Genomic DNA, 144,179 nt, shown 5'->3' with positions numbered 1-144,179 from the left:
CACACAGATACTCAGATTGGACACCCCTGGGTTACAGAGTGCACTACACACACAGAGATACTCAGATTGGACACTCCTGGGTTACAGAGTGCACTACACACACACACAGATACTCAGATTGGACATCCCTGGGTTACAGAGTGCACTACACACACAGGGATACTCAGATTGGACACCCCTGGGTTACAGAGTGCACTACACACACAGAGATACTCAGATTGGACACGCCTGGGTTACAGAGTGCACTACACACACAGAGATACTCAGATTGGACACCCCTGGGTTACAGAGTGCACTACACACACACAGATACTCAGATTGGACACCCCTGGGTTACAGAGTGCACTACACACACACACAGAGATACTCAGATTGGACATCCCTGGGTTACAGAGTGCACTACACACACACAGATACTCAGATTGGACATCCCTGGGTTACAGAGTGCACTACACACACAGAGATACTCAGATTGGACATCCCTGGGTTACAGAGTGCACTACACACACTGAGATACTCAGATTGGACACCCCTGGGTTACAGAGTGCACTACACACACACACACACAGATACTCAGTTACTCGTACACCGTCCGTGGATGACCTGGGATGTTCGTGTTCCAGTACAGCTGTGCAAAAGGTGAGTCTGAACACCACACACACACTTACATTCTCTTACATTGTTATTCCCAGTTGCTTGATGGAACAGACACCAATTACTTGCAAATAATTATGTAAACAAATTAAACAAGCAATTAAATAGCCTTTCAAGCTTGGGTCCCCAAACCCCACCCCACCACACCCCATTTTCTCCCGATTCGGTCTTGCCATTTCTCACCCACTAACTATCTGCCCTCATCTTCCAACTGGACAGGGTGGGGCACTCGTTCACCGTCAACACGATTAGATTTAGCAGTGTTTTATAAATACACAAAGTCACGTGCATGCTTTATTACTAAACATGTCAAGCAATTACTAAATCGAGGTAATGTAGTAATGATGCTAGGGCTGTAGGATTGGACTTGTCTGATTTGTTGGCATTTGTATTTGGACTTGTCTTAATCTTGCGAATTAGTCTAGCTAAATATGCTCTTGGTCTTGACTGTAAAAGAAAAATAATGTTCTTTTCGCGTGCATGAAGTTTGACAAGAAGTAATAGTCCCGCTTTCATTCGGGCTCGATCGTGATTTGGCCTCGACCCCCTTAAGACTCTATCTTGAGTCGATTTCGGCTAGTCTTGGACCTGACGACGGTGGCTTTGACTCCAATTATAGGTACTTGTGCTTCAGAAGAGAGCGCAAGTTTATCATTAATTCAAGGGCTCAGAGTAGCAACTGCACTGTCCTGTAAGGCAAAAGTGTCTATAATTTGAACAAGCAGCTACGTTCGAGACTGTACACGACATACGGATAGACGTTTTTAAATGAAGTGTCGTCATGGAGATGTGAGACATCAAGCCGTTATTCTTTACATAAAGATCTCCTGCAGGAAGGAACGTGTTGGCTCGAGTTTGCATGAAGCATCTGTCTTCATGTAGTTGGCAGATATTATGATTCAGAGACATATGATGTCTGTTTTTGGTCAACAGTCTAGGTACACTTCTCTAACGTGGGAGACTTGAGAACAGTTTTAATCTCGGATCAAGGCGATACCTGAAATAGCCGTTTGGAAAGACACAAGCCAGGAAACCTGTAGTTAAGCCTCTTTGAAGTGTCAGGGTGCTTCTTCAGCTGCTAAGTCTATCAGGCTATCAACTTGAACCCTGCTGAACTGTACTCGCGATGAACCTGACGTGGGGAATAAAGCCCCTGAAACAAGCAGGAACTAAAAGAAAATGGCAGGTTATGCAAGCGTATTGATTCGTCAGGAAAAATTCCAGTGTACATCGAGTCTCAGTAGTAATAGTGCGGTCAGTGATTTCACGCTTAAGGCGTAAATTAATCCCTTCTATAACTTCCATCTTAGCAGATTTAGAACGAATCGTAGGTTTTTATCTACACTACCGGTCGGAAGTTTGTGGACACTCGACTGAAATGTTTCTCATGATCTTAAAAAGCTTTCGATCTGAAGGTGTGAGATTTAAATGTTTGTAATCGGTGTCGTAGAAAAAATATAATCGTGCCGACGTATTCGTTTCTTTCATTAGGAAACGAATTTTATTCATTTATTTTTAAACGGACGACTCGGAGGGAAATATTTCCGAAAAGCAGCCGATAAGAGTCCGGCGTCTGCGTGAACTCCTTTAATACTGTTTAAAAAGCATCTCGGGGAAATTCCTCAAGAAATCGCTCGAGAAAACGCCAAGAATACATTTCTGGAAATTCTAGGCGAAAAGGGCGTCGACTTTGAAGATACTAAAATATTAAATGATTTTGATCTATTTAGGATTTTTTTTTATCACATCATAATTCCCATAGTTCCATTTGTGTTACTCCAGAGTTTTGATGACTTTATTATTATTATTATTATTATTATTATTATTATTATTATTATAATAAAATGTGGAGGAAAAAATACAAATAATGAATGAGCGTGTCTAAACTTTTGACAGGTAGTGTGTGTTAATTTTTTCGCATACAATTCGAGCTTCATCGCTCGAGGTGCCTCCAGACTGTAGCTTATGGCTGTGATTGATGAAGGACAAAAACCATCATCAGCAGTGAAATTTGTTTCAAGGTGTCAAATCCGATACCTCGTAGCCTCTCTGCTTTCACATCCTCGTTTCTCCTTTAATCAGATTCTGTCAGGTTAAAGCCTCACACTGTTCCAGCAACATCTCAAAATAATTTGGACACCGTTTCGCTTTGGTTTCGTTTAGAGCAAAGTGATCCTGGCTCCTCCGCTTCTCGGAAGGGGTTTGTTTGTTTTGTTTTTGGTGTACTGTTTCCACACGGGGTGCGCGCACACACAGCTGGAGGAAAGTTTGAGAGCAGGCCTGCTCATTGAAGATAACAGAGGGGGGGGTGAAAAGAGTGAAAAATTGAGTGTGAACACTAAAGAGGTTTTAATCGAATTACATAAAAACACAGCGGAGCCGAGTGAGTTGATGGCTGCGGCGGTGATCATTAGATCATCATGAAGCTTATTTTGTAAAATCAGCAAGACGTGCAGGCAATTTGGAACTATGATGTGCACCGATCAGCCATAACATTAAAACCACCTGCCTAATATTGTGGAGATCCTTCCTGTCCCGATAAAGCAGCTCTGACCTGTCGAGGCGTGGACTCCACAAGACCTCTGAAGGTGTGCTGTGGTATCTGGCACCAAGACGTTAGCAGCAGATCCTTTAAGTCCTGTAAGTTGCGAGGCTGGGCCTTTGCGGATCGGACTTGTTTGTCCGGCACGTCCCACAGACGCTCAATCAGATTGAGATCTGGGGAATTTGGAGGCCAAATCAACAGCTTGACCTCTTTGTCATGTTCCTCAAACCATTCTTGAGCAATTTTTGCAGTGTGGCAGGGCGCATTATCCTGCTGAAAGAGGCCATTGCGATTAGGGAATACTGTTGCTATGAAGGGATGTACTTGGTCTGCAACAGTGTTTAAATAGGTGGTACGTATCAAAGTAACATCCACATGAATGCCGGACCCAAGGTTTCCCAGCAGATCATTGCCCAGAGCGTCACACTTCCTCCGCCAGCTCGCCTTCGTCCCATTGTGCATCCTGGTGCCATCTCTTCCCCAGATAAGTGTCGCACACGCACCCGGCCGTCCACACGATGTAAAAGAAAATTTGATTGATCAGACCAGGCCACATTCTTTAATTGTTTTCACGTGCATTAATGAGCCTCTGGCGTCCATGGCCCTGTCACCCGGTTACTGGTTGTCCTTCCTTGGAACACTTTTGGTAGGTTCTAACCACTGCATACCAGGAACACCCTGCAAGACCTGCCATTTTGGAGACGCTCTGGACCCAGTCGTCTACAATCACAATTTGGCCCTTGTCAGAGTCACACGGATCCTTACGCTTGCCCATTTTTCCTGCTTCCAACACATCAACTTCGAGAACTGACTTCACTTCTTGCCTAATACAGTATATCCCACCCACTGAAAGGTGCCACTGTAACAAGATAATCAATGTTATTCACTTCACCTGTCAGTAGTTTTAATATTACGGCTGATCAGTGTACATCGTGTACAAGTCAGAGCCTTTGTTATGCACGTGGAATATAGCACACAAACACATATCCACGCTCGATTCATGTACAAGTCTCGAATGTCTCTCATGTCACTTTGTGGTTGTGGGGAAATGATGCGTGTTGAGATTTAACACTGTGGCAGTGCGCGATTAATCACTGCCTCGACTGGCAGCGCTCGACATACCCATTACACTCTGCGTGTACTAAACATCCTGGTGTAAAAACTGGGTTAATTTTCCTCTTAACTCATATAAATTAAGGAATAAAAACAACCCGAATACAAGGAAACTGTAGTCCATTTGTAGCTTGCTTAATTGGGGCAACTTCAGAGCATAAGTCTGGCCTTAATGTGAGCATAGCTAATTGGTTTTTCTTGTATTTTTCATGCCCTTGGGGATAGCCAAATGCCCTAAGGTGAGCGTAATGTTTCTACAAAGTCGCTAGCAGGAGATAATGGTGAACTTGGGCATTCGAGTTAATTAAGCTGACACTTTAGCACCCTTTCAAATTTGCTGCTTAATTAAAGGCAGCACAAGCATCTGCTGCCGAACCTCCACACTGCTGTAATTACACAGTAAGATGAAGTCTTCGATGGTTACCGTTCACAGCATTTGAGATTATTTTATGATCAATTTATTTGCTTGTCTGGTGCTGCATTTCAGTACTGTTTTTTCAGCACCTGCTGACTTCCCGTCAGAGGTCTCAGGACAGTATGACGATCGGACCAGTGTCGTAGCAGTTTAAGCAAAGCTAAATTAGATGAACCCTTGGAGTCATAAGCAAATTAGTTAGCATAATCGTAGACTTTAGGAACACGATTTACCCAGAAAGCATTGTGATCAGAATTCAACCGTCCAAAACGGCACGATAAAGTGCTTCATACATTTATTTTTTATACTACAGTGCTCTTGAGTTCTTGATTCTGATTGGTTAGATGATGTTGATAAATATTCTATAACAGCAGCTCAGACTGTAGCTTCAAAGCAGATCACTGGTTCATATTAATTAAAGTTTATTTATTTAGTATTTTTGGAAGGATTCTCCACTATATGGCCAAAGGTTTGTGGACAACTGACTGTCACACCCATTCCACATTTAGTGTTCCTTTGCTGTTATAGTAAGCTCCACTTTTCTGGGAAGGCTTTCCACTAGATCTTGGAGTGTGGCTGTGGGGATTTGTGTTCGTTCAGATACTGTACAAAGAGCATTAGTGAGATCAGATACTGATGTCAGGTGAGGAGGCCTGGGGTGAAGTTGGTGTTCCAGTTCATCCCAAAGGTGTTCAGTGGGGTTGAGTCCAGGACTCTGTGCAGGACACTCATTTACATTACATTTACGGCATTTGGCCGACGCCCTTATGCAGAGCGACTTACATTTATTTCATTTATACTCCTGAGCGGTAAGGGCCTTGCAGTGGCACCTCGGTGGTGCTGGGGTTTGAACTCATGGCCTTCTGATCAGTAGCCCAATGTCCTTTACCACTGAGCTACCACTTGTCTCACTCAAGTTCTTCCACTCCAACCTTGGCAAAACATGTCTTCATGGATCTCACTTTGTGCACAGGGAGATTGTCAAGCTGGAACAGGTTTGGGCCTCTTAGTTCCAGAGAAGGGAAATTGTAATTCTACAGTCTACAAACACAACTTTGTAGCAACAGTTTAGGGAAGAACCACATATGGTGTCCACGAACCCTTGCCCATATCGTGTGGAAGTTAGCTCTCTAGAAAGTGGATTAATTAGCAAGATGACTAATTTACCAAGTATCTATACAAATGAAAACATCTGTTCCATATTACACCCCTGCCCTTGATCTGCAAGTGGCATAATATGTTCAAATCACTTTGATGTTTCGCAAGTTCATGAGAATCTTCCATATGGATTCACTATTTTGGACGGAAAAATGTTTTTAATTTGGAGGCGTGACCTAATTTGTGGTCAATGCTTAAGTGAAAATGTAGTGTAATATCTGAGTCTTTGTAAGTTACCGACACATCCGAGGAAAATGTCGCCATTTCCTTCAATTCTGCCTCCTTTCCACTGTTGTTCTATCTTTTATATGGCACTGTAAATGGCATTAAGAGCTGTCCGATAAATTGTTAGCGTCAAATCATTCGCTACTTTATGTTTGGTGTCATGACTTTAATCACTGTATCGTATGTTTCTTTATAAACATGAGTTTGACCTAAATCAGACATGGAGTATGAATGACCTGCATCACGTTTTCCTTCCCGTGTGATTTCATAATGCGATCTGCTGAATAAGCCTCCCTCCTCCTTCTCTTCCTCGCATTGCACACGCCCGTTCTCCCGACCTCCCCGACTCAGAGGTAAATATTTAATGATGACGAGGTTATTTTTAACATGGTGTAGACTGAGAGTTGCCCATATTAGGTGCTCTGAAACAGGCAGGACTGATGAAGTAGGTAGGACACCCCCTGCTCTGGGTTTCACATTCACTTTTAGTTTTTTTAAATACTGGGAACAGTATCTGATTACATTACTAACTGTCATGACTGCATAGGCTTACTATTAGTTTTACTTTAGGTCCCGAATAGTATGTTACCTTTATTCTAATTGCCAGTAGTTGGTTAAAACCCACAGCTGTATCTCCCTGCAGTTCTTGCCTGATTTCCCCCTGAAGCTAAGCAGGTTTGAGCCTGGCCAGTACCTGGATGGGAGACCTTCTGGGGAAAACTAAGGTTGTTGCTAGAAGTGGTATTAGTGAGACCGGGGGTCTGTGTGGGGCCTAATGCCCCAGTATAGTGATGGGGACACTATAAAAACAGCACCTTCTTTCGGATGAGACGTTAAACCACGGTCATTAAAAATCCCAGAACAGTTATGGTAAAAGAGTAGGGGTATAACCCCATTGGCCCTTCTCTTTCATGGCCCCCTAATAATTTGGCTCTCCTCTCTACTATTTTGGTGTGTGCTGGGCGTTCTGGTGCACTATGGCTGCCGTCGCATCGTCCAAGTGGATGTTACACGCTAGTGGTGGTTGAGGAGACAACCCCCACCTCCCCACCCCCCCACCCCCCCACCATATAAAGCGCTTTCAGTGTCTAACTAAATTTTTAAAAAAAAACAACAAAAAAAAAAAACACTTTTGACTGGCAGTGTATATTCAATTTATAACATTCACCTATTAAAATAAAAATCCTATTACTATTCCAGGGTTTCAATCAGATTTATGATCAAACTCCGCATGCGTCATTATTGCAGTTATTATGTAAGGAATGAAACGGGACAGGACGTGCCGTCACAGGAAAATAATCAACGATGCATGACACGAAGGAACGATAATGAGCTTATTAATTAATATGAACCTGTGAGTTGTTTGCAGAGCGGCTGTTCTCGAAAAACGAATCAACGCCTTCTGACCAATCAGATTTCCAATCAGAATTCAACAGCGCTGTTGTTTAAAGACCAGTAGACATCAGTGTTCGTTGTAGACATGATGTGTAATTGAATGCTTGTGATCCACTGTGTGATCTTTGGCTTAAGAAACGAATCTTGTTGCCAGTGTGGGTGAAAATGATACCTTCTGCTTTTACAGCACACACAGACACACACACACACACACACACACACACACACATGGTTTTAACGCTGTGGTTAATTGCTGGCTACATGACGGTCATCTGGATTACATGGAGACAAACACTGGGAAAGGAAGTTGTGCTAAACTTGACGCACTGACTCCAGTATCTTTGTGTGTGTGTGTGAGTGAATAATAAAGAACGAACTTGAGCAGGGCATCATTTATGCTGATGTGTTTGCTGCTGGAGTTGGTTTCAGTCAGAAAATGAGTCATGATCTAAACAGACCACATCGATGATGGATGAAGAGAATGGAGTAATAATTCCTCCACTGCGCGCTTTCCGTCACCTAAATGTGACTTGATTTTTTTTATTATTTATTTATTTATTTATTTATTTATTTTTCATTTTCTTATCACAGCGCGGATGTTTTCTGAGAAAATGCAAAATCAGGAAGATTCACTCCGTCAGTTTGGGAATTTTCGCTCTTGATGCATTTTATGCGAATGCTGCTTTATGCAGGAAAAGAAGTGCAAATGAGTTCACCTCATCCTGCTTGCAGTGTTGGATTTGTCATAGCTTGTGACATTAATTCCTTATGATACGCAGTGTTCATCATAAATTATGCAACACTGCGCGATGCCAACTTTCGTCCAATTCACATGGTTCTGGTCTGACATCTGACAAGTCGCTTAAAAAAAAAAAAAAAAAAAAAACAGCCTGGAATGACTAGAGAACTACTGTACTCAAACATCACATGTAGTTCTTACAGTCAACTGTGATCATTAGGGTTTTTTTTGTGAATAATAATAATGTGAAGGTGCATTTCACCATGTTAGAGCCTGAAATCCGACGTGAACTCAAGTAAACACAAGTGACCTGTTTGTGATCACGTGAAAAAAAGAATTATTAAAGTGAAAATCACAGGAAGGTCATGTGTAAAATTAACAGGAAAATAAATGAATCATGCATCATAAATGAAGCACGGTGGCTTGGTGGTTCGCCTCACACCGCCAGGGTCGGGGGTTCGATGCATGTTCTCCCCGTGCTGCGGGGGTTTCCTCCGGGTACTCCGGTTTCCTCCCCCAGTCCAAAGACATGCACGGTAGTCTGATTGGCGTGTCTAAAGTGTCCGTAGTGTATGAATGGGTGTGTGAGTGTGTATGTGAGTGTGCCCTGTGATGGATTGGCACCCTGTCCGGGGTGTACCCCGCCTTGTGCCCCATGCTCCCTGGGATAAGCTTACCTGGGATAGGCTCCAGGTTCCCCGTGACCCTGAAAAGGATAAAGCGGTATAGAGGATGGATGGATGGATGGATGGATAAATGAATCAAGACCTGACCAGGAAAAGCGGTTGGTGGTGGGGGGAAAATGCCAGGTGAAAATCAGAAAACATGCACTACATATGAAAAAAATAACGTGAAAATAACTGAATTGTACAGAAAATCATGTGACAATTCAATCACATGCACCATTTGTGAAAAATTAACCTAAACAACAACAACAACAAAAAAATCAGGTAGCTCTGAATGTAAAGTATCCTGAAAATAAACCAAACCGAATGAATGAAAATGAAAAGAAATGTATTATGAAAAATCATGTGAAAATCACATGTAAACAATTAATCGTGTTAAAATGACACGTGAAAATGAAGGAATCACTCAAATGACATAATTACAATGGAAATAAATGGATCATGTGAAAAATCATATGAAAAATTAATCCGGTAAATATTCATCAGGTGTAAAAAAAAAAAAAAAAAAAAAAAAAATCACACATGAATATAAACGAATCATGAGAAACGAATCGGGGTAAAACTTGCATCTGAAAACATTCATCGTGGAAAATAAATGGATCGCATGAAACAATCAGAGGAGAAATCACGTGAATGAAATGGGAAATAAATAACACATGAAAAATTTACCCTGTGTAAAAATGGCACGTGAAAGTAAACCTATTGTGTGATGAAATAACGAACATAAACTGATCGTGTGTAAAAATCACATTCTTCCACTGCAGCATAAAAATGAATCATATGGAAAACAAATCACACGTGAAAACAATTATAATATTATGTGCAGTTTGATCATATATATTAGAAATAGAGCACTGTGCAAAAGTTTTAAGCACCCTTTTTTTTTTTTTTTTTTTACAAACTTTATTATACATTTTTCTATTTTTATTTATTTATTTATTTATTTATTTATTTTCCCCCGGACGTCTACATTATCGGTTCAGCGTTAGATTCCCAAACATTAGTTTTCCGGCGCAAAATTAAATCTTACAGAAAAATGTTTGTGTGTCAGTAAAGAATGTGTCAGATTACGTAAGAGACACTTTTCAGATTAAAAAAAAAAAAAAAACACACTCAATGAAGGCTGCTGGGTTTTGCTGCAAAAATAAGAAGCGAGTGCGACGGTCAAAATCTCCAGAAGAACCGTGTCTGGTTCTGCAAGACGCTCAATAACACTTACAGCTCATTTCCTTATAAAACTGCACGGATTCTACCCGACACTACTACTTTTATTTTTAAAAAGCAAAAAGGTGGTCACAAATCAAAACAAATATTGCCTTTGCTTCATTTATTACCGTTGTCTGCTCTTTATAGTCTGCTTTTTAAACGGAGAAACATTTCATTTAGTTATTTCTGAAGGCATCTCTGCTCTGCAGTATTTCTTTGCATGTGCCTTTTGGGCATTACTGTATATAATGGGGGGGAGCGTGAAATGTGAAGTGTATCAAAATGCATTAGTAAACTTTCTGTGACTTTTCTGTAAGGCAATACTCCAAACAGTCCTGATGTAATCCCACTGCGAGCAGACGATCAGGAGGGAGGAAAAGTAAGCGTTAAATTCCATATTTAATATGCACCGGTTAACCTTTCCTTGTTCTTGCTGTCTATAAATAGCTTCTTCACTCCTCTATGCAGAAGTAAAGTAAGTTAACGACACAGGTCATCTGTGTTAGAAGCCTGAGTGTTTCTTTCTCGCGCTTCTCTCTGCTCTGAGCTCCCATTAAAGTATTAAACTACAGCGGGCAGTGGTGTATCTCTCAGCCTGGGATCTGATCCTGTCCTCTGCTTCGAAATCTCAAAACTCTATTTGGGGTGACGATATAAAACACTCCTTATGTGGCACACCAGAGAAAATTCATTCATGTCATTTCACGAATGATGGGGTCCATAATGGAGAAATGACCCAAGAAGTCTCTTCTATTTCCTTTATTATTATTATTATTATTTTTATTATTATTATTATCCATCCATCCATCCATCTTCTATACCGCTTATCCTTTTCAGTGTCACGGGGAAACCTGGAGCCTATCCCAGGGAGCATGGGGCACAAGGCGGGGTACACCCTGGACAGGGTGCCAGTCCATCGCAGGGCACAATCACATACACACTCACACACCCATTCATACACTACGGACACTTTGGACATGCCAATCAGCCTACCATGCATGTCTTTGGACTGGGGGAGGAAACCGGAGTACCCGGAGGAAACCCCCGCAGCACGGGGAGAACATGCAAACTCCACACACGCAGGGCCACGGTGGGAATCCAACCCCCGACCCTGGAGGTGTGAGGCAAACGTGCTAACCACTAAGCCTATTATTATTATTATTATTATTATTATTATTATTAAGCTTTGACAAGCCACTACCAAGTCCTACCATACTCACTTCCATACAATGGTTCTCTGAGAGTTTGATTGGTTCTGTCCGCTTCCAGAGATCCGTTTTATAGGATAATATTACCGCCACGTATAAACTTAAACTTAAATTTTGTACCATTAATATCCTTTACCAACTACTCTAAAAACTAATTAAAGGTACACCACATGCACCTTCCCAGGTACAAGCAACACCCTAAAGGTACAAATCAGGCCTCATTGATGGTACCACCTCAGCATGAAGGAGAAGTTCAAAGACTGTCGATAACATTTTCCAGGTCATGTCGGCTATGTGGAACACCAGTAATTAAAAGTAAAAAGACCATACTACCTTTAAAACAAATAAATCGGCACTTGTTAGGATGTGTCCGAATCCAGAGTCAGCGCTTTGTCAGAGCTAAAGCTGTAAGTGTAACTTTTCAGACACAGGAAAGTCTTTCTGGTTTCCCTGGCTGATGAAGGAACGACTGTTTACAGCTACGATGACACGAACATGTGCATAAACGTAGCTATAAATGGATAAATGTATCGTGTTTTCGTTCATAGATAAAACATTGTTAAACAGTTAGAACATTGCTGTGGTATAAGAAGAATAAAACACTGGGATGTGCTGTTATATTGTGGGAAAAACCCCCAAAAAACTAATCACCCGTGTTGGTAACAGTAACACTGCTTCATCACACCCGTCTGTAGTTGATTATCTTCCTATAAGAGAACATCGGGAAGGGATTGAGTACACGGTGGAGTCTGTTTCTGTCGGAAAACGGGTGTAATGAAAAGAGTTCTTGATCTATTTGATGTGGAGAGGTGCGCTCTGAGCTGGAAGACATTTATCCATATCCACTTCCTGAATGGTGTGAAATTAGATCTGCGTTCTATCCGAATGTCTTTCGTTCGCATTGACGGTCAGTGGTGCTGAAAGTGAGCCTGCGACTATCCGTACTCGTAATCGATTAAAGGACGGTTGCCGTGGGATCGGTGCATTCTGTAACGTGACGTCATTGTTCATTGTTCCTGAATACTTCACTAAGGCAAGGTGAGAGCCGGGTAAGGTTAAGTGCAGTGCTTTGGCGTGAATAGTGACGGGTGTAACGGCTGTGTTTTAACACGACGGCTGCAGTGTTCATGAAATAAAGGCTTAATTACTAAAAGTAGTAGCAATTATAAAGCATAGAATATGGAGTACTTATGGAGCGTCAGGTGTTGGCTTGGTTGTATCAACCATGAACAATGCATGTTCGTACGTGTTTCCTTGCAATCTTATGAATGTACTCGTGCTCCAGGTTCGAACCAGAGCTTTTCTTATTGTCTGCGTGGGGTTTTGCATGTCCTCCCTGTGTCTGCGTGGGGTTTCCTCCAGGTTATCCGGTTTCCTTCCACCTCCAAGAAAGAGGCCAGTAGGTGGGTTTTCTATGGTAAGTTGCCCCTAGGTGTGAATGAGTGTATTCCTGAGATGGACTCTATATCCACAGTACCAGGATAAAGCAGTTAGTGAGCGAATCTGTTCATGTGAAAATGTATAATTCTGGAAGACCTTAAAGTGCACCTATTGTGGTTTTGAAACGTGCCTAATTTTGCTTTAAAGCACTCATATGATACATGCATTCAAGGTCAAAAAACACTTTAACGTGCTCATAATTTAAATCGGAGCATCGGCTTTTTCCACCCAGTGTCACAAACGACTCGCTCAATGATTCGTTTTAAAGGATTCATTCTAAACTCCTCCTTTCAGAGAGCATACTCTGCTGTGATTGGTCTACCGTTGTCAGCGTGTTTCAAAAAGGAAACGCCCACTACCGTAACGAGTTTCAGCTCCGCCAGTCAGCGAGCACGATGAAGACCAGAGGCGGGGCTTTTTATGGAAGGAATTACTGCTAAACGAGTCGTTTCAGCTGTTCAGAATCGGTTCCTTCTTTTGGGAGTCGATAACTCCGTTTGTCGTGCGCTTTGATTTTTGAAACTTTGCAGACGTTTTTACATTCACGACCAGCTCTATATATAACACACTACATGAAAGGGAATATCTGAAAAACCATAACAGGTGCACTTTAAGTAAATAATTTAGCCAAAAATGCTTTTGATTGGAGGTAGAGTCTAATGTAGCTAACACAGGACTCTAATCTCCTCCAGTTTATTATCATGCAAACTGTATACCTAAACAGACCGAACTTGAATTGTGGGGGCTTCTATACAACCCCTGTTTCTACAACCAAACCTCAGATTGAGGCAGCTGTACCAATTTGGCAACTGGGGGGGGGGTTGATGGCTTAGTGTTTAACACGCTTGCCTCACACCTTCAGAGTTGGGGTTTCGAATCCCGAGCTTGCATATTCTCCGTCTACTCCGGCGTCCTCCCCCAGTCCAAAGACATGCATTGTAGGCTGATTTCCAAAAGGTGCTTAATGTGTGTGAGATTGTGCCCTGAAAATATGTTGACGCACCGTCCATGGTGTCCCCCGATCTCCCTGGGATAATCTCCAGGCCTCCTCGTGACCATGTGTAGGATAACCGGCATGGAAAATGGATGGACGGATGGATGTTTGTAATGTTAAACATGTATAATTCTACATTTTCTGATCATGAATATAACACTTTGTGTCTTAAAGGTACTCTGTTGGGAAAGATTTTTTTACTGTGGAAGTGCAGCGATTAGCTCTCACGCCTCAGTACACCCGAGGCTGCTCTTCACCTCTCCTCCCCTTGACCGAGAGCTCCTACAGGGATGGTGTAAAACTCTGTAGAGGGCTTTATTGATTCTTTCTAAATGTATGTAAGGAAATCTGCCGGATGGGATGCCCTGTGTGTCACTGCGGCACTGTGCACGGGAGGCTGTCGGAGAGGTGTGTATGTGTGTGTGTGTGTGGGGACTGATCGTTCTTTTAGAGAGAAAGAGACTGACAGTGTGTGACGGGAGGAGAAAAAGAGATGTCTCCTCAGCTGAGAATGAAGGCGTGAAGGAGTTCAGGTTGAAATGCAACGCCGAAGAAACGCTTATAGGGATATAAAAAAAAAAGGACAAAGCGAGAAAGGAGAGGTCAAATAGACTTCCTCTTTGTGCGTTTTATCTTTATGTGTCAGCATAGGCCCTTAAGATCTCACACGGACAGCAGCTGATGGTAAAAGCCTGGTCCATTATGTATGAAAGCCGGAGATATCTGCTGATATTTCAGCACAAAAGTGATGGTGGAAGAGAAGTGAAGAAGAGAAGTGCTACGATGCTTCTTCACAAATTCACTCTGACTTGCAAACGATACTGTTTGGTCATGAAACTCTGAATGGTGGTAATAAACTGATTTTATTGGTGTTGGGAATTCTGCTATGTGAACGGGACGAGGGTGTAGAGAGCGAGTGTGTAATGACTGAGTGTGTCTGGTGCTATTATTCAGTCAGGAAGAAAATACAAGAGAGAGCTAGCATTTCCCAAAGCAGTTCCCTAAATCAGTCTGCAGTGTGACCCTGTGTGTGTGTGTGTGTGTGTGTGTGTGTGCGTGTGTGTGTGTGTTTATCTCTCACTCTCTCTCTCTCTCTCTCTCTCTCTCACTCTCTCTCAAAGCAGTTCCCTAAATCAGTCTGCAGTGTGACCCTGTGTGTGTGTGTGTGTGTGTGTGTGTGTGTGTGTGTGTGTGTCTGTGTGTGTGTTTATCTCTCTCTCACTCTCTCTCTCTCACTCTCTCTCAAAGCAGTTCCCTAAATCAGTCTGCAGTGTGACTGTGTTTGTGTATTTACCTCTCCCTCTCTCCCTCTCTCTCGCGCTCTCTCGCTCTGCCTCTCTCTCGCTCTGCCTCTCTCTCTTTCTCTCCCCCTGTCTCTTGCTCTCTCTCTCACTCTCACTGCCTCTCTCTCTCTCTGCCGCTCTCCCTCGCTGCCGCTCTCTCTCTCTCTGCCTCTCTCTCTCGCTCTCTCTCACTCTCACTGCCTCTCTCTGCCTTTCTCTCTCTCTCTCTCACTCTCTCTCTCACTCTCATTGCCCCTCTCTCTCTCTCTCTCTCTCTCTCTCTCACTCTCTCTCTCTCTCTCTCTCTCTCTGCCTCCTGAGTCCTCGTTCCCAATCCACCAGGTCGTCCGTGTGCCGCCTTCTGTTCTTGAAATCTCCTAGTGTGTAGGTCTGACACTTCTCAGCAGCGGTGGGTGTTTGCTAGCAAAACATCTCTTTGCATTTATTCTGAAGCGGTGAATATGCTAATGCTGCCATTCTCCGTCGTCCATCTGGAATCGGTTGCTGAATGCTGTACAGTCACACAAATCTGGGTGCTCGTTCAGATGAATGGCATTATTGTAATCCCCAAAACATAAGCCTGCATGCACTTCGTGCTGCATCAGTGGTGGATGTAATGGAAGAGGAATTGAGGCTAGTGTCTTTATTAAGTGTTATACAACAGCACAATTGAATTCTTGACTTGTCTAAAACAGCGGCTCCGACGGTCGTTCTGGCTGCAAGACAAATAACAAGTTTATATGAATGCACTCCGTCTAATACGTTATTGTTTCTATACAGCTGAGACCAAACATAACAGACACCTGGGCTAAAGACGTGCACCGGTCCTTTTTTCCAGAAAAACACCCCGCAACAGGATGCTCCCAACCCCATATGCTTCACAGATGGAATGGTGTTCTTCGGATTAAAAGCCTCGCCCTTTTCCTGCCATACATACATTACTGATTTTTCTGGCCAAGCAGAAGCAATTTTTGTTTCACCTGACCAGACAATACTGCTCCAAAAAGGTAAGGTCATCCTGGTGATCGCCTACAAACTTCTGGTTCATTCATCCATGGGGGTTCATTTTTGCCTCCTTCCTGAATGAATCAGTGTGTCTCTGGTTCCAAAATGTTTCCTTTACTTTTGGCATACAGTTGTTTGTACAGATCCTTGTTGTACCTCCAGTTGTTTGGAAATCGCTTCTAAAGAGAAACTGGACTTGTACAGGTCCACGTTTATTTTTTTGTTTTAGTTTTTTTTTTGTTTTTTTGAGAGTTGTTCACGGAATCAAAAGCAAAAATGCACCGACTCTAAAGACAGGCCCTTAAATACATCCACAGGTGCACTCCCACTCCTCACGATCACAACTGCCCAATCAGAAGCTCCTAAAAAATCATTACATCGATTTCTTGAATTTTCCAGACTGTTTAAAGAGACGGTCAACTTGACGTATGTGAACGTTTGACCCTCTGGAATTCCGGTATCGTGACTTAAACTCGGAAACAAACCCGTCTCTGATTGATTGTTTTAAAACGACCTGTGAACGAAGAAATGCGTTGAGTTCTGAAAATTGAAATGGAATATCTTTAGCCAAGGTGCATTTAAACTTTTTGTGGGAGAAAACCAGAGAACGACCGTGTGGACCTGGGTAGAACATGCACATGTAGAGCAGACCGTAACCGAGACAGAGTTTAGGGCTTGAACCCGAGACATTATGTATGCAACAGCATGAATGAATGAATGTAAATGACAAGGTATTATTGTGTATTGCAGATACCAGCATCAGAAATTCTGCCCGTCTGTGAAATCAACCAGCATTTGCCTCCCGCCTTACAGGTGATATTCCTCAGTATGTTCACAGTTTTCTTTAGTTGTTTGTGCAAAATGTAATAAAACCTCCAGCAATTGGATTATATAAGAGGAAATTCAGCACCTGTGGTTTTATAAGAATACAACAGGGAGTGCTGTCTAATAAACACAGAGAGGACAGAATTTATCATCGTGAAAGCGAAACCAAGCAAAGGATTTCAGGTGTCTTGAATACACGGATGACTATTTTACACCGTATGCACTATTACGATAATGATTGGCTCAGACTGGATTGCAATCCCATGTGTTGTGTGTCTTTGTGGTGTTTTGTCCTTATTGATCTCATGATGTATTTCTCAAGACTTTCATCAACTGAGCCAGGAACAGAAAGGGAATAAAATAAATAACATTAAAAAAAAGGCAAATATTCCACGTGATTAATTATCGTGAATTAATGGTTTGCTATTACTAATGCTAAATAATATCAGAACCTTAATGTAAAGTGCTGGTTAACAAAACGGGAATTTGTAGACCATTAGTTCACCATCCGTCCATCCATCTTCTATACCGCTTATCCTTTTCAGGGTCACGGGGAAACCTGGAGCCTATCCCAGGCAGCATGGGGCAAGATGCGGGGTACACCCTGGACAGGGTGCCAATTCATCGCAGGGCACAATCACATACACACTCACACACCCATTCATACACTACGGACACTTTAGACACGCCAGTCAGCCTACTGTAAATGTCTTTGGACTGGGGGAGGAAACCGGAGTACCCGGAGGAAACCCCCGCAGCACGGGAAGAACATGCAAACTCCACACACACAGGGCCATGGTGGGAATCGAACCCCCGACCCCCTGGAGATGAATCGAACCCCTGAAGGTGTGAGGCGAACGTGCTAACCACTAAGACACCGTGCGCCCTAAGAAATTTTAAGAAATTCTTAAAATAACATTATTCATTTATATGAAAAGGGAATGAATGCATGCTCCTTACTGCGATCAACAAACTTCAAATCACTATATTATATTTATTCCTCAACCTGTTCCGCTTGGCCTTGGGTACCGGATCGACGTGACGATGCTGAACCTCGCAGAATAAATAAACAGTTAACCTGCCGGCGCTGGGAGATTAAATTGCGATGCAACACTGGCACTTCCCTGCAGGCCTACTTGAGTCTTCATCCATTATCCGGTGACTCGATGAGGCTTTAGAGATGCAGAGATGCCAAAACCTGACATGATGATGAAACAGATACAGAGATCAGTGTGACAGACGGGTCAGAGCCCGATTCACACTCAATGGAGTCCATATTGATTTCAAAACCAGATCCTCTAGGCCGATCGGTCACGTCGGGCTAAAGTCGCCTTCCCAGGACACGTGTTGCACATACACTAACTGAATATATACAGTATAAAGTAGCTTTGCTTGCCTGACGTATAAGTAATAGTTAATCAAGTGTAATAATAATAATAATAATAAGAAAAAAAGATTCTATGGTTTCTACATAGGAAAGCGAGAACTGTCTGTGTGTGTCATGCATTATTTCCGACGGAGACAAATAAAGAGCTCGGGTTATTGGAGACTGGAAATATATGCGCAAGATTTAAGATGCACACGCAGACGTGGCTGACGCGCAGATAATGGACACGTTGGTGACATATTCCAAAACAAATCACAGCTCATTAGGATGTCGCTCTCGAGTTACTAAGCTGCCGGTAGCACTGGATCAACTGACGCGTGCAAAGCTTCACAATGCTCCCGTGCATGAAAAGCAAACGTCCTTTCTATCTGTCTGAGGAGAAATTCATCACGAGGAACAATCCAATAAGCTCTGTTAATTTAATTAGCATTCGCCTTCATACAGGTGACAAATTCGAGGAAAGCTGATGGGTCTGGTGTACTGTGGAAGGCATTATTACCGACTGGTTCTTGTCAGAAGGAGTTGATTCACTTGCTGTAAGTGTAGCTGGGACACTAGTTCCAGTAGATCGCAGGTTTATATTAATGCATTTGTTTCTATATTAACAACAATTGACTTATTCACACAAACAAACAAACAAAAGTGTAATGGTTGATATGGTGAAGTTTTCTTTGAGGAGATGTTTATTTAGCGTTTTTTGGAAGGAGTCTCCGGTGTCAGTAGATGCGTTTCCGTTAACCTGATAAAACAAAAAAGGGGAATGGGAACGCGTGAATTTAGAACAGTGAAATGGAAACACATTTCTCACATGGCGATGGCTATGTGCTTCTCGGGCGGAACCGGCTCCCTCGGGCGGTCCTGTTTTGTTGCATAACTCGTCAAATGTTAAGCGGGTCATTCTGAAGTTTTGGATCCACAGGACCGCTGTAAAATCATTGCGGATTATGATCACCCAGAAATCCCGGATACGTGGCCGCTACCAGGTATAATGGATTTACCTTTCCATGATGGCGTGCGTTACACGTCCTCGCCACCTTCTATTAAACACTACCACGGCTCTTGCGCCGGATGCAATTGAAATGGCCGTGCCAACGCTCATCAGATGTTTAACTGTACCGAGGACCTAGATTTAATCGCATAACGTCATTTAATGGAAGAGCAGACCTGACACACTGACGTTTTTTCGACGTTCTTAAAACATCGCTTTTATTTTGCGCAGAACTGCGACGGAAACCCGGCTATTAACCGTACGTTTTCCGACACGGGAACGTCTTCAGAACATAGGACTGCGTGTTCCAGTTTCTTGGTAACATGACGTTAATATCACTATAAATAGATTAAATAGTAGGGCGAGTTGCTCTGTAATGAATTTATTAAAAGTCATTACCGTGGGAAAATAATGTCGGAAAAGAATTCGAACTTCGGCATGGTATTGTCGTGGACGGTTTCCTTATAAGTGCATGACTCAAAGTTTTCCATTCCTTACTTAGGGCTTAATTTACAAAAGAGCTCGAACTGAATTCTTCATTATAGTCTTTTATGAAAATGGCGTTTTGCATGAATATTTATTGGCACCCCAACCCCTGACTTTACACTTCCATTATAAGTGTTTTGAGCCTTGTGTTATTTTCTCCTGTGGAGAAAAAAGTGGAAATTCTATTCAAAGTCTATTGTGATCCCATACAGTATATGTTACAGATGCAGGAAACAGACTTTCGGTTTAAACGCACTTGATTGTTTCTTCAAGATGGTCATTCAGTGCGAATAAATAGTTTTTATTTGTGAATGCAGTGCAGATGTATGAGATTAAGATCTTTCACATGACAAGTACAACACTTTCTCTACATCCATCCATCCATCCATCTTCTATACCGCTTTATCCTTTTCAGTGTCACGGGGAACCTGGAGCCTATCCCAGGGAGCATGGGGCACAAGGCGGGGTACACCCTGGACAGGGTGCCAGTCCGTCGCAGGGCACAATCACATACACACTCACACACCCATTCATACACTACGGACACTTTAGACACGTCAATCAGACTACCGTGCATGTCTTTGGACTGGGGGAGGAAACCGGAGTACCCGGAGGAAACCCCCGCAGCACGGGGAGAACATGCAAACTCCGCACACACAGGGCCACGGTGGGAATCGAACCTCCGACCCTGGAGGTGTGAGGCGAACGTGCTAACCACTAAGAGTTTTTCTACATTACATCCATAAAACATTGCTTTAAGATGCCAGAAGGTTCTCCGAGCTCAGTGACGAGATACAGATTATGTACAGTATGTAGCTGTGAAAGACGTGTCAGTTGTGCTGAAACCGCTACGTACATGCAGGCTTTTAACCCCTCCGGCAAAGGAAGAGCGATTCTGTCAAACCCTAATGCACCCGTTTCATTTGGAATTAAAAATGCATGAGACTTTTCTTCAACTATTTATCTTTGTCAATGAAAAGAGGCGTATGAAAGAGCTCCCGTTATCAATCTTACACACCTCTAACCCCCGACAGAGGCCTCTGGAGATGAAGGGACGGACACTAGCACTCGCTCTCTCTCTCTCTCTCTCTCTCTCTCTCTCTCTCTCTCTCTCTCTCTCTCTCTCTCTCCCCCCCACCTCGCTGATCTCAGCTCGTCTGCTCTGCCCTCATCCAACATCGATGCTGTGTTCCATTCTGCAGCATAAAAACGACTTGGAAGAAATATAGAGAGAGATAAAGGAGAGTGGCCATTAACAGAAGGCAATCTAGCTGGTAATAGAAATCATTACGGATGCATCATGAATAAATAATGTGTCCTTTTTCCTTTCTTTCTTTCTTTCTTTCTTTCTTTCTTTCTTTCTTACTTTCTTCCCCCTCTCTATCGCTCTTCTCTGTCCATTCAATTCTCAGCAGGGTTTCCTCTGTGTGCTCCAAATTGTGCAGAAGAGGAAAGGGTGGAGATTTAATTGAAATCTAATCAAGCCAGCCGATGAGACAAGCGAAGAGAACTTAATCTTCTGGGGGAAAGGGTTAGAGGGGAAAGAAGGAGCGCGAGAAAGCGACAGAAGCAGGAAGTTTGGGGAATGGTGTCATTTTTCTCCTCGGTCAAGGAGGAGTAGTGCGATCTGTGTTTCTTCCTCTGGATTTATAATGTATTGCAGAAGAACTAACCCTGGCTCAGCAGCTGAAACTGAACTGCTGGTCATCCCAGCGGATTCATCACCGTGTCAGGATCTTGTGATCTCCCCGGACATCTCTCTGATGCCACCTTCGGTTACTGCACGCAACCTTTGGGCAACCATGGGCAATCTGTCCTTTTCCTCTCACAGTGCTAATCTGACACGCTCATATCGATTTCTCCTTTACAACATCAGAAGGATTCATCCATTTCTGTCCACACAGGTTACTCAGGTGCTGGTTCAGTCTCTTGTCGTTTTGAGACGGGACTACTGCAACTCCTGGCAGGTCTTCCTCTGAGCGCCCTTCGACCTCTGTAACTAATCCAAAATGCAGCTCCACAACCTTCCTAACTTCTCCCACACCACCCCATTTCTACACTCCCTCCACTGGCTTCCTGTAGCTGCCTGCATCAGTTGTAAAACTCTGATGCTTGATTACAAAACTAAAAATGGACCAGAACCCACTTACCTCAAATCACTTATCACACCCCAGACTCCACCACGCTCCCTCCGAACCTCTAGCATCGCTAGACCGGTGCCACCGTCTCTCAGGGTACAAGGAAGGCATGCATCAAGACTCTTCTCTCTTCTTGCACCGAGGCGGTGGAATAAACTCCCCCGAGATGTCCGAATAGCCGAGTCACTGTCGGTCTTCACACCACGTCTAAAGACCTACCTCTTCCTAAAGTACTTAAATTAGCACTTTTTCATAAAAAAAAATAAAATAAAATAATTATTGTTGTCTGTGTGTTTTTCTTACTATCTTACGTCCCAACAGAGTTATAAGACTGATGCTATTCTTAGTCCGTGACCTAGTGAACCAGTATCGGGATGTATTTACGTCTGTAAGTCGTTCTGGATAAGGGCTTCTGCCAAATGCCATAAGTGTAAATATAAGCTAAATTGGAATGGAGAACTGCAGTAAAGATAGAATCATTACAGGAATGGATTTATTTGATCCATGCTAGGTTGTAGTCAGAGACTTACAGTTGGGACAAAAAAAAAAAAAACGTTAATATTTATCTGCTTTTTGTTGGCTTCTTTGATTATGTAGATATGTATTAGGATTAACTTTATTTATTTTGACTTTCCGTTTGAACTGTAGATTGTTGTGAGAAAGAAAGATAATGATTCTATGAGTGTATGTTTTTTGCTCATTTAAAAAAACCAAACAAAAAAACAATAGTTATCATAGCTATCCTGGTAAGACCGTGGTAATGTTATGGTCAAGGGACATGTATATCTTCTACCAGTCCCTCCATTCCCATCCCTCCCATTTTGCGATCACAGAAATTAACGCGAAAGCAAGCAAACGGCACAATATTCGGAGGAGCTCATTTTTTCTGAATTACCCTGGATTTTTCGCAGATTTGGGCCGAGACGTGCGTTCAGCCAAAGCCCTCTTTCTTTCACATGCATTGAATGAGAAAAGGTCGACCATGTTTTTCCTATCCTCTTATATCCAGTTTTGTTGCTCATCATCACAGTGGCGGCTCTGGGTTACTGATCAGGAGGTCGGGGGTTCAAGCCCCAGCACTGCCAAGCTGCCACTTTTGGGCCCTTGAGCAAGGCCCTTAACCCTCTCTGCCCCAGGGGCGCTGTATCATAGCTGACCCCGCACTCTGACCCCAACTTCCTGACATTCTGGGGTATGCGAAGAAAAGAATTTCACTGTGCTGTAATATATATGTGATCAATAAAGACTCATTAACATAATCATCACCATCATCGTCATCATACGCCATCAACAGCATGTCCCGTAACCCCCCAAGAGAGGTCGTTCTGGCACTACAGACGATGTATTGACCAGCTCTCTCCATTTCACTCTGTCCTCTCCAGCTCTCATAGTTTGGCTGAGCTTCAGTTTAGTCCACTCTGGGACGTTATCTTCCCATCACTTCTTCTAACTCGCTCGCTTCCTGTTTCCTCGTACAGTGCCTTGGACGATGGTCTTTGCTCGGCCTGATGATCTGGCGACGTGACCGTAGCATCTCAGCTTTCTCTTTTCGACAGTTGTAAGAAGGTCGCTTTAATTCACTTCATTAATCATTAAGGAGAAGTGAACAGTGCTAAAACTTTTTGTGAGCTGTTTACATTTCCCCACTTTGCTTTAATTACTTCTTTATAGCTTTTGTGCTAGAAATGATCTCACCGAGATGCACTTAAGTGCTTTCCATTGTGTCGGTGGCATCGAAAGAGGAAATGTTGCTGTCAGAGATCGTTAAGCTGGAGGTCAGACATGCTACACGTCACTGCCTCGCAGGCAAAATGCCATTATTTTCCATAAATCACTCGAGCAGAATTTCCAAGTATACTCGTGACTTATTTGCACTCATTTAAATGCTACCAGGACTATTTAATTATGTAAAGGGAGGTGTTTGTGCAAAGTTTAATACTCAGCTGAGTAACACTGACTCCTATGTGACATAGTGATGAATTGGCAGTGGCCTGTTCCGAGCCAAACTACCTTTCCTAAAGGCTCTAAAGGACATTTTTAAGAGAACATTTCATGCCTTAATGTTAACCTAATGTAAATGAATGAACAGTTAGTGGAAGTCAGTTAGCATTATGCCATGCAAATATGATTACGCCAACTGGACTCCACTGAATAAATCAATCCGTAGACTGCGATTCTTAACCGTAATGTTAATTGGCTGTGTATGTTCATCTGTTCTCCAGACGGCTGTTGTGCCATATGGAAGAAATTAAATCTTCTTTTTTTCCCCCCCTTTTATCATAATGAACCAGACAACATTCGGAGCATACCACAGCACCTGTTAGCAAAGATTGAAAACAGAGAACATTTCAAACAGCAACCGGTACACAGCTGAGACCTATATGCCCTCAGGTTAAGTCTACACACAGGCACAAGTCGAAATAAATGTAATATTTATGCTTTTGTCCAGCCTCTGCTTTTGAGCTGGTGTAAATATTTAAAATCTTCCACACCTCTTCTCCTTCGTTTGGAAGTAGTGAAGTGGAGTGTAGTCTTTCGCTCCACTGCAGACGAGAGCAATCCCTCTACTGACTATCACTATAATTAAATTGAGCTCTACTTTGGACAATGGAAATAAAGTATTATGGTAGTCGGTCATGAGAAAATCTGTTACATCACAGCTAATGGAGACTACCATCCCCTTTAATGAAGAGCTTCTCCTTCGGGCAAGAATTAGATGAGTTAGCAAAAGTGTTTGTGTGTAATCGCTTTTTCGTTACTTCTTTCCTACCACTTTATGTCTACGTAATACACTTTCTCACTCTGCTCAAATGAGGTGTGCTGTTATAGGATAATAATCGATGTGATGCAGCCTGACGTGAAACCTGGGTTACCGTTATAAACCTAAAGAGGGTTCTTGTCCAATGACAACATGTCCTTAAGTATTTTATTTCAGGCTCTGGGTTACTGATTGGAAGGTCAGGGGTTCAAGCCCCAGCACTGCCAAGCTGTGACTGTTCATCCCTTGAGTAAGGCCCTTAACCCTCTCTGCTCCAGGAATATCATGGCTCACCCTCCGCTCCGGATCCCAACTTCCTAACAGGCTGGGGTATGTGAAGAAAAGAATTTCAGTGTGCTATAGCGTATACAGCATCCGCCATACAGCGCCCCTGGAGCAGAGAGGGTTAAGGGCTTCGCTCAAGGGCCCAACAGTGGCAGCTTGGCAGTGCTGGCGCTTGAACCCCCAACCTTCCGATCAGTAACCCAGCGCCTTAACCACCAAGCCACCACTGCCTCCATGTGTGCTACACATTTCTTGTCTATGAGCATAATTTTCCAACGAGTCATCATGTTAATGAGAACAGAACCAACCTCATAAACCTGTAAAAAAAAAACGAAAGAAAAAGAAACAAATAAAAATGAATTGTGAAGATGAGAGGAAGCCCTGGCAATATTTCTAGACAGCAGAACTGGAATTCAAGAAATCGGGGAATTCAACAGTAGATAGGTCAGGTGCCCTAAACTGCAAATTCGCGGACTATTTTAAGGCCTGTCACTCAATTCTCATATATTTATTCCACAACAGTAGATATGCAAACATGCACACAAGCGTGTTAAAACTAACAGTGTAATTTCAGACCTTTCCCAAGCTGTTCAGCTTGCTTTGTGAGACCACTAACCGAGCTCGTACATACAGTACCTCGTGTTACGTGAAAACTATTTTATCCTGATGACGTCTCTGTTTTCAATAGAATGCGAATTCACTACTGTAAAATCGACCCAAATATCATTCTATATAACCAATCCAAGAGGACAAGCAGGCTTGTTTTTCATCTTCCTCATATCTTGTGAGCTACAAGACATTACAATCTTAAAACACCAAGTCTTACACACTCAATCACATGACAATCTTAAGCTAAATCCCATCCCAAATGGCTCACAACTGCCTCTAGTGCAGTACATACAGTAAAATAACTGTGTGTACACCCCCTGTGTAGTGCACTACAGGCCAGTAGGGAGCCATTTTGGGATTCAGCCATGCTTTGATGCACCTAGGATATGTCTTTTTAGGAGGTGGGTGGGATGACTGAGGTAGATCTTTAGCAGTTGTTGTGTAAATGGAATCTGACTTGTGCTGCAGTCTATGCAGGAGGTGAAAGTATGAGTAGATTTGGGAGCTTGGAAGCTTCTGACTTGTTTGCCAAGTTGAGTTTCATATTTCATTTATCACTCTGGATTTTAAACCTCACTCAGACTCCCACTGCCTCAGCTCAGCATATTGCAAGGTTTGGCTTCAATTTGGAAAACGTTCAGAAGGAAATGGACCATAGAGTTCTGGTTATCGTGTCCTTTATAACCCCAGTTGCTCATATGACTAGAATTAAAACCCATTAGTTTTATATATATATATATATATATATATATATATATATATATATATATATATATATATATATATATATATATATATATATATATATATATACACTGTACACTTGATATCACTTTATCTGTTAAACTGGTTTCCTTCAATGCATCAGTGTTTGGTAATAATATAGGCTTGCTGCCTGAGCCAATTGTAAACACCTGCTCTGGGCATCACGGAGCACCACTAGGAACCCAAATCCAACACAGAACCGAAACTGAAATGAGTTAGAACCATAAATGAGCACCACTGAGAACTAAATAGAAGTAGAACCATGGGCAGGAGTATGCAGTAGAAAATTGGAATTTATCACACATAAATCCCCATCCCCATAAATTATTCTGCTTGTGCATGGCCACACACATTTCCATAAAGAAACACTGCCGAGTAAACAGCTTCCTTTTATAAGGGTGATTTTATGGGTATGTGTACAATCTATTGCCTCAGATACAACCGGTGACGCTCATTTTTCAGCTGCATATTACGTGTCTTTGTATCGCACGTCACGTTACCTTGCATTTCCAATAAGGCAGCAGAAAAGACAACAATGTTGAGGGATGTCCACATCATTCTTGTCTTTTCTTCTGCCTTATTTGGAAACGCGATGTATTGTGACGTACGATAAGGAACGCGTGTAATATGCGGTTGAAAAACGGGCATCAGCGTAAATAGATACAGCGAACTGGACGACTGACGACCTGGACGACAGAGTCAGAATTGAGCTGGCTTACTCAGTACCACAAAGAACAAAATCTGTCTGAACATGGTCACTAAACAAACCAGAAGTTCTATCACAAGTTCTATCAATCGATCAGGACGGCACAGAACTAGAATCTATACGCCACTGTATACAGCGTGACCGTGGAGAATCTCACCTGGATACTGTCGATCTGTACCGAAGAACCGCTTCTGATGTGCTCATCGCAGGACTCTTATTCAAAGTATGACCGTTGAAGCCATATTAGAAGTAATGGGTTACGATCCCGCTATCCGGTGTCACCCAAAAGAGGACGAGTTACCTTTTGAGTCTGGTTTCTCTCGAGGTCTATCCCTCGTGTCACATGTCACAGGGAGTTTTCCTCGCCATGATCACCTCTGGGTTGTTCAATAAAGATATAAATCTACAACTGGATTTCTGCCGCTCTGCACTGTGGCAATGTTTACTGTTAAACACACTTTACAAATAAAACTGAACTGAATTGAAATGATTTAAATCACCACACTGAACAAAATCAGGCTTAAATTGATCTATTAATACACCAGTAAGCTGTAAGAACTGCTCACTGGACTGCCATGCCCCTCCTGGTAGGCAGGGGGCGCCTCTCTCCAGACTCAGTGTGAACTCTGCTACTCAATAGGCCGGATTTGTTACTCTTGGGTTTTCGCCTATTTAAACAGCCTTGGACTTTGCCTCATTGTTCAGTCTTGAGCTAATGTTACCTGTTGCTGGCTGCAGGTCAATTCTGTGTAGTTCATGGTTTTTGGGCCCTTGGGTCTGTTTGCTTTTCCTCAACATATTGTTGCTCTTTTCATCAGTAAAGACTCTATTGTGGATCATCTCTGCCCCCTTGCCTCTGCTCTTGTGTGTATTACTTGGGGAATAGCTCTGCCAGTAAACTCATTGACTTTGAGATGGGTTTGATTCCCACCTAAGACATCCTCGTTACATAAGCTAACCTAAGCTAAAATCAAGCTAAACTAAATTAAGAAACACCACACTAGCTAGAAATAAACTAATCTGGATTGATGAACCCCATACAAACCCAGGTCCAAGCTCCACTAGGTCATTAGGAACAACACATTTTCCAAGAGAGCCCTAAACGATATGCCAGTATATTCATTACACAAAGTTTGCATTCATACATGTTAGTTACCTTGTTTTTATATCGTTATCGTTAAACCCCAAATCTATTGTTATTATATGCTGTTCTAGTTATGGTCTGTGTTCTACTGTAGGTTTGTACCTTCTAATAACTGCTGCTGTAATTATACCCGCTGTGCTGCTCTCATCCCAGGGTTCTTATTCACAATCTATTCATACTGAACAGACTTTCTTTCTTTCTTTACTCTTCTACACCTCCGTACTGTAATGATATACAGCCCGGGGTCACCCAGAAGAGGATGGGTTCCCTTTTGAGTCCGGTTCCTCGTCGCAGGGTTTATTCCCGGTGTCATCCCTGGGAGCTTTTCCTCACTACCGTCTCATCTGACTTGCTCATTGGGGAATTGAATTCTATTTAATCTTATTACTTGTTGAATCTTGTATATTTCCCCACTCTGCATATATCCATCCACAGGCTACTTCGCAGTGTGTTGTTATGCTGCGTAGTGACAGTGATTTATGCTGCACTGGTGTAAATCTCGTCCTGTTGGAGATGTAGAAATGGAGATCTTACACTTGCGTTTTATTATGAAATACGATTCCTGTTGCATATTACTGTATATAGCAAGAATATATATATATTTTTTGTTTTGGGCTTTGTGATGTTTTGGGCTCTGTCCACTAACTCCACGGTAGTGGACTAAATAGAGGTCTGAATAGGATGTGTGAATCTCCTCCTCAAAGCTGTTGGACGGTGCGCGTAGAGCCTGATGAGGCGTTTAAAAAAATTTTTTTTACCTGTAGTAAAAACTTTCATACAGAGGGTTATGTTTAAATGAAACATTAGATCTCATAGGACATGTCCTCAACTAACATTCCATTCTGACTGCATCTTACATTGGATTAAAAGAGTTTTCATGGATTTTATACCAACTATGAATATGATATTAAACGGTATAAGTAAGGTGGAAATACTGTGGAATTGGCAACGTGCACGCACACGTTAATCACAGTTAATCGTAGGTGGGAGGAGAACCTGGAGGAGACCCATGCAGACACTAAATCAAAAATTTTTGGTCATCAGATTGTTTTGTAAAGGAACAAATTATGTCAGCAGAGGAAAGTGTCTAAATACAAATACATTTGGATGATTGCTTTGTAATTGTGAGTTGGGGGAAGTCTGTGGAGGGGGAAAATAAAAAACAAGCTCCTGACATGCCTTATTTTTCCACGGAGCTGGTGTAGGGCGTGTGTTGATTCGATTTGTCTGAGAATCAAATGTATACTCGATTACTTGTAACAGTTGTTCTTTAAAGAAGCGCTTTGTCATTTTTCTTATTTTTCAGTTGGACATACAGTATATTGTGTAATGGACGTTATTTATGCTTTGTGTTACGGCCCAGTCTAGGTTGGGCCGCACAGAGTAGCCAGCTCGCGGTTAAATGGAATTGACCTTTAAACAAGGGACGCCAGGAATAACAAACACCGACAGGTTTGTTCAAAATGTTATGGTATATTGTAAAACACACAAATATATACATCTAACTGTACAAAGAAGCAACACCAGGCGTACCTTCAGAGTGGGGTACCTTCAGAATGGTGAATGGAATATACAAACAGGTACAGGGACAACCAAGCTCCCAGTCAAAAACCAGAACAACAGTCAGAATACAGAGTACAAGCAACACAACGAACACACTCTCTGAACACAAAAGCACGTGTAACCATCTCCAACATCCCACCCCATTCTCACTCCTCTTCCTCTTTAAATACGGTCGTCATTCAGTGATCTCATCCCGGGAGGCGGGAGCAAACGGTTGTAACATTTGTTCATACACCTATTCACACCTATGGGTGATTCAGCCTAGCCCATTCATCTATCAGTTAAGCAAAGATGATCCACCAACGTGAACTCAGCAAAATGTTGGTCTGAACGGCGTAAGAGCCGCTGAACGATTTCTTGAGGTTTTATTATTATATATTAAGCAGCCTTCGAGATAACATCTGTTAAGCCCTCATTGCCAAACCATTCTATTTTACTCGAGCTTTTCTTAACGATATAGTTTGATGAAAATGGAAATGTACTCCAAAAACACCTATCAGCATGCGGGAGGAAACTAGAGAACCTTGAGGAACCGTGATGGACACGGGGAGAACCTGCAAAACTCCTTACAGACCCTCAGGATCGTACCGGGACCCTGGAGCTGTGACGTGAAGTGACGTGAAGTCCATTGCACCACCATGCCTCCCAGTTCTTCTGCTAATTATGTAATAATTACCATTGCACTTGTTAAAATGTCTCCTTACACTACAAGATCGTTGTAGCCTAAACGAGACTAATTTTAGCCACGACAGGATCATCTCTTCGTTTTTTTTTTGTGGCGGATTGCCAGAATTCAGCCACAGCGACATCCTGTGGGTTTTCCCCAGACTGCCACACATACTATACACTCTACAGAGTGTCTCATGAGACTGACAGGAACGTGTCGATGTGTGTCATTCCTCTGGAGTCGAACATCCTCAGAGCTCTGCTTTTTTTAAACCAGAGACCATCTTAATCTTCAAGGCGTTTGTGCACGTCTCGGCTCTGATCTCCTTCATCAGGCTGTATAATTGTTTGAAAGGAAACTGACACGGGTTCGTAGCTTTTTGCTAAGTACCGGCCCTGGGGAAACATTTGTGAAATGCATCACAGTGAGTGCTGATCTAGAGTCGGCTACTCGTGTGTGATTATAATCACCGTTTTAAAAAGGCCCGAATCCAGCTAGTCCAGATCCATCAGCAGTCTCGCACCGAGACGCCTGATAACCGCCCGAGTCTGCAGGAGTACTGATTAGAGTCGAAACAGGGCGTTAAATTATAGAGAGCCAGTTATATACCACGGCTTGCATTTTCTATTTCCTTCTGTTTCATACGGCTTCTTCTTGTTTTCTCCTTTGTTGCTCTCCCTTTTTTCAGCTACTGGATATTTTCAAAGCTGGTGAATTATTGATGGTCACTCTCTTATACACACACACACACACACACACACACACACACACACACACACACACACACACACACACACACACACACAGAGAGGGCGGAAGTAGCTCTTGTACTTTCTCTTCCAATGATTTATTTGTCTTGTTCTTATTACATTCTTTATTAGAAAATAAAATCAATCTCTGCATGTGTTGCATATTTCACCACTTAGATTTCGAAAGGTACTGATAAAAAAAAAAATGCAACGGTTCTAATTTTCATTTAAGATGATCAATGCTTTTATACAGAATATTAGGTATCTGCTTCAGTTACGCTGAGTTTTGTGGCTCATCTTCCTGAAGGCTCTTCTCTTCTCTTCTCTTCTCTTCTACACAGCCAATGACTCGAGGAATGTAGCAATCGATCCAGCCATCATTTCAGCTTACCTCACTCCTCTCTCGCTCTCTCTCTCTCTCTCTCTCTCTCTCTCTCTCTATCTCTCTCTCCTCCACAGTTTATTCTCGCTTGTATCGGATCTTGATGTTTCCCCAATGATCTCAGCGCCAAAGCTGTTTTTAACTCTCACAGCAGGTGCTACAGCCGGCAGACTTTATCCCCCAGCATGAATGGATACAATTCATTTAAAATGGAGCCTTTATTTATTAGTAAAGGATGTGATAAACTACTGATTGTTTATTATTTAAGACTGGCCAGCTAATAGAAGGGGAAAAAGAAATCTTTTCTGCAACAATTGGGCTTATGAGTCCATTATTTCTTGATTCATTCTTGCTATAAATAGAAAGCAAAAGCAGTTAGAGTTTGTTAAAAATGCATGAGATATGTGTTGTATATACATGGGCATACATGTATATCGCTATGGAGACGTGTGTCTGAGTGCATGCATTGCTGTGTATTATATTTAAAGTGGATTCACTGTAAGTGCAGTCTAATTGTTAATCCCTTTGAGGAAACAGGACAACTATAAATACTACTGTAACAGAATCCTTCTATTTTCAGTGCAACTCAATAAGCCACTTGGTTGGCCTTTCTATCTCAGCAGCATGCTTTTGAGTGTGTGTGTGTCTGTGTGTGTGTGTGTGTGTGTGGTCAGGGGTGGTGGTGGTGGTATGGGTGTTAGTCAGGGGAAGGGGGTGGTTGCTGGGGGGAGGTGTATAAACGGGCAAAGAGCCCCCGTTATAAATGGTAAGTGGGCGCGTGTCAGTTTGCTGTATTCAGCTTTTGCCTTCATCTATTATTCATCTGTGTATAAGGTCTAACATGAAGCTTGTAACTGTACACCATGACAAAACTTTCTCCTGTTTCCATACAACACATCCGAGGACCATCACTTTTCCTCATGAACGGCATTTTTGAAAAGAATGCACTGTAAAAAACGGAAAGATGATGACGGCAGCTAATCCGACGTGAGACGGACGTAAAAGTAGGAGTAAAGATCAAGGCTAACGCAGGTTGAGCCCAAAATAAATTCAATATGGCTCCAACTCCAGATGATGACTAATACACAGTGGCATTGTGCACGGTTCGGATTTACAGACGCTACAGCTTTTACTCGAAAGAAATGCAAATAAAAAGTGACCAAAACATGCTTTAAACTCTCATACTTTTATTAGTTTCACTCAAGTTAGCTGAATTATTCATAGTAGTTACAAAATAATATGATTTTAAGATTGTTTAAAAAAAAAAACAAACAAACCTGAATTAAAGCACAGGATGTTGAGGGGTTATTAATCATTACTTTAAACTAGTAAAGAAGACAAAACCAGTCGCAGGGTTTCTGCACTCATTCCACCAGCTCTACTGCGCTATTCTACGAGCTCGAGCGAGGTGTTTTTTTTAATTAATTACAGTTACATTTATACAACGCTTTTGTTGACACTCAATGGGGAGGAGGAGCGGGGAATCTCCTCACCCACCACTAGTGTATAACATCCACCTGGATGATGCGACGGCAGCCATAGTGCGCCAGAACGCCCAGCGCACACCAGATATTACTGGAGAGGAAAGCGTGATGTAGCCAATTCAGAGATAGGGATTATTAGGGGACCGTGATGGAGAAGGGCCAATGGGGGAATTTCGCCAGGACCCCGGGGTTATACCCCTACTCTTTTACCATAAGTGTTCTGGGATTTTGAATGACCACAGAGAGTCAGGACCTCGGTCTAACGTCTCATCCGAAATACGGTGCTGTTTTTACAGTATAGTGTCCCCATCACTATACTGGGGCATTAGACCCCACACAGACCACAGGATGAGCGCCCCCTGCTGGTCTCACTAATACCACTTCCAGCAGCAACCTTAGTTTTCCCAAGGAGGAAAGGTAGTGGCCAGGCTCAACCCTGCTTCGCTTCAATGGGAAACCAGGCGAGAACTGCAGGGAGATATGGCTCTAGTTCACACCCTCCTCCCCCCACTCCACCACCCATGAAACCAGTGACATTGGGCTAATGAGTGAATGTCAGCTTGTCAGCATGTCCATCTTGTTAACAGACTGTCATGTAAATTTTCTCAACAGAAAATCCCAACTTGGGAAATTAGCCATGCTCTCTGGGTGGGAGGGATAGTATATACTCTCTCCCCTGCCAATCACAACGACACGTGGTCGTCTGTGAGCACACGTATTCGAAACAGGACGGATAGTGCGTTCCTCCGAGTGTGTTACGCTACTCAGCGAAGCAGCATGAGCAGCAGTTCCCGTTGGCTGGCTTCACATGTCTCGGAGGAAGCATATGCTCTTACTGGATAGTCTGCATTGCGATTTTGGATCAGTTTTTGTTTACCACCTTTGTAAGTGATGTAAAGACGGAGGATTTTGATAGGCGTCTATATCTTTTGGCTCCTGTAGTTCCAGCCAATTAGAGGGTCTTATTTAGAAGCATGGAAACGTGAGGTGGTTTTAATCAGCTCTAGTATCAGAAATGCTGTGAATTGTTTGATGAATGACAGGAGAAACTTAGTCTGTTTGGGTCTGTGGTTATGTAGTCTGTCTGCATAAAGTACAAAGCCAGGAATGTAGTGAGTGGGGATCAAATATCTAATATAATAATAGGAGAAGGTTACTCATAAGACGAGAGCAGTACGGGTTCCAGTTGATGACTGAAACTGTTGCGTCACAGCTCAGAGTTACGAACACTACAAAACGCATGACATTTTTATGACGTTTTTCCAATTGACTCGTACGCAATTCCCACCTTCCAACCGAGCCTTTCACACAAAAGTTACCAATCTGGCAGCGCTTCCTCTGAGACACATAAAGCCAATACTGCATCTTGCTGAAGGCTAGAAAAGCACACTTTTAGAGGAGAACAAACTATCCTATTTTGTATACACAAGCTAACAAGACTCCACAAATTTCCTTGCTTCGATCGACAGAGGAGAGAGGAAGGAATGGCCAGTGCCCAGACAATGCGTTAGCGATGAACGAGATTTGAACTTTGGAGCACTTAGGAGCCTTGTAGCAGTTGAGATGATAAGGAGAACAGACTTGATAATCCAAGACATATCCAGTGTTGTTGGCTAGGAAAAAAAAAAAAAAAGATTCCAGGTAGCACCATTATGAGGACTTTAGGTTGCGTAACTGGGGAAACCCTTAATAATTTTATGTAAAACCCTACAACCGAGGCTTTCTCTTTCAGAAGACAACCGCTTCAGAAAGTTAAGAACCCTTCGTTTTCAAAGTGTACGGACTGGAATTATATGAAAATACTAGATTAATACGTTAACTGATACTTCATCGTATCATCGCCTCACAGCTCCAGGGTCACCGGTTCGATCCTGAACTCATGCTACTGTTTCACGTCAGTGTGGGATTCCTTGGGGTTTCCTCCCACTTCGCAAAAAAAATATTCCGGTCGGCGGATTGGCGACTCGAAGACTCTAAATTACCCTTAGGTGTGAATGGGTGTGTACATGGTGTCCTGTGATGAATTGGCATCCCATCCAGGGTGTACCATCTCACGACCCAGAGTTCCTGGCATAGACTTTGGTTCTATCGGCATCCTGACCAGGATAAAGCAAGGATCAATGAACGATTGAAAAACAAAAGTAATGTCGGATCTAAATGAAGAAAAAGATATTTGAGCTGAAATGTTTTCAGAATTGAATCTCCAGTGTTTGCATGTCGTGTAAAACCCGCTTCCTTACCATGTTCTCTTTGGCCCATTGCAGGATGCAGTGCATTTGCGAGTTAAGATGGATGCATAAGTATATGAGAGAGACAGAAAGCGTGTGTGTGTGTGTGTGTGTGTGTGTGTGTGTGTGTGAGAGAGAGAGAGAGAGAGAGAGAGGGTTGAGCAAACAAATGAGAGAGCAAGAGAGAGAAGCAGTGCAGGAGAGGAACAGCACAAGCGGAGGAGAGGAGTAGAAAGAGAGAGAGAAAGGCAGAGAGATAGATAGATAGATAGATAGAGAGAGAGAGAGAGAGAGAGAGAGGGAGAGGTGGAGGCTTGGAGGACTAAGCATTACATTCACTTCTCCTCTAGCCTGTATGTGCTTTGCTGAGACGGCTGCAGAGGATCGTTTCTTTCTTTCCTGTCCGTTTCTCACTGTTCTTTTTTTTTTCTTCTTCTTTTTTTCTTTTTCTGTCTGTCACCTGCTTTCTGTCACACAGGACCCATCATCCTTTCAAGATCCTCACAATGGGAGGTAATTATGATCCTTATTAAGCTCCAAAATAGATTAGAAATGCCGGTGAGACCGTTGAGTTTTAGAGCATGTTGACTGCTCATAACTTCATTACAGATCGAGACTTTCCACCATCTCTTCATCCATCCAGTTCATTCTCAGTTTAATTTACTCAGGGATGTTTGCTTCATATTCCGGGGTCGAGAGTTTTTTTTTTTTGGTAAAATACATGGATTTGCTGACTGCAGGGGACTATAGAGCTATAAGCAACAAGCTACACCTACAATGGATGTTATAAAAAATATATATATAATAATAATAATACACAAGTGATATGATATATTTATATAATATATAGATAAAAAGCAGTTCATTTCATTTGGAAATCGGATGCTATAGGTAACAGTCTATGTTGTTTTTTTTCTTTCTTCTTCTTCCCCGAACTGCTATATTAACTTCTAAATGAAGTTAATGTGCTTCTTGGTGTGCAGTATTAGAGCAAGTAAACTGCTATTGATTTTTGATTGTGCGAGCATGTGATAGATGTACTGGATTAGAGCTGGGTTGGGTTTTTCATGCCCTTCATGGCGCTTTATGACAGGCAATAATTGAAGTGTTGCATGCATGGCTCTGGTTTTAATCTCACTTCAGATGTCATGCTGGAGGGATTTGTTTACCGGAGACTTTTGTTTACCCAGCAACATGAAGTTTGCAATTAATTGAGAAAGCTTAGAAGATAATTTCGACAGACAGTATGTTAGCCATCTGAAAGTGAAATATCTCAAAGCTGTTAGTTTGTTAAGCCGATCAAAAAAATTTGATAGTTTACATGTAAAATAATAATAATTGGTAGTCGTGACCTTAGCGTTTGCTATATACAGTATGTAGCATTCCTGTATATTTCTATGCATATATTCCTGTATATTTTCAAATAAATATTAAGATTTGGCTACTTGGTTACAATCCTAAAATACAACCCTTGTTTGTTCGGTGAAAGTTTAAGAGGATTTTCATAAACTTCCTTTGAAGCTTGTTTACCCGAAGAAGACAGCGAAAAGCTTAGGTGCAAACAGTGCATCCAGACTTCCACAGTCGGAGCTGTACAGTATCTGAGCTGTTGTTGTGTTTGTTCTGACAGGGACATTAAGGAACTCGCCGTGTATGGAATAGAGGTGACTGCGATCCAGAGATCTCCATTCAAAAGCCTCATCGACCATCGCTGAAATTGAGGAGCCACTTAAGGCTCACTTTTAAGGGAGGGGAGACACTCAGTATCAAAGCTCTGAGAGAGAGAAAGAGGGAGAGAGAGAGAGAGAGAGAGAGAGAGAGAGAGAGAGAGAAAGAGTGAGAGCAGTAAAGCAAGATTTGCCTATCTTGCAATTTCAGAGACCATCACAATTTAATAAGAGTTTGAAATGGTCTCTAGTCAGTGTATGTGAGCGAGAGCCAGCAGGCTTACCGTAAAATGATTTTATGAAGAGGAGCCTGCAGGAAAAACGGCTCTGAAGAGAGAATTTGAATATACACAGGGTCCGTTTAAGGGGCCCTTTTCTTTTCTTGGTTTACAGAAATAAGTTTGCCATGTGATGTCAAATGGCATCAGATGTGTCCTCAGTAGTCCAGTGGGACTGTTGCGAGGTATTTTTTCCTAATGATGATGATGATGATGAAATTTGCCTGAACCCACTCACCTTGCAGGAACATTCCCCTGTGAGTTGCATGGACAGACAGGCTGAAAAAAAAAAAGCTAAAGTAAAAAATTGAACCATGAGTTCTGGCTGAAAAAACAACAACAAACAAACAAACAAACAAAAAACCAAAAACGAAGTTCGGAGAGATCACCTCAGGGACCTACACTGTTCTCTCAACTCTCTACATAATCTCTACTCTGGTAAAATAAAAAACTGTAGTAACAAAAAAAACCAAAAATGGCTGCCGGAGTCGCAACATGGTTACCCTTTGCCCGGGCAGCTGCGGTTGGCTGGCTTCCTCTGGCCAAAAAGACCATGCCCAAACCTCCTGTCGATAAGAAGAGCCGCAGTGATGAGATCCTGATAGTTAACGTGAGCGGGCTTCGCTTCCAGACTTGGAAAAACACCTTGGACCGTTATCCTGACACCTTGCTGGGAAGCTCTGAAAAGGAATTCTTCTTTAATGAAGACACTCAGGAATATTTCTTTGACAGGGACCCGGAGATGTTCCGGCACATCCTGAACTTCTATCGCACAGGCAAGCTGCACTATCCACGGCAGGAGTGCATCCAGGCTTTCGACGAGGAGCTCGCTTTCTACGGCATTGTGCCGGACATCATTGGGGACTGCTGTATGGAAGAGTACCGTGACCGCAAGAAGGAAAACCAGGAAAGGCTGGCTGAGGACACAGAGGCAGAGATGGCGACAGACCAACCCTTACCTCCGAACAGCACGCATCGTGAACGCTTATGGCGTGCTTTTGAGAATCCACACACCAGCACGATGGCTCTGGTGTTCTATTACGTCACGGGTTTCTTCATTGCCGTCTCGGTTATCGCTAACGTAGTGGAGACCGTGCCGTGCCGGGCACCCAAAGGCACCCTAAAGGACTTGCCGTGTGGTGAGAAGTACTCAGTGGCCTTCTTCTGCATGGATACGGCATGCGTGCTCATTTTCACATTTGAGTACCTGATGAGGTTGTTCGCCGCCCCTAGCCGCTGCAAGTTCATGCGCTCGGTGATGAGTGTCATCGACGTCGTGGCCATCATGCCCTACTACATTGGCTTGGTCATGCCCGAGAACGAGGACGTGAGCGGTGCTTTTGTCACACTACGTGTCTTCCGGGTCTTCCGCATCTTCAAGTTCTCACGCCACTCACAGGGCCTGCGCATCCTCGGCTACACGTTAAAGAGTTGTGCCTCCGAGCTCGGCTTCCTCCTCTTCTCCCTCACCATGGCCATCATCATCTTCGCCACAGTCATGTTCTATGCTGAGAAAGGCACCAAGGAAACCAACTTCACCAGCATTCCAGCCTCCTTCTGGTACACCATTGTCACTATGACAACGCTGGGGTGAGTCAATCTGTTTTCTGGCTTTACATCAAATGTAACTGTGGATCAAATTTACATAGATCTTAAATACAACGCTACACAGTTTTCTCTGCTTAAAATTCAAATCAGACTAAGTCGAATCCATGTGTATCATAGCCATTAATTAACAAACCATGCTTTGGCCCTTCAGGCCCGAATTTCATCATCCTTCCTTGATAGTGACACCATTTTTTTTCTTTTTTCTTTTATTAACGAATACACAACGAGTGATACACATTTCCTAGAGGTGAAGCGTGCTGACGGTGTAGCAGCAATTCAGGTTCTTGCGAAAAGGCAGATGAAATCCATTAAGGACTCTTTAGGAAATTCCCCTGCGACTAAATCCACTTACAGCTTCATTTCTCATGCACGCTGCTGACAGTGTCCTTACATACAAGTTCTGTGGAAAGTTTCACGGCGACTTGTGTATCAGGTACTGAAATGGTCGGTGCAGCTGACAAAAAGACTGAAAAACTCACACATATATATATATATATATATATATATATATATATATATATATTCACACATTTGACACACAAGGTTTAAGATCACACGTACTATCACACGAGTTATTCTGGAAGCTGGCTCTCCCATGTCGCAATATATGAAATGTTTATTTGAATACCTTTTATTACAATAAGCTGTGCAAAAATAGCAGGAATCAGCAGTATTTACTGCATTAATTAACATGAACAAGTGTTAAACTTAGCATTGATAAGCTATAATTAATGTATATTGATAAACTGATAATAAACTGATGTTTGTTTAAATGTTAATGAAATACACCTGCGTTGACTAATGTGTTTTCAATCTGTATACGTCCATATAAATGAGTATGAATTTAATTATAGCATTTTTGTTATTATGTACCTGTACAGTAGTAACATTTCCTCATACACATCTGTACAGTAGTGACATTTCCTCATATGTACCTGTACAGTAGTAACATTTCCTCATACACACCTGTACAGTAGTAACATTTCCTCATATGTACCTGTACAGTAGTAACATTTCCTCATACACGTCTGTACAGTAGTAACATTTCCTCATACACGTCTGTACAGTAGTGACATTTCCTCATATGTACCTGTACAGTAGTAAGATTTCCTCATACACATCTGTACAGTAGTAACATTTCCTCATACACATCTCTACAGTAGTGACATTTCCTCATATGTACCTGTACAGTAGTAACATTTCCTCATACACATCTGTACAGTAGTGACATTTCCTCATATGTACTTGTACAGTAGTAACATTTCCTCATACACATCTGTACAGTAGTAACATTTCCTCATATGTACCTGTACAGTAGTAACATTTCCTCATACACATCTGTACAGTAGTGACATTTCCTCATACACACCTGTACAGTAGTGACATTTCCTCATATGTACCTGTACAGTAGTAACATTTCCTCATACACGTCTGTACAGTAGTAACATTTCCTCATACACGTCTGTACAGTAGTGACATTTCCTCATATGTACCTGTACAGTAGTAAGATTTCCTCATACACATCTGTACAGTAGTAACATTTCCTCATACACATCTCTACAGTAGTGACATTTCCTCATATGTACCTGTACAGTAGTAACATTTCCTCATACACATCTGTACAGTAGTGACATTTCCTCATATGTACTTGTACAGTAGTAACATTTCCTCATACACATCTGTACAGTAGTAACATTTCCTCATATGTACCTGTACAGTAGTAACATTTCCTCATACACATCTGTACAGTAGTGACATTTCCTCATATGTACCTGTACAGTAGTAACATTTCCTCATACACATCTGTACAGTAGTGACATTTCCTCATATGTACTTGTACAGTAGTAACATTTCCTCATACACGTCTGTACAGTAGTAAGATTTCCTCATACACATCTGTACAGTAGTAACATTTCCTCATACACATCTGTACAGTAGTAACATTTCCTCATACACATCTGTACAGTAGTAAGATTTCCTCATACACATCTGTACAGTAGTAACATTTCCTCATATGTACCTGTACAGTAGTAACATTTCCTCATACACATCTGTACAGTAGTAACATTTCCTCATACACATCTGTACAGTAGTAACATTTCCTCATACACATATGTACAGTAGTAACATTTCCTCATATGTACTTGTACAGTAGTAACATTTCCTCATACACGTCTGTACAGTAGTAAGATTTCCTCATACACATCTGTACAGTAGTGACATTTCCTCATACACATCTGTACAGTAGTAACATTTCCTCATATGTACCTGTACAGTAGTAACATTTCCTCATACACATCTGTACTGTAGTAACATTTCCTCATATGTACCTGTACAGTAGTAACATTTCCTCATACACATCTGTACAGTAGTGACATTTCCTCATATGTACCTGTACAGTAGTAACATTTCCTCATACACATCTGTACAGTAGTGACATTTCCTCATATGTACTTGTACAGTAGTAAGATTTCCTCATACACGTCTGTACAGTAGTAAGATTTCCTCATACACATCTGTACAGTAGTAACATTTCCTCATACACATCTGTACAGTAGTAACATTTCCTCATATGTACTTGTACAGTAGTAACATTTCCTCATACACATCTGTACAGTAGTAACATTTCCTCATACACATCTGTACAGTAGTAACATTTCTTCAAACACATCTGTACAGTAGTAACATTTCCTCATACACATCTGTACAGTAGTAACATTTCCTCATACACATCTGTACAGTGGTAACATTTCCTCATACACATCTGTACAGTAGTAACATTTCCTCATATGTACCTGTACAGTAGTAACATTTCCTCATACACATCTGTACAGTAGTAACATTTCCTCATACACATCTGTACAGTAGTAACATTTCCTCATACACATCTGTACAGTAGTAACATTTCCTCATACACATCTGTACAGTAGTAACATTTCCTCATACACATCTGTACAGTGGTAACATTTCCTCATACACATCTGTACAGTAGTAACATTTCCTCATATGTACCTGTACAGTAGTAACATTTCCTCATACACATCTGTACAGTAGTAACATTTCCTCATACACATCTGTACAGTAGTAACATTTCCTCATACACATCTGTACAGTGGTAACATTTCCTCATACACATCTGTACAGTAGTAACATTTCCTCATATGTACCTGTACAGTAGTAACATTTCCTCATACACATCTGTACAGTAGTAACATTTCCTCATACACATCTGTACAGTAGTAACATTTCCTCATACACATCTGTACTGTAGTAACATTTCCTCATACACGTCTGTACAGTAGTAACATTTCCTCATACACATCTGTACTGTAGTAACATTTCCTCATACACGTCTGTACAGTAGTGACATTTCCTCATACACATCTGTACTGTAGTAACATTTCCTCATACACATCTGTACTGTAGTAACATTTCCTCATACACGTCTGTACAGTAGTGACATTTCCTCATACACGTCTGTACAGTAGTGACATTTCCTCATACACATCTGTACTGTAGTGACATTTCCTCATACACATCTGTACTGTAGTAACATTTCCTCATACACGTCTGTACAGTAGTGACATTTCCTCATACACATCTGTACAGTAGTAACATTTCCTCATACACATCTGTACAGCAGTAACATTTCCTCATTTCCTGATTTTACTTAGAGGTTCCAACATTTACGTTTTCCTCTTAGCATTTAAGATTTTTCATGATGTCCCCTCGCTAATACAACATGGAAGGCACCTGAAAACGTTTTTCTACCTTTTCAGTTAAAACAGCAGTCAGCCCAAACGCAAATATAATTCGCCAAAACAGAAAAGGCGATTCACTAAAAGGGAAAGGACATGGTCTGTGAAAGATGCACATTTTTCTGATAGTGACTACTTTCATTTGACTGGTAAATTTGTGTATATTTGTCTAGTGTAGAAGCCAAGTGGGTACAGATTCTGGCCTCTTGCATATGGTTAAAAAACAACAACAACAATGGAGTAGCTGTTTGTTATTAAGTAGCGTTCATCCCAAACTTTTCCCTCGCTGCTTTGATCACACGTGACATATGCTAGCCTTTTTGTGGTAAAATTCCGTTGCATTTTCTCTCTGCCTAGCAGGATTTTCTTGCTAGCAACGCTGGCACCTCTGCTTCCTTTTCAGGATGGTTTGGCTACGAATCCGAGGTTCTGAAAAGCGGTTCCTGTAAGACAGATAGCCCGAGCATTTCTCACCCAAATCAAATTCTTTACTGCACGTCAGAGTGGTGCATGTTGCTCAGCTAGATGAGAGTAAACATGACAGCAGTCTGTTTAACATCCATAAGGAGTAAATTACGGCAGCCTGTCACGTTATTGCTGGTGATTAGGTGCAGCACGCAGGAGAGAGAAGATGTGTGTGGGCCGTAGGTCTTTTTTCACTGATACAGCATAATCGCTCACAATGATGGATGGATGGATGGAAGGAAGGAGGAAGGCTATCACAGCCACTGGGACAAGGCTTACATTCAATGTGTATGTGTTTATCACAACTCGCATTCGCTTGTATGGAAGTATAGTTTATATATACAGTGTATGCATGTGTAACAGCTGCTACAAGAAGCATATATCTTTCTTTACATATGATTATCTGATTTATTTTATATATTTTGGGCAAATAGTACCGATACATCTGAAAGCTATGATTTTTCAGAATTATGAAGTAAGTGCTTCTTTAACAGTAGTATTGGTGTGGCTCTTATTTGTGACTCTGATCTTGAATTTTTTCTTGCACAATATCTACTCGACGAGCTGTAATAAGTCCAGCGCCACTATCTAACTATGTGATGCAGCAACAGTATTTCACCCTGAAAGTCATCGTTGATTACATTATGCACTAAATACTGAAGGACATGCATTACGTGAAATATGGTTTTTCCACACTTCTGTAGCAAGTTCCAAACCCAGACCCATTTTTTAAACCCTGAGCTTTCTGCTTTGTGTATGTTTGTGTACGGTGTTGAAATAATCATCTTTAATAGAAAGCTGTGAAGTGAGCACTCTAAACACTGTGAAAATAGCATGTAGGTGGACTCCAGACTGCTAAATTAAGACGAATTTGTAAAGATAGGACATTCTTATGAATAATATGACCAGGCCTATTCATGACTCTCAATCTCAAAATTCATCATTTTAAATAATTGAATAAAAATAAATAAATAAATAAATAATGCTACGATGAAATGGTAAATTGTCAGCACTTATATAGTGTTTTTTAACCTTAGTGGTTCTACAGAGCGCTTTACACTGGTTCTCATACACCCATTCACACACACTCACACACCAATGGTAGCAGAGCTGCCATGCAAGGCGTTAACTTGCCATCGGGAGCAACTTGGGGTTCAGTGTCTTGCCAAAGGACACTTCGACACGTGGAGTCACGTGGGCCGGGAATCGAACCGCCAACCCTACGATTAGTTTATGATTATGTTTTTGGTTTTAAGTCGCAGAGTCAATCCTGAATTCATTGCAGTTTATTAGATGTAGCCATCTAATGACTCATAAACTGGATCTCAATGTGTTATTACACAATTAATAGACTAGATGAGAGGATACATTGGAGTCCATTTAAACAATACTTTATTGTTTATTTATCGATATTTTATTTAAAAAAAAAAAAAAAAAAAAAAAGCTTTAGCGACCCGATTCTAATTTCACACTGGTGGATTATAAATTGCACTGGGACGTCCTGATACATTTGGTTGGTTTAGATATCAAATTCACATTAGTGTTAATGACCACAATCCATTTCTTAACAGGAGCTTTAATCTGACCATACTTTGTATCAGACTGTAAATGAATCATGCCATTTCTCATGTTTCAGCTGATCGTGTAGTTGTCAAGACATGGGTATTAAATATTCTACTTTTTCTTCATATATCATTTTGCATGACTGCCTTTCATACAGATTTTATTCACACACACACACACACACACACACACACACACACACACACACACACACCACTACCAGTCTACCATTGAGCAGTTCTATATTACATTATATTATATTATATTATGTTATATTATATCTCATGCTCTTTCTGTAGTTAAACTCTTTCTGAACACTTTCTGCCCAGATGCCATTATGGTTAATCTCAGAGAAAGGAAGATATTGAGCTATGGATAGTAAGGATGTAACACAATGATATTATATGCGTCTGTATCTGTGTAGTGTTTCAAATATATGGATTTGGATTTAACCCTAAGTGGGCGTGGCCTAAACCAGAAATTGTCTTACCGCTTTGCCTCTAGAAACATTTTTTAAAAATGCTGGGGAAAAAAGTTGCCGAAATTGCAGCACTGTCAGCATGGTGTGTCAATTCTGCCTCTGACAGTTCCTCAACCTTGAGCCACACCACTCCAGTTCATAATTAGTTCATGGAGCTGTTTTTGTTTTCTTTAAATCCTGCTCTCACAGTTATCATTTTTGCTTATACCTCCTTGCGAAATTTCTAATTTAGTTGGTTCTGTCTCCCAGAATATGAAGGAACTATGAAAGGATGCTGTGAATACATCACACATTACGTCACCACATTAACATGAACGTGGCCATTCGTTGTCCTGCGAGCTTTATATCTGAGCGCTCATTTGCACCTGCATGAAAGTAAAAGCCTCTTGATTAAGCAAGGCTGGACTGCAGGATTCCAGTCACGATGCACACCTCTAGGCTTGTCTAGAACTCTGAACGTTTCTGCCAAGATTCCGTAACAGAAAAACCTAGCGTGCCTTCTCTGTTTTTGCATTAGTTTAGTCCAGTATCTGTTCATTCTGACTGTTTTCATATTCGGTTACATCTCAAATGGATAGAAAATTGTTTTACCCAAATACATTTTTTAGCAAGCTTCTCCAGACACCATGGTTTGATCCACGGTGGTACCATAGGCCAGTGCTTTCACTGAGATGGTAGGACACCAGCGGAGAAGGTTCTGCTATCTTCTCTGCATGGAAACAGTCTACTATACAATATGAGCGCCTGCTCTTCCTCTGCTATTTCTCGAGTGATTTTATTGTCACGAGATATCGATTTCACGTCACACGTCTACGTGCTAGTAACGGTCTGAATGTAATTGAAGTAATCAGTACCCGATTGATTTCATGTGAAACTCCTGTCATTCTGTAATGCTCTAACACACCTGTTTCAGCTCATGAACGCATTGGTAATTAGCACACAAGCCTAATCAGATGTGTTATAACTGGGAAACCACTGAACCGTGCAGTGTTACGGCCATGGCGGATTGGACAGCTTGAGAGCTATGATGGCATTTTTCCATTAAACAGCCTTGAAAAGTTTTCCTCAAGGTTACAACAATGTGCTGTGTTTCAGTTACACGCGGCCTTGTAAGGAACACATTATGAGCTTGCCTGTGGCAGTTTGTCCTCTACAGTTGACAAAAAGAAAAATGAAAAGGCAGTGTGGGATCTTAACTCTTGGCTCTTTAGGTAAAACCTCAGAGACATGGCAAAGACTTTCAACTACTAGCAACGCTCCAAACGCTGGTTTAGAAACACTACTGTCATTTTGAGTGCATCGTTCACGCTATCATCAACGATCTGCAATCTGAAATCACTGTCATAATCGCCGATGCACAATTTAATGCAAAAAAAAAAAAAAAAAAAGCAGCTCCAACAGGTCGCACGCTTCGTTGCGCATGCTAATGAACACCTTGTCGGTGTGAATGAGTACATTTGTATGCATGTGTATGCGTACGTGCGTACACGTGTTCCTGCCGAGATAACACAAAGATCCCCAGATGCATTCGTGTCTCAAGCAGAAACTGCTGATGAGGCTTGTGTGTCCCACTGAAAGCCTGTGTAAACGCTCCATTTTAGCCTTGGTGTGCAGAAAAATACTAGGAGTAACGTGTGCTGATTAAAGCGGAGGTGAAAGATGTCTTCGGAGATTCCTCTGAAGGAGTGCAGGATTCTATCTGCGATTAGATTCACACGTTATTATCACTCGTGGATCATGTCATATGTACGCGGGTTTTTTTTTTTTTTTTTTTACCATGTCATAAAACGTTATTTCTATTTGCCCAGGTTCTGAGATTGTTGCGATGGAAATGTATAATTAAAAGGGAAAACTCCACCATAAGTCATGTTAAATATGTTTGTATTGTAATAGTTGTGATACCCCTAGCATTGCTCGCTAAGTTACAGTTGCATTTAATAAGGGATAAACTTTTGTACAGTTTCAAACATTACGGTAAGGTTTGAACCCTAACCCTAACCCTAACCCCCTAACCCTAACTCCCTAACCCTAACCCCCTAATCTTAACCCCTAACCCTAACCCCCTAACCCTAACACCCTAATCTTAACCCCTAACCCTAACCCCCTTACCCTAACCCCCTAACACTAACACCCTAATCTTAACCCCTAACCCTAACCCCCTAACCCTAACCCCCTAACCCTAACACCCTAATCTTAACCCCTAACCCTAACCCTAACCCCTAACCCTAACCCCCTAACCCTAACACCCTAATCTTAACCCCTAACCCTAACCCCCTAACCCTAACACCCTAATCTTAACCCCTAACCATAACCCCCTAACCCTAACACCCTAATCTTAACCCCTAACCCTAACCCTAACCCCCTAACCCTAACACCCTAATCTTAACCCCTAACCCTAACCCCCTAACCCTAATACCCTAATCTTAACCCCTAACCCTAACCCCCTAACCCTAACCCCCTAACCCTAACACCCTAATCTTAACCCCTAACCCTAACCCCCTTACCCTAACCCCCTAACACTAACACCCTAATCTTAACCCCTAACCCTAACCCCCTAACCCTAACCCCCTAACCCTAACACCCTAATCTTAACCCCTAACCCTAACCTTAACCCCTAACCCTAACCCCCTAACCCTAACCCTAACCCCTTACTCTAACCCCCTAACCCTAACTCTAACCCCCTAACCCTAACCCCTAGCATTGCTCGCTAAGTTACAGTTGCATTTAATAAGGGATAAACTTTTGTACAGTTTCAAACATTACGGTAAGGTTTGAACCCTAACCCTAACCCCTAACCCCTAACCCTAACCCCCTAACCCCTAACCCTAACCCCCTAACACTAACCCTAACCCCTAACCCTAACCCTAACAAATAGATCACCTGTTAGCACCTTAAAACAAAAAGAGCAGTAGCTTCATTTCTCACCCACCATATTACAACGATGTTCAACGTCATGTTAATGAGAAATCCAGTCGGGTAGCGGAGATGTTGGAGCAACTGCTGGACTAAAAGTCCCAGAATGCAGTGCAGCTCAATGATGCACTGGCTAGTTAGTGATCTGCATGATGACCAACTCAGTGGCACTGATGGCAGTATTAGCATGAAATTTGAAGCTATTCTTGTTGAGCAGAGTGTACAGATGGGGAGGTGAGAGAGCTGGCAGACTAAAGGACTAAAGTGCTGCTGCATCACTCTTTTTAAGTAGAGATGAAGCGAGACCTAGATCCCAACGCACCACTATTAGCACGTAGTTGAACGGCTTTGTGGGAAACTTTTAACCGAAGTGAAAATGTCAGTGAAAGAAGTTTAAACCAAAAAAAGTCAACTCAGAATTTCATTAGAAAAGAAATCTTTTGTACAAGATCGCATATTGACATGAAAAGATGGATTTCGCCTTTAATGCAACACAGGGGAGGACTGCTTTAACGGAATATATGTATAGCAGAGGAAAATTCATTTCTTTCGTTTGTTTGACAGTGACTCATTTTACTGCGTATTCCTAACTTTTGTTATGAGGTTCAAAAGATAAGCCAAAAAAAAGGCAACCTGTTTAATATGATCCTTCTTTCCCTTTGTAATTCAAAGAACCTTCCCCCAGGACTCCTTGACAGTACCTGGTGTGATGTTGTCCACTGAAAGAAAAATTATTAGGGAATAATATTCTCCTATACTAAAGGACGTGCACTCTTTAGACCCATCGGCATCTCTTTTTCTCCCCAGAGCCCCAGTCTCCCTTCTTTCACCATCTGCCGTTAGCTTATATAAGTGTCTTCTGGGATATGAGCCGTCCTTGAATAATCCAAGACCCAGAGGACCTTGCAGTGTAGATGATCGCCCCCGAGTCCAGTGAATAAAAGGAGATGCCTCTCTAGCTATGAGGAGATGAGAGTTTTAACAGTGCTAGGTAAGGAATGATTTAAAAGTAATAGGAAGATCTGATCCATAGCAATACAAGGCATGGCCTTGGCCAAATACCGTCTGGTGATGCAGAAACTTATCAAATTCTGCTGAGGCACTTTCTTCCCTAGCCTTGAAACTTATTTAGCTCATTTGTTCATTTGGTACATGCTTTTAATGAAAAGAAAACAAAAAAAAACCCCCTCACACTTGAGACGGGATACAACCGATAAATTGAGGGTTAAGGGTCTTGCTCAAAGGCCCAACACTGCCAATATGGTGGTGTTGGGGATTGAATCCCTGACCTTCTGATCTGTTACCCAGAGCCTTAACCATATGATCGCTATCTGTTTATCAGCTGTTTCCAATGGATTTATAAATATAAGAAACCAACTTCTATTACGGTTTACTATGCAAAATTATATGCAGAAACAATAATAAAGGCATGCTTTGTTCATTAAAGCTTTGTCTAGATTTTGTCAGGTAGAAGTCAGAAGTTAGTCATTATACACATATCCAAGACTATGCAAATTTAGATTTTCCAAGAGTAAATACCTGGCAATGAATTACAGTCATTTTACAGCCACCTTTTATCAGTAGTATTATTCCAAGGCACTTTTGGGCTAAATCTTAATCTTAATCTTAATCTTAATCTTAATCTAATCTTACTTGCACCACTGGGCAAATGTTTATTAATGCTATTCTATATGTTCATATAGAGCCCATGTCTTAGCTTTATCTTCTATACATTTATACTTACAATTTAGCAATAATACCTTAATGTTCAAACTGGTTCAAACTTTAAATTGTTTAATTAATAATCAAATTATTACACAATAATAATCAATAATCAAATAATAAAAGGCGGCTGTGGATCAGGTGATAGAGCGGGTTGTCCACTAATCGTAGGGTTGACGGTTCGATTCCCGGCCCACGTGACTCCACATGCCGAAGTGTCCTTGGGCAAGACACTGAACCCCAAGTTGCTCCTGATGGCAATAGAGCGCCTTGCATGGCAGCTCTGCTACCATTGGTGTGTGTGAATGGGTGAATGAGACACAGTGTAAAGCGCTTTGGATAAAAGCGCTATAGAAGTGCGCCATTTATCATTTTACCAAATTAACGTTCTTGTTAAGCTTGCATGTTCATCAAACTTTCCTAACCCAGGCCTGGCTCACTTTGGATCAGGTGTGTCGCACTAGCTTTAAGGCTAGTCTTTGAGGACTTCGGTTTGAGAGCCACCAGATTGTATTAAGATGATGGCCAACTTGTTTAATCACTAGACCAGCTGGAACTAGTCATCATACTTGTGTTTAAACACTGTATAACCTTATATTAGGTTAAACTGAATTAAATGGGGTGGCATTAGCATTGCTGCTTCACAGCTCCAGGTTCCCTGGTTTGCTCCTGAGCTCGATTTACTGTCTGTGTGCAGCTACGCATGTTCTCCTCCCATATTTCTCCTCTAGATTCTCTGGTTTCCTGCCAGTTGGTGGATTGGTTATGCTAAAATTGCCCCAGGTGTGTGTGTGTGTTGCCCTGCGATGGACTGGCATGCCATCCAGGTATTCCCATCTCACACCTAGTGTGCCTGGGATAGGCTCCAGATCTACCACGACCCTGACAAGGACAAAGCTCTTACTGAAGAAGAATGAATTGAATTATTCCTGAGGTTAATTCTGTCATGTTGAGCCATGGAGGTTGTTTGCAAGTCATTGTGTTTATGTGCTAAAAGTTGTGCTAATGACGGTTTTGATTTATTCATTTGTGCACTGAGTGCGTTCAGTTATGCATTTATTGGGTTCGTTCATTGCATTAACGTTTGCACCCATGCTCTCCTGGCTCTGAGTGGACAGCTGATCGGCAGTGGGCAATGCATAATCTAATTGAAAAGAGAGTCGACAAATGGATTTACTACGCTAATCAAATTTGGTGATCCTTAGAAGTCAAAAGAGGTTGATGTTTTAAGGATGATCATCTTACAGCTGCATTAGCATTTCATGCGCACGTGCAGAACTTGATAGCTCGAGCATTGAAATTTGGGGTCAGACTACAAGTTTACAAGTAATGCACTAATTTGGATCAAATTCTGTCCCTCGTAGTCTAACGGATATGACATAAAGAGGTCAGCTGATCCTTGATGACCTCATGACCTCGGGTGTTTTGTCTGACATTGGAAGACAATACATCCAATAAAAGAAGAATACATGAGCGGTCAAAAGGTCTGCGAAAGCAGCCATATTCATTACACTGAGTCAATGGCATGTGGGAGATAAAATGCTGACATGATCCAGCTTAATGTGAAAGGACAAAGCTCATTAGGTGGATTTTTAGCATTGTTTGAATCAAGCTGGCTGATAACGAATGCGAAGCACTGCACTAAGCTAGCGAATCGATTGTAGAAGCAACACCATCCATTTTTTCTAAACATATTCAGGAATAATCAGTTTTTCATTAAAAAAAAAAATCCAAACCATGAACCAGTAGTTCAGCAAATCTAAGGTTTATAATATAAATTATATCGATGCACTCATTCTAATACGTTATCCTTCTATAGTAATGACTTACAAATTGCTATGTTATAAAAGGATTAAACTGCAGAACATGCTGTTATAGGAAAATAATCATCTTCTGGCGGTAATAGCACTATTGCTTAACTTCATGCCACATCACACCACCCCCTTGTTGATTGTTTTCCTGTAACAGCATGTGCAAGTTGTTTTATTCCTGACATAGCATAATTAAATACTAGGCCAGTTCCTGAGATTACAAACTCAAATTTACCCACTTATTCACCCATTTTCAAATTGGTAATTTTTTATTTATTTATTTATTTTATTTTTTTTTTACAGTTTTTCACTTTTATCAAACAAAACCATGCAAAACAATTTTGTACATTTGCAATTTCGCCAGTTCAAGTAGTTTTCTGCAACAACAACAAAAAAACCCCCAAACAAACAAAAATACTCACAAAAGCTCGGCAAGTTGCGTCGCAAATTTGGAAAAATGCCGTAGCGAACTCAAGCGTTTTGCCCGTAGGAATTATAAAACAAACTCGGACTGAATTATCGTTTGTTAATATCTTTCACTGGTTAATGGTAGTAATAGTATCTGTTTAAGCTGTTATCTTTTTAAGGACAGTTGGCAGATGTGACGTTTGCTTTGCCTTTTTAAAAGTTCTTGATAATAGAAAGTTTAAGTGGTTCCACATAATGGCAGTAATCCAATACAGCATCGTTACAAGGAAGGCTAATCATTTTGTTTTTTTTTAAACTCCATGGACAGAAATGACAGAAACTATACGCCATTTTATCTAGAGTACAAATAATCAATATAATAATAATAATAATAATAATAATAATAATAATAATAATAATAATAATAATGTAACTGAAACGTGAATATATTTTAAACGATGACTAAATAGAAACGACACATAAAAACACCTGCATTAGAAACACAATGGCTCTCTGTATTCTGCGTTTGTCTTATACCAGTTCACGCTCCTGCTAAGTAGAAGACAACTTTCGTTAACCATTTGGGACGGCAACTGGATTGCACACAGTGACTTAACAAAAGCAATTTTGTTCAGATGTGCAGCTTTCTGTATTGGAAATGTTCTCTCAGGTGTGATGCGGTTCAAGGCGTTACTCAGGTGATGTTATTTTCTTCCATGCCCTTTCCTGGTGTTCGATCCGTCAAGGTTGACAGAGGTGGAATTTAAATCCGAGAGCTTACGGGAGACGGTTGCGCACAGTCACATTGCTGTGAGACAAGCGGTGAATGATGGTTTATGCATTTCGTTCCTGCGATCACGCGTACAGATATATCACTGGATCGTGCAGCCGTGGAGAATGGCCTAATCTGAAGGCGCTTGTGGGATTGAACGCTTTAAATTGGGTAGATGAGAAGTGAGACGTTCACGTGAACCGAGGCGAGGCCGTGGAGAGTGTTTCTTTTCAGCGGCTTAGAGAATCAGAGACATTCACAAAAACAGCGAAGCTCCTTCCGCTCAAACATGATGGAGGAGAATCGATCATGTCTTCAGCATTGATAATCTCCGCACGCAAGTCCACATTGTCGTAGGAACACATTTGCATTTGCGTGTGTTTCTGTATGCATCCATCCGTGTCTGTGACATCGTCTTTGCATGGAATTGAATATTGCACCACAGGGCCTCCAAGATCTGAAAATGCAGGGTGATGACAAGCTGGCAATATTGGCGTGTGTGTTGTGGTAGAGAGGGCAAATATGCACTAGGTTACCAGTACACAGCTACTATAGCAAAATAGTTATTCGTTATTAGTTTTTGTTTGCTTCAAAAAAGTGTGATATGACAAAAGGAGTGATATGGCAAACTCTGTTAGTTCTCTCTGTTCAGTATAACTGTAGAGTTCCCACTAGCAAGCAACAAAGTGGCAGGTGACGCTTAATTCCTTGGTTCATTTTCCTGTGACAGCGCCAACGGTCACAGAGACCGAATGGCGTGTGACATTTGAATTGAGATATATTTAACAACAGCTGGCTCTAGCGAGTTCCTCGGATCGGTCTTACAGCGCAAGTCATCCGTCACCTCGACAAACCTCTACTCTCAGAACTTTAGTATGATTAGAACAGTATGGATATGATTATTGTAAGACGATTTCTAGTATTGTAGATCATAGCTAGTGTACAGTTGGCCTTTGTTTTGGTGACAGTGAGCTTCGTTTACCAAGCTGGATAAAAATGGATTTATTCCTAAATTGTTTGTAGGAGCATTTACTTTGTAAAATTGAATTTTGCTGTTCATAAAAATCCATTAAATTCGGAACAAAAACGTTCGTATCCTTCTCGTGCCCCTATGCGTAAATTTAGGCATATGAAGACTAACTAATGTCTAACTAACTAACTAACTAAAGTCTCAGCTTGATCGACTTCAAATCATATAATTTGCATGAATTACTGCACTTTTATATATATTTTATGGAATATACTGTCAAGTTCAAATGGTTTATTTAAAAAAAAAATTACATTTACAGAATTTAGCAGACGCTTTTATCTATAGAGACTTATAGAAGTGCTTTTTTTTTTTTTTTTTAGTCTTTATTAAAAACACAACCTCATGCTAGTTTACTAGGTCAGGGACTAAGAATGCTGCAAAAATGTGGTGAAACCATGTCTTTATACATTATTACCGTTCATTAAAGAATATGAAAAACAAAGATAGCAAGCCTACACAAAGACAAATAAAGACAAATAAACCTAATAATTAACTGTGAAAAAAGAAACGCCGTTGTATAAACAGTGAATAGCTGTAAACAAATGCAAACAAATAAGGGCTATTATTATTATTATTATTATTATTATTATTATTATTATTATTATTATTATTACACATTTTTATTGCCATAGAAGCGAGTCAAATAACTTCCACTTCTGCCTTTACCTTTTACCCTTATAGTTTATTTGTTGGCTGTGTTGGGAACATGCTTTGCACTTTCCAGCTGTTCAAGTAGGAAGTAGGAAGAAAATCAGCCAGTTCCAAAACTTTTATAAATCTAGCAGGAAAGTTTTGTTCAGTTTGGCTTGAAAGGCAAACATTTACACACAACTTTACTAAAAAGATTGTAAAGTAAGGCCCCTTAGTTTCTAATAAAGACATTGTCTTTTTTTTCCCTTATACCACACTGTTATTGAATTCAGAAGGTGTTAAAAAATCTTCTATAAATAACAGTTCTGACAGTACTGTAGTTCCTGCTAAAATTCAAACCACAGGTTTATATTAATGCGCTCATTCTATTACATTGTCCAAAAAACAAAACAAAAAAAAAACAGCTTTAAAAACCATGTTTACTTTGTGAATGTTTCTGTGAGGCAGATTTCTCTGGAAGGAGTCTCCAGTGTCAGCACTTTGTAACAGTCAATGGTAAAGATGTAATTTTTTGTAACATTTTTAAGACTTCAGGACAGGGCAAGTTTGAACTCGGTAACGTGACAAATTGCAGGTTTTAGCTATTATAATGTAAGTGATAACAGAAACGAACATGTTTTGTGGACCTTCTACAACATTAAACATAAATATAAATGAATTTTTTCTTTTAAAAAAAGTACGTCATACCACAATAAATAAAAAAAAAATATAGTCTTGGCAATTGACTGTAGTATATGAGGAATTAAAGATTTCAGCACATCTTCTTACTGGACAATTATGAACTTCTGGGTGGTAACATTAACTCTGCACTATAAATCAAAATTCTATATTTAATAGGACTTATTAGTGAGTTTAGGGTATTTGTGTAGTATTTGTGTGTTGTGTAAAGATGAAAGATATATATATTTTAACTAACTGGATACTACTACTTTTTACTGCTAAGGCAGAAGGAGAGAAAACACTCACCCGTGCAATGCTCTTCTGGACCAAAAGGCATATTTCAAATCACAGATTCCATGTATGATAAAGATAGCGTTTCTGAGCAGTTGTGACGTCTAGTCTATGATTGGACGTGAATATGTCTTTGCAGCTATATATAAAGAAAGTTATTGGCATTTATGAATGTTCATAAGCGTCACTTCACATGAGCTAACTAGACAGGATATATCCACATTCAAAACCTTTCCTGCAAGCACTAGATATACGAGCTATATGAAGTTTCTGAAGATAGTTTGAAATCATACTCATAAATGTCATAATCTTCACTACCAATTCAAGCCATGGGATAAAATGAGGCAACCTGTCAGGATTTCTGGGACTAGCTAGCTGGCTAACGTGAGCTAATCTGACAGGATTTCTGAAAGGATTTTATTTGTTTGTTTTTTAATCTCCTGTGTATAAATGTTCAAATCTCTCACTGCTAACACTCGCTAGCTGCCAAACAGGAGCTTTCCTGACAGGATTTATGATTTCTTAAAAAATCTTTACTAACACTATTTAGGAAATAACTTGAAGGATTTTCACTGTTAATTTAAGTCAATTCAGGATTTCTGAGTCTAGTTTAAAGCCATATTTACAAAAAAAAAAAAAAAAAAAAGTATTTACGGTATATTATTCACTTCTATCCCTAGCTAGCTGTCAGACATGGCTAATCTGAGAGGATTTTTTTTATTTTCTGTGTACAAGCGTTCAAAATTTTCACTGCAAACACTCACTGACTTACCTGATATCCTCATGAGAGGATTCATGGTCGTATTAATAAATGTTCAGAATCTAATTAAAATAAGCTAACCTGTCAGGATTGCTAACAGTATTTTTAAAAATTATATTCATAAAGATTTTTATGCTAACGCTGGCTAGCTAACATGAGTTAATCTGACAGGATTCTAAGGTTATTTTAAGTCATATTGGTTTATTTAAAGTTGCTGGTTCTAGCTAGCTGGCTAACATAAGCTAATTTGAGTGAAAAACCCTACCTGTTTGAGTGGATTCATAATGGTTTGAAAGGCTTATTGCCTGATTTCAAACAACATGAATGTTTAAAGTGGATGTCTTTAAGCTCATATATACAGTACACCACCTCAAAACCCTCGCCCATTGATCTGCAGTCTGCTGACTGAGCCTCCTCTCTAATTTCATAAACGTTCTTTAGGAGGTTGAGAAGCCATTGTCTTTCTTTCCTCCTAAAAGAAGAGAAGTGTAAAAATAGAATGCTGGAAATTGCACAATAATTTCACGATTCATTCTGCAATCAGTTAATGCTTTATTTAATGCATTTTTTTTTTTTTGCCAGCTCTTCTCCTGGTGTTTCCCTGCACTGCACTTTTTTTTTTTTTTTGATCCACTACTCTAACACAACTCAACTCGTTGCTTGGCTAATCAGCTCATTAACAAGCCCTTATTGATTTTAAAATGGGTATACTGGAGCAGGAAGTGCACTAAGAAGTAACCCGATTTGGAACTATAGCTTTAGAAGTAGATGCACTTCAGTATTTGTTCCAACATGCACAAGAACGCTCACTCTAGCAGTTTCATTTTATGCTTACCAGCATTCTTTAATTAGCCAGTTTTTTTTTTTTTTAATTTCTCAAATGCATTCAAATGACACAGATTTCACAGAATTAATTCCCGGGCCAACGCCCCTCTATTTCACACCATTAACACCTTTCTGCGCCATTGGAGAGGGTTTTAATTTATAGCCACTCCTAGTCCTGACAGTAATCAGAAGAGACGGCTGGCGTGCATCCTCTTCATTTTCATTCAAATCACTGAAGCATGCCCTCGGGTGTCTGCACAGCACCAGTGTGGGAAGAGAGCTGGAGAGAAACTGTCTATTTGATACACTAACTCTCTGGCTTGCCACATTCTAGCCGTGCTCTGATTTATCTGCATGTTCGCAATAGGTCGGAGAGCTCGGCTCACCTACCGTATAGATGCATCGTGGCGTGGTCGGCTGTTCTAGTCCCTGAATGTCATCTATTATCTATCATCTATCTATTTGATTTTTGTTTCATTTTCAGAAGACTAGAGATGGAAAAAGACTGAGATGTTAAAAGGTTTCATATTAACTATTAATTGTAAGTAGTAAAAAGTAGGGCGGTTCATTTATTTATAAAGCAAGTATGGTCATGGTAGAGTAGTCAGCACAAGATTCCTCACAATACTGCTTCGCTCCTGGTGGCATCGGTTTAAGCTGTACTCTTAACGCATACATCTGATCGCCCACTATTCTAAAGACATGAAGTCAGTTTAATGATACCTGCCAGATGCTGAAGTAGAGACACTAGGGTTAAATGCATCACTAGAACAGACTGCAGCCTTTCCTGCCTCATCAGAGTTATGTAGCTCTGTAGTGTTCCCAAATGGCTGCCTGGGCTTACAGGAAGTAGGTGATGTAATATAAACACTATAGAGGTTGAAAGATACATGAAATTCCAATCCCTGCTCCTGCAACTTTTATGAACTGTCCATCAGTAAGACCCGGTGAACCTGTATGAGGAAAGATATGCTTGATCTAATGCAAAGACCAGCTGAAAAAGAAACTTTCTCTAATGACATTTTCTTTCTTTCTTTCTTTCTTTCTCTCTTTCTCTCTTTCTCTCTTTCTTTCTTTCTTTCTTTCTTTCTTTCTTTCTGGAACAATATTATTTCTTTCCAGACAAGGTTAGAGACAGGCTGTATAGTATGCACGTATGCTAATTTTGCACTGAGTTAAACCAATGTCCGTAAACTACTAGAACTGGTTATTATATAGAAGAAAATTGGGTAACATGAACCACTTGATAAGGCCCTGATTATGCACGCTTTCATTCAGGGCATCAATTGGGCACGTCTAAAATTTACGTAAAACATGCTCTTGGTGCGCTACCTGTTGGAGTCATTGCTCTACATGGCCCCACTATGTACATAGTGGGGCCATGTAGAGCAATGACTCCAACAGGCTTAACAAATTATAAAATTAGCCAGAGAAGCAATCAAGAGGCCAAGAGTAACACTCAAGATGATGCTACCACCACCGTGCTTCATTGAAGGGATGGTGCTGTCAGGGTGATGAGCAGTGTTGGGCAAATGTAGTGCTTTGATCCAAGGGCACAATTAAAAATTTTGGTCTCACCAGACCAGAGAACAATGTCCCACATGTTTACTGCGACTCTTACATGTCTTTTTGGCAAACTCCAAACGTGATTTCTTATGGCTCACTACTCTTCCTTAAAGCTACGGTGGTCCCATGAACTGGATCTCCTATATGAGCTGTGGATCGAGATACTCTTGGCCTTGCTTGATTCTCTGAATAATCCCCTTCTTATCCGATCACTGACTTTCCGTGGAGGACCTTCTGTGGGCATAATCGCTGCTGTGCCACATTCTTTCCGCTTTTTAAACAGCATAATGATGCTATATATATATATATATATATATATATATATATATATATATATATATATATATATATATATATATATATATATATATATATTTATATATATATATATATATAAAATATATTATATATATTTATAACCAAAGCCTGCTTGGTACTAGTCCACTTAGTCCTGGACTTGTTTTGATAGCTCTTTGGTCTTTATGATGCTGTTTGTTTAGGAATGTTCTAAAACAAATCTAGGGCCTTCCAGGAAAGACTGTATTTATAATACAATCATGTGACACTTTAATTGTGCACAGGTTGATTCCATTCAACTTATTACGTTACTTCGGATGGGAACTGGTTGCATCAATACTAATTCAGGGGTTTCACAGAAATGGGGTGAAAAAATTTTGATATAATGTTTTTGTTTGATTAAAATTTCTAGAATATTTTTGCAAATGATATTTATTTCCCCCAGGCTATTTTGTGTAGATTCATGACATTGATTTTAGCTCTAGATTGTAACACTACAGAATGTAACTAGAGAAACTCACTGTGTGGGTTTCAGAATAGTTGGCAGGAAGGCAGACGTCCTGAATAAAACACACACAATACACATTTAGAGCTAGGGATAATTTAGAGCGCTCAGTCCACCTACTGGCCTGTATCCTGACGAAAACCAAACAACACAGAGAGGGCATGCAAAACTTTGCACGGACAGTAGCCCGAGCTCAGGATCCAATTCTGGAGCTGTGAGACACCAACATCGCCTGCTGCAACATAATTAAAAGATTCCAGGATGTTAAGTTATTGATGTGAAAGAAAATCTATGTATTTTTATTCAAACATTCTACAGCTCACCTCACCTTTCTCATCAGCTACTTGTGCAATTAGTCCTAAATACTATTTTTTTAACTTTTTTTTTTTTTTTTTTTTTCCAAATCTCAATACAACATATCAATAGTCAAAGCATCGTGACACTTTTTGGTTTCATTTGTATCTATGTAGAAAAAATCTATCTGGTTTGGCTTAGTCCATCCCCTATGACTTAAATGGCAGCCATTTTCTTCAATAAAAGCGTGATTTTTCATTCAGTTAAATTGATTGAGCTTTCTGTGGCAGCTGGCTAAAGTAGCTTGGATGGCATAATCCTCAGTTTCTGCAAATAGAAGCTGACATATTGGATTTTAAGGCTTTATTTTTTTTGCTCCAATTGGCCAGAAACCATTTTCCGTGGGGAATTTCTGTTGTTGCTTTTATGAAACACATGACAGCAACATAATTATCATGATTGAAATCAATAACTATAGTAACCATTCACTCAGTCTGTTATAACGCAATTCGTTTACGTTTTCTAATAAAGAAAGTGGTTGAATTTAAGATTAAGTATAGTGAAGAATTCCCAAGTCCTGATATAGAGCATGTCGTTAGCAATCAATAAGGAGTAGCACAGTCTGAATATAGTATAATAAAAGAGAGATGTTAAATATGACTCATCATCGACTACTCCCGCATGCCCTTTTGGCATTGAATACAAACTTTACAGGGAAGGTGAACGCCCTGTAGTAAGTATGATGAGCTTCTCGGTGGAATATAAAGGGTAAGGATGGACAGGGCCTACTTAAAGCACCCTTTGGGAATAATAGGAGATGATAGCTGTTTAAAGGAATGCCGTTTGAGCCAAGACACACAATCATTAGGGTCTTGCCTTTCTTATAGTTTGTGGAGACTTTTATTCCTTCTCCCATCACACCTGAGCTAAATGTCTGGACTCTAAATTGAACTTATATACAGTATAGACTTGTTGGGAGCCCATGGAAAATGAGGAAACCTGTTTTTGTAGGAATTCCTTTTTTTTTTTTGTAGACAAAAGCACCAAAAGCATCTTTGTGACTTCTAAACACATCTCATATCCTGACTTCAACCATTCCAATCACAACTATTTTTTAATTTTTATTTTTTACACCAAGTCCTAGAAACAAATCACAATTTATGGGTGCATTTGCTCTTTTTTAGAAACGTATGGGGTGCTATTTATGCCATTATTCAAACTTTACCTTTGACGTATGCACCAAATGTTCTTAAAACTATTACTTTACCTCTCACACGTATAAAAAAAAATACTTTTATAAATAAAAATATATAAAATGTATTAAAATTCCAGCATGTAAGGTTGGTGCGATTGAGTTTTGCTAAATTATTTATGAATGAAGGAAGGAAAGATACAAATTATAACCCCAAATCTGGCTCTAATATTAATTAATCATCATGAATAATGCTCATAGGATTTGTAAAGTTGGCTCTCACAAATGCTTGGTTTACTTCTCCCATTTACTTTCTTTAATTGTTCTTCGTATGTTCTAGAAGTAAAGATAGTGAGTAAGAAGGCATTTCATTAATTCATTCATTCACTCACTAATCTTCAAAGTAGCCAATCCACCTACTGTCATGTTTTTGGGACGTGGGAAGAGACTGACGCTCATGTGGATTTGAGGAGAGCTCAGACAGTAAACCGAGCTCAGGATCGTACCTGGGACCGGCTGTGCCAGACTATTTTATATTCATTTGCAAGGTTAGATTGTGATGTGGTAAAAAAAATAAAATAAATAATAATAATAAAAAAGTAAAGTCTGAATGGATTATCGGTTCTTATTTCAATGAATTTTATCCTTTATTATTTCAAATCCGATCTCATCAGAAAAGCTTGCATGAAATTGAATGATGTTGATTGTTCATTGAGTGGGTGGTTCATTTTCAGACAAAGTAAGAACAAGTATGAGCGCTAACCTTGCCCCTACTCTCAGCCTTAAGCCTTGTAACTTTTCATACAAATGAATTCATGCAAAATGTTATGAATTTGCAAGCGTGACACAACCTTATATGTGAATATGAATATGAATATATATATGAAGTGTAATATAAAGACTTTTTTTTTACTCTGATACAGGTACAAGCAGGCAGTCAGGTATGAGAGGCCAAGGAAAGGCCACATGAGAGTATACAGGGAGCTAGCATGGATTTAATTTACTTTCAGTAAATGTCGCTTCGAAATCAGGGTCACGGTATAAAACCAACTACATTTGTCCATGGTGGCTTAGTGGTTAACAAGTTACCTTGCACCGCCAGTGTTGGGGGTTCGAATCCCTCTTCTGTCCTGTGTGCTTGGAGTTTGCATGCTCTCCCCATGCTACATGGGTTTCCTCTGGGTACTCTGGTTTCCTCCCCAGTCCAACGACATGCTTTGTAGTCTGATTGGCATTCCCAAATTATCTGTAGTGTGTGAATGTGCCCTGCAATGGGTAGACATCCTATCCAGGGTGTCCCCACCTTTTGCCCTGAGTTCACTGGGATAGCCTCCAGGTTCCCCTTCAACCCTGTGTAGGATAAGCGGTATGAAAAATGGATTGAAGTTTGTACAAACAAATCAGTCTCACTCATACACATGAACAGTGCAAAACCAAGCCAGCAACGACTGAGACTGTGAAGTGTGTATATAGGTTATGTAATGACTGAAACCAGGCCTGGGTGACTGTAAGTGAAAATAGATTCGCTATTCTCTGCGGGGTTCATCAGCGAACATGACATTTGTCTAGGAATCACAGGTAGTGTAGTTCATCTGCCTGGAATTGGTATTGTATAGTAGTATGATTTATTTAGTTATTTAATATGTACAGTTTGATTAATACTCTAAACAGGACCACATAGGAAGGTCTCTCTTATACCCACTGTGTGACTTACAAAGCCTGAATTGGATGTGTTTGTGAAATATGCTTCGGAAGTGGAAGCTAATGCGGAAGGCATGCACCGCACTGCACTCTTCCAGCAAAATTACTTTTATTAATAATGACACTTGTATTTAATTGCACTGACTGACTGTAGGTGGGCCGTTAAATTTAGATGTGAAATGCACTTACTTGGTGCTGATGTGGACGAAAAGCTGTTCATGAGCATTTCTGGACTTGCACATACATCTGGAGTATGCGCTACTTTTTTCGCTAATAGAAGACGGGGGGAAAAAAGACAAAGAACAGCAAAATATATAGCCGTGGTGTCAGCTAAAATAGAAACAATATACAATATACATTTTGTTTCGTAATTTATTTGCCAAGAAGAATAAACAAATTCAATTAAGCAAACAGGGTAAGGCTTTAGCTAGTCTTTGGTTATTTGAGGGTTGGAGTTACAGCTATTGTCTGGGTTGGATTTACAGCTATTACTCTTCCTTCTATGGGAGTCTGATATCATCTACCCTCAGTTTATTTTCATGGGTCTGATTGATGAGTGTGTAGAAAAAAAGTTAAACTATCTGTACATTTTAATTTGCGGTCAGTTGAATGCTTTTGCACGCTCAAATAGAAGCAATAGCCAACCAAAAATTGGATGATGAAAGAGTTTTGTAAGTTTTATTCAGTCAGACAATGACAGAAGTCAGCCAGCTATTAAATATATTATGGCTGGGTTGCACCAATAAGGATTAATCTTAAATCTAGATTAAACTAAGGTTTATCTAATAATTCTGTTGCACCCAACTTTAAACCTTGTTTAAAAATAAACAGGCGTACATTTAAACCACCACGCTAATCCTGGATTTAATTTCACAACAAACCTGGATTAACTATAATCTTGTTGCTCCATCACTTTAAAAGATTGTACATTTTTTATTTAATTTTTTAAATTTTCTCAGCCTGTATTATGCAAATGAGCGGTTTATAACGGCGGTTAATTTTTTTTTTTTTTCATTCATTCAAAGTTTAAAGTTCACGATCCCTTTGTAGTCACTCAAGTGGAAGTGAAAGAGTTACATTGTTGCTGTTCAGTTACACTGGAGAATTCATATATTCCCACGTTTATGAAATCCACATGCACTGCCACAATGTTATCAATGGCGAATCCATCCTGATGGAGAAAATTTATCGTAAATGGAGGTTTTAATATCAGGTTAGAATTCTAATCCCTGATTTGTTAATCTGTGTTTAAAATTAAATGGTGCAACACAACTGGATTTAAAATAAAGCCCAGATCAACAAATCCTAGATTAGCTCTAAACTGTGCTTAATTTAATCCTTATTGTTGCAACCCACCCTAAGTATATGAAAATATATGGAAATAGTTTGGAATTTATGGAAATAATACTAACTACAAGATTTAGTTGCATGTTTATAGCTATACATGAAGTTAACTTAAATAACTTAATAAAATCATTTATAAAAAACAGTAAAATGATTCATCTGTATGAGTTTTATATATATACTGCAGTAAAATCTTTCTAAGATGAATTTCTACCCCCAAATCTTTTAAAATTCCTTTCTTTGCTGTCAGCAATTGCTCAATGTCCTATAACACGTTAACCCACTTCAACATTATAACCTTTGAAGCGACCATGATCAGGCTTTAAAAAATTCAGTAAATTGTCCTTGGCGTTCCTCCCCGAGAAGCGATTTTGCTTCAGACGTGGCCCATCATTCATGTGAAAGAGTAGATATGGATCTCCCCTTGCTGCCGTCCTCCGCTGCAGTCATCATAACAGATAGGTTTCATCTGCGCCATCAGTCTATTTAAGAGAAGCAGTCAGAAATCTATTTTTCATTCCTTGACCTTTCCATAAAACCCACATTCATTCCTCATCATCTTTCTATAGTCCTCTTTCACCATTTCCCATCTTACACGTCTCTCTCTTGCTTCACGGTCTCATTTCCTTACTGTTTTTTATTATTATTTTTTTTTATCACCCATATAAACCTCCTTCCTCCAACTTTTAGTGTGAAATGGCTTTTATTGGTTTGCTCTGTTAGAAAAACTGCAGTATAAACTGGCCTCCTTACAGGGAGTGAAGGATGTACCTGTATACAGTTGTGATAAATATCTGGATGTAAGAATGTGGAGAATGTGTCACGTCAGCATTTCCCAAGTGCATTTTAATTGTACAAAAGTACATACAGTTAGCATTGTGTTTTTTCCCCCTGGCTTTTCAATACTTATGGTCAATGTTATGGAGTTAAAATGGGGTAATTTTATATAAGTGGCAGCTGGGGCTAAAAATTTTGGGGAGGGCGCAAACAAACTGAAAGTCACACCGTTAGTAATGCGGGACTGAATGTAATTGTTAAATAGCCATTTAACAAGTGAGAAAACAATGTATCACTACTTATCTAAAAATGGAAAATTCAACTCTTAAAGCATGCAATAAGGTAAAACGAATCAGTGAATTTGAGTTTAATGTGGGTTTATTATCAGTAATAAAATATTCAATGTAATCACACACACAAAAAAAAAAAACCCCACTGTGATATTGCCTAAGCAATGGCCAGTAGCACTACTTGAAAATAAATGTTGCCCTTGCCTTCCATTACCAATCCTGTAACTTTCATCTAGCTGTTCAACAATGCTAAGCTTGCCAAAAAGTTGTAGCCTCATAGCATTGTGACGATGGCTGTGGCTACTTTCATGTCGTTTGCATTTTTCAGAAAGATGTTTTAAGTCTCGTACTCCCATCCTTGTCCACAACGTTTTGGTGCCAGGACTTTGAAACAGCAAACTAGGAAAACAGTAAAATACATGACTTACATTGCATCCAGCTAGACAACTCTGTTTGCAATAACAAGTGTAAGCTCGTCCGCAATCACTTGACTGCTGCTGGATTTGTAGTTGATCTGGTCCATATGGAAACCCTAAGCAGCCAAGCATTATTCATTTTTTCTTTATTGTTTTCTCGTGATCTTGACTTAACTTTCTCGTGATCTCAACATAATTTTCTCATGATCTCGACTTAATTTTCTCATGAATTTAACTTAATTTTCTCATGATCTCAACCTAATTTTCTTGTGATCTCAACCTAATTTTCTCGTGATCTCCACATAATATTCTCGTGATCTCGACTTGATTTTCTCATGATCTCAACCTAATTTTCTCGTGATCTCAACTTAATTTTCTCATGAGCTCGACTTAATTTTTTCATGATCTTAACTTAATTTTCTCGTGATCTCGACTTGATTTTCTTGTGATCTCAACCTAATTTTCTCATGATCTCAACCTAATTTTCTCATGAATTTAACTTAATTTTCTCGTGATCTCAACCTAATTTTCTTGTGATCTCAACCTAATTTTCTCATGATCTCCACATAATATTCTCATGATCTCAACTTAATTTTCTCATGATCTCGACATAATTTTCTCATGATCTTGACTTAATTTTCTCACGATCTCAACTTAATTTGTTTCGTGATTGCGATTAAATTTTCTTGTGATCTCGAGTTAATTTTCATGTGATCTCGAGTTAATTTTCTCGTGATCTCGAGTTAATTTTCTCGTGATCTCGAGTTAATTCTTCTGTGCATTCAACATCCATCGTACTGAAGTCAATGCAGTTTTTGAATGAAAAGAAAAAATGAAGAGAAACTTAAATTGTGATCACGAGAAAACAACAAAGAAAAAAAATTAATAATGCACGGCTGCTTAGGGCTTCCATAGGTCCAAGCTCATTTATCCTTTTTTCTTCATTTATCCTTTTTTCTTGCCTTGTGAAAGGGTTTTTTTTTTTTTTTTTTTTTTTTTTTTTTTTTTTTTACATTTTTTTAATAAAGTTAAAACAGAATTTTCTTTCATCTGGAAGAAACGTTGAGTGTTCAAATTATGCTCCTGGTCATGGTCAAAGTACCAGTCATTGCAGTCTTGCTTGTGGAAACTAGCTAGCATGGTTCTGATAAAATCACTACTAATAAATACAAGACGAAACAAAACGCATGGTCTAGGGAGCTCATTCAGACTACACGAGATAAAATGAAGGCTATTCCTGGCTAAATACGAACACACCTCCTGACTGAATTGTCCTCTAAAAACCTTCAGTCCGTGACTGATGACATTACAGCTTATATAAGACATTTATATAAAATTTTTATGTTCAAAACAATGTTAAAAATGTATTTAAAAAAATAAATATATAGAATTCAAAATTAGTTTTAAAAAAAGTTTTCAAATTTATGTTGCTATAAAAAAAAGGCCCTATTTCGTTATGAATATTATATTAGGTTTGTATTACTTGGCTGGTATTGGGGGTACTCATCAGAGCCAAAGTAATTCAAACACTAAACAAAGCCATTAATCAGGGTGAAACCAGATTAGACTTGGTGAAAAACAACCAGGACACAAAATCAATGACAACCCAAGGGTAGAGACTACAACCAAGCAATAATAATAATCATAATAATAATAATAAAAAAGATATTAGTTATGAAATACTGTAAGGAAAATGCCATGCTTAAAGCTTCACTTTCTTTCTAGTTAACGTTCTATGAATTCCAATCTCTCTCTCTCTCTCTCTCTCTCTCTCTCTCTCTCTCTCTCCCCACTGGTGACAAACTTTCTGCATCCCCCATCTCCTCCATCTCCTCCTTCAACAACTCCTATCCAAGAGTCTTTAGTGGATGTATCGTTCAGATGCCTGATCATCTGTCCATTCTGCACTCTTCTCTCTTCTCTTGTTTCTCCTGACCTCTCCATCCTTCCACTCTTCTTAGTCTTATTATCATCATTCTGTCCTGACTCATCCCAGACATTCCCAGCACAGGATCTATGTAAGCTACGTAAGGGTTTATATAATAAAACACTATGGGATGAAGAAAAAAAAAATCAGCTATAGGGTGGTGTAACCAATAAAATGAAAGCCAATGCATACAGTGGCCCAATGGCTGTCAAGATTTCATGGTAGGTTAAGTTTAAGGCCAACCAATCCAGTTTGAGAGGAATGGACAATAGGTGAGAAATATTAATTATCACTTGGGTATGAAAACGTTACCCTGACAGTACGGAATGTTACATCAGTCACTATCCATCTGAAATGGCATATAATCTGGTGTCTGGACATGTGCAATTTAACGCTCCCGGCCAGTACATTTCTGAATATGTCTGACATTCATTGGCGTATACTGTATACTGTACTATACTTTTCATGCAATGAGATGTAAAGTTACTGGAGTTACTGTTTCCAGTAACAGCACGTCCCAAAGTGTTTTATTCCTCTTATATCACTGCACTTTGCCAATTTATTAATTAAGGAACGGCATGTCATACTTTTTTTAAATCCATTTACAGTTACATGTAATGCTTTGGAACATCCACAAAACCTTATTTTTATAACCTAACATCCACAAAACCTTAACTTTATATAACATTGCGACAGCTATAGTCGTTCTTTCTCTTACTTTCTCTTGAAGTTAATAAGACAAGAATACTCAAAAAAAAAAAAAAAAGCATAGCTTGCCATTTTCTTGAGAAACAACAAAAAGCACACCATTCTCAGTCATTAGACGTTCCTGTGGTGGGAAACTTTGTTACGAAGTGCTGACACTGTAGACATCTTCCATAAATGTTAAATAAACATCTCCTTAAAGAAAACCTTCACCATATGAACAGTTATATGTTTTTCATGATTAAATAACAACATTTACATTTGCCGTTAGATTATGTAGAGCATCTGGCATACAGTACAAGTCCCTGTGAGTATTGTTTCTGAAGTTGTTACTATAGAAGCGATAGCATATTAGACGATCGTGCTAACATACAGCTTTGGCACTATTGTCAAAGCTACTGTTAATCAACACCTTATAACCAGATTATAACACGTTATAACCAGATTATAATCAGATTTGAGAATTCAACAATGCTGTGGTATAACTATGTTATCATGTTCTATTATTGGTGTTCAGGATCTATTTCTATATCGTCTTAAAGCATGGCTTTTTAATCTCCATTTTGGTTGGGGTTTTATTAAATTTTTTTTGTATTCCCTCTATGTCTCTCTTTCCGTCCTGTCATTTAGCTGTAGCTGAAGCAGTTCTTTCTTGCTACAGATAATAACTTCAGTTTTTGCCCGCCTTTCAGGACATTTAGCTCTCTTTTATCGACAGGGCATCAGGCCTCTGATGCAACCCTGGATTAAGTGAGACAAATGGAAAACAAAAAGAGAGGCAATGCAGCAGGACTGAGTAGAGAGATTTCCTAGTTTAGGGTGATGAAGCACAATATTGTGGCCAAGTACCCAATGTGGAACAATTATGCACTATTTAAAATGAGATTTACCATGTACTGGGGCATGCTGCGGATGGGTGCATGGGGTGCATTTAAACTGCACTTTGCTGTGCTATTATGTGTCTCTCTTACCGTTAAAAAAAACGTGTGAAATCAGACAAGAAATAAGAAAGCTGTAAGGATGGAGTGAAGAAGACAAAGATGGTGTGGTTTACAGAATTGAAAGTGGAAGCAAAAATAAACCTCCAGTCATTTTGAAATAAAGCTTCTGTTTATGGCGCAGGAGAAAGCCCTTAATGTGCCACCAATAACATTTAGAGTACTTCTTTAGCCAGAACGCCAAAGGTGATGTCGGTTACAGTAGATGATTGCTGCATTTTGATCACTGAACATCATAGGCTCTGATGCACTTACAGATTTGATGGACGGTCTTGCTTGGCTTCCACTTGGCTGTAATTGTGCTCTACTTTGCTTTGTCCTCTACAAAGAAATGCATTATGCCCATTTCCTAAACAGGCACTGCTATTGAATTCCCTTTGGCGCCTGTCAGGCTGTTATGGAGGAGCAGTTTGTCTAAACTCTGCAGACGGCTAAACTGCTAGTTAGTATGTCAGCATACTTGGAACGTTCAACAGATCAACCAATTGTTGGACTTGCACCGTGCTCATTAACATATATAAATCGATCTCCATTGGTGTGGTCTAACAGTGAAGCTATCATGGATTCTGGGAAGATAGCCAAGGAAGCTTGGGATCCTTGGGATGCACGGGTACTTTGAAGTGAAAAGGCTAAAAGGTGCACATACATTATATATGATAAGCTGTTTATAAAGAAAAAAACAACAACAGACAGTTCATGTTGTGCTTGGCTATCAGTGCTTTCAAAGATGATGTCTTGTCATAGCTCACATCGCCAAACTCTCTGAACCCTCACATCTCTTCCCAAGCTCTCTGTCTCAAAGTCATATTCATAAGTCTCAGTCCTGGACAATATTGTATTCAGGTAGTGGTTGCTCAATGGTTAAGCTTTGGGTTATTGATCAGGTGGTTGCCAAATCACCAAACTATGGATGTTCATCACACAAAGAAGCAGAGCTAAAGTATCAGTATCGATATCGGTATCAATTAGTAAAAATAAATAAAAATTCTCATAATCATACTCAGTCTAGATAAAAAGGGTATTGGTGCAGCCTGGTTTCAAACACATGATCCAATCAGGGCATCCATATCAACCATCCCATCCTTCCATATCATATCATCCATTCAATCATCCATCCATCCATCCATCCATGGGCAGTGGTAGCTCAGTGGTTAAGACATTGGACAATTTCTTGGAAGGTCATGAGTTCAAGTCGCAGCACTGACTGAGATAAATGTAAGTCGCTCTTGATAAATCTGCCCAATGCCATGAATGTAAATAGCAAGCCCAATAAATTGGATCACATGTATTTGGAGTAGGGAAACTTGAATTCTTCCAGGAGTGTATCTGAGAAACCCTGGTCTAAAATAGCGCTTTTTATTCAGCTAGTCCACTGAATGTAATGGCATATTCAGGACTGAGAACAGTTGCATAAACCTTGGAAGTCTGATGTAATTGAATCCAAAAAAAAATTAATTTGCTGTCAAACACCTGAGTCAAGCCGAACTTCTTTACTAAGAATTTTACTGCCTGTTTTAATCTGTTTTTCCTCTCCAAACCTGCCACTCAAACACATCAAAGAAGGTTAGATCAGAGAACTATGAATTAATTAAGAGCAGGAAACACTTTAGCTCATCTTGTAAGGTAAGCGATCATGTTTTGGAGCTAGAAAACAAAAAGACAGGTGTAATATTGTGGCAAAGAAACTGTTGAGTCGTGCCCTCAATTTGATGAAGCACTCGAGCGTTGAATGAGTTTAACAAAGGGCCATTCCCAAGACTCACTGTAAAGCGTGTGCACTCGAGCTTACAGAACCATTCCAAGAAAATCGACTTCCTGGAGTTGATTCAGGTGTGATGTTTGTGTTTATCGGGCTGAGGCATTCAGGATAGGCAAACACGTACAGTAAACCAGGGCAATACATTGTTTTGTTGTTTTTTTTAATTTATGAGAAAAACCATAGATACAAGTGCTTTGATCACCCCCTAACCTCTAAACTTTATACCTTTTCATACAAATTGCCATTAATTATAAATGAGAACTTGTTGACCAATAATGAGGAAGGAGACCATGGCAAGGAACTCTTACACTTTTAACGTGGCATGAGACAGAAATTGTTTGAGAAACCAGACTCCAATCCAAAAGACTGAAAGATAAACCAATCCTTCTCTGGGAAGCAGTGATACTAGCTGACACAGGGATCCTGATATTAAGCTTGTGATATATTATAGTAGAGCAGCACTTGGATCACACAGAAGAAAGGTAAGTATTACTGATTGATTTGAGAGTGTACAGGATCTGAAGTTTCAACATGGAAACAGAGAAGATACCCATGTGAGATTGCAGTAGGAAGGTGAATTCATTCATTCCTTCATTCATTCATTCATTCACCTTCAGTAATATCTTTATCATGGTCAAGATCATGGTAGATCTGTAGCTGGGATCTTGGTGGGAATACATCCAGGATGGTATATGTTAAAGGAAAGACCAACTGTATTAATAAACTGTTAGGCCACCACAAACCTCAAGCCTCCAGAGCAGCTTTAATTCCTCAAGTCTCTGGAACTGTAATGGACTGAAGAATACCATTCTTCCTCAAGATATTCCCACCATTAATATTTTGATGATAGTAAAGGAGAGCACTGTCTAACATGCTGCTCCAAAATCATAAAGGTATTTAATTGGTTTGGGATTAAATGATTTGGGATAGCATATGATTTCCATAATTTTTATCCACACCACTGAGTCGACACACCCTGTGGATGGAGGCAGTCATCCTGGAGACCACACTCATTAAGAATGAAAAAATTAGATAAAATTGAACATCTCCGAAGAACTTTGCATTGATTTTGCAATGTTACTTCTCTCTCGAAGGGAGACCATGCCAGTTTTACAAAAATCAGCCCCACAGCATTACAGAGCATCCAGTTTTCCATTAATTGGTCACGAATCTGTAGGTGGTATTCATAGTTGTAGAAACCACTGAGCGCCTTGAATAGCTTTCGGTTCACTGTATCATCACACCATGTCATTATGTCCATGTCTGATGAAGACATTAAATTGAAAAGCCTAAATCATGTAAAAGATATTTCTTCTGTAAATAAAGAAAAACCCAGGGGACAAAAGAGATGTCATCTCCAATGTCAGCCTGATGTCCTTAGCCTGGTCCGTGGCAAGCTTTACTTTGACATTGCCTTGATCTGCCTACTCCATTTGTTGGTATCAGTGGTTCAGGATTTCTTTTTTTTGGTCTTTGTTTAGCTTTAGCAGGATGTTTCAGGAAGGGAGAAGCAGAAAAATGAGAAGTCCCATGTGGGGCTATTCCAGGCATCACCTGATCTTTCTTCCTTTCTTTCTGTGAGGCCAAAAAAAAAAAAAAAAAACTGCCTGGAAGTGTGACTAGTGCCTTTAGTGGCTCCTGAAAGTCAGTAATCCCTGTGAATCATCTCTGAAGCCTAATACCCCTAACAACAGAGCCAGTAAAGCTTCTACGGATTTCTTGCATTTATTATTAAGGATGTAACCGAATATGAATGTCTTATTAGGAATAAACAGATAATGCGTTTTTAAACAAAGTGACCCAAAATTCACAAAAGAAATACACTTCGTATAGTCCCAGATGACCACATGTTAATTGAAATCATTTGACAAATAGTAACTTGTACATTCATGGTACACGTTTTCCGTCATTCATCACCGTTATTTTATGGGGCGGCTGTGGCTCAGGTGGTATATATGGGGCGGTGTGGCTAAGGTGGTAGAGCGGGTTGTCCACTAATCGTAGGGTTGGCGGTTCGATTCCCAGCACGCATGACTCCACATACTGAGGTGTCCTTGGGCAAGATGCTGAACGCTAAGTTGCTCCCAATGGCAAGTTAGCACCTTGCATGGCAGCTCTGCTACCATTGGTGTGTGTGTGAATGGGTGAATGAGACACAGTGTAAAGCACTTTGGATAAAAGCGCTATATATATGTGCCATTTACCAAATGAAGATGTTCACAAAAAACCATATATGCATTATAATGATGAGCCACAAGACTCCCATTTTGACAAGCAGTCAAGAGTCTCAGCTTCATAGTCGATTTTGAAAACACATCTGCGAACTTTAAGTAAATAGTTGGCTAATATTACAGATTTACTTTTGTTTTGGAGGTTTGTTACCATCTAGAACGATCGGAAAAGTTTGCTGACGCACTTTCAAAATCTACTACAAACTATTCCAGAAAGTTCCTCAGGGGGTCTGGTTGAGACTCATTATGGACTCGAGTGATGTAGCTGTGGTTGAGGAACTCTCAGGAGTTGAATAAAGTTATACAGATATTTAAAGCAGATTCTGATACAGACCCATATAGTGGCATTGTGTTACATCACAATTTCTTATACACAAGGTGTGTCCATTTGGTAATGTGTAGATTGAAGTCGACTTTCCATACATTGCTGCACAAATCAACTATGCAGGACAATTCCAGATGAGAGCTGTTAGCTTACTGTTACCTCAGCATTTTCAGTTCTTCTCTTCAGTTCTCCTGCCATACTTTACGTTTTAGTTTTGCACTATTTTCTCCACGTCAAGACGGGATACAGACAATCCTACTCTGCCAAATTAATATAAAAACAAAAACAAAAAGCATTGCTGCCTGTCTTATCATTTATTCCCTTGTGGGTCCAGGCTAAAGCCCACACGATCACTGTAGTAATATCCATTACTAATACATATCACTTTCATCTTATTAGATGAGGGAGCATTCTCAACCCTTTTGGCTCACTGTCAATGCAGAGATGCATTCCAATCCAGAGATTCCTCCTCTCACATCGTCTGTCCCAGGAGTCAAACTAGGTATTAGCATATTAGCATATTATCTCTAGTGCGCAGCTTTGGGTCTATGCAAATACTGAGCTTTGTTAGGGCATCCATTTGATCCTAATAGGAAACGTTGTCACGCAGATTGTCACATTTAATATAAATGTAATGTCATAGGAAATGCAGAATGCTAATATAAACTAACTTTAATGAAAATGTCTCTTTGATGAACTAACAATTTTAGGTTAACAGAACATCTTCTGTGAACATATGAATCACAGTATTTTCTCCAAGCACATTTAAGTTGTACCGCATGCACTGGAACAGGTACTCCATGATAGACCAGGAATATGTGCTTCAGTGCTTCTTGAGGCTGACAAAGCAATAAATATTGCTTTTAGTACAGTAACTATGACCTCTGACCCCAGTTTCGGACACATGTTGCGACGCGTCACTGAGCATAGCTGCCTAATTGAAAGTTAACACAGGTTTTATGCCCAAACAAGCATGCATGGCTGAAGAAAGTGCGTGCCGATGTGCACATATACAGAAGGGAATGCAAAATAGCTTCAATGTATTCTCCTGGGTGTTTTTTTTTTGTGGCTCCACTCTGCTAATATAATCCAGTGTTTGGATTCCTTTCAGTGTCATTTTTAACACTGATGAGCATTAGCGGATAAACAGAGTACTTATGCGTTTTGCATGGATGCCACACAGCAGTAGAAGTGGTGATGGTATTCAGAATTTGTCATTTAATTAATTAAGGCACAATCTACCACCAATCTTGCTATATTCATAGCAAAATGGTATAGCAAACAAAGTACATTTGTAACAGTTCCGCTAAAAATGATCAAAATAGCATTCTAGAAAATTATTTAAACCAGATCTGCCTCTTTTTCTCCTCCAGCACTAAACCTCCAGTACTTCACTGACTGTCACCTCCATGTCCCTTAGCTCAGAGTGTTATTATATGCCTAGTAGCTTTCAAACAAATGCATGATCCTGGTTGGTTAATCCTGTTTATCACCATAACATCTGGTTCAATTGTTGTTTTTGTCAAATGCTCTTAAATATGGATTGGTGAACATTATTATAGCACACTTCTTGCACAAAACAATGCTATTAGACATGTATACTGTATAAGCAGGTGCACTGTATGTGTGTTATAGTAACCCCCCATGAATTAATTAATAGTTCAGGGGAATTCATACTGAAAATAACCTGCAACCCAATAAACTGATATCAAGAAACTTATACCATGTATTTTCGCAGATATTTTACTAAATGCTTTTGACTGGCAAGCTCACAAGCTGTATTTGCCAATATTTTAAATATTTAAATATTTACTGCATGGACCACTGCTTGCAATTATTTTCTCTCTTTGTATTGTAATCTGCTTAAACGTATTTACTCTTTGCATTATGATTTGTTCTAATTCGATTGTTAAACAATTTGATAACTTGTTTTTAAAGGCGCAGTTTGCAATTTCCATACCTAATTAGATGGAAAAGCTTGAAAACATTTATAGCTGGAAGCAGAACCCATTTCCTGGCTGGAAAATTTTAAACAGGCAATTTTTGTGATTGGGGTAACAAAGTTCAAAACAAACGGCACCTTTAAATGTGATGTAAATAAATAAATAAATAAATAAATAAATAAATAAATAATAATAATAATAATAATAATAATAATAATAATAATAATAATAATAATTATTATTATTATTATTATTATTAGTAGTAGTAGTAGTAATAGTATCAGTAGTGTTAGTATTAGTAGTAGTAGTATGAAAATCCTGCTGTTAAATTAAAATTGTAAAAGAACCATGCAGCTAAAAGTGTACTTTGATATGCCATATACCATTTACAGTGTGCTTACATTCATTTTCGGGTGATCTTCCCAGAAGGATTTACTGTTTGATTCCAACAAGAATGGTGCTTGGTAGCATTTAAAATCGATTTACTCTCAGGCAAGTTAAAGTGAATTCCCACAGACTTAATTTATTTTTTGACAGTTTCCACCAAAAACAACCTAAACTCCAATGTGTACATTCACTCTGTATTATATAGCGATTCCAAGTAAGCCTAGGGCTAAATTAAAAAATAATAATAATACACACTCCCCACCCGAAAGGAGAGTTTAAGTTTGGAATACTGGCCCAAAATGATGAAAATAGTCTGTCAGTTTCCTTGCATGAGTTTCCCAGTGATAGGGAACTGAAGCCATTCTGATCTGTTTTTAATGGATTGGCATTGAGTGTGTGTGGCCTCGGTAGACTGACAGTCTGACCTTCTGTACAAGGACGCTAAATCATTCTAGTTAATCAAGTCATGTCTGATAAGGAAGGGCAACAACATTCTTTTTTTTTTTTTTCTTGTTGTTTTATTTACGGTTCTCTGAAAATAGCTGTCATGCAGTTTTTGAACTCTCTTGTCTGTTTTTGTGCCATTTCAGGACAATGGATTATACACGTATAACAATACAAACAATGTTATTTGTCATTTCTTCATAAACCCATGAATAAATGAATATTTCAGGGAAATTCAATCCCAAAATAATCCCCAACCCCACAAACTGATATCAAGAATCTTATACATTTACTTGTACAAAGTCGTCACAGTCAGCGAACGTCATTTCCCAGCACACAGCGCTGCCTACAAAGATGGCCGCCAGAGACTACGCTCCCCGGAACTCTTTAAAAGAGACTTTCGCTCACCACAACCTTTCGGAGTATACACTCAAGTTTGTTTCTGCACCTGATGTTACCAAGCCTGCTTTCTGATCTTCACTGACCTGGTTTGACTTTGCTAAGTTTCCTGGTTCCTGTGATTAATCTTTGTCTAGTTTTTCCTGTTTGTTGATCGCCTGACTTTAGCCTGTTTCCTGACCTTGAACCTGCCTGACGATTTGGATTTGTTTGCACTTCTCTCAGTAATGCAAAACTGAACTACAATTGCATTGGTCTGAGCCTTTCCTTCATTACAAAAGTATTTTTCAACTTATTTTACTACAACGGTTTGAGCTGGTGAGCCCCAAAACATTCTTTGCTAATATTTTAAATGGCACACTTATATAGCACTTTTATCCAAAGTGCTTTACACTGTGTCTCATTCACCCACACACACACCAATGGTAGCAGAGCTGCCATGCAAGGTGCTAACTTGCCATTGGGACTAACTTGGGGTTCAGTGTCTTGCCCAAGGACACTTTGGTATGTGGAGTCACGTGGGCCGTGAATCGAACCGCCAACCCTACAATTAGTGGACAACCCACTCTACCACCTGAGCCACATCTGCCCATGAATGCCCCATAAATGCCCCATAAATGCTCTAAAACTTTATTGCATACAATTTGTTAGTTTTGATTTTAACAATATATTGTATAAATTTAATGGGGACATTATGCAGTGACACACTCCGTATCTGCACCTGTTTAGTACTCCAAATATCCATATCTGTATAGTGCCCCTGGAAACCCTGGAAAACACTGGGAACAAGTTCCTCAACCTCAGCTACATCACTTGAGTTCATAATAAGTCTCAAATAGTGTTGTGTGCTGGTCTATTCTTCTTCTTCTTCTTCTTCTTCTTCTTCTTATTATTATTATTATTTAAATCCTACTAGCACAGTTTGTATTTTTGTTTGTACCTGCCCACAATATTTTTGAACAAATGTAGTTAATTTAAACGAATTTGAACCACTGCGATCAGGACCAGCCAGTTACTAAGCATGAATGAATGAACCCTTTAAACGCATCGCATTATTTGTCCTGCGAGCTTCACGTCTGACTGCTTGCTTGAAAGTGAAAAGCTCCTGCTCAAAGCTTGTGGCATACCACAGGCTCCTGAAGCACACCTCAAGCCTCAACCAGATGCCCTGTGAACCTTTCTGGCAAGCGTATAGTGCGCTTCCTACTCGTATCTGTTTAGAACACATTATTGGTTACAGCCCTAATATGCAATTTACCTAATTTTCTAGACTTTATCCTAATTTGAACCATAACCCTACCTTTAATCTCAGTAACAACAAACAACTGGTTTCTCCAATTTCATTCATTTTTACATCAATCCTATGAGGATGAACTAGCTGGTTGTGACAAAGTTGTTTCACACAACACACACAGACACACACACAGACACACACACACACACACACACACACACACACACACACACACAGCCTTGTCTTTTTTATGAGACAACAAACTGCACATTCTGCATTCTGAGAAACAAGAGTGTGACAGCACTAGCTGTGTGCTTTAATGCACAGCGAGGACAGTTTTCTCTCCCGATAGGGATGCAGAGACACAGTCATCTCCACGACACTGAACAGTAAATTGCCGGGTTATCAGCGGAAACCACGCGCCTTTTCTTTAACGGCTCTCAGCACTATGTCTCCGACGCCCCCAGGCCTGCGCTAACGATCACCTCAAGTGCATCGATTTCGAGCGACTCGACCTCATGTCAGAACACAATCCCGTTTTTTTGCACCTCCGTTTTTACGGCCCTCTTCGAAAGCGGAGCACTATTGAATTTTTGAATGACTTTTACATGAGCATGGGCCAGAGCAGGAGTATGTTCATCACTGTTCGCTGTTTAATAGTCTTCGGGGCTGCTTCGAGGACAAACTCATAATTCTGTTGGTGTAATGTGAGATGTGTGGATGTTATCACCCTGAATCCTTGGTTTTTGCTTTAGAAAGAGATAAATCACCCATAGCAACATGCTGCACCATCAGCCAGGAAAAGCACTGGGAAGAACATCAAATTCCTGTCACTGAGCTACCAGTACTATACAAATAGTAAAAAAATTCTGCTCATACTGAACATCCTTTCAACACACTTAACACCTTGACTCCACTACACCTGTGTGTATATATATATATATATATATATATATATATATATATATATATATATATATAGATAGATATAGATATAGATATAGATATATATAAAATGATTTATAATTTACCCAGAAGAGTTCCCATTGGAGTCTAGTTCTTCTCAAGGTTACTTCCTCGTGTCGTCTCAGGGAGGTTTTCCTCACCGCTGTCATCTCTAGCTTGCTCATTTGGGATCTAAATCTAGGCTACATCTAGATTTCTGTAAAGTGATCATGTCTATTGTTAAAGTTGGGATACAAATAAAACATGTAACTGTGAGAGAGTCTTCACCATCACGATCCGATTTTCTAACACTGTGGATGAGTGCATCTGTTTTTACTTTAATCAGGGAGCACATTACCAGAAGACTGTAGCTGGTACAGTGCTAGAGTTACGGCCGAAACAGCACCAAGGTCGAGGGTTTGATCCTTGGGGTTCTGAGATTAACAATATCCACATTTCCCTGTCTGGGTCAGTAAGGTACACCTATCTAGTATGTAATTTGTGAGTGCTAGACCATGTCAAAAAATTGTGTCGATCTCTTGAGACTTTGACCTAGAAATATACCATTGTTGTACATTACATACAACGTATTGTCATGAACACTGCAGTGAGTTTCTTTTCTCAGACAACATGTGAAACTGACTGACACTGAAAGTGTCCACTCGTTCAGGATCACTATAGTTCTACTTTGTAAATGGTCTAGCACTGATAAACATAAGGCTAGCTAGCTTTTCCCCCCTCTTTCAGCTCCCCCCATTCGGCGTCGCTACAGCGGTTCACCTGTCCACATATTTTGATTCTGGCACAGGTTTTGTGTCGGATACCCTTCATGACACAGCCCTCCCCGTTTTCCAGGCTTGGGACAAACACTGCGAGTGCTCTGGCTTGTGCAGCACTTCAGTGGCTGGAGTCGGTTCCCTGTCGGGAATCAAACCTGGACCACGGTGAGAACGTCACATGATGACTACTAATCCACAAGGGAACTAGAAAGATAAATAGATAGATAGATAGACAGACTTTATTCATCCTGAAGGGGAAATTTGGGAAAGATATTGTCGAAATCTACCCCCAAGCTCAGGATCAATCTCTCAAACTCAGTGCTGTACGGCCATAACTCCACTACTGCATTAGCCATCTTCTAAATTGATGTACTCATACATGATGTATATGTATGCCTAATAATGTATTTCGAAATAAGAGAAAAATACGTTGTGATCTCGAGAGAACAACTTTTGTTAAAAAAAGAAATAAAAAAAAAGAAACGACCTTTGTGGACTTCTGTACTATTCATTCTGAAACAGTTTCACACATTTAATCGAAAAAATAAAGATAAATGTGAGTTGGTGAGTTGGCGATATTATGAAGAAGCATTACAACCATTCCTACACAGATATGTCGACTGAGCTGTTGCTGACAGCAGAGCTTAACTTCTTTGACTGATGACAAGTGTTGACACGGTGCTGTGTTACCGTCTGACACACTTCTGTTCAGCCCCAAAATAGCGAGAGTCCGAATGGTGGCCTGTGTCTGACTCGGATAAGAGAATGAGAACCAACACTCTTGGTCTCTAAAGCCCTAGTTACTGTTATCACATGTTATAGCAGCTATAAAAAGTCATGCCATCACCAGCCTATATTTTTCATTTTTTTTTTTTTTTGTACTTTCTCCTGAAACTCATAACAATAATGTAGCTCGTCATGTCTTCAAGAATTTCGCATTAACCGAAACAGCATTACCTTTGACTGTTACAAAGTGCTGACACTGGAGACTCCTTCCAAAAATGTCAAATAAACATCTCCTTGCAGAAATATCAATGATTACACATTACTGTTCGGTGTCCTTCATAAAATTCTAAGTGCTACCTGTTACAACATATTAACATATACAAGCACATTAATATAAACCATGTAGCTACTGTTATAGAATTTTAATCAACCCCTTCTGATGATTCCGGTTTTTTAAAAAATCAACAATTGTTGTATAATTAATAATAATGTATATAAATAAGTCGGGCTCAAACGTGATCAGCCGGTGTGTTCTTGTAGCTAATACTGCTGGTGTCTCTCATGTTAAGCACTCGTTGATGGTGCTCAGGTGTGCTAAACATTAGGCATCTAATTCCCTACTCATTAACACAGCAGTAATTACCCAAATAAGATTACGTCCAGTCACAGATGATTGGAAAAATCAGATTTGAATGAGATGTGAGGTGTTAAGCAACAATTTTGGGATTGCTTTAAACAGATCTGTCACATACAATCAAGATTAAAAAACCTGTGTTGGTTTACTGACATTACCGAGTGACTAATATATCAGATATCTACAGTATAAGCCTTCATTAGCATGCTAATGTTACTAGCTGTCGATTATAGATATGATGATTTGATAATGTCCGTACGGGGTTTTTAGCGGCTTTACTTGTGCAACTGCTTGAAAATTAGCAGCACGTTGTCAATGTAGAGCTCTTTATCAAGAGAATTGTAGCCTAAGGAAAGAAAATAAATGTATAAATATTAACATGGTGTCCAAAAGGCCTGGTGTCGTTGTGTGTGGAATTGGCAGTCGGGACGTTTGCTTACTGCCAAGACATCGATTGCATTGAAAAAGCACAGGAAATTCAGTGGGTTTTTTTTTTTTTTTTTTTTGGATTAGTGGCCCACACACACTTCGTCTCTCTCTATCCATCCCTAAATAAGGCAGTGTTTTCATGTACCCTCTCTGGCATCATGTAAAGAGAAAAATCCTTCAGCATACACTCTCCTCACGTACTCAAGCATAAGATCAAGATGTTGAAAGCCCTGGACAGTTTAATTGCATCTGTACTTCAGTTGCTGGATATAACTGTAAGTTTAAGTGCTGAGTGGGAAAAGTGATATTGCAATGCCGTCTCTGTGCTGAGGGAAATACAAGCTGGTCAACTTCACAGAGCCCAGAAATAGCTCCGTTTGATGATGCAGGCGTTCTATATTTTACTTTTCAGAAAAAAAGGAAGCCGTGCTTAGCATTACAGCGTGACGGTATCATGTGTTGTTTTATGTTTAACACTTATCAAAGCCTGCTCATGTAAAAAAAAATATATATATATTTTTAAACAATCTTACCGGGCACCCTCCTGCACATTCGGCCATTTGTCATATGGACCTAGAACATGCAATTTGCCATAATTTAAACTAATATTCCTGTGTTTTTCAACGCGTGCACTTTATCCACTACATCTGCAACTATGTGCGATTACACTATAAAACCGGATAAGTTCATTTAACTCAAAAAATTTGAGGAAACTAATTACCTCAAAAATGTTTAAGTTGATGATTTCTTTAAACCAAATACACTTAAATATAACAACAATTTAACTCCATTAACTCTATTGAAGTGTATTTGGCTTAAAGAAATTGATTCATCAACTTAAAAATTTTTGAGGTAATTAGTTTCCTCAAATTTTTTTTGTTAAATGTACTTATCCGGTTTTACAGTGTGTAGCTCAGACCAGAATTTCAACACGTTTCGATTTTTTGTAGAGCATTCAAAGATATTTGTAAATTAAGCATAAAATTTTTGTATAATTCCTGCTTTTATCTGTAATTATACCACAGCATTGTTTAATTCTTGAATCTGATTGGTCAAGCGGTGTTGATTCATTTTCTATAACAGCAGCTCTTACAAAGTTCTAGTTATAAGGTAAATTGCAGTTTTTTTTTTTTTATAATGTGCTCATTTTAAGATAAGATGAGATAAATGACCTTTATTGATCCTCGGTATAGGGAATTTTCAAGTTGACACAGCAGCACATCAAAGATAAGAAAAGAATTTCCATAATATAATAATTCCACAACACAAGATAAATAGGAATAATAAAAATAAATAGGGACAATAAAATAGATCAGTGTGTACTGAATGTACATATGCTAGAGTTATACCATGAGGTCTAATATGTTATCGTTTCTATAGTAACAGTTACACAGGGACATTTATGGTGGACACGCCACATAAACAAAGTATTATAATAATAAATATAGTATAATAATCAACTGATTAAAAACATGCTGTTATTTAACAAAGAATATGTATTGCTTTGACATGATTTTATGACGTTTTCTGTAAAGAGTTGTTTATTTAACATTTATGGACGGAGTCTCCAGTGTCAGCACTTCGTCACAGTCAGGACCTTTTCCAACATGGGAAAGTCTACAGGAAAGGGGTCTTTGTGCTTTCTCAGAAAAACAAAACAAAACAGGTAACCATTGTTTCCACATCATTAAATGAAACTATGAACTGATAAATAGTATGTTCTCCTTAAAGTAACACAAATTTAACATACTTACCTATGTACTGTAGACTCGTCCCATATTTACATTACTCTTTATAGAGATAATCAGGTGTTTTAGACAAAGTAACACAACATAATGCGTTGTTTTGTGGAACACACAGATCTTTCAGTGTGTTACGGTTGCTGCGATGGCCTTAGGACTGCAATTACCATATACAATTTTGCCCTCAAGTCACCTTTAGTGAACAATGGACTAGTTCATCAAAACAGACTTCATATTAAACCATAATGAACTTTTCTTTACTTTCACACTCTCCGTTGTTACCCAGATGAGGACGGGTTCCCTTCTGAGTTGGTTCCTCTCAAGGTTTCTTCCTCATATCATGTTAGGGAGTTTTTCCTCACCACCGTCACCTCCGGCTTGCTCATTAGAGACAAACTCACACACTTAAAATCTCTATCCTGTGTTTATATGTTTCTGTAAAGCTGCTTTGAGACAATGTCCATTGTTAAAAGCGCTATACAAATGAAATGGAATTGAATTGTTATGATCTCACCCTGCTGCCTTTATTTTTATTCTTAGTTGCTATTTTTCTCTGCCCATGCATTCTTATTGGTATATACAGTACATATCTATCTGTGACTTGCTATCATTACAGTACAGCATATTCTCTCATATACTTCTACTTCCAGTGTAGTTATTAGCCTTTTTAGTCTTTTTTGGTGTTTGCCTTTTGCATCTCTGTAGTAGTGTATAGTAGTGTTAATTTTCAATATCTACAGTTGCAGATATTAAGCTGTTGGTTTTTATAATAAAATGCTTGTGCCTATCTACGCCTCTGCATTTGTAACACCGGGTCTAGTGCTAAATGGAAAAACAATAATGCATTATCTGTTGTTGTCCCTTCTGTTCTCTATTTCCCCCCCTGTTTCTGTCTCTCTCGCTTTCTCTCAGTACTTACTTCATCCCTCTCGATTCATTTCTACCTTTGCCTTTCTTTTTCTTGCTCATCGTCTTCCCTTTTCTCCATTTTCACTGGTTATTTCTCTCTCCCTCTTTCCCCCTCCTGTCCCCCTTTCTATCACGTTTTCTTTAAAAAAAAGAAGAAGAAAAAAAAATCCTCCAACATAATTCTGTGGCTAAATGAAATGTTTTAATGAGTTCTCTGTTGTTATCCCCTTTCTTCTCACACTGCTTCTTTTCACTCTGTTCCTAATTATCTATACAATTCCTCTTCCATCTCATTTCTCTGTTTTCATCACCCCCCACCCCTCACCTCCCCCGTTCCAATTCATCTTTTTTGTGAACCTCTCATAAACCTCCTTGACCCCTTTTTGGGCTGCCATCTAGGCCAGGCAGCATGTTCGTCTCTGCAGTTTCTGTCCAACACTTTCTATTATAGGAAACTTAAAGTAGTGGCACATTCTCCTCGACACAGAAGGGATTTACAGCACTGTGTTAATTTATGCTGTGTAATGACACTTCACGTTACATCTCTCAAAGAGTTTCAAGTGTCTTAGTAGCTATGTGTTCCGAACAGGACTCAATGATTAGGATCCATTTGCATGAGGTTTATCACAAAGAGTATACAGGGTCAAACACAATAGTCCAAAGGGTACTTCCGAAATTGTTGTCAACAGGACAGGCATATATCAGGCCAATATCAGTAATAATAATAATATGTTTTATTTATATAGCACCTTTCTCAGACCCAAGGTCACTTTACACAGTATATACACACATACACATATTGTGTATACAAAAACACACACATATATATACCCACAGAAGATATGGAGGTGTGCAGAATAGAGAGAAGGCCATTATTAGAGGAACAGAGAGTACACAGTAGAGATCCATCTATCCATCCATCCATCCATTTTCTATATCCTTCAGGGTCACGGGGAACCTGAAGCCTATCCCAGGGAACATCGGGCGCAAGGCGGGGTACACCCTGGACAAGGTGCCAATCCATCGCAGGGCACAATCACATACACACACCCATTACCCAACAGACACTACTATACTACCCCTGCAGCACGGGGAGAACATGCAAACTCCACAAACACAGGGCAGCGGCGGGAATTGAACCCCCAACCCTGTTGGTGTGAGGCGAACGTGCTAATCACTAATGTGTCCCACAGTAGAGATCTGTATTACCAAAACCAAATGGAGGTAAAGACAGGAGAAGATGGAAAGGGAGTCCAGTTCGGCCATTTATTGAGACTGTGATGAACTCTGGCCAGTGGAGAACGCTGGCCAGTGGAAATGTCACTGACATGACAAAATAAAAGAATAATCAAGCATGAAAACATTCATTTAGGGTCTAGTTAGCATTTAGCATTAAAGTAACTGCAACAAACTAACAAATTTTGTAGGATTTAATGTTACACATTAAATCCTACAACGTTGGATCGGATTATTTCAATCATTCTGATAGTACTTCAAAGCAAACAAAATATCTGTTCAACAGTACATTTGGCCAGCCTTGCTAGCGTCTCATTGTTATGGTAACATTAAATGCCACATCTTGTCCGTAGCATACTTTTTTTGTTGGTAATAAGATCAAGACTTTCAACAGACTGTAGTGTTTAGGATACGTTCAAGTCTATTCCGAATCTGCAATCAGAATCAGTTTATTTTAATTGACAAATATCACTGCAACTGTCAAACTGTCCATTTTTAAAAGTATTCCAAAATATGTATTCACTTTAAATGGAAATGGTGACGGTTTCAGACTAGGAAAGTAGAGTTTGGGAAGGCTTTTATATAACAACCTACTCCATCCAGCACAGTGGCGATGCTTTGTAATGTTAATGAACATCTGCATGCACAGAACACGACAGAGAGAAAAGCAAAGCAAGATAAGAATAACAGGCATCCTGGTTCTACAAATCTGTGTCTGTTTTTTTTTTTTTGTGTGCCTTATCTGTGTGCCTGAAGCCATCTCCTGATCTTCTTGTCTTCCCTGGACTGGAGGTTTTCCAGCACAGAATGAGATTAGGAGGTGGACTGATGCAGCTCCAGGGCTGCTGAGGGGGAGTGGGGAAGTGAAGGAGGAACAGAATATATGTGACATTATATAAAGAGAAGGCAAGCGTATGGCGTGGAGTAAATCTTGTCCATTTTCCATTTTGCTTTCTTTTTTGACATCAGTAGTTCAGAAGGAGGGGAATCTTAATCTAGAAGCTTCTTCATCATCAACATGTCCCTGTGATGCAGAATTGTTTCTGGAGACTGTGGAGAACACAGGGAGGGAAATGCAAGGATTATGTTACCCAGATGCCTTTATAAAGATTTTTTTTTTTTTTTTTACATTATCATTTAACTGTAATGGAAGAATATAATGCATTAGACAGTGCAACAGAGTATAAAATAGGACTGAGCTAAGTCGTATGGCTAAGCTAACAGAATATAAAATATGACTGAGCTAAGTCGTATGGCTAAGCTAACAGAGTATAAAATATGACTGTCTGAATGGGTTAGTGTTATATTCTGCATGCTAGATCAAGCTTCCCAATTAGATAAACCATCATTTCATCATACATGCTACAACTGAATACCTTTTCGCAAAGTATTGACTTCACCAATACTTTCATACTGTATACACCTTAAAAGACCAAGCTGGGAGGAAAGCTATCTAAATAATGAATATTACGCATTCCAAACCTGTCTAGCGTTACATTATTTTCTATTTGAGCCTACAGTTGACATCTTTAATTATTCCGTTATTAGATTATCTCTACCACTTGCCATAGTTCTGCTTCCTATATTGCTCTTCTTCTTGGTCTCTCTTTCTTTTCTGGCTTCCGGACTAGTAACATTCTCTGCAATTTTAAAAGTCCCACATGTTCGTGAGATGGACACCTGCTTTAGGGAGGTTCCTGGTATAGCGTTGTACATTACCCATGCACATCACTTTAGTAATTGCTTGCATTGCCTGTCCTGTAGCTAGATCTCTGTTTAAAGGAACTCTTAAATATTCTGTGTAAAGCTCTATAACAGAGAAGAGTCTACACACACTTAACTATCAGCAATCAACTGGCTAGTATTGATTGTGAAAGCTATTGTTTATTTATTTATTTATTTTTTAAAGACCCTATTCACCTCTTGTGTCTTGCCTTAATAATGCAGGCTTCATACTTTGTTGAAAACATTAAAGGAGAAGCTTGTATTTTTTTAGAGCCCTCTGCTGCCTGTAAGGTGAATTGCGATTGCAAGGAAAACATTGGCAAACCAAAATATTATGAATGACAGTTTTTCTTGAGATATATCTTTTAAAATTCTCTCACTATTACAGGTCTAGAAATACATCTAAAAATGACAGATTGCACTTTGATATATTGCTAATAGTATTGATTTGAGCATGGATGTGTTCTTTTACTTATGACATCTCAGTCCATTCTCAGTGAGGGTTCCAGTGATAAAGATATTCCGGTCATGTAGCATGATTTAGCTACATGCTAAGCTGTCACATGATATGATTGACCACTACTGAATTGAGTGATTTTAGTTGCTACACACACTGGGAAAGACTGGGAAACAGGGATCTCCCAGAACTGACTGAGAATGACTGTTATTAAAAAAAAAAAAAAGAAAGAAAGAAAGAAAGAAAGAAGAAGAAAAAAAGAATGAAACAGCTTGCTTGAATTTTCTTGAGGTAGTAGTTGGCATAACCACAGCAACAGAGAGAGTGTAGGTTATGTTTTTGTCTGTCATCACTGTAATAAAGACAAATATTGTTTTAATTTGAGCCATCTGCAGATTCCTCCCGGTGAAACAACAGTACATGAGGTGAATGTGTAAGTGTGCTCTGATAGGGTTCTTTCATTCTCTCTCTCACACACACTTCAAGCTCTTAGCCGCTGCTTAGTTCTTTGGCGCCTGGTTTGTCTTTGGCTGCTGTAAAGTGCTGAGCCAGTTTCAACTGTCAGAGCAACATGTTGAAGGATGGGAGTGTCTTGCAAATGTTAGATTAGTGTCGTAAAAGCTGCTGCTAATAATCCAAAATTTCTAGGGTTAGGGTTCTTTCTAACACAATGACCTGGTTTTACTTTCACTGTGTATTGTTAATTATATTTGCACAAACTTTAACTAGACAATCAGGAGACATGCGAATTTCAAAGACATTATTATTCCACTTATGGGAATGATTATGACTACAGTCATTGTTAGCAATAGTTTACACTCTTACATCATTTCCTAAATTCATCTGCAATTATTGGTGGCACAGTGGTGTAGTGGGTAATGTTGCTGTTTCACAGTGCTAGGATCACTGGGCTTGGGTTTCTGTTTGTATGGAGTTTCACATCTTATCCCCATGTCCATGTGGGTTTCCTCCAGATCCTCTGGTTTCCTCCAACCTCCCAAAAACATGCTGTATAGTGAATAGGCTGTGCTAATTTTCCCCTAGATGTATGCATGGATTGGTTTCCCATCTAGGGTGTATTCTTACCTCACTGAGGTGTTATTGTGATAGTCTCTGGATCCCACCTTCCAATAATTAATTTTCAGTAACTGCTTTATCCTGGTCAGTGTCACACTGAATCCAGAGCCATTCCCTTTGCTGTCAGATTTGTCGGCCCATTATGAGCAAACTGATTGGAGTATTCAAATTCTTTTAATGTATTTTACTCTGAAGATGATGTATGACAAATTTGGTGATGATTGGACAAAATCTGTAGGAGGAGTAGTGAAAAAGCAGTTTTTGACATAATCCAAGATGCCAGAAAATCTAATTAGGTGAAAATTGACATCAAAGGGTGCATTGAACTCATCTCGAACACAGGTACTCCAGGGATGCCTGGATTTAAAATTTTGGACACATGGTTCAAAGGTTATGGCCATAAATGCACTTCAAATTAGGCTCAAATTTGACCCAATGGTGGCACTAGAACATTTGTAGCACTTGGCCCAAATTTGGTCAGAATGTTCCTTAGACCCTCCCCAATCAGTGTTCCAAATTTCACAAGGTTTTACCAGACAGTTCTATGGGCTGCTATGGACAAACTAGAAAGAACAAGAAGAAGAAGAAGAATCAGGTAGGCAATAACAAGAATCAGGCAATAACAATATGGTGTCTATGCACATTCACTACTTAGCAAATAATAATAATAATAATGATAATAATAATAATAATAATAATAATAATAATAATAATAATAATAATAATATTATAAAATTTCATTTACAGTAAAAAAAAATCTTAAATTGCATTACATAAAAGATTAAGAATCAGACAAGGACTTAAACAAAAAACAATACATATAAGGATGGAAGAAATATAAAAAAAACATGAAAAAAAAGTTTTTAATTTATTTATTAAGCATTAAATAAAAAAAACAACATCAATAAAACATTTTAAAACACATCACAGTCATAAATGATCAGTCACTGCGCAGTTAGAAATTCTCATTCCTGTTGTTTGCAATTTTTGCTTCTGCCTTTCATTTAGCACTGTGGATTTTTTTCATCGATGATGACATCACGACCTCGGGCCATTACGACTCATTGTGATTGGCTGCTAATCATCTGATTGATGTAGGAGGATTGGAGCACGGCTTCTCCTGTCTGAGTTCAACTTGTGTCATCGTTCGGCCTGCCAGCCTGATTTATGGGTCAAAACAAAAATATGAAGAGTCCTGTGAGGAAGTTAATGATCCACCAGTGTGTAGGAGGACAGGGAATTATTACAGCAAGAACACAGCTGCAGTGTGTGTGTGTGTGTGTGTGTGTGTGTGTGTGTGTGTGTGTGTGTGTGTGTGTGTGTGTGAGTCTCTGACTGTACACACCTGCGTACAACTTGAGCATGTTAGGGTGTGTGTGTGTGTGTGTGTGTGTGTGTGTGTGTGTGTGTGTGTGTGTGTGAGAGAGAACACAGATTCCAGATATAGATATAATATAGATTAGAGCATGTACTGTAGGTGTTTCCTGTCTGTCGCTACAGGCGCCGCTGTTAAAAAGGATTCTCTCTGCTAAATGAGTTGTGCTAAATGAGCGGGCTATTAGAGATGAGCTTTGGATCCCCGAGGATGGAAGAACCAATATGCATTTTCCCAAAGAGTTTCATCCAATTAGTTCAAAAGCTTCAATAAAATAGACTTTTAGAATCATTTTTGGAAAGAAATCAGTAAAAATCTGGGACCTTGTTCACACACACAATGAGTCTCACACACACTCACCATCCTAACACAATGAATTAACACGAACAGTTCAGCTCATAGCATTAAAAATGTCAGACTTTACAGAATTTCATATATTCAAGATATATCAGTGTACACTGCCTACCAAACTCCACCTCAGTCAGGTTCAGAAGGTTCAAATCCAAACCATGCGACATTAGCATCAACTGCAAATCTTTCATCTCAAACACTCTTTGGCTGCAATTTCGTCTGTTTTCGGTGTTCTCGCCCTCATCGACACGCACTCCGGGTCGGTGCGGGACACATTCTTCTCCAAACAAATCAATAAAGCTGCCATATGATATGATGGCATATATAATGGCACTTGTTTATGCTGATATTCTCACAGGTCCTGTAGCTCACTGACTGACCCTCAACGTGCACCTATATTCAAAACAATTTAACTCTCACCCTAACATTTCTAAAAGACATTGCTAGTGATGTGTTTATATTAGCCCAATGACACGTCTGTAGCTAGCCCGGGGGGTGGCAGATCATTATATGTCTTCAACTTCACTATCACTTCAAAACCTGGCTGATACATATTTAGTTTTTCATCTTCGTTTACGTTCTTGTTTTTTTTTTTGGTTGGTTTTTTAGAAATACTTTAGCCAGCTCGTGGTATTTCGTCTTTAAATGTCGACTTTAAAGATGCGTTTCGCTTTTGGGATCTGAAGGAGCGTTTGGACCTGGAAATGGCTTTATGTCATTCTTTATGTCAGGAATATTCACTGGTTGCCATTTCCCCCCCCCCCCATTCTGTCTTCCAGAGTAATATTTCCACCAAAAATCTCAGGAACAAAGTGTTCATTAGTGTATAAGCGGCACAAACTAGCTGCTTATACAGTTATTGCTTCAATGTCCCCTGTGTAGGCTTCACTTATGTCATCCTGGTATATGTTGTATAAAATGTTGTATGTTGCATTACCTCATTATGCATAACACTGTTGTCCTGACCTCGTGGGTCTAAGTGTATGTGTCTGTTGGGTGTTGCAGATATGGAGACATGGTTCCTAACACCATCGCCGGGAAAATCTTCGGCTCCATCTGCTCTCTGAGTGGCGTCCTGGTGATCGCACTTCCTGTTCCTGTCATAGTGTCCAACTTCAGTCGCATCTACCATCAGAACCAGAGAGCTGACAAGATGCGTGCCCAGCAGGTATAGAGAGAGATTGTGCAAGCAGCAAGAGCTTTTTTTTGTGTGACAGTTTTACAGATTTTATATAATTGGACAGGTAGTAGTAACAAGAAGACAACAATAGACCCAATAGACTTTTTAATAGGGAGAACTTATGCCCTATAGTTCCAGGTGTATTCTATGTAGTTCCTATTTTTTAATGATGAAGTCAATTTCAGAACCAGAGAAACTTTATGTCCCATTCAGAATTACAATGATAAAAATTACAATTACAAATTAATTGCAAAGCAGAAACAAAAATCCTTAAAGATATGGCTGGTACAGAACGCAAAGTTTAGAAAGCTTACTGGAAAAAAAAAAATTAAGCTGAAATGAAATAGCAACTGTTGGGCAAAACAGCAGATATTGATTGTTTCCGATGATGAGATTTATTTGTTTATATTTTTATTTATTTGTGTATGTATGCATGTATGTATGTATATATTTATTGACTTACTTACTTACTTACTCATTTATTTGTTTGTTTGTTTACTTATAAATAAGTATAACCTATAAATGCATGTATTAATAATTAACTAACTATAAATAAGCAAACAAAAACATGTATAAATAAATATATATTTATTATTATTGTTCTTCCTCTTCTTCCTCTTCTTATTATTATTAGTAGTATTCATATTATTATTATTGTTGTTGTTATTAATAATAATAATAATAATAATAATAATAAAAACAGAAGATTGATGGTGAATATGACATATGAAATGAGCAAGCATAATACGTCATAAAAATATTATAAAAATAAATTGTAAAAGCAGAGTGTCATTTTCACCACTATTTTAAAAACATCTTAACATACGCTATAGGATTTTTCAGTTGCGTGTTGTTTCCTTAATTAAATCTGTGAAACCTCACACTTAGTGTTTTTGCTGTAAATTATACAAAAATCTTTGTCTTCATTATGTTATTCTGATGGTATGCATAAGTCTTTGCACTCAACAGTCTTTATATATATATATATATATATATATATATATATATATATATATATATATATATATATATATATATATATATATTTATATATATATATTTATATATATATTTATATATATATATATGAATTTTTTTTATGAGTATTGTGTTACCTAAACACAGCAGATGCTTTCCGAAGTAAATGGAGTTCAGAGTTTCCACAAACAGGACTTTATATATTTTTGCACTGGCAGTCCACTTCACCACTTTGGGATAAGTGCTGATGCAGCAGTTTGAAACGAGGTTTCCTCTGTTTTACAGAAAGTGCGTCTGGCCAGGATTCGCTTGGCTAAGAAAGGAACCACTAATGCATTCCTGCAGTTCAAAGATGAAGGGGGACTACTGGTGAGTAACTGTGTGCCAGTATGCAGTCTGAAGGAATGGGATCTCTCTGTGGGTTTTGAGAAACAAACACTGAGACACTGTTCGTTCGCTGTATACTCACGTGACATGCTGTGGGTTAATGGGATTGTCTTGTCGCAGTAGTTTGTGCCGGTGGTGTTTTTTCGTCTGACATCACTGAGATAAAGATGTTATATTGTTTTAATTTGAACCATCTGCAGATCCTCTCTAGTATAAGGTATAAGGCAATGCCACAATTTAAACCAAAAGTGGGCATGGCCGCTTAAATGATTATTATTATTATTATTATTATTATTATTATTATTATTATTATTATTATTATTATTATTATTATTATTTTATTTAAGAATAAAATTAGATATTTATTTATTTATTTATTTATTTATTTATTATTATTTTTACAAATTATAAATATTTTACGTCAACCCCACCACTATACCCCTGGAAACACTGGATTAAATAAGTCATTTTTATTCACAAAATACAACAACAAGCAGCTATTTGCTGAACTTAACATTATTCAACTCCTAAAGTTACTCATCTTTCAAAACAACAACTTTCCCAAATCAGGGATCTCTTCTTTATAACTGACAGCAATATCTATCAAATAATATTTTTTGTTACATTCCAAAAAGACCAGAAAAGTTTGCTGGACATGTTTTCATAATCTACTACAAAGTTGGGACACAGTGCTGCTGCCAGTCAAAATGGGGTCCATTTTCCAGTAAGATTTTCATTTAATATCGATGAAGAACGACGAAGCACAGTATGTGGTCTATGTGCGGTATATGGAGTGGTAGCTGTTTTAATATCATTTATTTTATATCCTAAGACACCTAATACACTTAATACACACACACACATCTTTATGACTCTTAGCTGATGCTCAGTTCTTTGCTGTAAAGTGCTGAGTGTTAGAATAATACGTTGTATAAGAGGACCTTCTTGCTAAAGCTACATACTGTAAGCGTCATTAACCCAGCTGCCTTCGATACACTTTCTAACAGAATGATGTAGCTTTATTTCACTTCATGTTGTTAACTTTATGGACGCAAGATCTCATTTGTTATAAAACTGAAAGGTTCGGAAGAATGAGGCTCCTTCACATTTATTGCTCTAAATGCAAGAACCGGAAACTAGTGAACTGGAGAAATGATTTGGAATAAACATGAATGACTTTGTTTACAGTACATTCCCCTTGGTTGTAAAGTCCTCCGATTATTTTCTTGATGGTGCAACCTTCAAAGAACAAAAAACAAAACAAACAAACAACCAAAACAACAACAACAACAACAACAACGAACTTGAGTATATGGTAAAGTTCATTGTTGTTTCTAACTGTTAAGTACTGTTAACTCAATTTAAACTCAATTAACTCAATTTAAACTTTCAGGATGTACAATCTGGGAACTGGTAGAACGTTTCATAATCCAGATGCTGGATTATGCTACATGCTGCATGTAGCACGACAATGCTTGGTGTCCCAAATCTAAATAGTAATAACACAGATGATGTACTGATACACTATTTAGTATGGCGGTTTTGATTTTCAGAACAAAGCCTTCCATAAGTATTCACCCACCTTGAACTTTTTTGTCCTGTTACAACCTGGAAATGAAATGGACGTAATTGGAATTATATGTCAATTATTTACACAAAACAGCCCATCATATAAATATGAAATGCCAGAGAAGTCACAATTACATGATATTCATTCCTTTTTTTTCTTAATAATGTACTTAATAAAAAAAATAAAATAAATAAAAAATAAAATAAATAATAATAATAATAATAATAATAACACTTAATAATGTATTTAATTGTGCTCCGCCATGTGGGTGTTCAAATATAGATTTTTTAAAACCAAACCCTGTTTGATATTTTTCCAGAAATTTAGTATTATCCATGAAGACTTGTAGCTGTAATTGCTGTCACACAGGCTTCTACAAAACATTGAATAAAGGGTCTGAATTCTTTTGTGAAAATGTCTAAAAACATGTTTTCACTTCGTCGTAATAACGTCAGATGAATGTAGATAGATGGGTAAAAATGGCTATTATATCCATTCAAAATCCCATCCAATAAAGTGTGCAACGAGAGAAGGGGTCTGAATACTTTTTGAATCCAAGTGGTTACCTTTTGTTTTGTAGAAAAATTGTGTCAGTTTTTTCATACGCTCATTGGCTCTGCTGTGGTAAAAAAATTTTTTTTAAAGGTATTTGGTATTTTAAATGTATTTTTTAAAGATATTTACTTTGAAGTGTCTGCATCTGGACTGTAGTCCACCAGTTTGCAACCCCTTCTGTATGATGTCCTGTACAAAAACAACCTGTTTCTATTATCTGACAGATCTGACTGTCGGGTAATTACTAAGCTCAGAAACTTCATGTTTTAGAGTACATTATGCTCCCCTAACTCAGCATCGTATACACTGGAGTCAGGAAAGGGATTTCAGAGTTTGAGACATTTATTAGTATGATTTTGATTTTTTCCTACAGTATAATATGACACAATTCTAGACAGCAATATGATCCAGATGGAGATCTGACATTTGGAGGCTTTTTTAGTATTTCATGCTAATGAGTAGAAATGTTAGCATGAAGCCCCAAGGGCTTTGAAAACAACATTTTCATGTAAGCAGCGTTTTATGTGATGGAAACCAGGCCTGCAGTGTATTATCATTTTGTAGGGATTCATGAATGCAGCTTTGATGAAACACCCTCATTATTTGTCCTCGCAACCGTATCTCATACATGTGAAGTAAAAGCTGCGGCTACGGCACCTCATAAACGAATAGATGCCTGTGCCCTGAAGCTCTGCATTTCCAATTAACCAAAAATGTTTACTGTGTGTTTCCCTATATTGTCACTATTCTAATTCAGTTTAATGCCAGCACATCATTTCTGTGGAAGCTTTTGCCTGATCAACAGAATTTTAACAAACCAAAATACTTTATTGATGTCTGAGGCGGTTGGAAGGAACTTCAGAGCCGTTTGATTTAGACCTTTTCAAATACTGTAAAATAAATAAATAAATAAAATAATTAAAAAAGGTTAAATCTAACAATATAAATAACGGGTTCGGTTGGTTCCTGTTAGAGTTTGGCTATGAGTATGTGTCCACCATGACCCTGAGGAATATAAAGTGCTCGTGGAAGATGAACGAATAAACAAATTAATGAATAATATACATTTCTTGAAACACAGATATGCTAAACTAAACCCAGGTTAAACTGATGATATGAAGGCCGTCTAACGGAGAACCTTTTTTCTTTTCTTTTTTTTTGCAAAGGTTAATTGTGAATGGGAAACCCTCGGTTGGAAGGTTCCCCCAAAGGAACATATCAAAGAACATTCAGGGTTATGTAATTAACCTTTTTTCTAATAGTCCACAAGGGACTAAACAATTTTGCTAAATATCATTAATATATGAATTTACAGAAAGGACCTTGCGTTTTAGCTGTGTTAACACAGTTGACACTGTTGCAACACATTGACCGGCAGGCCACTTGTCATACATTCATTTACCTTTACTGCATTTGGCAGATGCCCTTATCCAGAGCAACTTACATTTATACAACTGAGGGTTAAGGGCCTTGCTCAAGGGCCCAATAGTGGTAGCTTGGCAGTGCTGGGGCTTGAACTCTTAACCTTCTGATCAGTAACCCAGAGCCTTTAACCACTGAGCCACCACTGCGCCAGTATTTGTGAGTCAGTGCAGCATGGTGGCTTAGTGGTTAGCATGTTTGCCTCTCACATCCACGGTTGAGGGTTAAATTCTCGCCTGCGCCCTGTGTGCTCAGAGTTTGCATGTTCTCCCCGTGCTTTGGGGCTTTCCTCCAGGTACTCCGGTATCCTCCTCCAATCCTACAGCCTGTGCTGTAGGCTGATTGGCATTTCCAAATTGTCCATAGTGTGTGAATGGGTGTGTCCATGTGTGCGATTGTGCCCTGTGATGAGTTGGCACCCAGTCCAGGGAATCCACTGCCTTGTGCCCTGAGTCCCCTGGAATGGGATCCAGGCTCCCTGTGACCTTTTGTAGGATAAACGGTATAAAAAATGGATGGATGGAAGTCACGGGCTAGTTAACATCTGTCCACTCATCGCATTCGGCCCTGTGGCCAGATTTTGTTCACCCCTGTTTTAAAAGCTCTACTGTATGTACATCCCTACAACAGAGTTTACCATACACAAAAGGTTCCATGTAGAACAACACTGGGCAGAGATTGTAATACTGTAGCAAAGTGAAAGAGCTTGTCTCAGAATAAATCAAACTGGGGATGTGGTTATCCATCTGGTGGGGTGACTAACACTCTGGCCTGCCTCTTTAGCCTTGTCCCCAGCTGTGTGTCCATGCACCGAGTGGGTGTAATTAGCAAAGCTGATTAGTAGGTCCTGTAGAATATGCGTGGGGTAAGGATGAGTGATCAGCAGGATGAGAGGTTTGTCTGGAGATCCATTGATAATTATAAAGACAGAGTTAATAATGTCAGACATGGAGGACTGAGCCAGAGATCCGGGGACATGGAGAAACTGCAAATCCGCTCTGATCCATTTCAGCTGCTGGATGAAGTGTCTTACTGTAATCTAAAAAAAGGATGCCTTCCAATGTGGCTGTGTTGTGGTTCTGGATGTACTGGACAAATGAAATGAAATACTAAGCTTGTCTTTTCAAAGCCAAGTAATGTCAAGGTTCTTCAAGGTCCTTCACGTCTAAAAGCCCACAATATAAAGAAACCACAGAGTGAAAAACAAGATTCTGAGCTTTTCAAAGCAAAGATGTAATATTATAGCTTGAGGTTCCTTGGAATGCATTGCAACATGCACTGTCTGGCCATTTTAACAGGAACACCTGCATGTTCATGCAACTATCCAATCCACCAATCATGCAGATAGAGATCAACCACTTCAGTTAATGTTCAAATCAAACATCAGTATGGGGAAAAATGTGATCTCAGAGACTTTGACTTCTTTGAGACATGGCATCATTATCATACATAGTTGTAATGTATAGTTGTGTATAGTCCACTTATGTCCTATGTCCAATATTCAAGTATGCCTACTGTTTTCTATAAGCACTGTGGGTACCACTGTATACTGGCAACAAACCTTCTGAACAAAAAAACATCCAGTGAGTAGCAGTTCTGCGGGCCTTGTTGATTAGAGAGGTCAGAGGTGAATGGCCAGGTTCCAGGTGACACTCTTTACAACTGTGGTGAGAAGAAAAGCATGTCAGGATGTACTACATGTTAAACCTTGAGGCAGATGGGCTACAACAGCAGAAGACCACATCAGGTTCCACTCCTGTCAGCCAAGAACAGGCCAGAACCGAAAGAGTTGAAGACTTAAAAAAGACCAACCGAAGTTTTTCCAATCTTCAACTGTCCAGTTTGTGGTGCCCAGTCAAGCCTCATATTCTTCTTCTTGGCTGACAAAAGTGGAACCTGATGTGATCGTCTACTCTTGTTTCCCATCCGCCTCAAGTTGTGAAGTGTTGTGCATTCTCAGATTCTTTCAGTATAATACTGAAATCATCCAAAACAACTGGAGATCAATATTATTAGCATGTATTTTCCTCTCCTAAGAAACTGAAGGTTTATGTTTTTCCACTAAACCATGCCCCTCTATTTCCTTTCTCTGTTATGCCCCAAAGCACCTTTAAGACAACATTCATTCTACCATAATTAGCATTACAGGAGCAAACACTTACTCCAGGGTTAACAATTTCCCCAGTTTCCTGAATTCCTTGTAATAGTTGCAGTAATGCTGCACTTTCTTTCTCTCTGGGCCTGTGTAGATGTGTAGTCGATGCACCATCAGTGGCATTGGCCTAGCAATACATTACTGAATAAACTATCTAGCCCATGGATATGTCTCAAAATGAAGACATATTGGCAGAATAACACTGGCTTAATGAAAAATTCACTACTCTTTACACGCTGATGTATGTGAACTAGAAGGAATAGTGAAATAAAGAAAGGAAGAAAGTAAAGAAAGTGAAAGTAATAAAAAGTAAGAACAAATTAAGATCAAGGAAAAAATTAGAAAATCGGAGAATTATCTTCTTGGAGGTTCTCATGACCTGAGAAGGGAGCTTGTCAGGATTTCTGCCGGAAGCTGTCTGTTTGAGCCAGCACAGCTATTCATAAGGATGGTTTATCACCAGCTATTGCAGCTGTTTAGTAGATATATGCGTTAGCAATTTATGCATTGTTCGTGGAAAACTCCTTATGAGTACATTAGGTCATTAGATTTGAATTGAAAATGCGGAAGCTCCTTTGGTTTTGCAACAACAGCAGGTCACCTGCTCAGCTGCTGTAATGTTATTCATATTTGCATCTACAGACTTTAGAAGGCTAAAGTGATTAAACTTACATGAACTTTGCTGTTTAAAAAAACATAATTCATTAAAACGGGCACGGTCTGAAATGGGAATTTGACCGCTGAAATTCTCAACCTCCAGTCGGGCCTTAATTTTTTTTTTCTCCATATACCACAGTGCTATTGAATTCTCTGTTCTGATTAGTCAGAAGGAATTGATTAATTAAAGTATGACCTGTTGAAAATACTTCGGGGTGAGCTGTTATTGAAAAATAATAGACCTCAGGGTGGTACCAGTAACTCCGCTTCAAGTTGGGCCGCATCCCATGGATTATTTTCCTATAAGAGCACACCACAAGTGTTTTATTCCTTATCTAAGGATAAGGTTTAGCCATTTAATGCATGCATACACTTTCAATGTCAGTTCAACCTGCATAGATGTTAACCACGACTGGATTAGTGCTCTAAACCTCTTGTATCTGTATAAAATGTGATTTATGTCATTTATGCGATATTGTGATAAAGAAGAAAGTCCCTGATGGGTTAATACTCAGTGGAGATCGACTGCATGGAGATGATAAACTCCTGCTTACTGAGAGCTGCAGAGGCATAAAAGGCTTCAGACACACAATCTGTAGTGAATAACACTGAAATTGGATTATTACCAAAATAATTACAAACATGAAGTGGCACAGTCGGCCACATGTCCTCCAATTAGGCCCTAAAAAAAGGATGCTGACGATGTTTTGAAATCACTTGAATTTTCTCATCATTTTTGCTTGCAATAACGATTTTAATCAGCATACACAGGACGAATCGAAACTGCCTTTCTAATTCACGCACAGCATGTTTTCTAGGCAGTTCACATCTTGAGGATTGTTCCGATGTTTTACAGGCTGCTGGTCTGAGATACGCATTCTACTAGTGCTTGTCTGAATCGCCATCCATCACAGAAACATCCCTCCGTGTTTACCTGGACTTTGCAGAGGATCACTGTGACGCTTTTTCTCATTTGGGAAGTGAAATTGCTCGTTGTTTCCGTTCCATCTCACATCCTACGTGATCAAACTCTGTCTACATGTTTCTCGTGACCGCCCTGTAGTTCTGAAATTCTGTATCGGTCGTACTCCGTCACTGTCTAAGTCCAACTTTCAAACTAGCAAAAAACAAAAAGTGTTTTGAGGTCTGTTTATTGATGATCTGGTTGGGCAAAAATTCAAAGCCTCCCGTGGTTACCGGTCCTTTCCGCTGATGGAGCACTTCCTGTAAGTTTCTGATGCCCTGCTTTCTTTTATCTAACGTACCATCATCCACTTACCCTGGCCATTTCCACTTTAGTGGAATCACTGTTTACATATTAAGAACCGTTTCAATACTTTATCCGCATGAAGAGAGTACATTAGATGACCCCTTGCAAGCCCATGGGATAAAATCAGTATAATTGTAAACGTCAGGAGCCGGTCTTGTGATCTGAGGCTATTACTGTCTTAAGCAGCAAAAATAATTCCAGACAAATAAAAGGCAATAAAACAAACAAACAAACAAAAAACCCATATACTTTATTGCTACATTAGTATTGTGTTATGTGAGGGGGGAAAAAAAATTCAATATCAAAATATAATCCAGGATGGGTTGGTGTGATGCAGTCTGACATGAAGCAGAGTTACCGTTACTACCCGGAAGTTGATTATTTTCCCATCCCGAAATGTTTTATTATTGTACCACTGCATACATTCCTCCATCCATTTTCCATACTGCTTATCCCACACAGGGTCACGGGGAGCCCGGAGCCTATCCCAAAGAACTCAGGGCACAAGGTGGGGGACACTGTATACAGGGTGCACACATGTGCGCACATACGTTCACACACCCATTCACACACCACAGACAATTTGAATCTGGCAATCAGCATACAATTCATGTCTTTGGACTGGAGGAGGAAACCCCTGAAGCATGGGGAGAACATGCAAACTCCGCGCACGCAGGACAGAGGCAGGAATCGAACCCCCAATCTGTGTTTGAATCTTTTTATCTGTGAATGTTCTCTTATCAATTATATTTGTTTATAACAGCACTCAGCTCTTGCCTCACATGACTCTTTGTTCTTCTCTTTTGTAAAGTAAATAAGTCATGTTACCATGACACCAGAAGGTCCTCTGTCCTTGAAGCCTTTCTCTTGTTGGAAACTTTAAATAACAACTTTACCTCTGATTGTTACAAAGTGCTGACACAGAAGATTCCATCCATTAATAAATTAGAAATGGTAATCATTGTAAATATCTGTGGGCTGCATTACACCCCCCTGTTGTTGATTATTGTCCAATAACAACACTCCCCCAACTGTTTTATTCCTTACTTAATAATTGGTCATTTTGATCCCATTTTTATTACAAGTTATTTAAGGTTGTTGTTTTTTTTTTTTTAAAAAAAACTTATAATCAGTTGTAAAGATATGAGATATCTTTACATTATTGAAATAACAACATAGCATTTTACAGGACCTCCATACTACAAGTATCTTACCACCAAAAAGCAGCGTGTGGCAATGATTGTATTTTTAAATGCGTGCATTGTGGAGTTGATACAGAAAAGGTCAGCTAAATGTATCACCAGAAATCATGGAAATGATCCCCTGGAGCCTAGAAATAGATGGAGCGATCTTTAAATAGCTCAGAGCTGGATGACCTACAGCACCTTTGTGCTGCTGATGTAGGATCGAGTTTCCTCGTCTTTGAATACCTTGAGCAGAAATGGATCTTTCCTCTTTTCCTTTGGGATAATCTGCCTGTGTTTGTAGTAATTTTGGCGTCTTTAACCATGTGAGTCTAATTCTCAAACGTATCTTTCTCCTGTGCTTCCGTTTTCAGGATCATGATGGTGACAGTGGCGCTCTATGTCTGAAGAACAGGTCGTCCTTCGAGCATCAGCACCACCATCTGCTACACTGCCTGGAGAAGACTACGGTGAGAGTTCTCGCCAGGTTCAAAAGGCCATGAAATAGCCTTGGGCACGGACTGTTGCATTTTTAATGGCAGGGAAAATGCAGACCTGGCAACCCTGAAGGAAAATGATCTACATCAATTATACAGCAATTAATAAGAAAGTGTTCATGCCAGTGTTTCTAGTGTCTACATTTTAACTTAAGAGAGCATTTGAACTCATTCGTTTTACTCCCAAGCACCTTGTGGTTATCACAAAATAATGTCCTGTATATACGCACACTTCAGTTTCTACTATAGTGGAGTTGATCATGCTTCTCACTTTATAATTAATATTGCCAGTTAAATGATTCTTAAAGTGTTTGATTTGACGCTTTGTAAGCCTTTTCTCTTAAATCTTTTTAGCCAATTATTTTCAATGGTGTTCCTAATAAATATAAATTGCTATATACTTGTCTATCTACTGTAAGTCAAACATGCAGTACACCTGTGGTTCAGAACACCTGTGGATCTGTTAATCATTCTAGATTCATGTGTTGAATTGCTCATCTGTAATTTCCTTGGGGGGGGGGGGGGGTATGTAAGCTTGTTCGGCATATTTGTGAGCAGGTCTGATGGTAAAATGTATCCAATATAATGTAATATGTATGTAGATAAGACTTCGGTATAGAGAAAATAGGATTTTAAACATGGCCGTGATCAGCATAGGGTTTCCTTGACATGTATAACCCCTATCCTAGCATGTCCTTTCATTCTTCCACAGAACCATGAGTTTACCGATGAATTGACCTACAGTGAGATGTGTATGACGGAGTCGGTGGGCTTCCGCACCAGCCGCAGCACCTCGATTTCCAGCCAACAGGGTGTCTCAACCTCTTGCTGTCCTCGTCGCGCCAAGAGGAGAGCTATCCGCCTGGCCAACTCCACTGTATCAGTGAGCCGGGGCAGCATCCAGGAGCTGGATACACTGCATGTACGCAAGAGTCCGTCCGGGCCTCAGAGGTATTCACATCATCGTATCATAACACTCGTTACAGATTACACCTTGATCTGATCAGAATTGTAGTGCTTATGTAAGTCACACCCACCTGGTGTAAACTAATGATGACATCATACGTGCACCATGATGTTGGTATGACACATTCGGAAATGAAAGAATTAAAGTCCACCCTGAAACAGGATGGTTTTTAGCGGTTCTGTTTGTAATTTGTGAGTTGGTAATGTATTTTCGCTCTTCTAGCGAAGAATTAGCGGTTGTGTGCCACACTGATGGCATGGGTCGATATTGCTCCTCTAATAGGAGAAAAAATCTCAAACATAAGTATCTAATATATAGGATTCTAAGTAATATCAGTCACTGTTAGCTCCGAAAAACAGAAGCGCTTCTTTTCTCACTTATAATTTTCCAGCAAGTTCAGCATCATATTAATGAGAAATCCAATGCAGAAGCAGTGGTGACATTGACGCAAATGCTGGACTCAAAGATCTGAAATGTCATGCGGCTATACGTTGCAGTTTTGATAGAAACTTGGCTCGGCCAGTTAGTGATCCACGAGACAACGACCACAAAAGTTGAACGTTGAAGCTTCGGTAGCTGATCTTTTTGAGCAGAGTGTACAGCTGGACGTCTAAAGCGCTGCTGCATCACTGTCTATAGGTAGAAATGAAGCGAGGGAGGACTAAATCCTACTGGTTGCATTATCAGCATTGTGTGTAATGTCAGAAACTGTTAACCAAAGTAAAAATAGACCAGATGTCCAAAAAATAGGCCAGACAGTGAAATAATATGTCATGAATTTACAGCTGGTTATATAAGTTTATTAGATATTATACAGACCATGAACTTCTCGTTGTTGCTTTCACTTTATTTAGATGGTCCAGTATCTGGTTGCTGGAGTCTAGGAGATCATCTATAGTTTATCGGATTGTTTCTCATCCTATCGCAATGTTAAATTCAGTCCATGTGGACTCTATTGGTACATTTAATGGCATGCTGATGAAAGAAAAACATAGTCTGCTTCATGACAGTTTATAGACAGAGTGTCTACATTGGACAATCTGAAGTTCTTCTTGTTATTATGATTGACAAGTATGGCCTCATTTACAGTATGGCCTTTGTGCCTTGTATGATATAATCTACTGGTTTATTTTCAGATTCCCGCTTCAAAAAAACCCTGCATTTGTACTGTATATATACCAGTGCCGTGTTCTTGTATTTTCTCTGCCTATAATCAGTTGACGGTCGATATGATCTTTTGTAATAATATACTCTGACATAGCTGCTACCTCTACAAAAAAGTATAGGGTTTAAATAGGGGTTATAATCCCTGAAATATCCTCCACATTAAACTAAAAATGAACAGTCTTCACAAAATGAATACACAATATCACAACACAATGTAATGTCTCCCCCTACTGGTCGTAATTGAAGACTGGTAGGGTTTTTGCCAGTTTGCTAATGTGTGCTGGTGCAGTCATGTACAAATACACTTGGAATGTCATTCGAACGTTAGATTTAAATAAAACTGAAATATCAGTGCTATATTATTCAAGTAAGCATGATTAAAATATGCAGTCAGATGTACCAGTCAAGCCTAGTTTGTACTGAAATTGGCACTATGTTGAAGTTTACAAATGACTAATAATTTAAGGGTCGCATCGAATAACGGAATTTCATGAACAGCGCCACTTGAAGTAAAGAATGTTCTTATTTCGGACTAATTAATACCAAATTTAAGGCTATACAAAATACATTAAAACAAAGAAAGCTATATTGTTAGAAACTGTGAAAAACCACTTCAATGCTAAACTGATTTAAAAACAAAAAAACAAAAAACCTTATAATGGTTGATGTGGCAAAGTTTCTTTATACTTTATTTAACATTCATGGAAGGAGTCTCCAATGTCAGCTCAGGCAGTACGTTTTCAGACACAGTAAAGTGTCCCCCCCCCCCTTTGTTTGTTTATTTTTGGGCTTATTAATTTAAAGAAAGAAAAACATGTGCACGGAGTTTACATGTCATTCTTTTCATACAAAAATGTCATTCTTGAATTCATTTTTTTTTTAATTGTTGACAAATTGCCATGGTATAAGAGCCATAAAGCACTCCAGGATGTGCTGCTGGCATACCTGATCGAATTTGGAGTCTCATCATTGATTATTTTCTTGTAACAGCACACCCCATTGGGATTCCTTCCTTCTGTAATATCAGCTCTACACAGTCCAAATGGATATCAAGCTTTGTAGTGTCTTCTAAAAATGAAGACACGAAAACACTGAACAATTTTACTCCTTTTCTAACTGTTAGGATTTGCGATCTTCAGGTTACGATACTTAAGAAGAGAGAAAGTGAAAGTACACAAAAAAAGAAGACGCCCTTGCCCCGCCACACGATTCCCGCACCAAGCGTTTAGGAGAGTTTGCCAAATGACACACAGACACACAAAATTCAAATGGAAAGATCTCCGATTTATGCAAAGAAAGGCAGAGTATATGTATTGTATTAGACACACAGCAGAGACAATGGGTATTGATTGGCTAGGCGGAAGAGCATATTTGCATAAAACAGGACGCATACCAATGTAAGAGAGGAACAACGCCATATATGGTGTTCAGGAAGTCATAGGAATGCGAGCAAATGGTATTCGGGAAGACATGATCACAGGCTTTATCTGTCTGTACCTGGTTGAAACTGGTTTAGTGCAGTGGTGAAAGAGTTAACAAAGGAACAAAGAGTAAGCAGTGTTAAAAAGGGAACAGAGAGTCAAGAGTTGTTCAAAGTAAACTTATCACTAACTAAAACGAAGATTCTGAAGACGTTTTCTATGATTTCTTTCTCAAACAGTCGCTCCAGCCTCAATGCCAGGACAGAAGACCTGAAGTTAAACTGTGAGCAGCGAGACTTCACGGCAGCCATCATTAGCATCCCCACTCCTCCAGCCAACACACCTGATGAAAGCCTGCCATCGTCACCTGCCATCCCAGGCATCCTGCGCAACTCCCGCTGCTCCGACAGTCAGGACCCTGTCAAGATCTCCTTCTTATAACAAAACCGCCTCCAAGCACAGAGCTCTCCTCCAATGCACAAATGGGAAGGAGGGAGCTTTTCCTGTCAGACTTACCACCAAAATATCATCCCAAGATACAATGCATTTGACAAAGGCACCCAGCTACAGCTTCATCCCAGACTGTAAGCTCCCTCAAGATTCTGTGAGAATAAATCAGCAGGAACTGAGACGTGACCCGACGCAGGTTTCATTACAGCCTTTTTTGGAGGACTGATAGTTGGGCGTTTATGATATTATGATTCTTTCACAGATCTGCATCTGGTCAATCTGCCGTTCTTGGGAAACAAAGACAAGGAACATGGAAAAAAAAAACTGTTCCACGTTTTATTTTATTTATTTATTTTGATGGAAACAAATACTGGATATCATGGATGATATAGTGTGTGCAATCACAGGGCCAGTATTAAGAGTATGAAGACAGAACTATATTCCTATATAGATATATCTTTAAAGAGAAAGATATACAAATACTGTATCCTGCAATAGATGCATTCACAAAAAAGAAAAAACAACTAACAAAAAAGAAACCAAACAGATATTACAGATATTATGATTGCGACTCAGTGGGTCAGTATACATATATGTATCATAATTTGTATCATACTTCACATGCATCTTCCAACCTTACCAAAAAAAAAAAGGTCATCAGTGCCACCCTACTCAGACATGCATGTTATTGTGCAGTAGATTGCAAAGAATGGAGCAGCTAAAATGCTATTCCTGCCTATTTTTTTGCATGATAATTCCCTCACCTTTGTTTTGTTTTGTCCTATTTTATTACCTGATGTCATTGAAAAAGAAAAAAAAAAAACATTTATAGAATATTATACATCCAAAAGTGCACAGTAACTTTAAAAATAAGATAGAGAAAAGTAGAGAAAAAAAAAAAAACATTCAGGCATGACAAAAATCTCTGTCTGGACGTACATGGGTGTATGCGGGGGTAACGGGAGTAATGGTGGGAGAAAGGATTTGTGTACATTAATCACAAATATGCATGGATACCGTTATAGGTATGGTTTTCCTTTTCCTTAATTTTTTTACATTCATTGCTCCTTTGGTAAGTTTATGGCATTTTACTGTATGTAATTATGAATGGAGGTAGATGAAGGGTTTTGCTACTGTCATTTGCGTTAACTGAATCCATAATATAATGCATTTATGGGATTAATTTTAATCCATCTCAGTTGCCCTTGTGTTTATGTACATTGTTATTATTATTATTATTATTATTATTATTATTATTATTATTATTACTACTACTACTGTGATGCATCAGTGCTGCCAGTCTTTAAAATGTGCACTTTAAAATGTTTTCATTTAACTGCTTATACTATGATTTTCTGATGATTCACATGCAGCAATGAAACTGGCAATAAAAATTTTAATTATTTTAGTAAAAAAGTGTTTAATATTCCATAAAAAATACTTGCACTTGACTGTGATGACAAATGTAAATGCGAGTCTGTTTACAGGCATTGTTCCAGGATTATTTTTTACTTTTGTTTGTTTGTTCGTTCGTTCGTTCGTTCGTTTGATTGTTTGCCGCCGTTTGTAATTGGAGCCATAAGATCGTGGTAGCTTGGACACGCTGGGACAGCTGCCTCCGCTTCAGCATACACAGACTATATGGACATGATTGCTTTGGGAGGACGATGGAGAGTGTTCGATCTGAAAAGCACAGAGGTGTACAGTCTATTTCACCAATAAAGTGAACAGAACTCAGCAAACTCAATCTGTGGATTCTTTCACAGCGGTGAACTGTGGGAGCAGGCGGAGTTGGTCGGGTTTTTTTGCGCTTATTTTGGGAGGCTGGGTTTGGTAAAATTTGATGTGGGAGAGAGTGGGATTGATCACACTTTCTGTGGGGATGGGGGGGCTGAGTCAAAGTTTTCTGTTTGAGAGCGTGGGCTTGGTCAAACATTTTGTGGGAGAGGACACGAATGATCAAACTTTCTTTGGGAGTGGGCAGGAGTAGATCCATCATTGTATGGTAGTAGATGGGATTGGTCCAACTTTCTGTAGGAGCTGGGAGGAATGATCAAACATTTTGTTGGAGTGGGCAGGATAGGTCCAAGACTGTGTGGGAGTGAGGGCGACTCGTCAGACATTTTGCAGTAGCGGCACAATTGCATCTTTGTGGTCTGGACACTTTGATAATGTCCCTCAGATAAATGTTTAAATGTGCCCAAAATTATAGCTCAAGTTCTGTCACCTCAGATTATTACTCCTGGCTGACCTATAATATTGCAAAGACAAGTCTACATTTGAGTCCTAGTCATATATATGATTAAATAAAAATGATATTTAACTATATACAATGTTTGATTAAAATATTTCAATGCAGCTGTAAATAACCTGTCTTTTGGGCTTCCGGGCTTTTCTGGGGTTAGCCATCAGCAGTAATATCAGGGAGGCATCTGCAGAGTTTTTTTAAGCAATGGCCAACAATTATAGCCTTTTGTCATCACTATACTCCAATGGGGACAATCTAAGAAAATCAAGATGTTCTCTTTTTTTTCTTGAAAGAAACTGATCAAGACAAAGTTCTCAGTGAGATTTTTTTTTTAATGATTATTTTCGTCACAGATTTTGAAAGTTTGGGTTAATTTTAATAGTGTCCTGGACACAGATTATACATCTTATTGGATATTTATAAATTAATTTGTTTGTTTAGCCATCTGGGTTGTCGCTAAAGTAACTAAAGAGGAAGCAAACATTTGACATCCTGTTTTTCTCTGGTTGTTGCAAGGGCACATAGTGTACCTACCGTAGCTGCGAAATTTCCTGCGAAATGTACAAGGTTGTTTGGTAGAGTACTCTGATGATGCTATAGTGATGCGTGTGGTGAACCTAAATCTGTCAGCCACAAGTGTTCTGAACATGCAGTGCATGTGCCAGGTTACGGACCACCTTAAGGAAATGACAGGTCACCCAAGTTATGCATCAGTATGGCTCTGAAGATCCATGACGTAATCAGAGCAGTGGTGATGAGACTCACATTAAACCCACAGAGCCAAAACACATTAGCCAACGCCAGTAAAAATTGTGGGTCAGTATACACTGACGCCTAGTGTTGTGGAAGAAATCAGGAGACCGAAAATAATTCCACAAATCTTGATTAGTAAATTTAGTGAAATGAGGTAATAATGGCAATCAAAATTAGAGATGGCACGTGGGGACAGCAGAGGGTTTAGGAGAAAGACCTTTCAGAAAAGGTTCCACGTAGAACCTCTTAAGGAAGCATCACAATTTGACTGTTGCAATAAAGGCAACAAGAGCTACTGGACAACGATATAAAAGGTGGAACTATTAAAGCCCCCATGAAGTGCCATGACACACTGCATTATTATTATTATATGTTCATGTAATGTCCACTGAAACAGGAAGTCAGGGGAGACATATCGAGTATCTCTTCCACATTTTTAAATAGCCAATAGGGCTAAGCCGTACGTGACAGTTAGTACCATGGATTTTTGTAACGATGAGGGCGGAAGCATTTGATTGGAAGTGAAGAATGATGTCAACAAAATTGCTGATCCTTAAATTCGTCTGTAACTTTGAATGCATATATCTTCTAAAAAGTTTTGGAGCACACTAGCTCATAGGTAACCTTAAGGCTAACATGCTCATACTAAAAACCACAAAACATCAATTTTGATTTCGTGTGGACTTTAAAAAGGTACTCAACAAGTGAATTCCAGGTGTAAAACCTAGTACTGGGCTGCACAGTGTATCCATGTAGCAGGTAACCTTGCTGACTCATAGTTCCAGGGTCCCTGGTTCGACCTTGAGTTCGCATTACTGTCTGAGCAGAGTTTCCACAAGTATATCTGGGTTTCCTCTGGGTTCTCCAGTGTCCTCCGATCTCCCACCAAAAAATGCAAGTTGGAGGATTGGCTATGGTAAGTTTCCCCTAAGTCTGAGCGTGCGTGAACGTGTGTGTGCATGTTGTTTATCAATGTCCCGTCCAGGGTGTATTCCCACCGCACACACAGTGTTCCTGGAATAGGTTCTGGATCTACCATGACCCTGACCAGGATAAAGAGGTTAATGCAAGTGAGAGAGATAAAGTAGTGGTATTATAGCTAGTAAAAAAAACTACCTTGTAGAATTTTTTTTTAATTAGCTGATAAGAACCCTGTGGAGTAGCAATCAACCCTCCCATCGTTTACTCTTTCACAAGGTTCTTTAAGTAGAAACAGTTCGACCGAGAACCATTAACCACCCGCTGGTATCACTTTCCAACTTACTTTTTGCTTATACTGTATGACTATATATTACATTTAGAGTCCACCCCAGCTCTCTCTCGCTCTCTCTCTCTCACACAGACACAAACTACCCCCCCCTATCTTCTCTCAGCACGCTGCGTAGCCACAAAGCCACAGCAAACACCTAGCATGTTTCCTTTGAACTGGCACTTCTCATCACACACACCCCGTGATGTGATCTTCAACTCAACTGCTTCATTTTCTATAAAAACAGCAGGGAGTCTTTTATATACAACTGAAGTACATTAATAAGCACCTGGTTCCTTTTTTATTTATTTATTTATTTTTTTAAGAAGATAATTTAAACCTTTCACTTCTAATTGTAGAACTGTGGAGAGATACTCTTCATTTCCTCAGGGTGGAGAAGCTGTTTAAGCATCCAAGCTCTTGACGCACCTTACAATAGCTTTATAAAGCATTTTTTTTTTCATTAGTCATGAAGTTCTACCACTTTAGTTTAATCCTGGCAGTTACAGTACATGCTGTATTCAACTAATTTTCTATTTTTATCAAGCGTGAGTGTGAGTTGTGTTATAGAAGGAAAATGGTGCAGGGTAAGGCATCTCTAGAGCAGAGCTAGTTGTAAGAAACAGGATATATATATATATATATATATATATATATATATATATATATATATATATATATATATATATATATATATATAAGGAAGCCAAATCAGGAAATGGGGAAACAAATTAAATGTCTGCGAATGTTTTTTTTTATATATATATATATATATATATATATATATATATATATATATATATATATATATATATATATATATATATATTTATATTTGGCTTCCTTATGTTGATCACTTAGGCATTGATACTGATTTGAATGATTTCAATCTGTTGTAGAAACATCTCAAGGATGATCAGTGGAAACAGGATGCATCCGAGCTCAATTTTGAGTGTCATGGCATAGGCTGTGAATACTTATTTACATGTGCTTTAAAAAAAAAAAAAAAATATATATATATATATATATATATATATATATATATATATATATATATATATATATATATATATATATATATATATATATATATAATAAATTTGCAAAGATTTCAAACAAACTTCTTTCACGTTGTCATTATGGGGTATTGTTTGTAGAATTTTGAGGAAAATAGTGAATTGAATCCATGTGGGAATAAGGCTGTAACATAACAAAATGTGGAAAAAGTGAAGCGCTGTGAATACTTTCCGGATGCACTGTAAATCTGGAGAAAAAAAAAATCCACAAGAAATTGAAGACGATAATACACTTTTAGGGAAGTTAAAGGTTCTTAGCTTACGAAAAATGGTTTTACTTGGAACCCTTTCTAATGGTGAAATAATCTGTTATAGGGTTCTGCATAGACCCTCCAAGGTTTTTCTCCAAGGGTTCTAGATTGAACCTTTTTGTTTATTAATATCAATCCATGTGGTTTTACTAAGTAGCATTACTGACGAAAATATCTGAACAATTCAAGCAATTCTAATCAATCAAAATCACTATTCTCAAAATAGTGCACTCCAAACCAATGGAATATTTTAGAGAAAAGCTTTTTTGATCATGTTAGATCCATGTGTGTTGCGTTGTGAGGTCGTTAATACATTTATTTATTAAACAAATAATCACGTCTTAATTACATACATTCAGCTTATAGTGAGCATCAGCATTACATATCCGACATCTGACATTAAAGCAAAGTTCTATAATCTGCAGGTTTTAATCGTCGTATGACATCACGCAGAGTTTAAAAGCAGGAGCTTTCTCCCTCTCGCTCTCTCTTTCATTCTCTCTTTCTCTCTCTCACTTCTCACCAGTGATCATGTGGTTCCTGCTCATATATGTCCAACTTACAGCAATACAAGGCAAGTAAACTTTTCTGTTTTATTACGATGAACATTATGATTTTTGTCCAAATATATAGAACTACCATTATTTATTATAATTTCAACAGTTTGAATTCTAAAGTTTCTTTTCTGTCTTATTCTGAGTCACTCACTGATAAACATCATTGATAAATATTGATCATGAAATATTCATGATAATGGAGCAATACATTATTGTCATTAAGTTAATTGCCATTAGATTCCAGTGGTAAGACAGTGGGGAGATGTATTTAAGATGTATTTTTCCTATTTTTTCCCCTATATTATTCTTAGTAAGATGTTATCTTTAGCTGTAGGGTTTTTTTTTTTTGTTGTTTTTTTTTAGAGGTGTGTCATTTGCCGCCAAAAATTGTTCTTTCAAAATCGTCACCAAAACTAAAAATGTATGTTGAGTTAACCTTAAGTTTAGCTAAGCAGCTAGTTAAATTTTTATAATTTAGCTATTTAAATTAGGTAGCTATTTACATTTACATGTAAATACATTTTTTTTTTATTAATTTAGCAGACGCTATTATCCAAAGAGACTTACATATTTAAGTTCATATATTTATTTGTCAAATTAGCTAGCTAGTTAAGTTTTGTAACTTGGCTTGTTTAATAAGTCAGCTAGTGAATAATAATAATAATAATAATAATAATAATTATTATTATTATTATTATTATTATTATTATTATTATTTTTTTTTTATTTATTTATTTATTTATTTATTTATTTTTTAAATTACCAACCAGCAGACCAAAATCTAGGTTTGTCTAAGTGTATTTGAATAGTAGAAGAGTAGAACAGAATATAGTAGAAGTCTAGTAGAATATTATCCTCAGGACTGCTTAGTAAACTAGCTAGTCATGCAGGATTGGCATGATGAACTTCTGGTCTGCTTTTTAAAAAAAGTGTACATTTCTCTCTTTAATACTTGATAAAGTTTAAATGTAGATACTTTCTGACCTTCAGTCAAATAGATTTTTGGCTCCGTACTTCAAGTTTTTAGACAAATTCTGAGATTTTGACACGGTACGCATACTTTTACTTAACTATAGCTTCTCTGTACTTTTCCCATCCTTCACCAGAAACTGAACTTATAGATATCTTTACGCATGAAATCATAAAATATGTTCACTAAGGAAGTACATCATTTCAGATGTTTAAAGATGCAGGACACTGAGTGGTTGAGTCATATTATTTGCTCTAAAGCTAAACGCAAAATAAAAGATAAGCAGGAAATAAAATACATAAAATATATGTACATACATATATGTTACAATAAAAAAAATGTTCAAAGTGTAATGTTTCATAGGCAATGGAAAAGAGAAGTGTTTTTAATTAAATCATCATTATCATCATAATTAAATGAATAAATTACAAATGCATTTAGTGATTAAATTTAGTTTTCTAATGAATGAATGAATGAATGAATGAATGAATGAATGAATGAATTAATTAATAGATGATGTGTCAAAAGTATGGTGTCATTCATAACAAGAAAAAAAAATCCATTATCGATTTTCTCTGCTATAAGAGGAATAATAAATACACCTTATGCTGTAATAGGAAAAGAATTAATTGTAGGGTTTCACAACAACTCATCCTATAATTGTCCTATAACTGTCCTATAACTGTCCTATAACTGTCCTATAATTGTAAGTAATAGCACACCCTATTGTGTTTTTATTCCGTAGTTATACATAGTACTTATTACTGCTACAGCTTATTAGTAACATGTTAACATTAGAAGCAACAGTAAAGGACAGTAACTCACTGTTACATAATAATAATAATAATAATAATAATAATAATAATAATAATAATAATAATAATAATAATAATGAACTACCATTATTTATTATAATTTCAACAGTTTGAATTCTAAAGGTTCTTTTCTCCCTTATTCTGAGTCACTCACTGATAAACATCATTGATAAATATTGATCATGAAATATTCATGATAATGGAGTAAATACATTATTGTCATTAAGTTAATTGCCATTAGATTCCAGTAGTAAGACAGCGGGGAGATTGTGTTTGGATGACATGCTGTGATTGTCCTGAGGCTGTATTTAAGATGTATTTTGTATTGTCATTTGCTAAACTGTGAATTTTGTTTAAAAATGTAAAGACTGACGGCTTTGCGATTTGAAAGCAAATCCAATGAAATGGCCATTAAAAAAAAAATTGCTCATAAAATTCTCAAAGAGAAACAAACAATTCCCATTACTTCTGCAGTTATATATTTTCTATTTAAAAAAATTAAAAAATAAATAAATAATAAAAAAAAAATAGAATGCAGATTGAAGCCCAAAATGCCTTCCACAATGTAATTAGTTATGCACTTTGGCATGGTATTGCTCTGCACAGTAGTACTGTAGATTTGATTGGTTATTACACATATATGTGATTATAGTTATTCTCTAATTCATGGCTCAGTAAGTATGGCATCTGACATTTTAATCCATGAAAATAATAACATCCAGTTGCAGAAATGCACTCATATCCGATTGTAATATACAGTAGAATTATGCATGTACATAGGTATGGTGTAATGGTTACAATATATAGAAGTATCGCATCGCATTTTTAACACGTAAAGACCTACGTTCTTTGTGAATGCGAAACAAATTTTGTCTGTGTCATTCATTTTTATAGCACATGTGTTCTTTAAGAAGTTAAGCCGTTTTAGCTTCATATGTTATAGTTAAAGATTCTTAGTTTCCTAAATGAGTTCTTCTTGGAACCCTTAGTGCTGCTGATATCTGTTGTAGGGTTCTACATTGAACCTTTAAGCGTTCCTACAGAGGGACAACCAAAGAACCCCTCTATGCAATATAGATTAAAACATATTATTATTATTGTTATTATTATTATTATTATTATTATTATTATTATTATTATTATTACTACTACTACTACTACTACTACTACTAAACAGCCAGAGTACTAATCCATGGAAACATTTGATATACTTTAATTGTCTTTAAAGTAGCCAGTTATTTCTGAGAGAGTAGATTATTTATATCCTGTAACTTCAAGCAAGTGAATATGTATTTCATTAAATTAATAAATTTATTTCATTTAATGTATTAATTTAAACAGCGTTTTGTGTTACCTATCAAAGACACTCGAGTTCTACTTAATATTTTCTTCAAAATTGTTAAACAGAGGTTGAAGATTTTTTTTTAAAAAAAAACCCATTTTAAATATTTGTAATTGAATATATGTCGTGTTCTTTTTTCATTATAGCCGACGGTGTACTTACATAACACTACATAAACCGGCTCAAAATAACACAAAATCTGCGTAATCTATATACTTACAGTACTATACATTGAGTATGTTACATCTATTATCATTGTCATAAAGGAAGTATATTTATTATACTTTACTTTAAGGCATTTTATCACTAAAGCATACACAGTATAGCAGATGCAATGTGTTTAAATATATATTTTAGACATACATACTGTGTATGGTGCTGTTCCAGCATCACGACACTGCCTGCTTGTTTCATTTACACTCCTTCTATAGGTTTATAAAGGCCCATGATGGCTTTCGCATCTCATTCATCTCTAACAGACGGCCGTCCAAATCGAGTTTTAATATCATCAAGTGCTACTTTAGAGAGCGGTCCAAAGATAAAACACAAGAAATGGAGTCAGTTAGTTTGCTTGAAATATCTGGACCGGCATAATAGCATAACGTTCAAAAAGACAGCTTAAGAAAAGGCCAGAACTTTAAAACGATAGTTTTCACTTCGTTTAATTAAACGTGTTGCTGTTGCTATTATTATTATTATTATTATTATTATTATTATTATTATTATTATTATTATTATTATTATTATTATTATTATTATGGGTCACTGACATTTACCAAGTTACAATATGGTTAAAACTAATTTAGTTTTTTTTTCTATGCCTTTTCTGAATATCTATCTATCTATCTATCTATCTATCTATCTATCTATCTATCTGTCTATCTATCTATCTATCTATCTATCTATCTATCTATCTATCTGTCTATCTATTCGTCTGTCTGTCTGTCTGTCTGTCTGTCTGTCTGTCTGTTTTTTTTTTTTATTACCAATATGCAAAATGTAATTTATGCCCCTTTGGTTCCAGGTCCTCTATTTTTTCCCCTTTGTTGCCATAGCAACAACTAATCATGCTATCACATATTAATGAAATGTCTATTGCTGTCAAAGTTGAAATAATCAGCCAATCTTATCTTTTTATTTGAATCATGTATATATTGTTTTAATTATGTATGATTTTAGTTTTCTATAATAATTCTATAAAATCTTATTTTACTTGTAATTATTTTATTAATGTTATATAAATGAAAACCTCAGCTAAATATCAACTATATTACATTCATTATGCAATTTCCACGCAATGTCCTCACCATGATAACCTCCGTGACAGGTGTGTGTGTGTGTGTGTGTGTGTGTGTGTGTGTGTGTGTGTGTGTGTGTGTGTGTGTGTGTGTGTGTGTGTGTGTGTGTGTGTGTGTGTTAATTGCATGCAGTGTGATTTTGGGTAGCTCTGTGGTTTAACTGAACCTGCTACAGACTTGACATGTACTTATCAGAAAATCTGCAACTCCTACAGAAACCGAGCACGAACACTCTCTCTCAGATAAGCGCAGAGTTTCAGCAGAGCGTGTGGTTAACCCTTCCTCTGCATCTCACACTTACACCAATATTTTCCACTGACCACATGAGGTTCATTTGATACACTAATTTGAAAACTAAAAAAAAAAAAATCTGTATGTTTTTAATCTGCATGTTTTTATTCCAAATATGTATCCGATCATAAAAGTAGTAATCATCTGGTGCACTGTACAGTAGTATGTGCTGTGAAATAGGCTGATTGGTGTGAAGTGTTATTGATTTGTTTACAGATCTTTTTTTTTTTGTTTTTCAGAAGCTACATAAGATATTTACATGTTTCCCACAAGACCGAATAATAACAATATACACAGATCGACCTGTTCAAAAGTTTACACCCCCTGGCTCTTAATGTATCGTGTTGCCTTCTTGAGCATCAGTGAACGTTTGCACCTTCTGTAATAGTCGTGTACGAGTCCCTCGGTTGTCCTCAGTGTGAAAAGATGGATCTCAGCATCATATAGCCGATGTTGGAAAGGGCTCAAATATCCAGAAGATGCTGGAAAAGTAAAGAACGTGCAGGACCCGGAGGATTTTTCTGAAGAACAGGGGGCAGTTTAACTGCTCAGGACAAACAACGGACTCATGAACAACTATGAGCTGGTTCATTTGTGTAAAATCAGTTATTATTGTGTCTTGTGGACTATATGTAAACATCTGTTATGTGAAATAATTTATTCAGGGCAGGACTAAATGAAAAACGGCATTTTTATGATCCCGCTTATTATTATTATTATTATTTTTAATTGTTAACATTTTGCAGGTTCTGTGAGGCATATGTAAACTTATGACTTCAACTGTATTTCCATATAAAACCAGCAAATTAATTATAGCATAGTGGCCTCAAGTACTGCTGTACAGTCCTGATAGTTTTATACACATTATTATGCACTTTAACGTCCACTATATGAAGAACGTTCCAGTAATCACTAAATTATCACCTACATTAAATTATAGGCATCTACTGTACTGTACAGTATGCGTTACACATTTGTGAATAACAAAATGTAATTCTACAAAATTCTCTAAAGATTATTTTGTTTACTATTGAATTCTGACATACTGTTATATTAACGATTATTATTCAGGAAAAAAAAGAAAGAAAACGTTTTATGTTGTGTGTGCCAAGTCAGTCCAATATTTTTAGAATTTTATCTTCTACAGCGCAAGATCGAATAGTTTTACGGGGGGAAAAAAGCCCATGTGTGGGCCGTCTGGAGGTGTACCACAATGGCGAGTGGGGCTTGGTGGGCCATCATCAGTGGAGACCCGTAAATGGTGAAGTAGTGTGTAAGTCGTTAGGCTGCGGTGCTCATGTGACATCTGGGATTTTATCTCAAACCGACATACACCTTTCTCCACTTGCAATCTTTTGGATGGATGAGGTCAAGTGTGTGGGGACAGAGAACAGGCTCTGGGAGTGCCCCTTCAACGGCTGGAAGATCAGTCAATGCCACCATCACAACTATGTTTCGGTTAATTGCTCAGGTGAGTAAACATTTTCAATGTTGTATTAGCATGTTAGCATGTTCAGTGTTTCAATGATTGCATGATTTACTGTTCTTAATTGAGTTAAAACGTGTCTGCAGGGAAAAATACAGGTGGTCAAATTGAGCACTGTGAGCACTTCAGGGCATGCCGTTATAGAAAAATAATCAACACCTGATTCAGAGAAGACTTGCTGTTACCTCCGTGAAGTTAATTATTTTCCAATAATAACATATCCAAAGTTGCTTTATCTCCCTTATTGCGCAGCAAATTGGAAACACCAATGCTCTTTTGTTTATTTATACACCCATCCATCCATTTTCCATACCGCTCATCCTACACAGGGTCGCGGGCGGAGTCTGAAGCCTATCCCAGTGAACTCGGGGCACAAGGTGGGATGGGGTGGATGGGGTGCCAACCCATTACAGGGCACAATCGCACACATTCACACACTACGGACAATTTGGAAATGCAAATCAGCATGAAGCGCATGTCTTTGGACTGGGAGAGGAAAGTGGAGTGTGAGGCAAACATGCTAAACACTAAGCCACATGCCCCTCTATTTATTTATACATTTGTAGTTGCATTTACCTGCATGTTGTGGGAGAGCCACAAAGCAAGTTACAGCATATGTTGCAGCAATAAACATTAAATACAGAAAGGCTAACAATGAATAAGCTAGTTTCAGTCATCAATGTTAACAGTATGCTAAGCTGTCAGTAATGTGAAATTTAAGCCATTCGATCAATCAATCATGCTAATGGAATTCAGGTCAGTAAAGAATGCTATTAGTGTTGAAAGTGAAAGTTATTTGTTCAATAATGCTAATAGCGAGCTAGTCAGTTCATAATGCATACGGAAAGCTAGTCATTTAGTAATGCTGTGAAACGCTCGTAAGAATTTTTATCGCTCAACCTTTCTAAATGTGTTACATTACTATAAACATATTCTCGGAATAATGCGGCAGATTAAACACAATGCAATAAATTGAGTTATTGTGTCTCAACACAGGGACTATTTCTCTGAGTTTGAATCTATTTGGATTGACGGATGAGTGTGCCGGGGTGGTCCAGTTCACAACACCGAATGGCATAATTAGTTTGTGCAAGCAGAACTGGGGTGAGTTTTGACATATCACTACTGCTCGTGTGTACAATATGTGTAATAAACTAGTATCTTATTGTGACTATCGTTATATGACCACAGTGCAGCAGTAACATGAGCAAACATTTACATTCCCAACACCGGTTATGGACCATGTTTTACTCCTGATCTTGCTTTTACACTTTTCTCTAACGTGCTAGCTATGTGCTGCTGTGACTATGCAAATGCACAGCTATTGTATAGTATGTTAAGCTCCTTTTCAACTTGGCCATATAATCTATTTAATGCCATTCTTTTCACCTGCCTAGTTTGCATGCACTGTCCTGCATAGTTGCTGTATATTTTGCACTTTATGAAGTCCTGTGTACTGTATTTTGTGGTGTACCATGGTCCGTACCACAGTTCATTCCAATGAAACAAACATAATGATGACTGTGTCAATGACAGCTTGGTTTTGTTTTTTTGTATAATTTTTTTTTTTTTTTTTTTTTTTTTTTTTTACTGGCAGTGCAACATAAAATATAGGGCCAAAATTTGATGGACACCTAACCATCACACTCATATCTGTATGCTGAACATCCCATTCCAGTTTTAGTCTCACTTTGCTGTTCCACTCTTCTGGGAAGGCTTTCCACTAGAATTTCGAACGTGGCCATTTTTTTGCCCATTCATCCACAAGAGCCTGCGGTGCAATTGCCGTTCCAGTTCATCCCAAAGGTGTTCAGTGGGGTTGAGTTCAGGGATCCGTGCAGAACACTCAAGTTCTTCCACTCCAACCTTGGCAACCCATGTCTTAATAGACCTTGCATTGTGCACAAGGGCATTGTAATGCTGGAGCAAGTTTGGGTCTCTTAGTTCCAGTAAAGGGAAATTGTAATGCTACAGCATACAAAGACAATCTATACAATTGTATGCTACCAAATTTGTGGCAACAGTTTGGGTAAGACTAACATCCACAATCTTTTGGCCATATAGTGTATGTTGTACATAGAAGTAACTTGTATTCATAACAAACATATGTTATATGACCAGTATTGTCTATATTCTTATCTTTGTTATTTTACACTTTGAGCACATTAGCAGGAGACCAATCCATGTTCTACGTATGTGTGCAACACAGGGTAACAAATGATATTTATATTGCAATTTAGATATTACACTGTAAAACAATAAATCCAAATGACTGTTTCGTAAGATCCCTCTGACTCGGAATGTCTAATCTGTACATACTTTTGTCGATGCTCTTTTTAGCTACTTCCATTGCCGTTTTAGCAAGGCATGCCAACTCAGAAATTCCAGATTAAAGACTTCTAACATGTGAAATATTGATTTCATTCAGATGATGACAAAGAAAATACGAAAGCAAATATGGTGTGCCAAGAACTTAATTGTGGGAAATATCAGAAGACACTCAAGTCCATCACCTTTGATGCAAATGGAAGTTCATACAAAGTGCCCCTAACCTGTATTGGCAATGAAACGGTCTCATGGCAGTGTGTGGACTGGGTATCTGCCAAGTCAAACACATGCCAAGAAGAAATCAGCATCATCTGCTCAAGTAAGATTGTAGTAAGATTGTGGCTTGATACTATTCAAGCTATACTCCATATTCTACCTAGTACCTCTTTGGTAAAGCCATTATTAACCATCATAAAAAATCTAGAGGAACCATTATTTCTAAGCATGTACATACATACTGTATTTCTACATTAATTGCAATTATAACTGTTCTTACACTGGCTACCATACACTTCTACCATGTATATTTCACAACAGTCAGTATGCATGCACCTTATGGCTCATATTCAGTAAGTGTGGTGGCCTGGGAAACCTTCTCATGTTTAAACGTTGACATTTTCAACTATATAGTTTTGAAAACTATATTACAAGTTACCCTGTTGTATGTATTTCCTAGTCCAACTAGTTACAGCATGTCATCAACTTCATCAGTGCTGACATATTTCCAGAACATTTTTTATTTTTTATATAATCTGACAAACATGAAACTCATCACTGACTAATTTTCACTTAACTGATTGTTGTTTGGTCTTACATCTGTGCTGAAATAATCACTATTCAATTCAGACTGCTTTTAAATTCAGCATTCAAAGAAATTTTAACTTTTAAATTGAACTTTAAATCAAGTGTAGCTTTTCTACAATGTCAGAAAATAATTTGACGGATTATTAGTATTTAGACCATTTGCAAACTGAATTTTAAGTCGTATGTCCCTCTTTTTTTACATTTTTTTTATAGCAAATACCCAACAGCTTGTTCAAATTCACAACATTCACAGCATAAAAAAAACTACAATTAACTAGCAAGCTAGCAACTAAAGCATATTCTATTTTATAGCTGTTTGTTAAACTGACTCCTTATACTAATGATAGTCTATGTAAGGTCACAAGGTAAATAAAACTTTCCTAGTCAGAGTCAGTGTCAGTGAAAATTATTTTTCTTTTCTTAAAGTAAAAGTGTTATAGAGAGAAAAAGTCAATTTTGGTTAAAAAGCAAAAGTACTGTAGCAACATCTACTGGGTTTTCCCTGACTGCCACACATATACCTAGACTGACGTACTAGGACCAATGTCAAAAACTAAACCATGTTTGTGTGTATTCTATTAGGAATTGATTAGAATATTCACTGGATAAATCCATCTTTTGACACAGACTCTCAGGAATATTATAATCTCACACAATCTGAATCGAGGTACATCACGGAGAGTGTATACCTCTTGAGGTAATTCTAATCAGAGTATTATTGAACAGATCATGAACGTGTCCGTCTGCGCGGTGGTGCTGATGTCTGTGAAGGAACTTTGGAGAAGGAGAACAGCACTGAAGGAAAGTGGTCTAATGTGTCATGTCAAGAGGGTAATAACATGCTTCATAAGATGTGTACTAAGCTGAGGTGTGGCGGAGCTGTCAGGGTGGATTGCAATGAAAGCCAGAACACCTGGCTTAAATGCTCAGGTAAAGCAGATTTATATGTGGCAATTTAAATACATTGTGATAGTCAAGCTAACAATGTATGAAAGCTGGTTTAAGGTCAGTAATGCTAAGTGAATGCTAGCCGGTTAGTAATAGAGTGTTCATCACAAATAATCTGACAGTGCATCAGGAATAATGTAAGCTACGGAATGTATTCAACAACTTTGTCAAAATCATGACATTCACTGCAGTGGTTAAGCTCATCAAGCTAGCAAGCTAGCAACTAAAACATAGTCTTTAGGTAGACTGATCATTGTACTGCTGTGTTTGTTAAACTGGCTAGCTAACCAGTTCGTAATGGTAATTGAAGGCTTTTCAGTCAGGAATGTTAACATGAAAATGGTCAATTATGATAAACATTCATTCTCTGTTGACCACATTATCATTGTTTTGCTATGCTCAGTTTGTGTTATCTTTGCTTATTGTTTTGTTCTAGAAATCTAAGTTTTACTTTTAACTAGACTAATGTAAGTGATTTGTCGACCATTCATTTGTTAAGCTAATGTTGAACACACCATACCTTTCAGATCGTGTCAAAATAGATTTAAGAAAAGGTGAGGAAAAGCCATCAGTATGTTATGGGGACATCTACGTAAGCGTGAATGGCTCATACCAGGAAATGTGCTTTGATGCCACCACTTCTAAAGAGACGATTAGCAAGGTGGTGTGCCGGGAGTTGCAATGTGGAGCCCCCCTCTACGTGTCGCAGGGCTCCGTAAAACAGGGGACCGGGACCAATATTAGACATGTTGAATGTCACGGAGAGGAGAAATCTCTGTGGGAGTGCATACACAATAATGGCACTTTTGGCAGTTGTCAATCCATCAATATTATATGTTCAGGTAACTGCAATGCAAGTATAAAGACATGCAATATTCACAAAAGTCAACTGATCAAACAGCTGTATATTTATTCACTGTATATTTCTTGACGTAAGTTGGAATAGTATGGAAACAGTGATGGTAAACAGGATAAATTCCAAGTATAGTAACTCATAGTGTCTTCATAGACTTTCCAACATTCTTTTAACCTCTGTAGTCAAACTCCAGGCCCTGAGAGCCAACCTCAGTCTCAGTTTGATCTGCCAGCCTCTCCACCATCTCTCCGCCAGTCTCCTCCACCCCAGTCTGTCCTTTGGTCTTTCCTTCAATCCCCATTCCATCTTGCACTGCCTTGCAGTGCCTCTTCCAGTCTCTCCCTCTGCCACTTTCCTGTCTCTTCTTCAGTCTCTCCCCGGTCCCTATTTCAGCCTTTTTTCCAGTACCATCTTCAGTCCCAGTCTCTCTTTCCATCTCCCCCCAGTCTCTTGTTTAGCCTTTCCTGCAGTCTCTCCTTCAGTCTTTTCTTCTCAGTCTCTTTTTCAGTCTTTCCTCCAATTTCTCTGCCTTGTCTTTCTTTCAATCGCATCCAGTTTCTCCTTAATTTACTGCCAATCTCTTCCCATTCTCTCCTCCAGTATCTTCCTGTTTGTTTTTTTTTAACTTCAGTAATCTCTCCACAGTCTCTCCCAGTTTCTCCATAATTTACCCCAAACTTTCTATTCAGTCTCATCTTCAATTGTTCTTTCATTCTCTCTCCAGTGTCTCCTTCAGTCTCCCCCCCGTCTCTCATGTAGTTTCTTACAGTTTTCCCCTAATTTTCACCAGTCCCTCTCAGAGATTCCAGTGTCCTATAGTACCTTTAACAGCTTCTCTCCATTTTTCTCCTGTCCCTCTCTAGTCTTTCCTAAAGTCCCTCCCTAAGTCCCTACCTCAGGAATTTTTGTTTTCTGACCTGCCTATTTTAGCGAGTCGATTTCTTATAGTTTATGTTATTCTTGTCTACATTATACAGGAGTACCATTACTGCTCCAACGTCATTATAATATCTTTTTTTTTTTTTTTAGTTCTGATTAAATATCATAAATGAAATATGCACATTAAAAAAATGTTTTAGAGAAACTAAATATTTTCGAAAGATTTCTCATATTAAATTAAATTGATAACAGAATAAAACTCTTGAATGACAGGCTCTCTGGACATGCGTCTGAGCAACGGTCTGGACAAGTGCGCAGGCCAACTGGAGGTGAAATCACAGGATTCCTGGAATAGCATGAGCAGTGTAGGCTGGTCGAAGGAAAATACAAAAATGGTGTGTCAACACCTTGAATGCAGAGAATCAGAGGATAACAATCATCATCGTTTTGTCAAGAGCAAATTGCCTCTACTGAAATGGAAACTGGAATGCAATGGCTCTGACATCTCGCAGTGTAGCATGACATCTGCGAAACATGGTCAACAGGATCCAGTTGTCAGCATCACCTGCAAGAGTATGGGTTTATATGTATAGTTTATATTTGGAATGTAGCGTATGTTAGCACAGTGGGTAGTGTTGATGCCTCGCATCTCCAGGGGCTCTGGCTTGATCCTGAGTTTGGGTTATTGTATGTGTGGAGTTTTGTCTGTTCTCCCATGCCCATGTGGGTTTAATTTATATGCTACCTCCAACCTCCCAAGGGTGGATTAGCCCCTAGGTGTGATTGAGTGTGTCAATGTTTGTGTATGTATGGGGTGCCTTGTGATGAAATGGCTTTCAATCCTGGGTGTATCCCTTCCCCAAGACCATTGTTCTTAGGATAGGGCTCCGACTGTACTGTGACCCAAACCAGAATAAAGCAGTTACTGAAGATAAAAGAATGAAATTAATATAGAATCTTAACGTCTCAAAATATTCCATTAACTTTTTTTAATTATTGCAATTTAAATTAAAATTCAAGTCATATGAAATTATATGAATAATATACTATTTAGAATTCGTATTATTCATCAGATCAGGTTGATATAGCAGCATTTCCCAAGCTTTGAAAATGTCATTTGTAATTAGAAATCTTTTACATTACAGATTCAATAGTGCTTTGATTTGATTCCCCTTGTTTTCCTGACAGATCCTGAGCTCTGGTTTCTGCAGGGCAACTCAACGTGTGAAGGGAGAGTAAAGAGTGAATCTGATGCATACTTGCCAGATATCACCCATGAAAGGGCTGCAGAAGTGTGTACACAGAATCTCTGTGGAGGTGTGCTCTTCACAAAACATGACAACAGCAGCATGGACTCCTCTGTTTGCCCTGAAAACGCAACCTCACCCTTCAACTGCTTCATGAAGAATACAAACACATCAACAAAACCCCAATTTGCCTACGTGAAATGCTCAGGTAATTGCAGTTAGCCATGGTAAAACTAAACAAAAACAAAACACAGTAAAATTTTAAGGTTATGGAGAGTAAATAACACTACGTTATATAGGAGTCGATCCAGCAGGAATAACTTATTTTTGTGCTTAAGGAAGCCATGTGCATTCATATAGTTCATTATCAACACGTGTTCATGTTAGCACTTAGAAATCACTACAAGCCAGTTTACTAACATAATATTAATAAAGCTATATTATTATATGTTTTTTTTTTGTTTGTTTTTTTCCAATCATGGCCGTGTCCTCTGTCAGACTTAACTGACTGCATGCAGGCTGGTATCACAGACAAGCTGCTATCAAGTTAGCCTGAATAGCCATAGTGAATACTCCCTTTATAGAACAGAGTAGAATCGAAATTTCGGTGTAACAACCATAATTACAAAACTACTATAAATAAAATAATATAAATAAATAAACAATACACAATAAAATAAGTATAAAAGGAAGTCAGCAGGGAGAAAAACAGTAATATGGCTTTTTTTCTGTTTTCTTAATGTTGACAGTGTTATAAGAAAAAATAATTAAATAATAATAAAAAAAAATTAAAGACAGCTATTTTTTGTTCGCGATTTTTGCCTGTTTGTCCAAATTCCGCTGCTGCAAAGCCTGACAGATTTCCCACACTGTTTCCCAGACATTTTTAATATTACTTCATGGAACAAATTCTGATTATTTGATCAAACGCTACCATTTAGGGTAAAGCTACATCCAGTGGTTCTAAAAGCAACTTAGCATTTTCTAAACGTTAGGCTTCTAGGAATTTTTGATCATGTCTTCTGGGAATATTTATCTGAAATGTTCCTACAATGTTGCTGAAACAAGATTTTGTTATTGGTTGTCTTATTTTGACACACTTTAAACTGCTTTAACTTCGACTTTTTCAAGTGGACTGAGGAAACTTCCACTACCCTAGATTCATTCCTACACTGGTACTAGTCCATAAAGTGTCTGAATGCACAATTTGCTGGTACAGGACAGAAGCATTGCTTTTACTCTGGAAATTGTGCGCTCTGAAAAGTTGCCGTGCTTTTAGATAAAATAAAATACCTTCTTTTTAATTTAATATACAAATGGACACATTTCCTTTTACCCTCTCAGGCTCCAGGGAGGTGCGGTTGGAGAACAGGTGCTATGGGAAAGTGCTGGTGTGTTCAGATGAAAACTGTGGGGTGTGTCAGGACACCTGGACGGAAGAGCAGTCAATAATGCTCTGTAACATCCTGGGCTGTGGAAAAGTGATTACAGAAAAGTACAGTGGAAAGAAAAAGCCTGGAGTGACCGTGGCCAGTGTACACTGCTCTAAAGCAGCTAAGAACTTCAGCCAGTGCAACTTTGTACAACTTAAAGACACTTCCTTATGCCAAAATCCAGCCTATGTTTCCTGCACAGGTAGTGATTCTATTCTCTCTATGGCAAAAAGAGCAACAACAAAAAAAGACAACAACAACAACAACAACAACAATAATAATAATAATAATAATAATAATAATAATAATAATAATAATAATACTATTGTAACATTACACTTTAAATGCAGCTGAAAGTGCTTTACATAACAAACATGACAATTTACAATAAAAAAAGATCGATTGAAATTATATATATATATATATATATATATATATATATATATATATATATATATATATATATATATATATATATATATATAATTGGTATTTGTTCTACAAATTAAAATAAATAATCATATAATTTTGTGAGATCTTTTCTTACCGGTTTCTTTAAATAGTTGATATGCATATACAGTAGTATGTTTATAGTAGTAGTTGTATAGTAGTATATGTTTTTCAGCAGTATGTCTTTAAGTACATCTGGTTCCTACATGTTACGAAGTACCTTAACTATTAAAAATAAATCGCAAAATTAAGCAGTAATTTGCTGGATATTAACAGTACTGTAAAATAATGTTACCCTACAATTTCATAAATCAGCTATAAGCTAATTTCCTGGCTGAAGACTCAAAAGAAAATTTCTTAAGTTTTCTTTCTCTTCATGAAATCTTCCACAGAGAGTTTGAAAGCTGTGCTGCAGGACCCGAGAGACAAGTGTGCTGGAAACCTTAAGTTATTTTACTCTGGAGCATGGTACCCACTGTGTACAAACAGCATTGATAAAAATACACAGAATGCCATCTGTGAATACTTGAGCTGTGGAGAAGCCCTCAGTTTCAACGAGTCTATCAGCAGCACGTCTAACATCCATGGACTGAAAAAATTCACTTGTCATGATGGCGGCATTTCCAACTGTGACGTTTCTCAAACTGAAATAGGACAATGCAAAGTTGGCCATCTCAAATGCAAAGGTATTCATTTTACTCGTCCAACATTTTTTATTTTATTTCAGGAGAACACACGTCACTGGAGTAAATCTTCTTGTTGAGAATTGTTTTTTTTTTTATTCATTATTTTCATTACATAAAACAAATATTACCGCATATTTCACATTTGGGGAAAAGATCTAGATTTATGTAGAATCCTGTAGCACACTGTGTGAAAGTCATGTAGGCTTTTATTGTCATTCCTCTCATCACATACACATGCAAGGTTTGGAACAAAATATTTTCCCCTTGAACTGTGGCACTACAATTAACAAGTGTCTCTTTTAGAGAAGATATAAACCTTTTATGAAGTGATAACTATCCTAAGAACCATTTTTCACCCTATATCATTACGCAGTACATAGGACTGTGAACTGGATACATGGCACAGCATTGTATGGTGTTGTCATGAAATCAGACAGGAGAACACAGGTGCAGGTTTGGATTTTATTAAAAGAAATTGAAGCTAATAAACCAGAAGGAGCACTAGTAATCCATCCATCCATCTTCTATACCACTTATCCTTCCTTCAGGGTCACAGGGAAACCTGGAGACTATCCCAGGGAGCATGGGGCACAAGGCAGGGTACACCCTGGACAGGGTGCCAATCCATCGCAGGGCACAATCACCTACACACTCACACACCCATTCATACACTACGGCCACTTTAGACATGCCAATCAGCCTACCATGCATGTCTTTGGACTGGGGGAGGAAACCGGAGTACCCGGATGAAACCCCCGCAGCACGGGGAGAACAATGCAAACTCCGCACACACAGGGCCATGGTGGGAATCAAACCCCCCGCCCTAGTAATCATGAAGCATAAATTGTAAAGACAGAAGGTCTAGCAAACACAAGGTGGGACTTGATGGGTGTTAAGTAAACAGACTAAAGTCAAAACCAGAGTAACAGCATACTACAGTCTGGCAACTGGGATTGGGAATAGTTGTGCAGACGATCTTATGACTGGTTGTTAGATGACATGATTTGGCAGAAGATTTTGTTTAGTTTTCGTCTGGTATTTTAAGATTTGATACTTAATTTAATTAAAAACTGTCTTAAAACAGAGAATTTTTGCAATAGGCATTTTATCAAGGTATATACGTACGCAAAATTATGGCATGCCAAAAAGGAAATCTATACAGTGAATGTTGATATTTATGAAACAAACATTTTTCCCTGTATTTTCTTTACTTTAGTTCTTTAATACAGTCAAAAAGTATGCATGTATAAACCATTTGCACCCAAACACCCGCCCCCCACCCCAGCCAAGCACCCGCCCCCCACCCAAGCATGTGTTTCCTATATTTCCAATTGATTGTTTAGTAATTTTGTAATGGATAGCATACCCTTTCCCATATTTTAAGATTTCAAGATCTACACCAAATTCTACACAGATGCAATCATCCCTGAGAGACGTGTCATACGAGTTTACGTTGTTTCTCAGGTTGGAGAAGGCTGCTCCTCATTGACCCTGAAAACGCCTGCAGTGGTGAACTCAAACTCCAGAATGATACAGGCATCTATGCAGTGAGCAGTGATGGTTGGAGCAAACGGGAAAGTAATGAACTGTGTAAATATCTGGAGTGTGGGAACATGTCTGAAATGAATGTAAAACAGGTGAAGATGCCTTTCTGGGGCAGGAGCTACAGTTGCACAGGGAACCACATCAGCATCTGGGACTGTGAGAAGGAAGAGGCACTGGTGAAGAATCATCATCTCAAGCAGCTGTACATCAGCTGTACGGGTAAGGGTAATCTTTACCTTAAGAGTTTCAAGCTTAATATAGATAGTGTTACTGCATACAAGTTGAATTCTTAAATAAAAATGTGTATATTATTTTATATAATATTGGAGATTGTGGAGATCTGATCTGATGAACTACTCTGCATTATTAATAAATAGCTTTTATATAAATCGATTTTATATAAATAACGGCAGTGGTAGCTTAGTGGTTAAGGTGTTGGTATATGGCTCAGATGGTATGAGTTCAAATCCCAGCACTGCCAAGTTGCCACAGTTGGACCCTTGAGCAAGGCCGTTAACCCTCAGTTGCTCAGATATTTAAATTAGTTTAATGTAAGTCGCTCTGGATAAGAGCAAGTGCTGTAAATGTAAATAATAAATTCTTACACCACTACTGCAGTCATATAATGTTCTTTTTGAATATGCATTCAGTTATATCGCTAATATAATTTTTACTTTTACCACAGCAATGTTGCATACTCATTTCTGATTGGTCAGAAGATGTTGATTCATTTCCTATAACAGCAGCTCTGACTGGAATTCTGCCTGCAACACACATTCTAAACTTATTTAATTTTATATTATATTATATTATTCTAATATGTTATTGTTTCTATAGTAGGAACCTAAACCGATTCTCCACCTTCTGTGAGCAGCTGTTTATTTAGCATTTTTGGAAGGAGTCTCCAGTGTGAGGGCTTAGTAGCAGTCAGAAGTACAGCTGTAATTTGAAATTTTCCACCACCGAAACGTCTTAAGGATAAAGGAGTTTTTTCTCATATTAACTAAACGAGAGAGATAGAAGAAAGGCTTGTGAGGGGATGACTGGTTATAGATGCTATAGAGTATGTTCCCCAACTTTAGCTATAATTGAATAAAGAAGTATGATATTTCATTGTTTAATAAATTATAAACATTGTTAACATTTGCAATTTGCTGTGGTATAAGAGACGTAAAACACACTGAGTGGCATCTATCCATTGTTGATTATAATCTTGCATACATATTGGAGTAATATGATTACAAAAATCATGTCCTCAGTGTGTGTGTGTGTGTGTGTATGTGTGTGTGTGTGTGTGTGTTCCCACAGACAAGCCTCAAGTGACACTCAGTGGCAACTGTACAGGTGAGGTGCGGATTAAGAACGAGCGTATGTGCTACAACTCGCAGACGATGGAACAGTTGTTCCATGAGTTATGTCAGCAGTTGGGCTGCAGCATGTTTTTCAAAACCTGGTCCACCAAGTACAAGGGTAATGCACGTTACCTGAGTTGCACAGGAAAGGAAAGCAACCTGTGGCAGTGCAGCTCATGGACAGATAATTGCGAGGAGGTCCTCTCGCTGACGTGTACAGGTAAGACCCAAACATCACTGTAATACGCTTTACAATCACCAAACTGCTTAAAGAAATAATATCCACCCTGAACAACTTACATATCAATCTTTATAATCAACATGTAATTCTTAATGGTGCAAAAGATTTATTATGTAATGAAATGCGAAGTTGAATTTTTTCAGTTTAAACTTCTTTCAGCGATATTTTGCACTTTCATGTTTCTAAGACTTAGAACTTAAGTCGAAATGTAATGATCAGGACTGCAAACAGTTCCTCTTTAGGGTTAGTTTATAATAGGAAAATTTTGAGTCTCAGTCTTCATTTTTTAAGGGGTACCTATGTAAGTAGAGTGTGCATGCAGAACATTTATACTTTGAGACTTTTTTATTCCCCTCAATTTCAGGTTGAATATCTCTGGTGGGGGATCAGATACAGATCTGAAATTTTCACCAAAATAAGTCCTCTATAGTAGCATTCTGCTCTAAAAATTTTGAGTTTGAGATGTCACTGGTTACAGAGCTAGGGTTAGTAGAATTCTGGGGAAAAGCCTACTTTAATCATGCATTTTTTTAGAAATGGACAGATATTTCCCCAGCATAGATTTCCAACCTGAAAGTGAGGGGAATTGTAAAAAAAAATTGCACCTTCTCAGCACCATTAAAAAAACAAAAAATTAAGAGAAACCTCAAACCTGAAATGTTCTGCATGCACAATATACTTACGTAGGTACCTCCTAAAAAAAACTGAGACTGAGACTCGAACACTTCTCATTATAAACTGACCCTAAAAGTGGAACTGTGAGAAATCTTGAGCATTACATTTGAACTTAAGTTCTAAGTCTAAGTAACATGAATGTGCAAAATGTTTATATATGTACATGTACTTTGTAATATGCTCAGTTTTTGATCTAAGGAGCTATGACCATCCTGAGCCAAGAAATTGAAGTTTGTGTAAACAGTGTTATAACCAAAATTAGTTTTAAAATAATAACAAGTAAAATAATAATTAAAAAATTTGGTGGTTTTGCAATGCTAATACATAGAGATAATCACTCAAAAAACAAGGAAAATTAAAACTGGTCAAGCAAACTGTACTGGACCACTTGAGATTGAATGACCCTAGACAGTTTGATTTAGCCCTCGATTAATCTCTAATGCAGCAGTGCTTTAATCCTTTAGCCAATCTGCTCAAACCGATCAGTCAAAAGCTTCAACTTTCAACACCATCACACTCATCAGCTTGTATCGCTAACTAGCTGCACCGGGTCTCTGCTGTAACCGCGTAAATGTGTCATGTAGTTTGGAGTACAGCATTTGCACCAAAGTCTCTACTAGTTCTAGGCAGGAATTCACATTAGTGTAATGTTCAACATCACTGGGAAATGGTCAGTAAGAAAAGCAGATCGTTCTCTTTGGTTGTTTGTAGCTAACAGCAAACCCTGGCCATTATCCCTTAGGTATGAAATTGCTGATATTAAACACCATTGTAACTGTGCTAGTAAGAACAATGCCAACCTTGTGATGTCAATGCAGCAAAAAAACACCTCACGAACTTCTCAATGAGCTAACAAAAATACAGCGCCAACCAATATTTCAATTTAAGCTTATTTAATTTGATTCAGGATGGACTTTTCTTTTAAAGCTGAAGCAAATTTGGGTTTGTTTTTTTTTCTGTTTATTTAGTTTTTTTTACTTTTTTGGTCTCTATACAGTATAATATGCCTTATTCCTTATGTTGTTGCTATGCATCGTTTAACTCTTAACATTTATTTACAGAGGCGCTTAAATTCAATTTCAGCAGGCCTTGTGGAGGCGAGTTTCTAGTGGACTACCGCGGACAATGGGACCCCGTCTGTCCTCTGGAGAACATGATCAATGCAGATAGGATATGTAGGGAGCGGAAATGTGGAAACGCCCTCAAAAAATCAGAAGGATCGATAGGAAATAGATCAAATACAGATATTACAATTAAGTGTGGAAATGAGCATAATTATCTAAAGCACTGCATCAAATCAGGAAGAGAAACCTGCACGAAGACGGCACAAATTTATTGTGACAGTGAGTACAAAGTTTAGGACTGCAAAGCTATTGTTCATGAGCCCTGGGGAAGCAGGTGTTCATTTGTTTTGGGGCTTTATTTCTACATTTTGTGATGATCTTTGGGGTATGCTATGGTATTTGTGTTTTTGTGTGTGCGTGTGTGTGTGTGTGTGTGTGTGTGTGTGTGTGTGTTTATGCTATGTTATGGTCTTTATTACTTTATTTTCATTTTCATACATATTTTTAATATGTATTTCATTACATATTTTCATTTCCGTTTTTGGGTATGGCATAGTTTTTTGTTTGTTTGTATTGGGCCATATTTTCTATGCCATAGTATTTATTTCTATATTTTGGGTGGCATTTGGATATGCTAGGGTGCTGGATTATGCTAAATTTATCACTGTCTTTTACACCATAGCACTGTTGAATTTTCCCATCTGATTGGTCAGGAGTTGTTGCTTAATATTCTATAAAAGAAGCTCTGAAAGTAGCGCTGGCTGTAATGCAAATCACAGTAACAAATTACACAGGAGCGTGTGTGACAGATGATCCACATAATCCAAAAATAATAAATAGATTTTTTAAAAAGGTGCTACTGCTGCATATATACAAGAAAATATATAATCACTGATATGGAGAAGCTTTCTGTAAAGAGATGCTTATTTAAGAGTTATGGGAAAAGTCTCCAGAGTCAGTGCTTTGTAACAATCAGTTTAAATAAAAAGGAAAATTAAAATTGGTCAAGCAAACTGTATTGGACCACCACTTGAGATTGAATGACCCTAGACAGTTAGATTTAGCCCTCGATTAATCTCTACCTAAAGAGAGGGATGCAGCAGCTCTTTAATCCTTTAGCCTGTCCAGCTCACTCACCTACTCATTTGTACAATCTGCTCAAACAGATCAGCTTCCATGCTAACACTGCCTTCAATGCCATCACACTTATCATCTTGTAGATTGCTAACTAGCTGCACCGGGTCTCTGCTGTAACAGCGTAAATGTGTCATGTAGTTTGGAGTACAGCATTTGCACCAAAGTCTCTACTAATTCTAGGCAGGAATTCACATTAGTGTGATGTTCAACATCACTGGGAAATGGTCAGTAAGAAAAGCAGATTGTTCTCTTTGGTTGTTTGTAGCTAACAGCAAACCCTGGCCATTATCCCTTAGGTATGAAATTGCTGATATTTTTCTCCTATTAAACACCATTGTAACTGTGCTAGTAAGACCAATACCAACCTTGTGATGTCAGTGCAGCAAAAAAACACCTCACGAACTTCTCAATGAGCTAACAAAAATACAGCGCCAACCAATATTTCAATTTAAGCTTATTTAATTTGATTCAGGATGGACTTTTCTTTTAAAGCTGAAGCAAATTTGGGGGTTTTTTTTTTCTGTTTATTTTGTTTTTTTGACTTTTTTGGTCTCTATACAGTATAATATGCCTTATTCCTTATGTTGTTGCTATGCATCGTTTAACTCTTAACATTTATTTACAGAGGCGATTAAATTCGATTTCAGCAGGCCTTGTGGAGACGAGTTTCTAGTGGACTACCGCGGACAATGGGAACCCGTCTGTCCTCTGGAGAACATGATCGATGCAGATAGGATATGTAGGGAGCGGCATTGTGGAAATGCCAGAACAAAATCAGAAGGATCGATAGGAAATAGATCAAATACAGATATTACAATTAAGTGTGGAAATGACGATAATTATCTAAAGCACTGCGTCAAATCAGGAAGAGAACCCTGCACGAAGACGGCACAAATTTATTGTGACAGTGAGTACAAATTACCATTACCATTACCATTTACAAAGTTTAGGACTGCAAAGCTATTGTTTATGATCCTTGGGGTAGGTGATCATTTGTTTTGTGTCTTTATTTCTGCATTTTGTGGTGATCTTTGGGGTATGCTATGGTATTTGGTTTGTGTGTGCGTGTGTGTGTGTGTGTGTGTGTGTTTATGCTATGTTATGGTCTTCATTACTTTATTTTCCTGTTCATACATATTTTCAATATGTATTTCATTACATATTTTCATTTTTGGATATGGTATAGTTGTTTGTGTTTGTAATTACGTTACACATCTTGTGCTGGATTATGCTAAATTTATCACTGTCTTTTATACCACAGCACTGTTGAATTTTCCCATCTGATTGGTCAGGAGTTGTTGATTAATATACTATAAAAGAAGCTCTGAATGTAGTACTGGCTGTAATGCAAATCACAGTAACAAATTACACAGGAGCGTGTGTGACAGATGATCCACATAATCCAAAAATAATAAATAGATTTTTTTAAAGGTGCTACTACAGTATATTTATAAGAAAATGCATAATCATTGATATGGAGAAGTTTTCTTTAAAGAGATGTGTATTTAAGAGTTGTAGAAGGAGTCTCCAGTGTCAGTGCTTTGTAACAATCAGTTTTCTGGTAAAGGAAAGTCTTCAGAACAGCTGTTTATATGTACTATAACATATTAGCTGATATTAGGTGATAATAAAAATGTGTTTTGCTGATGCTCCACAAAAATAACAAAAATTCTTTAATTAAAAAAAACAAAAACAAACAAAAAGTTACTATTGGCAAATTGCTGTGGTATAATAGATCTACACTAACATTAAAATGAATGTGTTTTATTATCCTTGCTTATGAAGTAGTTATTATTTCAATATATTGCGTTGTGTGTTTTATGCTATAGTCTTTCTTTCTATATTTTTGCAGGTTATTTTAGACAGACTCCTCCACCACCAAACACTGGACTTATTGTAGGGCTTGTGGCTGGATTCGTGCTGCTGCTGGTGGCTGCACTGATTGTGTTCTGGAAGAGAAAATCTTTCCTCGCCATATGTAAGTAGCTCATGTAACAGTCCAGACACCATGAAATAATGAAATAATATGTTATAAAAAGAAGAAAAAAGATAACATAAGACAAAGGAATGCATTTTTGCTAGTACATTAAGACCAGAGAGCGCAAAACATGAGATGAATAAGATGACTGCTTTGATCAAAATGACCCACCCTGAAAGCTTTTTTATTATTATTATTCATTTGTTTTTATTAAACTCAAATTAATAGGAAATTAATAGGAATGGTGTGTAGTTATGAGAATGATGAATGGATCAGTGTACCTTAAACTCCAGGGTGTGTATTCGTCAGTACTACAAAGAATTTTGAGTTTGAGATTCCACATTTGTTTATAAATATAAATATAAATAAATAAATAAATGAAATCACATATTTATATTTCAGAGATCATGTTCAGATTAAAAATGTGTATATATATATATATATATATATATATATATATATATATATATATATATATATATATATATATATATATATATATATATATATATACACACAAAATATACATTAGCTGGCCTCAGGTATAAAGATATATGCATAAACACAGTAACCCAGTACAGTGAACATAATAAGTTTTAGTCCAGTATGTAGGTCTAGTCAGGTGTTACTGGAATCTGCCATTTACAGTGTTCAGGTATGTAACATCCATATGTATTTTCTGTCCCATTCTATTAATATTCTTCTATTTACAATTAAATTTACATAAAAAATAATTCCTAATGGTCATATCTTTATTGCAGGATTATGTTCAGGCAATATGTGAACCATATCTGAAATCATCAGTTCGTTTATACTCAACCACTAGGTGGAAATCTCAGTTCATCCTCTTGTGGTCTTTCCCTGTGCAGAAAAAAGAAAGCAAAAGCTTTGTGACTAAAAGCGATCTGAAAGTCATTGATTTTTTAATCATTATGACCACAGTTACAGCACTTTTTTTAATATAATGTATAAAAGTAAAAATCATGGTAGACTTCGACAAATATTATCTTAGATTATTATTATTATTATTATTATTATTATTATTATTATTATTATTATTAGATGTGAGAATTGACTTGTTTATGCCATTAATGACATTTTCAACATGACGATGAACGCTCTTGGTTTAAGTATACTAACAGCAGCTTTTAATTATTCTTTCATATCTTTTCATCACAATCCAGTCCAAAGAAAATACAGAACTAGTACATTAATAGTATACTAAAATACAGCATAGTATACAGTTAACTCATACACAGTTACAATTAATAATATAGCAGTATGATATATTAATGCATTTATGTTTCAGTTAAAATGTACTAAATAATGCAATATTTTTGAAAGAGAAGCCACAAGAGCAGGAGCATAACTCCTGAGCTACTCGTGTACTACAAGTTACATAACAGATATTTACATTTACGTTTACATTTATTCATTTAGCAGATGCTTTTATCCAAAGCATTACAAATGAGGAAATATAAGCAATAAATAAATAAATAAATAATACTATAATAATAATAATATTGGTTGAAAAATTACTATGGGTTGAAACAGAATTATTTGGACCACAAATTTTGGGGATTTTTGTTTTACCAAGCTAAAATAATTGGAGAAAGAACCAATGCATCTACAAGGCTTGCAATAATAATCAGAAAATCAATTGGGAAAAAATTGTGAAATACTTTTGTCTTGAAACATTTAACAATTACATGATCTGACCCTCAAACGGCATACCTGTCACTTCTTTTGCAGCAAAATATACAGTGTGTATCATCAGAAATCCCATGTCGAAATGTATTGTCTTCTGTTTCACCCAAAAAACTACTACTTTTTTTTTTTTTTACAGTAAGATTAAAGTCTTCTGAAGCCACTGATGTGGAGGTCAGCGAGAATGAAATGCAGACTTTGAATGAAAAAGGTGATGGACATGTCTTTAAAACTTTTCAGATTGATTATAATTATTATTATTATTATCATTATTTGTGGATAGGATTCAATAGAACGACTTCCAGAATATGCATTGGTTTCATTTCAGTAAAATTATTTCACACTGTAGTATGGTTAAGTGATGCTTGTTCTTGTCACTGGACGATCTTTATAATCCCTGACCCATTTGAACACTTTACTCTGAATTGTTCTCTATATTGTATGTAATATATATATATATATATATATATATATATATATATATATATATATATATATATATATATATATATATATATCTCATTAACCAATAAGCTTATCCCAAAAGCATTAGGTGTGCTTGAAAGAGGTAAAAGTGATGACGTTGTTACCACTGTGAATCCCATGGAGGATAGCCTTAGTCAAGGTAAGTTAACCTTTACAATTTTTCATTTTACACAAAGTGATTTAAATAACTTTCAGTGGACCAGAGTGTATACTGTACTGAATTCAGGGACACCCGAACTACTATGTCTTATTCAAGTGGAAGTGGAAGTAGTTTGTCAAATATTTAGGTTAAAAAGTGTCTACACATTTAAAATAAAAATAAAAAAAAGGTAATAAGTAAATGTTTAAAGTGAATTTAGTTAACATAAAAGATACATTTGGAAAGTTGTAACCATTCACATGATTCAAGTTGTATGAAAAGTTCTGAAAGTTTATGTCAGGTTTAGGGGTTGGGTTAGCATTTATACTGTTTCTTTTCTTCATTTACTTCACTTTTGTAAATTATGCAAATGTGAATCCAACCACATCAACAACCTTCAAATTTATTCAGCTTTTATTAGATCAGGTTAGTGTTTCATGAACGTTCCACAACACTAATTGTAACTATAAATAAAAATTCAAATGAATCATTCTTAACTTAATAAAAATTGTAATTGCTGGCAAATCGCTGTGGTATAAGAGGAGTTAAACATGTTGCTACATGCTGTTATTGGAAAATATCAACTTCTGAGTGGTAACGTGTTACACCAGGCCATGGTTGATTATCTTTCTATTACAGCATGCCCCATTGCGGGGTTTTTGGTTTTTTAACAAACTTTATTTTGTACATAAAGTTAAAGTCAAGATGCACAGAAACATGATTGATTTGGCAGCCACTGAAAAAGAAAAAAACCTTTGATTAACTTTGAGATTTGTAATAAAAAGCCAAAATGAAACTTAAAGGAGTTAAAAGGGTTATTTTATTTTATTTTATTTTATTTTATTTTACTTTGCAAGACAGAAATAATAGAATATGAGTACAAGTAGTAATTTTGACTTATACTCAGGGAAAGTACAAATCCCGTAAAATGACACGTAAGTATAGTAGTGAAGTACAAATGCTTGAAGTAGTAAATTGTTACCCTTCTATATTTTGTACTTTTATATTCACCTAGCCTTGTGTCATAGTTGTACATCCTTCTGTGTTCTTATTAATCTTTGGTTCGACAGAAAGTGATTCTGAACATGACGAGGAGAATACGAGCACAAGCGGAAGCTCCTCTGGGACTGAATATGATGAAGTGGATGCAGGAAATGTCAAACTACCAGAAGACAGGGGCCCCACTGAGCCACTCCTTCCACCCAGACCTGACAATTTACCTGGTACTATAACGTTCCTTATTTCTGAACTCTTACTATAAAAGCATTCACAACTAGAATGAGATACTGTATATCATTCCTATAACCTTTGCAGATGAAGTGACATTCGAAGCTGAAGTGGAGCCGCAGGAGGACTATGACGATGTTATATTACTCACTGAGAAAAGAGAAAGCTTCATTTTCCCTGGCCCATCATCAGATCTACCATTACCGGGCTCTAATGATGAGGCCAAACCTCAGTAAGATGAGTAATCAAGGTCATTTTTAGTTTGTATAGAGCATTTTTAATAAGGTGTGAAAAAATATTTTTCCTAATCAAATTTATATTATACATTATGCTCAATAGCACTGGCACTAGCGTGAATAGCAACATGCTAAAATATGAATGTGCCTTAATTATAAATATTATCTACTGTAATGAGGAGCAGCAAAATTTAGGTTAAAATGTGTTTATGTAAATCAAACTTTCTAAAAATGAATGGAATGAGGATGTTTAAAATATATTTTTAAAATTTAAAATATAATTCATTTTTCTATAATGAATAAATAAATAAAAATGAACAAAATTATATATCTAATAATTTACATATTGTATTATTATTACCTTTAATGGGGATGTGCACCATCATTTTATTTTACTTTTTTATTTTTTGTTTGATATATTTTGATTTATACATTTCAGAATTGTAGTGGTGATATTATTATTATTATTATTATTATTATTATTATTATTATTATTATTATTATTATTATATTTGTACTCCAAATATTAGCCAATATATGCTCATTTTAATATTAACTTTCATGAAACAATTGTTTTTAAAATGTATTTTACACAAAGGAACTATATATCCCTGCATTATATGTGTGTTTTATGGCTGAAATATTCCATGTTGCACCTGTGACACCCGTTAGCCTGCCTGCTGATGTCCCTAGTCCACCTACATTATCCAACCTGCATTTTCTTTATAGTCATAAAGCTCTTTGTTTATCAAACAATCTCAAAAGTCTGCTTTTTCCTACTGCAATCCTATGCTATCCTATCTGTCTTTTGGATGAGACGTTAAACCGAGGTCTTGACTCTCTGTGGTCATTAAAAATCCCCCATTGGCCTTTATCTTTCATGGCTCCCTAATAATCTCCAACCCTGAATTGGCTACATCATGTCTCCTCTCCTCCCCACTAATATCTGGTGTGTGGTGGGTGTTCTGGTGCTCTATGACTGCCGTCGCATCATCCAGGTCGATGCTACACACTGACGGTGGTTGAGGAGACCCCCCCCCCCCCCCCATTACAATGTAAAGCGCTTTGAGTTCCTAGAAAAGCGCTATAAAAATCTAAGGAATTATTCATTATTATGCTGACACTCCTAGAGTGTAAGGCACTGGTTTGCTTAGTTTGCTTGTTCCTGTTCCTAGCGCAGAACCTTGGGTAACATTTGGTTTTGAGATTCTCCTGTGTTTGTTATAGATTTTAGTCATTATCTGCCTGTGTTTGCCTCATTCCTAAACCCCACAATGGACATGGATGTTTCTTAAATAGACTGAATAAAACTCTCCCGCCCAATAAAATATTTTTTAAAAGTATGAATATCTATTTTTTGTCCACATTACTTAGTATTTACTTAGACGTTATTAGTTTTATAATAATAAAGTTCATTTGTATCTGTTTGAATGGACAGACTGAAGAATGGCTCTGATGCTGTTTATTAAACTGTATTGCTCTAAAACTGTTATAGTTTGATATACAGCACAAGAAGCCGTTTTCTCTATTTCATCCTGTATGCCTCATATCAAATTCTTTGATTCCATGTGTGTCTGTATCAGATCTGAGATTACTTACTCTTTATACCCCATTCACAAAAAATGTCTGCATATTGTTTGCCGTCCTGCATTATTGGTTAGCTCGTTCTTTAGTGCACTTGGACCCTCTGATTTAAACAGACATTATTCTGTACAATATATTGACTATTCTTCTGCTCGCATCAGTCCCTCCAGTCTGAATATGTTGACTCCTCTGTAAGGCAGTTAATTGACACATCACTCCTGGCAGTGGGACACTTGGGGCAACTCTCTGCTACAGTAGCTTGATTTATACTCACTCAGGTGTGCTTGGAGCAACCAGATGGACAGTTTATGCAGCCTTTAAACCACCATATCCCAGTTCCACCTTCCAATGGCTACAAATGGCCTGCCTACCCTTAGACTTCTGGTAAGTATTTGAGTGCTCCTCGCCTGTCCTGCAGGAGGGTCCTAAACATTGGTTCCTCACCACTAAAGAATGTCAGAGGGACACAAATTACAGTTCTGCTGCTGGCTCCCAAGTTTTTCAGGGCTCAGGGACAAGGTCACTCTAACCAAAGAAGCTTTTTCCTCTTGGAAATAGATGCAATAGAGAAGGTAGACCTGCCCATTCAAAACCAGTGGCTCTATTCAACTTATTTTCTTGTTTTAAAAAGTGGTAGTTTCTGGCTAATTTGGGATCAGAGAGGGGTGAGCTGTTACCTAAAGACTCTCCCTTTTCATTATTTCATTAACTGTGGGTAGCATGTGGTTCATGTCATGGTATCACTTCTTTTTTCTTTCTAAAATTCCTAAATGTGCTGTCTACAAAGTGTCCTAAATGTGCTGGCTACTTACCTCTCCTGGAGCTTCCCCAGACTATCCAAAATGGTGACTCACTGGCTCTCTTTAAGCAAAGACTAAAGACCACCAAGCAGATAAATTAGTACTGGTTATTTATTTATTTATTCTAAAAAATTGTCCCAAATCCTGACCTAATGAACTAGCATGAGACTACAAAGCACTTCTGAAACTCAGGTCATTAGGAATATTTAGTAATGCCATGTGGCCTGGTCAAAACACACCTTAGCATGTCAGTCTTTCATTAATTCCATTTTAAAGGACATGCTCCACCATGTCCAATAGCCTATATTGATAATATTTCGATTTTTTCCTCATTATTCTCGGAACATGTCACTCATGTCAGAGCAGTACACAGTGATCTCATTTGTTTCCTGGCAAAGATTGTAAGTCCAGATGGAATTACCATGGGCAATACAAGGAAGAGTCTATAGAGAATTGGCCAACCACTACAAATATAAGGAAACTTCAGCACTTCCTTGGCTATGCAAATTCTTCAAAGATGATTCATTAGAGTGTTTTGTAGTATAGATCCCCTCTTAGTACCCTCCTCAGTGGAGGAACAAGTGAAACAAGCCTTCCACTCACTAAAGAAAGCCTCGCAACTACCATTCTCCCTGTATAGGATCCATGCAAGTAAAACAGGTCAAAAAACCAGTGTCCTATCTATCCAAGTAGACTTCAGGAAGTAGCACGTTTGGGACTTTGGACTTTACTTGAACATTGGGGTGAGTTGACTCAGTGTGGACTTGCAAACTACTGACTGTTACACAACTTTCACTTGAATGTAAGTATTTGACTACTGACTGGAGCAGTATACAGAATACAATATTCCATTTTCAACGCAGAGATCTCTGATAGTGTGATAGTAGATAGTGTGTGCACTACTTTCCTCTAGTCAGCACTTAATTAATGCGGATTTGTACATAGGTGTAACAGAAAATAATAGCGGTTGATTAAGTGATACCCGAGATGTCATTTTTGATTTCGGCATTCAAATGGTAGTAGGAGATCTTATTCAGAGACACATACATTTGCACTGAAGTGGTTTGGATGGTCACTGCTATTCCAAACTCGTTAAGATCACTGAGCCACAGAGTTATCCAAAGCTGTTCATTTGCAAATGGTGTTTACCGTGCTGTGTATAAACACAATGCTCAGCATCAGAGGCCAAAGTGACATTCTGTCAGGTCACAGAAACTGAGAATAGAACCCTGGAACATTCCCGAGTTTAAACTGGGGTTAAGATGGCGATCGGTCATTTGTTTTACACTTCCCTTAGGACACTAGTGGAATGTTTCAATGGTGCTTTTATTTGTATTGCTCCGAGCTGATCACCTCACAAATGTAGTGCTCTTTCATAAGACATGGACCACGTCTCAATTTACATACTATCTAGTGTCTGAATTTTTTGTAGTAAGGTCTCACATTAAACAAATTTCCATGTACTATATATATATATATATATATATATATATATATATATATATATATATATATATATATATATATATATAGTTGTGTGTGTGTGTGTGTGTGTGTGTGTGTGTGTGTATATATATATATATATATATATATATATATATATATATATATATATATATATATTTATTTAATGCATACTTCATAAAGGATATATCCAATACTATTTTCCGTCTTGCCCAAAATAGATCCTTGACTCCAGACTTCAAATGGTGTCTATCTTAGGAAACTGCCTCACCATTGGAAGCGACTGCCCATTTGTTAAACTTTTCATAGAATTTGATTCTGAATCAGAGACTGGCCCACTAGGTGATGAATGTCATCTCTATGACCTACAGGCTGGCCGAACGCCTGGCCGCTATCGTGAAATGCCTGTCTGTCTCTACGCGGAACATATTAAGACATTGTGGCGTGTTATCCAGGTGTTATTCAGCACCTCATATAAATAGGAAGAATGAAATAGAATGCTAGTTAGATATGTATAGTAACTGCGCCACTATGAACATCGGATAACCGCCAGGTCATTCAGAACCAATCTGGCAGGAACTCAACAATAGGATTCCAGGGAAAAGATGGAGCAACCTGTGTCATGCTGATATTATGCATTTTTAATATGTGCACCTGTGCCAATGGCGGAATATTATACAGCGACAAACAACGAACATCCAACCT

At 38.4% G+C, this 144,179-nt stretch overlaps 2 protein-coding genes across 2 annotated transcripts; both read left to right on the top strand.

The window, feature by feature from the left end:
• Positions 1-35,473: 35,473 nt before the first annotated feature.
• kcnd1 (potassium voltage-gated channel, Shal-related subfamily, member 1) lies at positions 35,474-106,779 on the top strand. The gene is made up of 7 exons (XM_017467220.3): positions 35,474-35,743; positions 36,861-38,765; positions 91,018-91,180; positions 92,456-92,539; positions 101,745-101,840; positions 102,580-102,818; positions 105,662-106,779. Exons 2-7 carry the CDS (start codon positions 37,651-37,653, stop codon positions 105,861-105,863), a joined length of 1,899 nt encoding a protein of 632 aa, XP_017322709.1. The 5' UTR covers positions 35,474-35,743; positions 36,861-37,650; the 3' UTR covers positions 105,864-106,779.
• A 5,161-nt stretch (positions 106,780-111,940) lies between these two features.
• LOC108266007 (scavenger receptor cysteine-rich type 1 protein M160) lies at positions 111,941-140,958 on the top strand. Its single transcript, XM_017468932.3, has 19 exons — positions 111,941-112,023; positions 117,870-118,193; positions 119,205-119,312; positions 120,637-120,855; positions 122,067-122,270; positions 122,816-123,130; positions 124,297-124,596; positions 125,212-125,478; positions 126,615-126,905; positions 127,546-127,839; positions 129,304-129,603; positions 130,693-130,956; positions 132,714-132,995; positions 134,479-134,760; positions 135,706-135,831; positions 137,678-137,749; positions 138,086-138,163; positions 139,234-139,386; positions 139,478-140,958. The coding sequence occupies exons 1-19, from the start codon at positions 111,981-111,983 to the stop codon at positions 139,624-139,626; spliced, it is 4,071 nt and encodes a 1,356-aa protein (XP_017324421.1). The 5' UTR covers positions 111,941-111,980; the 3' UTR covers positions 139,627-140,958.
• Positions 140,959-144,179: the final 3,221 nt, after the last annotated feature.

This window comes from Ictalurus punctatus, chromosome 5 (assembly GCF_001660625.3).
Source record: "Ictalurus punctatus breed USDA103 chromosome 5, Coco_2.0, whole genome shotgun sequence".
Taxonomy (NCBI): domain Eukaryota; kingdom Metazoa; phylum Chordata; class Actinopteri; order Siluriformes; family Ictaluridae; genus Ictalurus; species Ictalurus punctatus.
Note: the sequence above shows the minus strand (reverse complement) of the source record. Positions and strands in the feature narration are given on the sequence as shown.

Coding starts and splice junctions, on each gene's coding strand:
- kcnd1 (XM_017467220.3), top strand. CDS start 37,651: ATGGCTGCCGGAGTCGCAACATGGTTACCCTTTGCCCGGGCAGCTGCG. Junction 101,841..102,579: donor ACTGCCTGGAGAAGACTACG/GTGAGAGTTCTC, acceptor ATTCTTCCACAG/AACCATGAGTTTACCGATGA. Junction 102,819..105,661: donor AGTCCGTCCGGGCCTCAGAG/GTATTCACATCA, acceptor TTTCTCAAACAG/TCGCTCCAGCCTCAATGCCA.
- LOC108266007 (XM_017468932.3), top strand. CDS start 111,981: ATGTGGTTCCTGCTCATATATGTCCAACTTACAGCAATACAAG. Junction 122,271..122,815: donor CACCTGGCTTAAATGCTCAG/GTAAAGCAGATT, acceptor CATACCTTTCAG/ATCGTGTCAAAATAGATTTA. Junction 124,597..125,211: donor TGTCAGCATCACCTGCAAGA/GTATGGGTTTAT, acceptor TTTTCCTGACAG/ATCCTGAGCTCTGGTTTCTG.